This window comes from Onychostruthus taczanowskii, unplaced genomic scaffold (assembly GCF_017590055.1).
Source record: "Onychostruthus taczanowskii isolate IOZ18803 unplaced genomic scaffold, ASM1759005v1 scaffold11, whole genome shotgun sequence".
In the NCBI taxonomy this organism is placed as follows: domain Eukaryota; kingdom Metazoa; phylum Chordata; class Aves; order Passeriformes; family Passeridae; genus Onychostruthus; species Onychostruthus taczanowskii.
Window position 1 is genome coordinate 3855889 of NW_024497629.1, and position 116292 is coordinate 3972180.

Here is a 116292-nt window from a genome sequence, read left to right on the forward strand (position 1 = left end):
GGAGCTAAAACATGCACAGTATGTGTCAGTAGTTCTCTTGAAGAAGGTTGAATCCTTAATTTTATTGAAGGACCTCTGTAGGATACACTGTCATGGAGACTGATAACTCCAGAGCAAAGCAGGGGCATTTTAGAGCTCTGTACTGAGAAATCTTGCTATGCAGTGAGTTGCAAAATATCTTGTTATTCCCTCATTGCCAATATCCAGTTGCCCACCATATTAGTTGAAATATATTTCCTGACTGAAATGTTAGTGCAGAGATCTACTGAAAAAGCAGTGATGGCCTCTGCACTGCTTGTTTGGCTTCCAAAGTGCTCTTGGTGGGATCCTACCCTGTTTGCTCTCACCTTCTGCTGCAGCTCACCACCCTTCAGCTGGGCTGGGGCAGAAGAGATGTATTTATTTCCAGTGGGGGTGCTTTCAGTGATGCTGTGGGTGAGGTGGTTTCAGTCACTGGTGTGCTCCCTCTCCCCTCCTGGGCAGGGCTGTGCCCTCTGCCCCAGGTGACACGGCTGTTCATGAGATAAAGCACACACAGCCTGGTGTGAAATCCTCAGTTTAACCCACAGCAGTGCAGTTATGGTGGACAGGGGTGGTTCAGCCACTGGGAACTGGAAGAGGAGTCAAGCAGCCTCTGTGCCAGTCCCAGCTTTGCTACCCTGTGGGACCAGCGAGACCACAGGAAAAGGTACAGGGCAAAGAGAGTACAAAAGTCATCACCTTCCCAAAGTCCTTCCCTTTACCTTAAATGATTACTTAAATGCAATTGCTAATTTAAACTTGCATCTCAGGATCATCACCAACTTGTGCAGAACAAAATGCCTTCCCTTTCCATCCTGTAAGCAAGAGGCAAAATTACTTTTTAGGAAAGCTGTGTAATTCCTGCCTGAAATTAAAATGCTCATTCTTTTTGGTTCCTCCAAGCTATTTTTCTACAGTTCCTTAAGCCACAGATGAGGAGGAACAAAAGCATAACAAAAATCCAATTAAGGAAAATCTTTGGGAAAGAGAAAGTGCTTGTTGTTTAAATGTGAGTTGTAAAGGTAGCCAGGAAAGGTGGGTTAAATGCAGAGCCTAAATATCCAGCAGCCATAACTGTTATCTGAGCCTCTGCACCATCAGCGATGCAGCAATACTGGTTTGGGTTTTCCCCTCCGCTCTCCAGGTTCACATGTGAGCAGGTCTCCACAAGCTACCCAGTTATTGGTCTGATGAAAAATTGGTTTGAAAAATAAAACCCTGTCAGAAAAAGAAAGTGTATGAACAGGCAAAGTAACAGTCTTGGAGCTCTGGAAAAAAAATCTTGGCTCCAAATTATTCTACATTGGGAAAATTCATCAGGTGCCAAGAGAAAATGAAAAACCCAACAGCCTTGTTTTGATTTCCACCCATTCCAGCTGATCCCTAGTCTCCAGGCTGAGCTTATCTTTTTAAAGACGGCTTCTTATTCAGTGAGCCACAAGCCGTGACTGCAGGGAGAAAGCACAGCCTAGTTTTATGTAGGATGTTTCAGCTGCCAATGAAAAGATCTTCCTTCCCTGAATGCTGCAAAACCTACACCACCAAACTGTGCCATAAGTGATGTGCACTGCAACAGGATTTCCTTGTACTCCACCAAACACAGACAATCTGAGACTCACTTACCCCGTTCACCCATTGAAGAGGAAATGGGATGAAGAATTAGAAGAAGGAACAAGATAATGAATGCAAACACATTTGCCATTCATTCCTCACCTGACTTTTGTACAGGCTCTTTCTCCTCTGTCTTTCTCTCCCTTTGACCTGTATGTCTGAAACCACTCTGGACAGCTTCTGCCTTTTTCAGTTTGCTGGCCTTGGTGGAGGGAAAAATTAAATTTTATTAATTTAATTAATCTGGCAAAAGGCTTATTTTCTCAGATGGCTGCACAGATGCAAAAGGCCACAGACTGAGCAGTGCTAATCCACTAGGTAAAATGAAGACCGAGTTTTATGGGAAAGAAGTAGTTTTATGCAGGTAAATGACTGAATCTGCCACTAAAAAAATCAGAAGAAAATAAATCAGCTCATTCTATGGATTAAATTTGCCTGTGGCACAAAAAGAGAGCACAGCTGTACTAAGGGCAGCAGTGGGCCCTGGATATATAATTGGTTAATTAGATATTTTTCCTCCTTCTAAGCCAGGATAGCTTTGTTTTATGTCTGCACCTCTCTCTGGTCTAGCCAGCCCCAAAATGATGGAAATGCCTGTTCCATGCTGCTAAAAGGCACAGGGATTCCTGTCTTTGGCAGAAAAATCAGGGAAAGCTGATGAGATACATATACATGTGTATACATATATGTGTATGTGTATATATATATATATGTATCACCTCTTCTGGAAGTCACGAGCATTGACAGGTCTTCGTTCAAACTGAAGTAGCTCAGGTATATGCAGGGATCTGTTTGTATATATTATTCAAGTAAGTATGTGTGTAGATATATACAAAAAATGCACATGTGGCTGCATACTCCAAGTGATGCATTTCCATATGAACTCATTCATCTTGAGAGGCAGGCAAGGAGCAGTTTCTGGAGCAGCTTTCTGCTGGAAAGACTGACTAAGAGTGATCTCCCTTTGGTCATTTAATGGGTGGTGGGGTCAGATTAAGATCTCTGAGGCTTTCAACATTTAGCTTTCTTTCTCCAACCTATTTGTCTTTCTTTCTTGTATTATGCAAGAGATGAGATGCTCTGATAAAAACTCTTCTTGTGAGAGAACATGACTCAGTTTTCACAAGTGGATACCCCATGAAACAGCCATCATTCCCTCATAAGTCTTCATATAACCAAAATAATATCAAAAGTGGAGGCAGGAGAGAAGCAGGGTCAGAGGGGTGAAGTGGAGGAGGAAGTCATAAACTTCCTTCTGTATCATTTGCACTGAGATCCTACAGCCTCTGAATCACAGCTATGTGCACAAATAAGTCACAGTCATCTGCAGGGGATCACCACAGTTGTAATCATCACCCTTTTTACTCCAGAATTTTCAAAGTTAAAGTATTAGTGGAATAATGTGTTTGTACACATCCAAGTTATACCTCTGCCATGGAGGGGGTCCCATTCCTCCAATCTCATTCAGCTGCCAAATTATTCCACTAATACTCTGCCATGGAGGGGGTTATACCTCTGCCATGGAGGGGGTCCCATTCCTCCAATCTCATTCAGCTGTCAAACATCTCTTGAATGGGTCTGGGAAGAAAATCTAATGGAATAAGCCCCATCTTTATCCACCAAGGGAGACAAAAACTTGCAAACTCATTGTTTTCTCAGACCCAAGAGTAGATATACCTAATTCAACCACAAATTGTTAGGCTGAGCAGGGTTCATGGTACAGCCAGGAAGACTAATTCCTTCCTGTATAGGAATTACCATGTTAAACTCCATGACCTGGGTTACACAGGAGGTCAGATTAGATTATCACTGTCCAAAATTCTGCTCCCAGAAACCAGTTTCCAGTGCCCATCTGGCTGCAATCCCAGGTAAACACGAAGAAAGAAGAAAAGCAAGCATGTGGTCAGGGTATCTCGTTTCTGTGTGCTGCGGTGGAGGGGCTCTCACTGCTGTCGGTAAGAAGGCAGCAGATATTCCTGAAAACAAGAAAAACTTTAGCAGATGTCCAGGAGGGATTTTTAGGGTCATGAGTACCCAAAATGAAGCCCTCCCAGCATGGCCTTGTGTGCATGCAGGCAGTCCCTACTGCTGACTCAGGGTTCCCAGATGCCCTGAACTTGGTTAAATACAGAGAAACTCCCCCATGGCAAAGTGAGTCCCAGAGGTACAAATCATTGCAAAGGGCAATGCTACCAGTTTGCTCCACCCATTCCAGGACTCTCCTCTGGGCCATTATGTCCCTGCTGGAGAAGGGGATGCCACCTGGCCCTATGCAGCCATTCAATAACCATTTCTGCCTGTACAGTAACATTTCTGCCCCAGTGAGAGACCAAACAAGCTTTGCTGCCTGTCTTCTCTCAGAACAGACCTGGAATGGTGTATTTCCATGCCATGGATACCCACAGTCATGCCAGCCCCATACACCTGAAGACCACAATATAACTGGAGAGGTAGCAGCTCTCTTCAGCCAGCCTAACCAGCAGAAGTTTATTTCTCAAATAGTTGAAGGAACATCTGCTCAGTAGTTGCTCACCTGCCAACAAAGGCAGCAGAGCCTGTTTCTCTGGTTTGTTGGTGCGCACTTCCAGCTCACAGTTATCCCTAAAGCTCCAGGATCCCTTTTTAGCACCTCCTGTGTGAAATGCTTAGGCAGATGGTACCAGCAAGGCTTAAGCTTTCTTTTGAGATGCCGTGAAATCACCTGCCCATCCCTGATTACCAAACACTGGCCTCCATCCGCTTGTCCTGTCCCCACCCCGGCAGGCTGGTGAGCCCAGAGCTGCTCTGTGACTAACGCAGCGTGAGCAAGCCAGGAGGCCATCGGCCACCTAAATCAGCTGAATCAGAGCAGCAGGGGAAAAAAAAAAAAAGAAAAAAAAAAGCTGTGTGAACAAGCACTAATCGCTTACAAGCCGCAGCATGAACATCAGGCACATTAGTGAGTCACGGGTGAAATGTGTGACAATGACTCCGGTGAGGGTGGGAAGGGCTTCGCGCCTGGGCGGGAGCGAGGGTGTGCGGTGGAGGCACAGCCCGGCCAGCCAAGTGTTTCCCACGCACATTCCTGCACCCCATGCACTATGAAATTCGGTCAGAAGATAAGGCATGGAAGCAGAAAGAAATTCCTAGGAGGAAAGCGAAACAGAAATACAAAACAGCATGGTAATTTCTTGCTTGTGAAGAGCGGTATTTCCATGTGCGGGCTTGCTCCACCTGCAATTTTACATGTGTACAGTGATTTCTGATACATGCCTCTGGTAAGAAGCTTGATCTGTCTCAGGAAAATCGCTTTCTTGTTAATTTATTATTTGATATATATGTAAAACAGCATACAATATAGCCTCAATCCACTGAGACTCATGCCTTCAGGGCTGTGGGTAAAGGAAAGAGCACACAAGGGATAAACCAGAGGGAGAACTAAGCTAACAGCTGAGCACCCTGGGTTCAGAGCAGCCCCTGGTGTTCTTTTTGTCAAGATTACCAGCACTGTGCTAGCACCCACAGCGGTGCATGGTGCTGAAGTTACACACAGCAGGTGCCTATCAGTGGGCATCCCTCAGCAGTGCAACCCTGACGCTGGACAAACACAAAAAAACCAACCTAGGGATTTTCGGGGTAATGGGAGACAGACCCTTTGGGTGGTGCTGAACCGGGTAAGTCTTCTCACTGGAAAAGTTCAAGGTCAGACAAGCTGCTGTAGTGGAAGGTGTCCCTGCCCGTGGTAGGGGACCTGGAAATGAATGACCTTTAAGGTCCCTCTCAAACCAATGGTTCTGTGATTCTAAAAGTCCCCCTGTGAGTCCCTGCATCTGAACACTTTGCAGCAGAGGAGCATTTCTGAAGGAGTGCTGCCTGTCTAAGGGCCCACACACTCCAGACCTCGCCTCAGAAGGCATCTGTGCATGATGGGTAAATAGGTGAAAAAACCCTGCTCTGTAATGAGGAGAGCATTGTTCCAAGCAGTGCCCTCACAGCCTGCCATGTGCTCGGCGGGTGTTTCAGTCAGCCGCACTGACATGCGGGTGCCTGCCGGGACAGCCCAGCCCCGGGGCTCCGTGCCCGGTAACAAGGCCGCAGAGCTCCAGGGCGAGCCGAACTGCGATTACAAAAGAGACCTGAGCTGCAAAGGAATCCTGAAATACTACAGCAGCATGGCAAACAGCGGCCCAGAGCTCCCCCAGCCAAACCACTCAGTGGGTGTTGATGCAGTCAAAAAGCATTGGAGGCTGCAGCCTGGAAGAGAGAGACCCCCGGCCCAGCTCCGGCAGGGGAGGCTCAGCCCCCAGCCCATCATTCCAGAGCAGCTCCCTCTGCCAGCACCGGCACATGGGTGAGCTTTCCACGCAGCCAGCTGTGATTGCAACACAATGACTTGCAGTGTATTACAATTAAGCAAGCAGTTAAATAATTTTTCAAATCAGGTCCTAACATGAGACAAGATGCAAAGACAGCTTCACGGAGGAAACGAAGGGGGCGGAGGAGAAAGGGAGGAGCGCTCCAGACATGCTGTAATATAAACCAACAGCGCACCCGCCCTGATGGCTGCCAGTCTGCGTGCTTTTCAGACACACCTGATAATGGGAGGTAAAAGCCAGAAGCCCAGGCAGACCGAGAGCTCACCACAGGGTGACCCATCTCCTGCGTGGCTCACGTAGCTCCGCAGCCTCTGCTCACCCCGGTGCCTCGTGGTGCAGGGCTCCATGGGTTTTGTGTTGGGTGGGCACGACGCGACCTGAAAGCTCAAGTGTGCAGAGCTCTGTTGCTGGCAGACACTGCCAAGGCAAGCCCATGGTGCCTGCAGCTCCCTGCTCCCCTTCTTGCTGCCTGCCTGCAAAATTTTCCAGCAGTTCAGCACATCTTTTGTTGTTTATTCTGCTGACCTTTGTACAAAAAACAGCCTGTCTTTTGCAGTGAAGAGGACACTTGCAAAGAGCTTGCAGTTATCCACTGGAGCAGCTTTGGGTGCTAAGAGGGCTAAAGAGCCTTGAGCCTCCCTCATGCCTGTGAGTGACTGGCTCCAAGGTAATCTTTTTGTGGATGTCTGAGTTTTAGTTCACACCATCTAGTCCAGGTGCCTGGGAAGGGCTGTAGGACATGTGCAACAGCCCTTCATAGACCCTTTTGTTAGATATCAATGGGTTACCATGGCCCTGGCTTCCAGGTCTCCATTCAGTTCACACCAGTTCCTCTCAGGCAGTGTGAGTTGTGCACCTCTACCATTAGTAACACTGGCGCAGCTGGCCACTTCTCTATCACAAATATACACTTGTTTTTATAGCAAAGAGATTGAGCCTACTTCCATCCTAGTATGAAATGAAAAATACCCACTGTTCTCCTTTTTTCAGTCTTGCCTCTGGCCTCTCTACCATCATTATATGTCAATAAAGACCTAGCTTCAGTCCTCTGAAATGTCTTTTGCATCCCAAGAATGTGCTTTTCTAATGATGCCCTTCTCCCTTGTCCCCATGCTTCTTTTTTTTTTAAATTGTGAGTTAGAGTGAGGCCCTGGGACAGACAGGCAGAAACACCCTGGGAAGGCTCAAGGCTCTTCTTTTCCATAATTTCATGGGACTGAGGACATCTACAGTCCTAGCCTGGCCTCAGGCTAGGCGTCAAAAAAAAAAAAGATGGGTGGAGAGCCTGGCTAACACCTGCTGCAACCCTGCCATGTCTGGCAGGTGTTGGAGAGGCTTGGGAGGCCAGACACCCTCTCCATGATGGAATGGAGTTACAAGATCCCATGTCAAATGAAGCTGTGGCTAATGCAAGCTCTGTCTGGGGCTGCTGTGTTGAAGCTGCATTGAGCACTGAGCTCCTGGTGCCACTGAAGCACTCTGCCTTCCCCAAACTTCCTGGGAAGTGTTTTGAACTTTATTTTTAAAAGTGCAATTAATCACAGAGCAGGGCTTGAAATGAGTCCAAGCACAATAAAAGCAGCAGAGCCTGCTCAGCCCAGTGAGCATTGTTCAACACGGCCTGACTTCAGGCATCAGGAAACTTCCAGATGTAACTTTGCCACTCCTGGCTCCTGCAGGAATCTTAAATGCTTCCATCTGTACAGGGGAAAGACTTCGGAAAAGCAGTTCTCCCTCTCCTTTTACTTACATTCTTCCAAGCAGCAAGAGTTATTATCCCACAGCCTCTGCAATTTCTGCTGGCTTCACCCTCATTGATGGAATACTGCACCCTGCCATTCCTTGCTGCTCCCACCCCCTGGCAGGGAGCATCCTGACGGAGCCCCTCCATGGGGTGAGGACAGGCCCCTCCATCTGCTCCTGTTCTGCCTGTGGTTTAAGGAAGGCATTTTCTCACGCTATTAAGTTTTCACTAGATGTGGAGGGGGATCAGGAATGCCTTGGATGGCGTAAAAATTCCCTTCTTGGTTTGGTTATTAGGATCTAGAGGCAGCAGCAGGCAAAATTATAGCCTGCATGAAATCTGAGTCTGCTGCTCTGCTGTGGATGAGGAGTGCACCCCGTCCCCATTCCAGGTACACTCAGAATCTCCTGGGGCAGCCCCAGAGCCTCTTCAGCTCCTCCTCAGGCCTCCAAACACAGGAGTAACTTGTACCTGTGCAAGCTCCCAGTTTATGCCCACAGTCTGAGGGTCAGGCATCTTTCTGGCTAAAAGGCCCAAAATAGCACTTCCAGCTTAGTTGCTGCCCTGGGGAAGTTGTCCTTCACTCACTCAGTCTGCTGTTTTCTTTCCAAGAAGAGGCTGCTCTTTGCTGCATGTTTTTCACCTTTTCCTCTTTCCCAAATACTTCTAAGTAACAACCCCATGCACTAGCTCTGCAGATGCTCCTAATCATCCCAGTTACATTTAGCACTTACAAAGCTCCATGCTTGGTGCTCTGTGAAGCATTAAAAGTATCTCACAAATGTAAATTAATTGATTTTTTTCACTCTCAGAGGATGGAGGCGAGCAGGGGCTACATTCCTTTTGCAGATGAGGAGGCTGACACAGGAGAGGTCCGTGGCTTCGCACAGGGCCACACAAGGGGTGAGTTAGATCAGAAAGCTCTGGCTCAGAAACTGTGCTCAAACCACCAAACATCAGGGCAGAGGAAAATGGGAAGGAGCAGGTCCAAACCAGAAGTGAACAGTGCCCAGGACTATAAATAGTTTCATCTGACACAGCTTTTGTGAAGCTCGTGTAAAATGCAGAAAAGGCTGGTGTTGCCCTGGGGTTTATGGCTGTGTTTGTTTCCAAAACCCCACAGATCGCTCAGCCCCCCAGTACCCAGAGGAGTCCTGGAAATGAAAGCCCAGTGAAGCAGTCTGTGACCACACAGACCTTGTCTGTGGCCAGGGCTTTGGGTGCTATCACAACAAAAGCAGTAACAAAGTACAGCTGCTCTAAAGCAACGAGGCCTTGGAAGAGTGGAGCAGTGAGTGAGAAACAAGGAGGAGCAGGGGAGAGAGGAATGGAGATGCTTGACAAGAGGAGCTCTGGTAATCCAGGATCTCTGGGGAAAGCTAAAATGCAGTACTGTTTACCTGTCTGCAGTATGACTGGATGTGTTTGCACCCAAATACAGAGTGGATGTGTTCTGAGATGTAGCTGCCTGCCCTGTGCTCCTGGCTGGGAATAAATCAAAGCCCTGCTGTTTGGAGAGGGGGGAATGTGACTCAGCATGGAGGAGCTCCACTTATCCTGCCAGCATGCCAGAGCTGCTGTCCTCAGGCTGTACGTGCCCCCAGGCCACATCTTCTGAGAGGAGGGATGTTTTCATAGACACTGTGCCAGAGTAGAGGCAGGATGCAGAGGCACACAAGTTACTCATCCTGGCTTAAACCCCACAGGATGTCTCAAGTGACTGAACCGTAGGCTGAAATAGAGACTTAAACTATCAGTTTGTGGATTTTGGCAATAAGTCATTGTCTGCAGGGAGGGCCAGCATGGGATGACCAAGTAGATAACCCCAAATGACAGCAGAAAAAGCTGCCAGATGGAGTTGTCTGTTCCTTAGGGATTTTGGCATCACTAGTGGTTGTCAATGCCCAGGCCCTATTATGGCAATATCAGAGCAGAGAAACTGTGGTCACAGGAGGAACAATGGTTATTTTTCGCTCATCTGTGCTGGGTGATTTTTGTAGCTGTTTATAAAATTTTGAAATCAAGAAGTTTCTGCCTTCTCCATTTTCCTGCCAGTGCAGCTTCTGTTTCTGAGAACAGTCCCCAGATGGGGAGCAGTGGAAATGAGATGTGAAATGAGAATTCAGATTTCACATTAGAATCAGAAATTAGGAACGACGGTTAGCTCACCTCTCCACTCTCTATGCAGGACAAATTAATTCCCTCAAATTTTCAATGTTTTCAGTATTATTTGCTTAATCTGATGGAACAGATCTTTTATTAGGAAATTAAAATGTTGTAGCATGATTCATCAGGAAGCAGATAAAATATCTTTAAGGAACTATGTTAAATTATGATATGTCTAAACATGTATAATAAAGCAAGGATTTTCATATCCAGTTTATAGAGAAGATTGTAAGAGATTTATTGGACCAGACATTCTAATGCATGTTAATTTTGGGTGTAATAACAGAAATGCAAAGCAAACTGGAAGACAACACCTGTGACAGTTGTGACATAGTGGAAATAATTCAACACCACCCGTTAAAGCTGAACAAAGAGAAAGGAAACTGAGAAGTCAGGAAGATGATACCACAGAAGAAGAGAAAGAGCTGTTGCTCCTCCAGAATCAGACATGGTTTCTGTCTTTGCCATTTCTTAGCTCATTACCCCTAGAACAGGCTCCAGCTGTAGTGCATTGACTTAGCAGAGTCAGCCATCCTATTCCACAGCTACCTTCTCATCAAGTCTTTCACTAGAAACTAAATCAAAACCACTTGTGATAGCTCTGTTAACTGCCAGCAATCCGCTGACTGGGTTTGGAAGCCATCACCCTCACCTTCCAGGTTGTAAGGTTTTCCTCACTTGTTTGCCCTTTTCCTTGGATTCTTGCTCTGTTTTCACCCATATATCCAACAGTATCACAGACAGCAGTATCTCCACAGTTGCACAGACTGCTGTCCCAAGGGGGCTCACTAATATCTGTGTAGAGCAGGCAGGATTATGATGTTTTGAATGCTTTCTAGTGCTGGTTTTATTTACAGTGCTCCTCGTTTCAAGGATTACTTGTGATTTCTTGTGACTGATAGTGTTACAGATGTTGCACTGGAGTTGTGATGGCAGCTGGAGTGCACAATGTGAGAACTGAAATTCTGTTTAAAGCTCCTGCAGAAACCCAGGAAAATAATATTCATTTGCCTCCCATTCCATTCAAATACACATGTGTGGACACTATGGCCAGATGGCAGCCTGTACAACATTTATTTCTGCAGCTCTCTGAGATACTTTAAGGAGATTTTCTTTAGGATTCACATTGAATGGTGTTGCTATACTAAACTTGTTCAGCTGGCCTGATTCACTCTGGTTAGATATAGAAGGGTATGTTTCAAACCTTTTTTCATGGGAAGAAAAAAAGTAAATAAAAAAGAAAAATACATCCTAGCTTATTGCTGCATTCTGCCAAGGTCTATTCTCTTCACCAGGGTTTATTTTGCCAGACCAGAGTGCACAAATCTGCCTGTGGATGTCATTTCCAAGCATGTTTGCTGTTGAAATGATGAACATCTGATCCCTTCCTATACAGAAGTCTGGTTCCCATGATCTTTTCAGAAGTGGGAGAGAAATAAAAATGTGATTCAAACTTCACAGTGCCTTGTATAAAGGTACCCTATGGCCAAGCTTCAGGACATGTCTCTGCCTGCATGGGGTCAAACAAATTGACATGCATAAAAATCTGGACCTCATTCTCTCTAGGTTATAAACCCACAAAATCTGGGTCCAAGCTTAGAAAATCTTTTGTTATCACTGTTCCAGGGGATGGTTCCTGTGGATTAGCGAGCAATTGAGTTGCTCAGGAAGCCTAACAAAGTGCTAGAGCCCCTCGGCCCTGAGGTACCTGTGCAAAGGGTCCTTCACCTGCTCAGCCACTCCCTGCTGTGAGATGACAAGTGCTCTGCTATTGCCTGAGCTCCTTTTCAGTAAAGACTGTCATAGGCATATGTTTGTTTGCCCAAACCAGCAGGGTTCTCAGGCTACACCTAACCCAAGCTGCACCAAGGACTCGTGGCATCCTTCTCCAGTAAATGTGAGGGGATGCCAGTGCAGTAGCAGCTCCTTTTGCTTAGAGACCTTGAAAACCCAAAGGTAATAGAGGGTGATGAGTGCTGGGGACCGAGACAGGAGCTAAAAAGAGAGCTTACATAGAGCTCTATTGTTATAGCAAAAATAAATAAAAACAGCAACCACAATAAAAGCTGTGACTAGGACAAAAGTGTTGATTCATGCCAACATCCTCAGGATACATAAATATATATATACACACACACATAAGCACACTCTTGAGCCTGCAGGTACCAAAGTTGCATAGATAAATATCCAGATAGCTGTCACATGCATTTTATTTCTGTAGTACTTTCAAGGATCTTAGGGACCTTTGTGGACATCCACAAACAGTTGAAGTGAATAAATATTGAACGTGCATCTCCAGTGAGGAAATCCTGACCCTGCTCTGAGCAGGGATGTTGCACCAGATGGTCTCCAGAGATCCCTTCTGTCTCCAATGATTCTGTGAAACAGCCTTAAACAACATGGGTTAGGATCAGATCCTTTGAGTCAGCTCTGAGCACACCATTTGTCAGACCACTTCTTAGGACTTACATGGATGGAAGAAGTAGTTCCCCTCTAAGAGTGCTACCATCAGGAATTTTATGCTGATCCCACCTACTGCCTTCTAAGGAAGTTGGGCTTTGATGATCCTTGAGGGTTCCTTTTCATTCAGGATACTATGGCTAGTAAAACTTCATTTTTTTTCAAAGTCTTAGAAAAATTATACTCAACAAGGCAAAGTTCCTTCTTTGGATGAGTGTTTCCAAAGATCTCAGGCCTTGACTTGTTTCTAGTTGAATCCATGGGAAAAAAATTAACACATTAATTCATTAACACATTAACACTTAGATTAAAAAAAGGACTTCAGTTAGGTTGGTACATGGAAAATTCCACCATGTCGCTTTTAGTGAACAATGACTTTCACGGCTCTTTATGTTCTCCTTTTTGTCTCCTGTGTTGTCCTTTTTCAGGGCTTCTTCACTGCAGCTTCTTTTCCTTTGCACATTGCATACCTTGTTTAGATAAGATATTCAGATTTGGGTATCTTAGTCAGCTTCCATGGTATTTAGCTCCACAAAACCTTCTGGAAAGGCAAACCAAGCTGCTTGCCTTAGTGGTTTAGTTTATCCCTGTCATAAAACTTAAGCCTGGTGTGATGGGGGTGTGTGGGGGGTAATGGGACAAGCCAGTTGGGAAAATGCAGAGGGGGAGAGGTATGTCACTGCTGAGAATATTTCATTCACCATTCATGGGGAAGAAAGGTCACTGAGAGTGAGCCATAAAGTGGATGAATTGCCCAGGCAAGATATACAGACACCAGAGGTCGTACATTAAGTATGACACTTTTTATGAAACTCATTTAAAGGGGGGTTCTGTATATCCTAAATTTTATTTTTCTTCTGACACAGGAAAATTCCCTTAGGCTACCAGCATCAGCTGTTCTCTGTTATGCTGCCATCTGTTATGTAAAATAACTAGAATTCCTTTTTTCCTCCTTCCCCCATGGCTTTCCTGTTTTTCAGCTTTGGTCAGTTTTGTCTTTTTCATTTTCTTTTATGATGCAAAATAGCTTTTTACTTGTTAAATAAATAAAATACTGGCAGAAAGACTTAAATTATTTATCTTTACACATAAAATACATCAATTTGTTTTTACAGTAGTCATTTGAGAAATACCCATTGCTTTGCTTTCTAGTTGCTGACTTAAATCACCATGTGTTCCAAAGTGTATGGGGCATTTATGCTGGGAGTTGAGGCAAGTCCCCTGTGATGGTATGGTGATGCACTTCAGATCCAAATACAGATTCAGACTTCCAAACATTTTTGAAATGGAAATGTTACTGAATTAAGGGTTTGGATTTAGAATTTTCATTCCTTTAAGGTCCAATACTCAAATGAGTGGGTCAGGAACTAAATATATGTAATATTTATACTGCCAGTCCTTAACAGGGTGCTCCATAGATGGTATTGAAGTCTTTGGTGACTTGTTATGTTGATATGGACTGTGGAAATATGTGAAACATGCTGTAAAACAGACTGCACAGTTGTGTTGTGACTTTAACTCTTTTCTTAAAATTATAACTGTTGTTTTATTTTTTCTGGTGAACCTCAGACAATTTTTAGGACAAGAGCTCAGCACATTTTCCTGTGCAGACTATACATTCACTGTTTCTCTAAAACTGAAGAAATAATCACTGTACATGAAGAAAATTCAAATTCTATCTGACCAAAGGGGTTTTACAGAAAAATTACTCTTGTGCAGATTTTCAGATGACTGTAGTAAACCCAGGGTTCAACAGTCTGTACTGCCCTCAGAAGACAGCAGATGCTGTGATGCAATATCTATCCTTCCAGCTCCCTTTCCCCCTGGGGGCCTGGGCAGCTCCCTCTGTTCCCTCAGAGGTGGAAATGATCTTGGAGTCTGCAAACTCTCTGCATCACCAATATCTTTATAGAAGTTTTTACTTTATAAACCTAAGGGACAGTGGAGCTTTCCTGTATGTTAACCTCAATTTTGAGCTAGATTTCCAGGAAGAGGGAAAATGTGATGGCATGGGACCAGCCACAGGAAATTACTGGTCCTCTGCTGTTATAAAAGGGACAAGAAGAGAAAAGGTGTTCACTGCCTGGTGCAAAATAGCTCTTCAGTGAACTTTTGTGGGGGAACTGGGAGGGAAGAGGCTGAGCTTTCTTCCTGGATCTGACCAAGGAGAAGCAGAGAGGAATGACAGGATCTGCTTTCACTGGGGACTGTTGTGTCTGCTGGCCTCCAGCAGATGAGCTGCTGGAAATCACACAGAATTCATAACCTTTACGCATTCCTCAATCACCCAAACTATTTTTTTTAATCTTTCAGAAGAAAAGCCACAAAACTCACACAAAGCCTGTTTCTGTGTGTAGGTGCTAACTTGCCACCTGCTCCACAAACTCATCCTTTCCCTGGATAGCTCCTGCTATTGAAGTGATCAGGTTGTCCTGCCCAGGAGCTGTGACTGTCCTAAGGGCCAGCAGCAATGGGCTTGTGGGCCCCTGCTGTGAGGGAGGACTAAGAGACAGAGATGATGGGTCTCATGCCACTTCAATTCAGATACTTAAATTTTGTCACTTGGGTCTCAGCTCTTCTGAGACTCCATTAAAGTCATTAGCAGCAAAATAGGAAATTGGAGGAAAATTCTTTTCTTATCTAGCTTTGACAGTTGCCTTTGAATGAGAAAAATATCCCCCTCAGCATGGTCCTTTGATGCCACAGAAGGCAGAGGGAAGCTAAAAACAACTTTTACACATTGAAATTCAAGTGAAGCTGATTCCACCTGGAGTCTGTGCCTGATGTGTACCAAGAGGAGCCTGTGGAGACACAGCAAAGCTGAAAGTTGGCAAGCAGTGAGCTGACACTGAGCACAGCAGACTGGGAAGTGTCCATGGAGATGGTGACCAGAGCAGTGGCACCACCACAGACACAACCAAAGCTGCTTAAACTCTCTGTCAGATGCCAGTCAGACAGAACCAAATGCAGATGCACTAAGGTCCCCTGGGGTAAAGAAGCAGTGTATTGTAGAGGCTCCTTTGCTGGAGTATCCAGCATGGAGGTGTGCTCACTGTGGGGGAATTATCCAGATTTCAGTCTTGTAGCACCACACTGGTAGACTGAAGACATTTCCCTCTTTTGTAAGAAATCATGCTTTCTTGGATAGGTTGGGGAAACTGGCAATAAATAATAGCTTTGACCATTATGCCTTTAAGGCTACTAAATATGGGGGAAATTACACATATGCAGTTTTTACTCTGTGCAAGCCCTCTAAGAAGGGGCTGCACATGATATATTTACTGCATTATTTCACAGAAATTCTCTGGTTAGGAAACTGCAGGACAGCTGTAACTAGCAAGTTACCCAAGTCACAGGACAGTGGAGTTTGCTCCATGAAATGTGTCTTCTGGGGGCTTTAAAGGGAGTTTATAGAGATTTGTATATTAGGAAATTTGAGCCAGGACACTGAGATAAACCTTTCTGTTACACGACAGGCACACTGAGCACTGTGGTGAGTTGCTGAAACTCCCCAGTCATGACTGATAGCATGTTCAGTATCACTAACAGAAACAAGGGATTTATCAGTGGGGAAAATCCCAGTAACTCATCTTGTCTGCCACTTCAGAATGATATATACTCAGATTTCTTATTCTTCCACTGACTTGCACCAACCTTCAGGGATGGGACGAGAGCAGCTGTTCAAACACTGTGTAGCAACCCTAAACCATGCCAGGAAGTGGAAAGATTTATCATTACTCTTCATCTCCAAAGAATTCTTGGAAGATGGTGGAAATTGCTTTTCATCCCCAAGTATACCATGTCTCTTCTGACAAAATTATGCCAAGGTATCTTTAGTGTCCCAGCACGACTTCTTTGTTTTGTGCCCACCAAAGGAAGGACCCACCATTGCAAGGCTCAAGGAAGAATAAATATTGAGTTTTCAGCTCAATTTTGATGACTTGAGAAGAAGTGAGTGCTATGACTGAGAAAGCTTCATTAAATAGGAGTACAGAAGTCCACATGCTCTGAATTTTATTTTTCCTAATCTCTCTGAAAATGCAGAGAATGCAAAAGAGTTTATGTAGAAATCTGGGCAGAACTCCTTTTGCTTATGGCCATTTCTGACTCTCCTGTTGACACATCACTTGATGCCCTTCTCTACAACCAATATTTTTGTCTCCCAAAAGGAAGAGCTGTTCCCATGTGATTATTTTCAGGAAAATAGTCCCAACTTGATGATATGGTAGGCATATTTATCTAATAATGTTCTTCTAGCTGTGTTAAGGAATTATCCTGAGAAGTGCCCTGCAAAGAAGATTAACATGATCACACAGGTGGCATCTAGCATTGCACTAGGAAGGACTGCAGTTAATTTAGTTAAAATTCAGACACGGGGCTGGGCTGACAACACTTCTCTGCATTGTTCATGGTGCAGACTGACTCCAGAGCCCTCAAAGCACAAAAAAGAAAAAAAAAAATCAGAAACAAGGTAGCTCTGCTGTATCTTCATGATCCAGACACACTGTGCTAGTGATACCTATCGCCCATGTTACAGAGGTAAAGGGTTTGATCCTTCAGCTGGACTTTGGGTCTCTTACACAGGCTCCCCAACACCAGAGCAGAGCAGCTAAAAGTGAAAACCTATCTGAGGCTTCATGCATCTTTACTTTTGGACAATGAAACCTCCATCTCTGCTTGACAGATCCAACATTGCTCCTGGCATGGATTTAAGCAGCTGTAATGTCGAGGATTTACAAAAATTCAAGCAGCAGAGTATAGCCCAGGGCTTCAGCAAGCACAGTTTAACTGGTGTAATTAGGCATTTATTGAGATGTTTCTTGGTGTAAATTGTATTGCCTGTTCTTCACACTTGCTTACAGCCTTTGTTAGCAGAGACAAATGGTACCATCATAAGTCCTATGGAAACATTCAACATACTTTTAATGCTGGGTCAGTAAATCCATAAAATCTAGCATTTATTAGAAATGCCATTTTCATACCTTTACATGGAAAAGGAGCTGTTTATTATGAACCAGGTCCATTGGACCTCACATGTTTTTCAGGTATGGCCTACAGAAATCCAGCCTGGAAGTGCAGAGAAGCAGGGCTCTCCTGGCAGACTGCACAGTGCTTTGCTGAAGACTTCTTTCCTCCCTCAGCCTTCATCCCTCTTGTCTGTCTGGACTGCAGTCTCTCCCAGGGGGGACTCTCCCTTGCTCATATCAGGTGGTCCCAATGCAGACCAAAGTCTGTGAGCATTTCTCTAACATACACATATAAACATCTTCAGAGGAATAACAGGACATTTGGAAGTGGGAATTGCTTTTCCTTTTTGAGCTCTCTGCAATGGGAGATGCTTACCAATCTACGAGGAGTCAACAGCTCGTGTTGTCCTTTTTTCCCCTCTCACCCCAACCTTGGTACAGCTCTATTATATCAAGATACAATATTCCTACTATTGTTGAACCTCACTTCCTGAGAGACAAAAATCTGGGTTCTCTCCCTCTCAAAGTGTGACTCACAGCAGGAAGACAAACCTTCACAGGAGGTCTACTCTTCCAGAAATACTCTTCTTCTCATTCTTGAGCTCAGGAAATTATATCAGGAAATTATATAATACAAACAAAACATGTTTTAAAGGGGAAAGGGCAAACTTAGATTGAACAAATATCTTTCCTGTTAGGCTGCTCATAATGAAAACTGCAAATGTCTGTCAAGGGCTGCCCTTCTGCTAAGGTTGTGCTTTCTTTCCTGGCCTGAGTACTTTTCTCCTAAAAACCAGCGTACCTGCCTTCTTACAATGGATGCTAAGTATGAAGAAAGAAGCAAATAGCTGCAGTAGAAATACGTCTTTTAAAACTATTGCTGGTAGATATTTGTACAAAGAACTGGAGGTATGTTTTAACTTAATGTAAAGGAAACCACCTGTGGACCAGAAGCATTTAATTTCTGTCAACAGGGTACAAACAGTAAATGGCATTGTCTTCCAGCTACGATGCTTACCAATACCTGAAACTTACATATATAAAAGCAGATGTTTATTCAAGTAAATTGTCTTCATTTTCTTCAAGCAAACCTTTGAGAAGCCCTGTCAGCATCACAAGCCCAAAGGCCGAGCAGCCGTGGCTGGGCACTGCAGGTGGGTGCCCAGGCCCTGCCCCAGCCCTCCCAAGATGCCAACATCACTCAGTTTGGAGTCCAGCCCCTCTGGAACAGCCACAGGCTGTTTATCACTTGTGACTAACCCACCCCAGTCTCCCCCTCTGTACAATGAGTGCTGCTCTCTGTATCTGCAGAGTAAATCAAGAATAACTCAATAGCTTCTTTAGATGCCAGTTATTGTGGCATCTAAAGAAGCTAGAAAGGAAATCAAGTTGTTTCAATCCTTTCTGTGCAATTTGTTCAGCTTTCCCTCCTTCAGAAAGGAGGGAAACATGCAGTGGCAAGTCTGACTGTGAATGTGTTTAGGGAGGGTGAATCTGTGGGCGTGACTATCATCCAGTGCACCCAGGTTCACACAACAGGCCTGTGAGCCTGAGAAAAAAGGGCACAGAAATAGAGAGACAAAGTGGGAATAGAAGACAGAGGGGAGAGAGTGAAGAGGGAGGGAGGGGAGGGAAATGAGGAAAAAAGAAATAAAGAATAGAGGAAGGCAGGGAAATACATCTTGCTTTAAAATTACAACTTTCCTCATAGTCTAATTTTCATTACTGAGTCAATATAAGAAATTTACTATTAAAAAGTACTTAAGGAGAGTAACACAGCAAATACTATAAGGATGGAAATACAGCCACAGCAATAAACTAAAATGGCTCAAGGCATACCAGCTCTGCACACTAGCACCAAACACCTCTCCATCCTCAAATATCAAGAGACAATATCAAGCCAAAGAATATCTCAGAGAAGTTTTTTCTCCCTAACTGTTCAAATCCATATCTGACCTCTGCTGGCCAGGTTTCTCCATGATGCATTTGCAGAACACCACATGTCGGCTTCCCAGGAATGGCTGAGGCTGGCAAGGGATGTTTTGCATATGGCTATTTTGATTCTTCTCTCAGCAGAGTTTTTAGGGAGCTGGGGAATCCGACCTCTGTTTCTAACAGTTTGCAGAGCCCGGGCAGGCAGCAGTGCTTTGGCAGATGGCATTGGGCGGGCTGAGGTGTGCGGCTGCTCTCCCAGCAGGTACCCAGCAGCCTGACCTCGTTTCGCTCGCCTGCCTGGGAACTCCCCGGGTCAGGTTTCCCACGGGCCAGCACACCTTCACTGCCACCCAGCCACTGGGACAGCTACGGCTCTGCTGACACAAGAATCCCACCCCTTGCTCATAGAATGCTTTGTGGTCAGACTGTTATTAACACGGATTTTCATGCTCATGGTCTTGCTGTGTTTCTATAAAACGTAATTGACTTTCCTTGCTCATTTTAAACTTTTAGGAAGTGCAGAGAGAATGTGTCTGCATGGGAACATGCTGGACTGGCCCAAAGCTGGGCGAGTTCTCCTCTCTGACTGCAAACCTGCATCTGAGATGCATGCGATGGGTAGATGATTAGTTTAATACATCACTGAGAGGCATGCACACACAGGGTGTGCTACAAGGACCTGGGGGAGCACAAGCAGACCACAGTGAGATGCATATTGCAGAGGTACAAGTCTCCACAAACATCTCAACCTCATTCTCAGCCCTCAATGAGAGCCATGGCCTCATGGGGAAGCGTCCCCCCTCTCGAGTGCTGCAGGGAGCATCCCAGCTCCTCAGGAATAATAACCATTTAATTTCATGTGACCATCTGACAATGATGGATCCATGAACATTAATCACAGGTAGCCTCTAAAAGTAGCTGCAGACACAAACTGTAGTGTTCCTCAGAATTGCCAACTCCTGTTTTAATAGCAGAGTTTGTGAGCTCTTGAGCTTTAGTATAAAGTGTACCATGCACAGAAACTGGGAGCTTTGTGTGGACTTAAATGTACTTTCTTCTTTTGTGAATTAATATGTTGGTTTCACTCTGTAATCCTCAGTTAGCCACAAAACTCTGTAGCCTTCTTGATGCTTGTCCCCTGTTAATGAGCCCACAAGACTGATTTCTTGGTCTTATGACATCAATGTGACCTCATATTTACATGGAAAAATCAGTGGCTGAAAGTGTTGTCACAAGTCAAATCCTGAAATCCTTTCCCAATCAGAAACCTCATCAAAATCAGTAGGGCCAAAGATGTAAGGACTGCTCATGTAAAAGTTTCAGGTTGCTCTTTCAATCTACAAATCTAAAAAATACCTGCTAAAATGCTTAAAATGCGTTGGATTTGTGTCTTTTCTTGCTAACTTGAAAAATGCCTTGATGATTGCACAATCACAGTCCTTCAAAGAATAGCTCTGATTTGACTCAAAAAAAGCTTCATAATGCTGGCTTTGCCACACAGACTACACTTGCCTTTGGGATGAATGGGGTACGTTCTGCCTATTGAGCCGAAATCCATGGAGCAGTGCGAAGATTTTAATGAACAGAAAATCTTTGCTGGAAAGACAGGTTAGACTTGATTTATTTTTTTTCTTAAGAAGAGAAAATATTGTCAGTAGCAGTGGGAAGGAGTCAATGTGTGTTCACTGGTTACAGCAGTTATAAGATCTTGTATATGAAAAAGTATTAGAACAGCATGGCTTTTACATTTTCTGAGGAAAATTTTATTACAGCATGGCTTTTACATTTTCTGAGGAAAATTTTATTACAGCATGGCTTTTACATTTTCTGAGGAAAATTTTTACATTTTCTGAGGAAAATTTTAAATAAATTGTAATAAAATTGTAATAAAATGCCATGAGCTCTTCCCACTCCTATTGACATTAAGGAGAATTTTATCATTCATTTTCTAAGGAACAACTTTTGGTTATTCTTTTTATTCCATGCACAAGAATGCTAACTGAGCAGCACAGGGATTTAACTTCAGAACATGCTTCTGGGACATTGTAACACAGACAATGCAGAAAACCTGATTTTAAAGATATGTCTTAACACAGACACTGCTCTAGGATCAGGGAATGAGCCTATTGTGTAGACAGCAGGCAGCCATGGAAATCAAGGACCGCAGACTGAATTTAAGTGAGTTCCTACTGCAAAGCAGGAGAGGATAATGTGATTCATGGATGTATGAACAAGGAAGTAGTGAGTAGGAGGGGGGAGCTGATCTTATCTCTCCCCACTGCTCTGGTAAGGCTAATACTGGCAAAGTGCATGAAGTTCTGGTGCCTTGTATTTTAATTGTAAAAGCTGGAGACAGGTCAGAGAGAGGATGAGAGAAAAATGTCTCTCTCTAGTGAAAGCCTGGAAGGAATCTCTCTGCTTACCTTATCAAAAAGATGGAGACATGACTTGATTAAAGCATACAAGTACCACCACAACAAGATAATACCATATGCAAAATATCTTCATCTAGTGGAGAGAGCATAGCAGGAATCAACGGCTGGAAGCTGAAGCCAAACAAATTCATACAAAGAAACCCAGGCATGCATTATTAATAGTAAGAGCAATTAATCCTGGGAACTACTTACCAAAAGTAGGGCTGGATTCTCTGTCTCTTGATGTTTTCAGATCAAGATTGGATGTCTTCCTAGTAGAGATGCCCCAGGCAAACCCTTATGAAAGGGAAGCATGGTGAGACATAATAGTCTGTGATACACCATCAGACCGGTTGAGTAGATGATCCTGTTCTTTCTACCCACTGGCTCTATCTCTGCTAGTAAATTAAAGTGTCAGGACCCAGGCCCAGACTCCTGAACATGATCACCTATGCTATTAAATTGTTAGGACAGTCCTTCACATGTTGTCGACCAGGGTCAACTGGCCCTCTCCCAGACACATTTAGCACAGTTTGGGAACAAGCATAGTTGTTTCCAAGGTTACAGGAAATTTGGACATGGGTACTGTATTTTGGAGAGGAAAGGAATATAGTAGTGGTACATGCTGACCAGACCACCCTTTGGCAAAATTCATTTTCACCTGTATTACTTGCAAAGATTTGATTTGGCTACAGCAGCTCGAGGTTTGACACCAACCAAGAGAAAATGTGAATCAAATATTCCAGAGCCGCCTCCAAGTAGGTGGAATGATGTTGACACACTCACAGCTTTGAAGAGCTCTAAAAGGGAAAAAGGAAGAATGTTTTGACATATTTTAAATATTCAGAAAGGCTAATTGTTTCCTGAAGTAACTGACATTCCATAGGAGTAGTGTATTCCTGCCCATCATGTCCATACTAGATGGAGACATTGCAGCAGTGCTTCCCACACAGCCCTGGCAATTAGGCAACATGGAGCCTGATGACTGGGATCTTTTAAATGTCAACACAGCTTCCTATTCCAGTGCTCACCCGGCCCTCATTAGCAGCACTGAGTTAATGTCTTTGTTGCTGCTGGTGATGATGTGCAGGGACACGAGTGCTACCCCTCGATGTCTGCTGTAATAGGAGAACAAGGAGTGCAAGTTCAGGATTTAGTATCTCATCTCGGGGATCCCACAAGGATGCTCTTCACTGTTTCTGAGCACTAGAAGCATTTCTTGCCTCCTGAATATTAAATAGACACTAACCCTCAGGCTTTTTATAGAAGAAAAAATCCCATATGCTCTGGCTAAAGCTTTAGCAGGCTCTAAACAATTTCTACAGTGAAATTACATCTACAATTAATTTTTTTCCAGTGCTGTTCAACCTGGCAGCACAGTAAATATTGTATGGGTCGTAAAGACAGTTGGGCAGCAGTTGCTGGGCTACCACTGTGCACATCAGAGGCCCCTATGCATTAGTTTGTCTATTGGGAGATGTGGGACAAAGGACTGGAATCATAGCAAGCCCCTATGTAAAAAACTTCCAGATTTCATCCCTGTTTATAAATCAACTAACACAGAACCCCCAAGAGAAAACAAAATAGTACTGCCACTTCTTTCTAGTGTAAGAAATGAAGGCAGAAAGACCAGGTGCTTTAGGTCCATGAGATGCACAAAGAGAACTGGAGGGTAGGTCTCCACTGCAGGCCTTTGTGCAGAGACACCACATGGCTTTTTGGTCCTGGATGCCTTCAAAAAAGGCATGGTCCTGGATGCCTCCAAAAGAGATGTCTTGCTCCATGCTGAATACTGAAGTGCCACATCTAAGTTAACAGGGAGTACCTGAATGAGGGATTTTAGCATTAGTCCCCATATCTCCCCAAATCACCCTTTTACTTGGTGTGTATCAAAAAACTCTTACCCAAGAAAACAGAGCAATTCTGAATCTCTCTGAGACTCTCCAAAAGAGCTCCACAGCTGCAGCAAGGGAATGCAGAAAGAGCCTTTTCAGTTCTCTTCTGCAAGCCTGAAGATCCTATGCTGACAACAAGGTCATCTACCTCAGATCAAGGTTTATTATTTTTGTGAAACTCAGATCACTCAACACCTGGAGGCAATTTCCTAAGCATCTGCACTTTTACAATGTGAAGCCAAGGTGGGATGAAAGGGCAAAACCCAGTTGACTCTCAGAAAATCTGGCACTCCTGGGCTTTGCAAGCTTGCCTTAGCTGAGTAAAGTTGGCATTTGCAGGATATCTGTGAAAAGCTTCTGGATTAAGTGAAACAACGCTGTGGTTGTCGTTTTCACTTCATTATACAGAACACACTTATTTTAGAAAATTTCATTCACATTTCATGCTGGCCTTAAAACATTATGTTGTCATAAAAGTTGGATATAACACTGACAAGCAGAGCTCTGAAAAGATGATACAAATATGTGAGTGAGGTGTAGAGAGGCTCATGGATTGGCCATCACTCATCCCAGGCCAGTTTGTGCTCCTGCCGTGACAGCCCAGGCAGGGTTCAGGAGCTGAACCATTGCCAGCAGGCATTTACAATGGGGCCACTCAGTTTTGGGGAGAAGTTGCTTACCTGTGTGGTCATGAGGAATGTCTCAACTCTAGGCTATGGGGCAGAAAGTGTCCAAAGAACTACTTTATAATTCACAGTGGTGACATCTTTGGATTTATCTTGCCAGGACATGAGAGGAAAGGAGCAAATGGAGCTCTCTGAAGCAATTCAGACATCAGGACTTAGCAGAAAAAAAAAAATTATTAAATTTATTATATAAAGTTTAGGTGTCTACATCTAACTGTCAATACATGGGGAAAAGGAGAAGTTGTTTTTATCACCTGAGATCTTCTTGGTACTTTCCCTGGCTTCTAGACAACAATGCAAACATCTTTGGGATTGTGCTGTGTCAATTCCCACAGCACCACATAAAAGTCTTGTGCATCCCAGGACACGTGTCTGGCCAATGGAGCTGAGCCCACAGCCACTCTTAATACAGAGCTGAAACCCACCCCAAACTTCCTAAGAATTGATTTTTAAATTTGTAATAAATGTCATGAATTAAAAAGACAGACAAATAAAATAATATATTGATCTTTTAATTAAGATAATTACAAAGATTGAAATGCTACTCTTAGTTCCTTTATTCAAAGCATAGAGAGGTATCACAGATATCAAGGGCTACCAGTGTGGATTTCCATACTGTGTATTACTCTTCATTCTGCAATTCTAGGTCTTGGAATTTTGCCTGTGTGAGATGGCATTGTGTTTTCAGAGAAGGTCATGGGTGGATCCTGTCTCTGGATGCAGCACTGGTCTCTGGTGTTTTTAATATTTTTATAGACCACAGAAAGCAAATGTGGGGATAAATTCCTAGGACATATCTATGCTGCTGCTGCCCCCTCTATGACAGTGACAGTGAATTTCTCAGCCTGAGGCTCTGCAGTGTTAGAACTTCCAACAGAACAAACAAAGGGACAATCGTAAGGACAGAGTGGTTTGGCAAATAAATGAGTAAGAGACTTCCTTGGGTACATTCAGATTTGCCAAACTGAACCTGAACACATGACCTAGCATCTGTCAGGTCATGTCCATGTCCATGTCCATGTCCAGTCCCGTGAGGGACATGCCAAGATCTCAGAGATCTCCACTCTGCTGTTGATGGTCTGATGTGTCATAGAATCCCAGAGTATCCCAGGGTGAAAGGGATCCACAGCTGGGTTATAGAATGTCGTGAGGTGATGAGAGATCCTGGGAGCATTCCTCACCTCATCGTTGTCATCCCATTTTTGGGTTTTGTCTTCTACCTTCTGTAACACTTTCAGCATGTGCTGCTAAGCTGCTAAGCTTCATTTTTGAAGCACATGTCCTGAAGCAACCCTGTCTCAACCATACATTCAGAAACTTGGGACACTAAATGCCTCTGTGCACCTTGGATTAGGCAGTATTTCACCAGTAACAGCAGCAAGCTTTAACAAAGTATTTTAAATGAACATAACTTTATTAGAGGGAAGGGAGGGAAGGAAACAGCAGGAAGCAACAGTTGGAGAAATCTGAATTAACAGCCAGCCAGCCCCAGGCTTGCCTCTCAGCTGAGTTATAAAGGAATTAGCCTGGACTCATCTTTCTGCTTGCAGCTGTGACAGCACAAAGGGACTGCACTGCCCTCCTGCCTGGTCCCATTCGCCTTGAAACATGCCTGTGCTCAGGGTATTACAGTGCTGCTCAGGCTATTTCCAGGGCTCTGAGTATCCCATGGACAATGTTCCCAGCCCTGCTGCTGGTGTCCCCATGGAATCATCAGGCCAGGCAGGTGCTTCCAGTTGCCCCAGACTGGTGCCCAGTAGCCTCCAAGTCACAGGTTTTGCCACGGGGTGCTGTGGTTCATGCAGTACCAGCTCTTGCTTACAGCCAGGGACCTGTTCCCCTCTGCAGTCACCACTTGCTTGGGTCACCTCTGGGCCACCCACCTGCAGTTCCCTTGAGAAGCTGGGGGTGCCTTTCCTGCAGGCTCCCCAATGGGGCCGGTGAACTCTACACCTTTTAAGATGCCCAGGATCACGTTTACAAGCCTCCTGGGTGTAGCAGTTGTCTCCTACCATGTGTTTTCACTGTACCAAGGCAAAAAACCATAAAGTTTATAGCTATTACTACTGCAAGTGACAAAGATGGTTTCCATGATATAGTAATACATGGTCTGTAGATTGAAACTCTACCAAATGGCCAGAGGTGATAGGAGTGCAAGAAGGGATGATATCCCTCAGCCCCCTAATACTCAAGAAGAGGCATGTGTGCTCAGGCATAGGAGGAAGAATGGCACAAAAGGTGTGGTAAGGAGGTAAGGAAATAAAACACAGAGAACAGGAAGAGGGAAAAGAAGAGTGGGCAGAGCACATGATATGAAACTGGTCAAAAGAGCAGGATGAGATTGAGAGACAGCCGTTCTGACACATGGTGCAACCATTTCCTACTCCTAATTCATTTTCCCTGAGGACACTCCAGTGCTTCTCCTTCTTCCCCTACAAGTCTTCACTACTGGCACACTCTGACCCTGGGGCTGCAGGCCAGGACACCTCCTGCCTGGACAGCCACAGTGCTAGTGACATCCAAGAGAGCCTGGAAATACTCGCTTCCACCCTCAGCATGTTTAGCACTGATATTAGCCTTGAAGTTTCTTATATCAAGCACGAAATGCATTTGGTTCAGGTTTGCCAAGTGCTATTGCAATCCATACTTGTATTTCTCCAAAACCTTCCTCCCGTGTCCCAGGATGTATTCTCCCTCTTATTACACGGTACAGAAACTCCCTTCATATTGTACACAAGAAACACGGGGTTAACTGAGCCCTTCACAGCACCCAGATTTTTGAAGAACGGCCCATGGGCATTGTTTCTTTCTCCAGTGCGAGAGGCGGAGCCGAAGCGCTCCACGAGTGACACGGGACAAAGCTCAGGATGCTGTGACACCCTGGGAGCTGCAGTGGGGCCGTGGGCAGGGCTGCTGTGCCGTGGGCAGGGCTGCGGGGCCGTGGGCAAGGCTGCTGGGCCATGGGTAGGGTTGCTGGGCTCTGGCAGGGCTGCTGGGCTGTGGGCAGGCAGGGCTGTGGGCAGGCATGGCTGCTGGGCTCTGGCAGGGCTGCTGGGCCGTGGCCAGGGCCGCTGGGCTCTGGCAGGGCTGATGGGCTGTGGGCAGGCAGGGCTGTGGGCAGGCATGGCTGCTGGGCTCTGGCAGGGCTGCTGGGCCGTGGCCAGGGCCGCTGGGCCGGCCCGGGTGCGGAGACACGGCGCACTGGGCTGTGATAAGAGAGATGCTGGCACCGAGCCGGCAGTGAGCAGCCCTCCCTCTCCCAGTGCCCCCGAGCCGGGCTGACTCATGGAGATACTCTAAAAAAGGGAAACGAGAAATATTTGACATTCCTCGCACCCTCTCACAGCAAAAAAATACAGTAATCAAGGGAAATGTGAAATATTTGACATTCCCCGCGCGCTGTCACAGCAAGAAGTGCTCTGGGTTTCGTGCCCTGCGAAACTCGGTCCAAATGTCCGCGTTCCTCGGAGCACGGAGGGAAGGGAGCCCCGGTGTTTCAGGAGCAGGGAAATACCCGGGCCGTGCCAAGGCCGGTGTGCGGTGAGGAGCCCTCAGCTCCCGGGGCCGGGCGAGGCCAGCCTTGCGCCGCCAGCCCCACGGGCATCGGGATGGAGCGGCAGTGCCAGGTTTCTCGCAGCCAACAGTGAAGAGTTGTGAGTTGAAATGGAGACTTTCCCTGTGGAAGGGTCCTGATTCACATTGAGGGGGGAAAAAAAAGAAAATCAGTCTGCTGCCACATGCCTGGCCTGGCCCTGTTACGATTTACGTGCGATTTTTGAATAGCCCTCCCCGTGGCTCGGGCAGGCATCAGCCATTTTGTGCTTAAGTACAAATTAAAGGATGTCTTATCTTTGTTTTCCCATCGACTGTCCTCTCTGTACCTCGTACAGCTGATCTTTATACATTACAGGAAAGGGCACAACACCCAATAATTCACTTGTATTGTATGGAAGAGAATGTCTTAAAAAAACCCAAGCAACAAAACCACAAACCCCTGACCCTGCCTCTGTTCCCCCCTCCCTCCCTCTCTCCCTCAGGTGCAGATTTTGGGACCTTGCAATATCAATCTGGCAGTTTGGGTTCCTGTTTCAATGGAGCATCTTCATGAAATAAATCTTACTGAAATCTGCTTCTCCATCACCAGAATAATCCCCCTGGATAAATCCCACCTCTCTCCCTCCTGTAAATGGCTGTGATGATCTCACTCACCTGTGCTGGATCTGCATGGCTTAAAGTTATTGACAATGTACAGAAATAAAATTAGCTTTTTCACAATTTCTTTCTCAGATTCTCATTTCCTGATTTCTCTTTCTTACCTACATAGGAGGAAGGAAAGTGAAAGCCTTTCTGCTTGTAAGACAATTAATCCCTTTCTTTTAATTCTGAGGGTGTTTTGCCATAAATAATGGTTTAACTTCTACCCAGGTTGTCTTCTGCTTCTCCCACTACTTCTCAAAACCTTTAAAATATATAATGTGTTATTGCTTCATGGGCTCATTGACTCCCACATTGTGCTAGAATATGCTCCCATGGGAATACTTATTAAGTCAAGCTTTTTAAAAATTAAAGGGGCTTTAAGCAATCCTTCTCCCTGCCAGTCCTGATGGCATTGCTGAGGACAGACAGCTGAAGCTGCCCCTCTGCCCCCTTCCCATGGGGTCTAGGTGGTTTGCATCCCTGCCTCCCTCAGCAAGGCTGCTTTTTTGGACCAATTTCTTCATTTATCACCTCTGCAACAGCTGTTTCTATGGTTGAAATTTGGAAGGAAATCACCCCACAAATGCCCCAGCACCTAGACAGGGTTAAACATTTCCTACAGAAACCTTCTCTACCTGAAAATTTTGGTTAGTGTGAACCAAAATGACCTTTTAGACTATGTGTATCTGCTTTGGAGGGGGGGAAAAAGGAAGTGATTTTTTTGCTTAACACAGGAGAAAATTATTGCACAAAGGTAACTAAGAGATCTTTGCCTAGACTTTACTTAGACCAGAATTCTAATGTCCTCTCTACAAATAACTGGACATGAGAATAGGGACTCGACTTTTCCTCTACAATCTATATCTGAGTATGAAAACAACATTTCCTGTTTAGGCAGGGATTGAATAAACAGTTAGAGGAGAAATTTTCCCTTAGTTTGAACCAAGAAACAGAAGTTTAGGGTTTCTGGAGATGAGAAATACTTCTGTTAACATCTAAGATATTTTTTATCTAAACCAACATGTCTCTTAGGGGAGATAGAACTTAAACCTTCAAAGGCTTTTTTGGGTAAATTTAAGATAATTCAAGATGGCTTTCTGCAGGGAAAAGTAAAAGGTTTTGTTTAGCAAAAGCCAAGAAGCGATACCAAAGTAATGTTTCCAAAAAATACGCCTCCATTTTGAGGGTCAATATTTTTGGCCAAACTTAACCCAGATTTATAAGTAGATTTATTCTTTCTAAAGGTATTTTGATTTTGATGGGGTTTTTTGTTTGTTTTGGGTTTTGGTGGGTTTTCTTTTTTTTTCTTTTTCTTTCAGGAAAAAACATACTGTTTGTAAAACTAAATTTAGAAAACTTCCATGTCCTCTCACTACATCTGGAATAAGGATTGTGACCATTTGGTTATGCTGAAGTAGGTGAGAGGCTTCTCCCTCACTCCTATTATTTTTTCATCTCTAAAAATAGTGGTTTTCCCCCATGGTGAGACAAGGAATCAGTTTTCTAGTTCAATTTCTTGCCAGACTGTGACCTGTCTCCCAGCAGGATGAACTCCACTGCAAACCTTCTTTCTCATTTAATGCCTGGCCAAGGCATAGGAGCAGTTTTGAACAGGAAGACTGTCAGCAAACCCCTGTGCACTTTCCAGTCCTCTGGCATCTCACCAGATGAAATAAAGAGGTGGCAGAGGAATTATCTCAGGCAGTGGTGCAGTCTCATGGCAACTAATTCCTGAGGGAAACAAGAAAAAGTTGTCCTCCAGGTTTGAGGCTCTCACTGTCTGAGGAAGAGAACAAAACAGTAATGCCTTACCTTTGGTGAGCTACCTGTAGGTAAAAACACAATTTCTTGAGCTGGATATCAGTTACACTATTGTGAGTAATAACAGCGGGATTACGGAGATTTTGCCACTCCTGCAGAGTCAGAGGACGGCAAACTGAAATCGCTGCCTTGATCTGCTCTGCCTGTTTGCTCTTGTAGAAAGGCTGGGGACTGGTTTTCAAGTGGGACAGGTTTTTGAGGGCTCATTGTCAACAGCTGTAAGTGCTTTCAGCACAGCTCACACCCAAAGGCAGCTCAGCGAGCATTATTTTTTCTTCCCTTGGAAATGTACTGAGCGACGCCAGAGATGCAATTTTATGTAACACAGTGGTGTGCTACAGCATTCTGCAGGCAATTGAGGGGCCTTGTGATCTAGACTAGCATGAAGAGGCAAGGTTGCTTTAATAAATGCTCACTCCTGCCTCTACAGTTTCATCAAAACAAAAAGTTTTACATGACCTCCCCTTCAGGCGTGTTGGTTTTCCATGGCAGTGGTGCACTGATGCACATGGGAGCTCCAGCTTCACAGCCAAAGCACGTGCCACAAATTATTACAGATTAATAAAATAATAAAAAAGTTTCAGCTTCTTGTGTATTTTTAGGACAAGATGCTGCCATGCATTTTATTGTATCCTTAGATTTTACAACATTTCCTTCTGTGGGCAGAAACCTTAAAGCCCCCCAGATTAATATAATTAAACCAAAGTAAATGCCAAGGGAATAAGGGCTGCAATAAAAACTGCCTAAACTTTGACTCTTCAGTGGATACCTTGCTTTTATAACAGCCAGCAAGTATGACCCTGAATACCCAGCCATTGCCTCCAGGCTGTCGTGGGGAAAGCAAAGGCTCATCTTGCCACCTGCTAATTCTCGAAAATACATAGTGAAATACAACATCTGAAAGGGCAGGACTGAGCTTTACGTCACTTTTTAATTCAATGGCTCGTTCATTCAAATGAGATTTCCAAAGACATTATGCAATTTTGCAGCACACAGTCACCAGGGCTGTGTAATGAATATCTAACCCGCAGCCTGGGAGCCTTAACTGGGTGTAGATCATCTCATGACCATGGTCGGGAAGCAAATAGGGGCCATGCATCAGCTGAGCTTGTAAAAATGTGTTGAAGTCTCTGACTCAGTTGTTGTCTTATATAAAAGAGAAATGCTAGAGCATTGTGAAACCTTGGAGTTATGCAAGGAGGGAATTTAATTACTATTATTGAATTTGTACATTTTTTGCACTGCTAGTAGCTTTTAATTACTCATTACAATTTTAAGCACTTGACAATTAGAAATAAGAACTGCAGGCAAATTTGTCCTTGATACTGCTTTTAGGGTAATGGAAAGTTAAATCTATCCATAGAGCTTATTTTACAGAGATATTTTAATTCATACATGGCATAATGAAAAAGAAAAGCTAATAAAAATCTTATTCACTTGTTTCTCCCTCAGAACTTGTCAAAGAGATTAAACGTTTCTCATTAACAGTGTTTTAACTTCTATTAAAAAGGTTTTCCCACCTTGAAAGGCTCCAAAAGCATTTATTTATGTTACCAAAAAACATTTCTGGAAGTTGTAACGTATACACATCTATTTTCCAGGCTCCAGTTTTCTGGGGATATTGACATAGTTTCTTGCAAACAAAAGGTGTAAAAAAGGTAAAAATACAATATTTATTGCTGAATGTATGAAAATGCAATAATAAAAACTTGACAAAATTAATTGGAAGAAAAATATTTATTTATCATTTAAAAATTCAGGAAGAAAAAGCAGAAACTTAAGTATGCCTCATTATCTACCACAGTTTTTGAGTGCTAATGGAATGAAAGACAATGCTTTGAATTTTTTTTTACATGGACATCTGCAATGATTCTTATAGAAAATATCAGGAGAAAACCAAGGAAAAATGCATTTGATAATGATTCATATTTGCACTTGTAAACATGGTGAAAGCACTCGACACAAGGAAATGGATGTCGGTTCTGCGGAGTTACAGGAAGAAACATAATGCACACTAGGCCAGAAATAATATGATTATTTCAAATAATGCTGGATGTGGTCTCCCTTGTCCCTTAACATAGTCCACATGCCCATGGCAGTGACAGACACTGGATTTAACTGAATTCTCAGTTACATTTCTGTTGCCACTGCTGGGTTTAATTTACTTATTTGGTTTACTAGGTAGTTAATGACTTGTGTGAATTCAGGTGTCTGTGATTGTCAATACCAGTATTGCTCAATACTCGGGATTGTCTCCATTGATTCTATTAACCAGCAAGAAGTACAGAGCCTAAATTGTGGTAATGGGGGGGCAGCGGAAAAGTATCACATTGGTGTCCCTGTCTTTTTGTAGTTATCACTTTCCACTTAGTCTATGCTCTGCACATCCTCAGGGTTGCAGCAATTCATTCTGGTGGCTGATCTCAGTTTAGTAATTTAATTTTTTTTCCCTTATGTGGCAGAGTGATGGCACATATAAACAAAGCATGTCAATTTGATTTGAGTATTTTGACTTCTCCTCTGACATCTTTACAGCATAAGCACAACACTAATAAATCTCTGCCACTCTTTATTTTTTGTACCCCAAATCCCTGGCCAAGCTCAGGAGATGAATGTAACTTATTTCTGCACAAAAGTGATGATTAGATTTTTGCCCTAAAGGTTCAAGGTGGCTACAAAAATAACTGAGTCACTACCATGGAGGTATTTAAAAGACATGTAGATGTGGCGCTCAGGGACATGGCTTAGTGAGTGACTTAGCACTGCTGGTTAATGGGTGGACTCTGTGATCTTAGAGGTCTTTTCCACCCTAAAGGTTTCTGTGATTCTGTGAATTAGCATAAATTCAAGGTTTATTCCCACAGCCAGGTTTTCCTGGTAGCCAGAAGGAGATGGCAGGACAGGGAGGGTGTTCTGGGGCTGGATGTGCCCAAGTGCTGCACAGGACAGCTTGGTGACCCAGAACAACATCCCAACAGGTACTGGTGCCTGTGCCTGGACCTGTGCCCTGCAAGCCTGGAGTTTGCTGGTGCCAACACACCCAACAAGGTGGTCAGACTTCCAGCTCCAGCCACCTACCCGGGGTAGTTACAAAACAAGCCCCAAATTACGTGAAGCTCACTCAGCCCACCACTGGATATTTATTTAGCCTGCCACTCTCAGGCAAAGTTTTCAGCCGGGTGGTGAAGAATTTGATGCTAAGCACTGAAGCCAAAAACCCCAAAGGCTATGAAGCAGTGAGAGGCAGTGGCAGAGCCGCGGATCCCGGCAGCCTGCGGTGCCCCTGGCTCAGCCGCCTCTGTTTTGGGTTACACAGTGTGGGTGACTCAGCCAGGGAGAGGGAGCCCCAGGAGGGGGAAATAAATGTGTTTGGAGCAGGAAATTGAAGGAAGGAGAGTATTTTCTGCAGGGGAGTAGAGTGGTATGTAGGACTGCTCGGTGGAAATCCAACATAAACCTTGCACAAGCCTGATCCTCACGACTGTCTTCTCATTCCTTAAGTAACTGAGGCTTCAGGTCAGCAAAGCATTAAAGCTCAGGCTTCATTTTATGCTGTCAGTAAGTGCTTTGCTGAACAGGGGTTTAAAGTATCAATCTCCTTGATGAGATTTATCCCACCTAATTTTAGACATTTGCAGTGCAGATATCTACGCCAGAGCTAGTGACCCCAGGCTCTCCCCACTGTGAATGAGGACAAATAAGCATCTCTGGGGTGCTGTTCATTAGGCCTGCTCTACCCTAGAGCAACAACTAGCACTCACAGAAGTATTTGCAATCAGAGCTCAAAATAGCTAAATCAGATGTAAACATCTACAATCCGTGTACCTACACTCACGCACCTGAACCACAACAGCCTCTGACAACAGATGAGTAGGAAAAAAACATACCAATTGGGAGAAATCAGGAAAATGCAAACTGAATTTTAACAGAGAACGGAAACTGAAAATTATTTTCTCCCTGAGAAAGTTACAGTTGGAATTGTTTTTAAGACAAACAGAGGAAGAACAGAATAGGCCATTGTTATTCCCTTGTTTAAGGCATTATTTCTTTCATACTTGCATTGTTTGAGATTGCTTCCCTGCCTCCATTGGTTACTGGGGATTCCTGCTCACTCGCCTAACTTTTAGAAAGCTGTAGTTAGGTGAAGTTAATCTCCTCTTGTGTCAGACAGATATTTTTGAAGGAGTAATCTCAAATATTTGAGATATTTCTGCAAAGTTATTTGATTTAGAGCTCATGTTTCTCTGAATATTGAAAACCACTGCTTTCCCTGCGTAGGCAACTGCGATGTATACTTCTGGGAATCACTGCAAACATGGGAATGCCTGGAATCCCTCTGGGAAATAACTGCAAAACCTTTAATCCCTGTTATCTCTGAGAGTACATATTTTTGTTTGCTTGATTAGCAGAGGGAGAGGATGAGCGATTGGTGTGTTGGGCAGTAAAGCCTTGTGCTGTTTCTCTGCTGCTGCCTCAGGTTGCCTCAGGGAAGGTGCTGGCTCCTGGGCACACACCCCTGAGTAGAAGAGCCACAGCAGTGCTTGGGGTGAAGTGGTGGGAGGCAGGGAATACAAAACCAGCAGCAACAACTGCAGCTGTTGAAAGTACAACACAGTGACCAGTACTGTTAGACTTAGTTGGTGCTCAATCACAGAATCACAGAATGGCTTGAGTTGGAGTTCCAACCCTCTGGTGTGGTCAGGGCCACCTTCCACTAGAGCAGGTTGTTCAACACCCCATCCAGCCTGGCCTTGAACACTTCCAGGGATGGGGCTTCCACAGCTTCTCTGGGCAGCCTGTTCCACTGTCTCACCACCCCCACAGTAAATAATTTCTCCCTAATATTTAACTAGGAATATTTAATGTGGCCTGACTCCTATAGCAGCAGTTTGGGATGCCCATTTAAGCACCGAGCTGAGGCGGAAAGTTAGCAGTAAAATTGCTCAACATTTCCTTCTGCAAACAGTGGAGACAGGCAGCTCCAGAAAATAATTCATGCTATCCCAAGGAAAAAAATTAAAATTTGTGGATTGAATCTCTCTCTGAACACTACAGTCTCCCATTCTAACTGCAGGAAAGTCATGAGATACCTAACAGTGGTGGATAGTTCACTCCTTAAACATTGCTAATACAAACACTGCTTATACAGAATCTTACCATTGGAAAATTCTTTTTTTTTTCTGCACTTTGACATCTCCTAAAATGAGGACTGTGCTGAGATTGCGCTTCCATTGCTCTCACAGGGCAGCTGATAACAGAGCTCTGGGCTCTCTGAATTTTCCCTCTGCTCCTCCTGCAGAGGGAAAATTCGTATACAGGACTACAAGACATCTTTCTATTCTGACATCTTTCTGACTCTAAGGTGAAAGCTTCTACCACAAGCCTGGGAGCTGTGTGGGGACCAGATCTAGTAAAGGGTGTATTTCACTTGGGGACAGATTCTGTCTGGGTGTTTTGTGGGACCAAAGAAGAGGAAATGATTCACTGACAAAGGGGGGAACAGATGCCTTGACTCACAGTTTCCTGCTATAACCACTAGACAATTCCTCTAGCAATTCCTTAGTGCATCAAATGGATGGATTAGTTTCTTAATTCCTTCAACATCATGAAATGGTTTTCCAGTATTATACATCCAGGCTTATCATATTGCCTTTTGGAGGAAGACCTCTAGGTTTTATTCTGTAAGTTAGTAGAAAAAGTGCCAAGCTAAATGTATTTGCCTGTCCAAAAGCTAATTGCTGATGGAACCAAAGTGCCAGGTCTGCTGCACTGCTTTCCTCACATGTGGAGGGCTGGGGATTATGGGGTTGATGTACCCATATCTCAGTTAGTTCATGAAATTCCAAACGTAACAGAAGATATTTTTTGTGCCTAATTTGGTAAGTTTCTGGATGATGGTTAAGAATCCCAAAAGGATTATGTCCACATAAAAGCAAATTTCAGACATTACTGTTCAATTAAATCATTCTCGGGTTTCACTTTCTTTCCAGTAAATAGAATTTCTTTGTATCCATGACCACTGTAAATGGTTTCTAGATCATACAAGGATGATCAAAAGAGTGATTTATCAGGCATGGATACAAAAAGCTCATACTTACACTTAAGCTGTCAGCTGTACTTGAGGATCTTAAACCAAACTCCACTGCTATCAGATTGTCTCATATATGCAGTTTCTTTATAATTATTTCTCCTAAAGAGAAAACACACTCTTTTCAAAACCAGTATGCTTTAGGCTGACAAATCCACAGGATCCCCTTGAAGGAACGCTCAGAATCACAGCCCAGGCAGCATTTCCCCTTGCAAGCTGATTTTAGTTTTAGGACTGTGCCATCTGCTGTTGGAATTGCAGATTTCCCTGGGTCCACAGAGTCTGCAGTAGTCAGCTCCGACGGCCTGGCCACACACGACTGTGATTAGTGGCAGGTGGGGGACACGTTGTAGAGTGACTGCCATCCCTGTCAGAGGCTTCAACCATCCCAGGATAATTTATTTCACTGCTTTGAAGGACTCTGCTTTGGCACAGACATGTAAGGGCTTCTATTTTTCCCTCCTGCTCAGAAGTATCAAAGGTGGTATGACACACATGGGATGCAGAGTCCTATTCCACAATATTAAATTTTAGCAGGAAATAGAATCTCCTTCTGCTCTTCAGTTCCACGAACAGAGAAGGTGCACAGGCAACTAAGGAATGGGCAATTTCATCTTCTTAATCTTATACTTTAGTTCCCATTGTTTATATGCTTGTGGGATCACAGAGCTATTAAAAACTAGACTGAACAACAGAGATATTATTCTGCTACTGAAACTGGATTGCACTCTTAACCACAAGCATCTCCTATCTGCCAACATGAAAGTGATACCGCTTTGGGAAAACTGAAAATGACTGTGCACTGGGTACTCAGATTCCTCACAGGGGTAACCCACATCCTCTGCAGAAGCATTTCTGAGCTCAAAGATCTACCAGGAAAGACTGGCAGGGAAATATTCCCAAATGTATTTTGGAGCTTAACATTTCAACCCGGGGCATTTTCCTGGCAGTTGCTGCAGAAGAGGCATGCTGTGCTCCATGCCTGTCTATGGCAGCTCAAAAAATGAGGCAGTTGGTATAGGGATAAGCTCTCCAAGGGAACAATATCACATTTTGAGAGACACAACTGACTTGGAACGTCTTAATCCAACTCTGCTTCCTGTTATAACTACATCTGACTGCCTCACATCACCAACATGCCTACCTGCTGACACTATTAGAGAAGGAAATGCCTACATTTTACATGCAGCATTATGTGAGCAGTTAATAGGATTCTGTTACTGAGAGCTATAGGACCTGGCACCTTTGGCACCTGTCTAATGAGGGGCATATGTATGCCTAGGGATCAAACTGAGAATGGCCAGCATACCACACAATAAGCTCCTTAGAAATCCTGAGGCATACACCTTTAAACCCTGTTCTGCTTTAGGATTTAGGCAGTTTTTAAGGCTTGTTTTTCTCTCAGCAGCATGAAGAACTCGCAGATCAACAAGCATCATTAATACTCGCAGCTGGCATGACACCAGTCCTCCTCCAAGTACCTGTCCCCAAGGCTTTAGGTGTCCATCCTACCATCAACAGTTCCTGCACCAAAATGTCACGCCCCGGCCACACCAGCTGACCCTGCTGGCCACACCAGTCCATGGCTCGTGCAGCCTGCCCCAGTGCTACTCACAGGCACAGCACATTCTGAAGTTAGAACTGAGGCTCACAGGGAGAGCAAGGGCTGGTGTTGCTTTGTGCAGACCATAGGCTGGTAGAGTTTGGGGAATGCTGATCTGAGAATACAAGCAGATAAAAGATGTGAAAGCAAAGCCATTAGCTGCTGAGTTGAAATAACTTGGCCAGTGTTACCCAGCAGAGCTGGGAAGTGAACATGGCCCCCAAAGGTCATGTAAACCATGGTTTGTTTTCTAGTTGAGAAATAAAATGGAAAATACCAGGAACACAAGTAGAAAATCCCTTTTTCAGACTGAGAGTGTGGCTTATATTGGTGTTCCTCCTCTGCTTCATTTAATCATCTTATAATTTGTTTATAACAGCAAATGATTCAATTTCAGATAGAAACATGATGAAGTGTCAGCAGAGACCCTTGACATAATGATGGCCAGTATTTCCTTCCAGGATGTGAATTTTTCCCACAGGACATACCATCCACACCAAGCCCTTTTCAAATGGGAGCTGCCTTCTCCCAATACTGCCTGCAGCCTGAGGCTAATTAGAGGAGTGCTGTACAGAGGTCAAGGTGCTGAAGACCTTTCCCAGCTTTCCTGGCTTCAGGAGGTTTCAGAGCGAGCCTTGGGCCAGAAGCAGGACTGCAAATGAAACAGGAGGGGTGAAAGCAGGAGGCAAAAGTAGCTGTGAGTTTTTGACCAAGAGGGCTTGGGTGAGAGCGGGACATGAAGGGAAATGAGCTCCTTCTGGAGGGAGGCCATGGGATCCAGCCATCACTGGTCAGACCCGGCAGATGGAGCTGGGCATGGAGCCACCTGCTCCTGCCTCAGCTGCCCTCTCCTGCCTGTCCCCAGGCCAGCACAGCTCTGCCCAGCAGCAGCACCACTTGGATAAAGAAACTAAGCCTTGGTATGACTGCCTACATTGTCCAGCCTGGATTGCCTCCTGAGACACTTTGCTTCCCACATTCCCGAGGTGGATTTGAAAATAGGACTGCCTCTGATCCATGCCAGGTAAACAGATCTTATTTTCCTGGTTTGCATGTTTGAATAGCATGTGTTGCATGGTGTCTAATGACCACGGTAAGCTGCAGGCAGTACAGTTTTTGGAGGCTGAGAAAAGACGCATCTCATCTCTGGAGATGTCTCATACACATAAGGTCAATATACTAAATTTAGAACAACATTACATGAAAGGAATATGAAGTGTAAGGAACTGCTAAAGGACTTGAAGTTACCTTAAGCACACACTCCTACAAACACTCAGAAAATTGCAAGGTACTCCCTTCTGAAAAACAGCTACCAAATATGCAGCCTTCCCTTCTAAAATGCTGCATTATTTGGGAAGAAATCTGGAAAAACAAGTAACCCTGTGCATGGGAGTCTCCAGTAGCACTGCTGCAACAACATGTTGCTGTTATGGTGTGACTGGCAGGCTGGTGGGATGGCTCTGAGTGCTAAATTATGCCATGTTGTGAGAGATACAGCCCCAGAAATGAAATGTTATCAGAAAAGTTACAATATAGTTGCCATGGCAATTATAAAAAGAGAAACCATTGGTGTCATTTATTTCATTGTCACATGCCTTATGGTGAAATCTTGGCACCCTGGGTTGTGGAAGGAGACGACAAATGTGGAGTTCATCCCAAGTGGCTGAGGGTTTTTTGTGTAGGCTGAGCAGAAGAGCAACAACCCCAACAAATCCTGATTGTCTGGATCCTTGGGGCACAACTCAGGGACACAGTCTTGGGATTCAGACAAAATGGTAGCTTGAAAAACCTTAGGACTTAGTTGCTAATAGAGATTTCTGCTAAAAACCCAGACTGAGAATTTTCTTCGTGATTACTGTAGCCCTGTGGCCTGGCTGCTCACGGGACAGAGCCCTTGTTAGAGCAAACCCATGTGCACTGGAACCAGACGCAGCTGCCAGCCAAGGAGGAGGCTCAGCCTTCCCTGTGACTCCTCCTTTGAAGGAACATTTTATTTAATGGAAATTAGTAAACTGGCTAGGAAGCAGAAAAAGCATGAGGAGTCAGCTCCAGTGGTGCCCCTCATATGTTGATGAGGAAAAGAGCTAAAATGATCCCACACATGTGTCTAGGATCAAGTTAATAGGTTACAAAGGCTGAATGTTACCTCTCCATAAGACAATAAGAAAAAGGACGTTGATGGATGTGCCAAATAAGAGACTCCAAAACCAACATGAGACCTGTTGGAAATGCCTTTTGGTGAGAAATACAGTTTTAGTGTCTTTTATTTATCAGAAGTGAGTCTAAGAGGTAACGTACATGTGACACTGAAGCACTTTCTTAGGAGGAACAAGAGAATGATATCGCTGTCAGAGCAAGTCCCAGAAATCAGTGGTGGGAAACCAGAGCTAGATAACATTAAATTAGCAACAAGATGTAGGTTCTTTTCACATGGAGGATGACTAAACATGAGAAGAAACCATGGAGGATGTGGTGGATGTGGTACATTTTTCAGACCCCTACATCTCCAGATCAAAGTGGAAGATCCTCTTCAGATGAGAAGCTTATCTGAGCACATCTTAGGGACAGCCATGCCTTTGATACCCAGATCTCATGAGAATGTGAAACTGCCTGAACACTGCAGAGTAGCCACACTTTTACCAGTGGATGTGTATTCAGACATTTTTGACACTAAAACCTTCCTGAGGGAAGTGATGCCCTCCCTCCAGTGTGTCAGCTGCATCTCTCAGAATGCTGATTTTGATAGCAATAAACTGTGTGTCATCACTCATTTACTGCATGCTCACTGTGTCGTGTGCCAGTTTGGATTAAAACAAGGAGAGACATCTTAATTTGGAGACTTCTCTGTAGACATCATGTTCCTGTAAAATTGCACATGTGCTGCTGGTTGCTGATGAAGGGACCTAGGAAGTCTTTAAAGCATGAGCTTGAAGTGTTTGTCAAAAGAAACAGCAAATTACCAGCTGGTTTCCCAGACAGCTGGATGTGGGACACAGGCTGAAAAGCACTGAGAATAAATATGCATGGAAATAACATAATAAAGATCTTTTTCTGCTAAACAAATACATTTATTACTTGTATAAAATATTTATAATAGTAGGTTGTAAGTTGCATTCAGTGCTTTTTTTTTTTTTTTTTTTTTTTTTTTTTTTTTTTTTTTTTTTTTTTTGTAGGGGGGAATAAATTTTCCTGCCAGACTCCCAGATCACCACTGGGGAGATGTGCAAAAACCTACCAATCCTGCTGTATATTCATGCAGCTCTGGCTTCCACCCAGGGGAAGAATGGGTGCTAAGGGTGCGAGTGACCTGGGGCACTTAACAGCTTCTTTCTGAATAGTTTGACAGGGATGCAAACCTCTTCACCTCCAGGAAAGCCAGTTATGCATACTTTTATGTCTATTTCTGCTTTGCTCTCAAGGCCTTTGATTTTATCTTTAAACCAGCAGTGTTTACGGTTCTCAAGATGATGTGTTCTGCTAAACAAGTTCCTTTGTCCCACAGTGTGGCTGACAAATCTGCTAGTGAAACAATTTTACTATTCAGCAACTTCAGTTCTGCCTCCAACATTTTCTCTGTCGCCTTTGAACTGCCACTGCTGCATTGATGCCTGCTCTGGCTCTGCCTGCCATGCATGTCATTGCTATAGCCCATTAAAAGCATTGCAGCCGTGCTTACCACTGGCTTCCTCCTTCCTTTGAAGCCGTTTTCTTTGACTGGTCTTAATTAATGCATAAGCTGGGAAAGTGCCTTCTTTCCTCCTTTCAAGATGTTTTTTGTTTCTTTGTTTTAGTTTCATGTCTTTGGCTGAATAGATGTTTCCAGTATGCTCTTTATGAAAATGAAAGGGAAATTGAAGCTTACACAACTTTTTTATTGGTGAAAGAAACCCAGGCCGTGGTCTTTGACTGTGTTACCATTGCGTGCTTTTTTTACTCCATTGCTTCTCTCTATTCAGGAAAGCCAAGTAACATGATTAAAGTCTTCTTCCAACTCAAAGACTTTGACAGCAAACAAAGATGGATCACTTACCAACTGAATGAATCATGTACAGGAAACCAAGGCAAGTGTTAAACATATTTACTAGGGGAATCAGTTAAGAATGGTATGCTGAAGATCTGCAATTAATTAACAGCAGTTCCCTGTACTGAAACAAGAGATTGAAAAGCTATTAGATAATTAGTAAAATTCCATAAAGCTGCATTCCTCAAAGCAGCCACAGATGCCGAAAGGAAATGCCAGACTGCAAGGCCAGATACGAACTTGTCAAGGAATTAATCATCTTATTTAATACCAAATACCTGGCCACGTGGGCAGCTGTGCAAAAGAGCTGAACAGTCTGAGCAGATGGAGCACTCCTCTCTCATTACTGGTCATTGTCACGCTGCTGCCAGGCGTGCAGCTACCACCTTCCTCAGTTTCCTCATCAACAGGCTAGGCAAGCTCAGTGCTTCATCAGCTTTAGCCATGTCCATGGAAAGTCACTGCTGCACCAGGGCTTCACACAGGAGGAAAAATGGGAGAAGTTTGCAAATTACACAAATATGTGATGAATACATGTCCTGCACATGAGCAGATGAACCTCAGGACTTGGTGCAAATGTCCCTTCAAGCCTGTAAACAAGCAGGTTGTGAGACCATCTCAGCCTGAGCACATCTTCATTGCAGCAGAGCAGGAGGGTCCCAGCCCACAGCAGGGCCTGCAGCAGGAGCTTGCTGGGGGACACATCCTCACTCAGGGTCTCATTGCCCACAAATGCCTGAAACAGAGACCTGTGCTTTGATCTCGGCCACGTCCAAACACCCTCCTGCCCACATCTGCCCCGAAACCTCTCCCAGCTGTGGGCTCAGAAACACAGGGACTGCTCCATGGCACTTAAACGGGTGCAAATCCCCAGTTTTCCACCCAGTTACCCCAAATCCCCCAGGCTCAGAGAGGGGAAGGCAAAGCCTTGTGATCCTCCGAGGAGGTCTGTTCTGAACAGCCTGGTCAGCACCAAGGGCTCCTCCAAGGGAAGGCACAGCTCCTGCTCTGACACAGGGATTTCTGAGCAGCTGCTTGGAAACAAAACTCCCTGCCCTCTTCCAGATGCAGCTTGCTGAACTCCTCATTGTTAGGGAGTCTGATTAAAGAGGTCTTCTCACTGCCCCTCAAAAAGTGGTCTTGATGGGACCTCAAAAGATGGTTTTACTGGGGCAGTTTAAAAGCTTCCTCTCTATATCTCTGTCTTGTTTGAAATCACTGATTTTTCTATCATGTTTATCGCTGTTGATTAAACATGAGCAGTGTCAGGGAAGGGCATTTCTCTTGGCTTTTGTGGGAGAATCCTTAAGTCTACTGTTAATACATCAGGTCAGAACCTTATAATTTCAGGGAAATGTTATTAAAAATAATTTAATTCCTTCCTTTTTTAGCAAATTTCATTTTTAATGATTCAATAGAAAATTGAAATAAAAATTTCAGCTAGAAAACTCTGCTTTGCCTTTACCATGAAAACTGCCCAAACCAAGCTTTTTGCCTTTTTTTTTCAGTTGCCATATGATTTTGTCAAATCAAACGGCTTTTATGAAATAATTAAACATTAACAAGACTGGATCTTATATTCTCCAGAAAACTTCCCAAAGCCTACCTTCATAATTTCAGCAGCCTGAATGACAAACTTTGCACAGAAGCAGACAGGTTTGACCAGGGCCCATCAGGCATTAATGTCTGCAGTATTTTGTCAGTGGAAATCCACCACATTGACAGAGAGGTGGTTCCAGCTCCCAATTATTGGACTTTCTGTCCAGGTATGAAGGGAGAGCAATTCCCCATCTGACATTTGCAATTAGCTCATGTCACACATAAATGGACAAGTATCTCCTCATGTTTGCAATAAAATTTCAGTCTTTCCATATAACATGATACGATAATAATTTGTGCTATTTTCATAGAGCAATAATGTAAGAGATATGCTGTCAAATGAGCCTGTAATAATACCAGGGAAAAAAAAAAGGTCTAATATGATGATGTTTATCTTTTTAAATAATGCCGTTAGAGGCCAGCCATAGTAATTGCCTCTATTGAAGAAAAAAAAAAAAGAAATAGAAAGGAATGGTGCAAAGCAGTAATCTCATACTCAATTAAGCAATGCTGACTCCTGAAATGTCTTTCAGCTTATGTTTCCCCAGGAAAAGAAAAACAAACTAATTTAGATGAGCTGAAAGTAGTGAATTTATGTATGAGCTGAGATATAGATTGTTTGCATTTTAACAGCTCAGACCTGAAGAGATGTGCCTTCATTTTACAAACAGAGAAATAAAGAAGGGTAAAAAATAAAAATCAGATAAGAAAAAAATTGCAAGTACCTAAACTAACCACATAACTGTGATTTTTAACTGTGGAGGAAGTCCCCCTCTCTCTGACATTTGCACATGACAACTCAGTTATCAGCTCAGGGCTCCAGATGGGTGCAAGATAGACATATTCTCACAAGACATCAGTATCAGGCCTAGGAATAGAAACACTCACATTCCTGAGGTTTTAAACCACAAGATTATTCAGTGCTGAAATTTAGAAGATAGGCAGTGTGAGATACAGACAAAAAATGGTAACTTGTGTGATCCATGTTTAAGCAGAAGCTTCCTATCCCAACAACAGTATTTGAAGGACCACCATACCCCCACAGCTCCCTGCTCTATATTTAGCATTTCTCTCTCCCTCCCAAAACCTTCTTCTCCCCATAAGGCCATTCAGCATGTAATTTTATTCATAATTAGGAAGGATGGATAATGAGCCTTCCCCATTGCTATATTTTCAGTGGGTTTGAGTTTGAGCTCCAGCACTTGGATCCACACTCAAGAGAGAGCAACCCCTGCTGGGTGTGAAATAAACAATGACAGATAAAAGCCATTCCCTTACCAGCCTTTTCTCTGCACTGGATTTACTACAAACATGACTTTTTATGCTGTTTTAGTTAAATAAGCTTTTTTGTTGTTATTGTTGTTGGTTTTTTGGTAGTTATGGCCCCTGGTAAGTCCCACTGTGTTTGTGCCAGGTGCAAGACACAACCATGCTGAGAGAACAAGGATCTCACTCCTTCCCTTCACTACTATTCAATGTTTATTTATTGCTCAGGGGTTGTCTTTCTAGATTGACCAAGGTAAAACTCAGCTTTCCACTTTAAAAGAAACTCGATGACTTTGAAAAAAGACTTTCTGAGAGCACCATCTGCACTTATTCATCAGGTGGCTGAAGAAATTTTCCATCCAGCACGGCAGAGCTCTGTGGTTCGAGGCGCTCTGCTCCGCGCTCCGCTGGCGGCGGTAAAATGCTGTTTGTCGGCGATCAGCCCGAGATGAGAGCGCATCCCGCGTTACATGGCAGCGCCTGTCATCATCACAGCGATGGTGCTCGATAACGACGTGTTTGTAGCGCTGCCTGACAACAGAAGTACATCCCTAAACACTGCTCCGTCTAGACTGGGGAATTTTGTAGAAAAGCATCACTCGTGAGCATCCCTGCATACCCCAGTCCTCGGCAAAACATCTGCTCTCAAACCAACGCTGCCGCCTCGAATCGCATCGCCTTCACCTTTCATCTCATCCTTCCACAGGGGAGACCCAATCCGTGCGTTAACCCCTTCCTCCCCCCGCACCAGCGATCGGCCGCGCCCGGGGTCCCACTCCCGCCCCCCGCGCGGCGCACCCGCCCTTCGCCACGAGCTCCCGTAAGCACCGACGTGTCCGCGCCCCCCGGGAGGAGGAGGAGGAGGATGGCCCCGCGGGGGCCGGCGGCCGGGCGGCCGGGGCGCTGCCGGCGCGGCATCCGGAGGAACAAAGGCGCACGGCGCAGGTAAGGTTAGTGGGGGTCGCGCCTGGCCCGCTCCACAGGACGGGACTAGCATCCTTCTGTATTTCCTCCCCCGCACCTTTTCAGGGCAGAGAACTGTCCTGCATCCCCTGCGTCCGGCCCCACCGGGCTGCTGCCATCCCATCTCACCCCTTCTCATCCCATCTCACCCTGTCTCATCCCATCTCATCCCGTCCTGTCCCGAACCTCTCGGTGTGATTTAGGGGTAAGGGGCTCAGCATTCCCCGCTGAACGCTGTGGTGGCATCAAGATGACAGTGCAAGGCAGCCCAAACACCTGGCTGGGGCTTGCTGTCACTGGCCTTTCATCCGCCGTTCTGTGACAGCATAACTCCATCTGAGATTGATCCTCTTTGCAGGGCATTATGAAAACTCCAGTTAATGTCCATCATATTGTCCATCATATTAAGAAGGGATATACAAGAATAGTATCCATAGTACAGTGTTAATACAATGTGCTAATTATGTGTATTTACTCCAAATCAAAGCTCTGTTGCTCCTGCGTGAATACCTGGCTGTGAGCTGATGACCATGGCCACCCTGTTGAATATATGCTGTGAGTTAGATTTGATGCAGTGTTGAAGTTTCTGTATGACATTGTCATGACTGTTCCTTTGACACACTGTAAGCTGTCTGTAGCAGAAAATCTCAGTGTAAATTACAGAAAACAATTTCACCAAGCCACTGCAATATGGAAACTAAAGCGCTCAGAATAATTTACCAAACATAAGTACGTACTTAAAATTAGTACATCAAGCTTTTTTTAAACATTTTAGTCTGTTACTGTTGTCTTCTAGGTCTCATTTCTGAGCAAGACAAACAAAATGAATTTGCAGGATTTTTTTAAGTGTGCTATAAAATAAGTGGGTTTGTTCCTCAGGAACAAAAATGTGTCAGGCTTTCCATTGTAACACTCGTTTTTAAGCATTTGTTATTTTGTTGTGGAAGCTTTAGCTTTTAGTTGGATTATAGTTACCTTTTAATAAACTATTCCATTTTAGGGCATTTTTTCTTTCATCAGTCAGAGCAGGATCTTGACCTGGCAGCACAAATACCCCTGAATTAGTAAAGAAGAATTAAATCCAAAAGCAATCTGAAGAGAGCTGCCAGTGTCAAGGGGTGAAGAAGGATTTCAGTAAGAATTTTAGTATACCTTTATAATCATTGATACTAGATAACTTGACTTGCCTGCAGAGTGACTGAAAAATTTCCAGAGCCACCAATACTGGAGGCAGTGTGGGGCAGCAAGGGGAGACACCCACTTTATTGTTTAATCTATTACTATTATCTCCTAGGTCTCATTTTTGAGAAAGACAAAAAAAAATTTTTTTTAAATGAGTTCTATAAAGTAAGTGGTTTTGTTCTTCATGAACAGAAATGTGTCAGAGACAGTCCAGGTGCTGTGATGGTGGCAGGGTTATTAGTTCAAGCTTATGGCATTGATTTGAATAGATATCTTCTAGTCAGAGATGCTGCATCTCACAGGCCTAAGTAACAGAAAGCAAAGAAGAGGAGGGATAAACTGAAGGGATAAATTTGTTTACAGTCATGTGCAGTTTCTGCCATTAATCTTTCCAGTGCTGAGCAATTCCTACTCTCTAGGGACTGGGCTCTAGCAGTTGCATTTACACAGTAGTGTCATCTTGTGTATGAGACCCACTGATTATTGTGCAGAGTACAGAAAACATGGTCCTGAGGAGCTGGAGGATGAGAAGAGGATGATCAAGAAAAATAACTTAAAAGATCCTGAAGATAGATAACCCAGAGAAAATGTCTTGCATGCTGAAATGAAAAACGAAGGCTTGTCCTCCCATGACAGTGCCATGCCCTCTCCTTTCTCTGTTTGTCTCTTTTGTTTTCTTTTCCCCATGTGCCTTCTCCACTGCTCCTTGTCATTTCCCATCAGGTTCTCTTCGTCTTTGGAACATATCCTTGAGGCAAAAAACTGTATCTCCTTACTTAAGTGTAAAATGCTGCCCTGCTTTGGCACTTAGCTGATGGGAGCATGCCAGAAGAGCCAAACACCTTTGATATGCTGAAATTTGCGTATGAAAATCTCCACCAAAGAGCAGCAGAGGTGTCATTAATAACAAAGTCTCCCATTCATACACATGGCCAGTGTGATAAGATGGGGTGTGCAGGTATTACAGGAAGGGACCCCCTCTCTGCTGCCTGTTGAGATATGAAAAAAACAAGACACAAATTGCCTGCAGTGCTTAGGTGTGGTGATAGATCCCAGCCGCCAAACATCTGCATATCCTGGAGTGGTGGGTAAGTCAAGATCTTAATTAAAAGAACCTAGGTGGTTAATTATTTTTTCAGTTTGGGAATGCATGTTTGCCAGTAATTCCCAGTTGCTGCCCCAGGGGTGGGCTGTCAGGTTGCCTTCCCATGAAACCTGCTCTTACTTGGCTGCAGGATGATGTAGGACTGATCTTCTTCCCCTTGTGTGTCCCTACTCCCCATAGCAGTAGGCAGGCAGACACTGTCCAGGAGCCACGGTGCCCAGTTAGACCCAGACTGAGTGGCTTGTGAGATCAGTCTCTTGAACAAACTTTCATAGAATCATGGAATGGTTTGGCATGAAGGGGACCTTGAAGATCATCCGGTTCCAGCTCCCTTGCTGTGGGCAGGAACACCTTTCACTAGATCAGGTTGCTCAGAGCTGCATCCAGTTTGTCCTTGAATACCTCCAGGGATGGAGCACCCACCACTTGCCTGGGCAATCCATTCCAGTGCCTCACCACTCTCATGGTAAAGAACTTCTTCCTGATATCTAATCTAAACCTCCTCTCTTTCAATTTGAACTCATTCCCCCTTGTCCTCTAACTACATGCTCTTATAAATTGTTTTGACCTATCTTCCCTTGAAGTTCCCTTCAGGTAGGGGAAGGCCTCAGTTGGATCACTGTCATGGTTTAGAATGGTAGTCCCCAATTTAGTGTGCCCACCAAGATTCCCCAAAACCTCCTGCTCTGCAGATTTTCCCCTCCCACCTACAGTGGGATGGACTTGAGTCTTGGAGGCACAAAAGGTAAAGATCATAAACTGAGATAACATCAGTTTAATGGAAACAGCAATGAGATAAGAAAACGAACAGGAACAGGAGTAATACTAATGACAGAGGGTACAAGAAAAGGAATGATTTACGCAGAAACCCCTTGACAATAGACAATACCATACTGGCAGGAACCCTTTCTCTCCAAAAGAGAATCCCTTCCCCTGACACTCCTAGTAATGTCTGTAAGGTGGGATAGAATAAGCTCTGGGTCCTGGCTACACCCCTAACAGTTTCTGCAAAAAAAAAAATTTAACCCTGTCCTGTCCAGAACCAGAACAATCACCCTGAAGTCTCTTTTGCACGCTGAACAACCCTAGTTCTCTCAGACTTTCGTCATAGCAGAGGTTCTCTGTCCCTCTGATCAATTTGGTGGCCTCCTCTGAACTCGCTCCAACAGGTCCATGTCCTTCCTGTGCTGGGACCCAGGGCTGGATGCAGCCCTGCAGGTGGGGTCTCACCAGGGCAGAGCAGAGGGGCAGAATCCCCCCTCCCCTGGTGCTTTGGGTGCAGCCCAGGACACATTTGGCTTTCTGGGCTCTGAGAGCACATGGCTGTGTCATGTCCAGCCTCTCACCCACCACTTTGTTCCAATAGATACATGGCCTCCACACAGTCATACAAGCACACTTTGAATGTGATCTCATTATGCATAGAACAAAAAGTTACATTCTGGCTGTTGTCACAAAGCCATACACACAAAAAAAAAAAAAAAAGGTCTAGAAATTATGCTGAGTATGTTTAGTCTTTTTCAGAATTGCCTTTTCCCTAATTTTGTGAAATTGCTAATGAGACTTGCTGGAAGCCAATAGATCTGAGTGGCAGTTGTTGAGTTGGGGGTTTGTGTTTAATCAGAGTTCTTGGGCTGTTCTGCAAATTGGTCAGTTGCAAAGAAGAGCATTTTTTACAAATGCAGTGACATAATCTTCCTTAAGCAGCTTCTAAAAATATGTGCTGACACATTCCAAAATAAAGCTTTCTGCTTTTCTGAAGTGTCTTTGTAAGCTAGAGATAATTTTTGCTTCTTGAAGGATTGCTTAACAGTACCAGAACTACATATCCATCCCTTCAGCTCCAGAGTTTCGCAAATAGATGTTTTCTTTTACCTTTTCAGGTTGCACAGTATTTTTCATGCCAATGCAACACAGTTGCACAAATATTTTTATACTGCTATCTTGGATGAGAATTGATTTTTAAAGTATCCTGGAAGGTGTTGGAGTCTGGTAATTGCCTCCTTAAAATGGAGCCTTTATCCCTTGTTGAGATGGTGCTCTAATTAATCAGAATAGAAGATCCCAGGAAACTGATTTCTTCATCCCTCCTCACAACAGTAGTTTTAATCTACTCATGCTGCAGAAAATCTTTCCCCAGATATGTTTTTTTGCCCTGATGATGAGAGCAGCTGAACTGAGGTAGGTATGTGTCAGGTGTGAATTGTGTTTATGGCTGCTGCGTGGCTTCTCACGTGTCCAGGGAAGGCTGGCCAGCTGGAGGAGGTGTAATGCAGGCAGCACCATCTTAAGGATGTTTCCCTAAATCTTCTTGTGCAGCTGCTTTTGGATAAGAATGGCTACATATGGCAAACCCGTCTCCCACTCCTTGTTATCAACTGTGTTTGTGCCTGAGGGATCCCTATGGACAGCTTCATCCCTGGGAATATGTGCAGACAAACAGGTTTTCTGTGCTGATTGCCCAGATCCTTTTCCACAAGGTTCTTGGAGCATCCATTTGATGGGAGAACTGTCCCTTTCTTTTCTACATTAGGTGCCATAAAGGAAAGGAAACATTTCACATATTTCTAGTGTGTAGTTCTGTATAATTCTGTCTGTTCATTGCATGTGTTTCCCTTGTAATTTTCCTTTCCAACAGACTCTTCTTTCCTACTGGGAACACATTTGTCTGAAGTGATTTTGCCAGGGAAAACTTTGTGTTACCACATACCAATAACAGCTATTAACAATAAGATTATTAGTACTTACAGTATTGATCAAAAACTCTGCTCTCTTTTCCCTCCCCTTTGCAGATATGTCTCTGTACTGTTGTGAGTAGCCATGTCCCAAAGAAGGTCCTTTGCGTCCTTCTGCCATGCATGGAGAGCCACTCAGTTTCCTTTGCTAACAAAAACAACATTTTTTTGGCTTTCCATTTCTACCTGAGCAGAAATTGCCATTGTGTTATCCTTTCTCTAGCTGTTAGAGCTGAATGAGTGATTTTCTTTGAAGCTGGTACTTTCTTGTTTCTCTGATGGCCTCTGCCTCTGCCTAAAGTCCATCCCTTCTCCCCTCACAAATGCAGGCTTGTCTTTTCCCATTCACCTGGTTCTCACTGGTTTAGGGAACAGGTCTCCCAGAGCAAAGTCCATCATCAGGACAAGACCATGTGGCAAAGCCAGACTGGCCAGGATGTCTGCTTCCAGTTATGAACCAGGGTTAATGAAACCCAGCACTGCTTTGTTTCCCAAGCCGTTTGTCTCGCTGTCTGTGGATGGAGGAACACGAGCCCCGTCTGGCTGCAGCAGCAGCAGCAGCCCTTGGGTTTGCTCTCCCTGTGGCCCAGCCCCAGGAGAGAGACAAGAACCCATCTGCAGAGAGCCAGAAGTGAGCTGCAAGTGGTGCTGCAAATAATCTGACTCAGAACATGGAGTGTAGGGAGCAAGGACCGGATCTACCAGAGGATGCTGAGAGGGATGAAGACTTCTGCTCACTTTTCAGCTTGTTTAAGATCTACTGAGAAAGCTGAAAGTGCAGTCATACCTTGTTCAGTTGTAACAGAGCATGTTTGAGGGAGATTATTTCCCTGCTTAGAAAGCACTTTTCTTTTTGTTCTTTTCTCCCACCCCCTCCCTTAATATTTTAATTTAGTGCATATTGGTGTTACTTTTGTCATACCAGTATTGCCTTTTGGCCTACATCCGTGACATTTTTCTGTGTTGTAACATAAAGTGAAAAAAACTCCAGTTTTTTTCAGTGGAATTGAGCACTATGAAACAATTTAATTGAAGTACTTCTTAAATCTGGAAATGGTTTTGTGTTCACAGACCCCCTGCCAGAATGGGGTAGTTTTGCTTCCTTTCATTTCCAGTGTCCAACCCACTTAATTTGAGTTTTCTGAAAGTGGTAGCTGAGAACAATTTTCTGAATCTTTATTCATGTTCTTAAATTAATTTCCTGATTTCCAATGTGTGAAGCATATAATAGCACCCTTTGGGTTTCATAGGCTGAGTTTATTTTGTCCTAGTATCCCTCTACTGGGCAAACCTTTCCATGCCTTCCTCAGGAAGGCAATTTTAAGCACCTTTCCCAAGAGGGACGAAGGGCAGTTAGTGAACCTGAAGCTGATATTCACACAATTTTTAATTACTCCTCTAAGCAGTTGGTGGCACTGAGATGTGAAAGCAGGCAGCCTGATCTGATAGACACAAAGATGTTGGGTTTTATAAAAATTATTAGTCTAACAGAACTATTGAAATGCATAAAGGTAAGTCTCTAGGTGTACAGCTTTATGGCTTTGAATACAAGGTTTATAAACCCAGCATTTTTTGGCACTTGGAGATGTATCACTTTGCCTCCTTTCTTTGTGACTTCATGTAGAACTATATTAACAGCATAAAATAAATTAAACACTAGCTCAAGAGAATCAGAAATTGCTAGTTTCAGAACAATAATCATAAATATAACCTTAAGTTACATAAAAAGAGAAAAAAAGGCAGGGGGTGGGGGGGAAATCCTGTTCCACTGGGTCACGAACCAAATGGCCATGAACTAAAAATAATCTTTCTATTGTTCCACAGAATGTGAGTAGAAATTAATATGCTAAGTCTGATTCCACTAAAAGTCCTGATTCTGTTTCTCTGCATATATTTCATGTATTTGGAATTGCACTTAAGACTTAATATAGTCATTTAATGTGGTGGATTTAGATGTGTTTTCCCTGTACAAAACTACATTTTTCATTAAGAAAAAAATTCCCCTGACAATATTAATTTCTCTTTAATGATTGCATTAGGTTAAATGAAATAAAATAATGAAAATTCCTTTTTTCTTTTCATAGTGGCCAAATGGCACGATAAAGAGGCATGACTAATCCCCTACCCTAAGGGCTTCAAAAGGAAAGAATAGGGTAGGGTGGGGTTCCTCAGCCACACAGCCAGCTTACTGCCTGAAAAAGGGTTGGATGAGAGCAGGATTTAATACAAAAGGTCAGGCTAGCATAATACATTTCCACTGAAAGGAAATAGAACTCGTAAAAATTCTTGGTGATGAAAGAAAGGGAGTTGCTGGTATTACTGAAGGATGGCAGAGAAGCAAGAGATATTTCAGGTTTGAAAAAAGAGCATCACCACAGTGGTGGGACATTTGCTGAGCATCAGTCAGTGGTCAGGTTTGGTATTTTTTTGCACTCAGCTGTTCATTAGGAAGGATGCAACAAGGTTCAGGAGTCCCAGGTGGGCACTTAGGGCTGAATAGCCACTCAGTCATCATGAAGACCCCTGAGACGCAGTAAATGACTGTCAATAGTATATATTTAATCTCCTAGTCAGTGATGGAGAGAGATGGGGATGTTTGTCTAGCAGGTGAAATATCATTTCAGTAGCAAATGTTGTGCTTGTCTGGTAAAAGTACAGAGCAGTCAGGTTGGCGAAGCACTAAAACAAAGTGCTGCAATTTTCCAGCTCCTTGCTTACTGTCATTTATACAGAGAAAAGGTCCAGGAACGTGATCCTGCCCCAGCTGAGACAAGTCTGTCAGAGACAATATCGTTTGCATCTTCCCTGATGCTCCGTTGCACTCAGCGTTTTCCTTCTGGATTCTCCTTGCCTGTGTGAGGGCCCTGTGCAGCCTCGGGCTGTGCTCGCTTACCCAGCCGGGGGGAGGAAGGCACTTTCATGTCCTTAATCCTGACATTTCCTTGGCTCTGCCTGCAGTCCCTCGTGCTTGCAGAAGCATCTTGATATAAAGGGAGCCTAACAGGAGGTGGGATGTGTCCTATCCTCTTATCTGTGTTTCTGGAAGGCTGCAAAAAAGCATCCTCCTCCTTGTCTCCTAAGCTGGTGTTGCTGTTTCTGTGCCCATGGTGGCAGTCTTGCTCAAAGTGCCTTCACTTGGGAGGTCCATTTGCAAATCTTTTAGAAAACAGTGAAGATTTCATTAGGGAAACTGGGAAATCACCAGGGTTTGATGACATCAGGAAGAAATATTCCACTTACATGTTGTTTGGCTTCCCCCAAACATCTCTTCTTGCATTCATCCAATAAAATTCAGTTTTCCTGAAGTTCTCTGCCATGTAATTGAAAGTCATTCCCCCAAGATTCTGTATTGCACAGGAATTGTTGTCCACTGAGACAAGATCTATGTGTATTTTCACACATTTAAATGGACAGAAACATATGCTGAGAAAGAAAGAATAATATAAACTCAAGATTTTCTACATCTATGTAGTTCAAATATTCACCAAAATGCCCAAGTTTTCACCAAGATGCCCAAATTTTCACCAAAATTTTCACCCAAATGTGGGATATAAAATGCAAATGGTTTTGTATTTTATATCCCACATTTTATGTGAGAAGCTGCTTCCCTCCCTGCTGCAGGTAGAGTGGGATTTTTCCCTTGAGCAGAGTAGGAGATGGAAAACTGTTTGCTTTGTGGTGGGATTTATGGAGTGCCTCTAGTAAATGGACCCGAGAGGCTTAGAGGAGAGTGTCCATGGGAAAAAACAAGACAGCCTTGCTAGCTACTAACAAATGTTGCTGGGTTTTAACAGAGAAGTAATCATTTTACTAATGTTCAGAATAACATAATTGTAAACAATTATATTGTTTGCATTTGATAGCTGCAGAGATGGAGGAGATTTTGGCTTAAGCTTATAACGTCAAGCTGGTGGAATTACTGATATAACAGGCAGGGTTTTGCCTCCTGCTACTGTGATGTTTCACTGGAAGACCTCAAATCAGTGTGCAAAGTCCACAGTTTTGGGGCTTCCTCTCCTAATCATTGTGGAAGTTGGGATGAACACCAGCCTGCTGGGTCCGTGTGAACCAGGGGCTTGGAACTGGTCTAGAATTCCAAGCAAACACCTCCAGGGATGAAGCATTTGCCAGCATACAGGTGCCTGTCATGCACTTCAGACCTTTCTGAGACTTGTGAAAAATAGCTCAAAAATCCTCAAAATACCAAAGAGATGACCATTAAGAGTCTGAAGGACTGCAGCCCCCCTGGGTCCGCTGGGGAGAGACGTGGGCAGTCACCCACAGGATTTTATCTGCTGCTAATGAATCATGGCCCCATCTCAGGGACAGAGATGACCCGTGAGAGTGGGGAGAGGGAGGAGGAAGCATCAGCTGCCTTCCCTTCCCCAAGAGGACTGGGCACCTGAACTCGAGAGGATTTTGCTCCAGGCAGGGCTGCCTTCACCTCCCAGGGACCCCCTTGCCCCAGGCAGAGGAGGCAGAGGATGGATCAGGGATTAGGGTGACAGCCTGAGTCAGTCTCCCTTCTGGGAGATGTGAGTTCAGCTGGGCATCCCAGCAGGTCTGATGGGCTGAAGGAAGCCTGGGCAGTGCTGAGCAGCAGCTGCATTGCACAGAGAGAGCAATGCAGAGAAGTCAAGAAGTGCCATACATCCAGCATCGAGCTGCCCTGTGTGTCAGGGGGAAACAGAGGCACCTGTGGAGGGAGCTTCAGCCTTGTCCTGGATGCTGCTGGCTCTGCATAGTGTGCAGTGGCCCTTGCTGGCACAGCCCTTGCTGTCTCAGCTGCAGATTTACACCCTCCTATCCCTGTAGCCGGTGGCTGGCAATTCCCAGGGAATTCTGAGACAGCTGAGATATTAGTCAAACTATAATTTGAAAAGTCCTTAAACATTTATTGTTTGCTTTACTGGATCTAGGTAGGATAAAATCTATTCTTTTGGTTGGTTAGATAGCAAGGGAACATAAGGTCCACCCCAACTGGTAAACAAGAATTAAAAATAAGAATATTAAAATAAGCCCTCTCATGTCTATGCTGTTTCTTTAAGACAGGCTTACCCTATTTGAAAAACAACTTTGATCCTAGACAAATCTTATGATAAACCATAAATATGTCTGCTTTGGAATAAATCTTTGTAGAGTTTCTGGATTTACATTCATGAAGGCTTAGCATACACTAATTAATTTGGAATAAATTACTCCAGTTGGAACAAGGCCACAAATTCTAGCCCAGATTTGTACAGGGGGTTACTTAGCTGTATCTTTCAGACTATTATATGTATGATAGGAAGGTATTGAAATAAATATATTTCTATATATATTTATACATACACACATGTATATGTACTATAATTCATTTTGTTATTGTCCACCTCCTAGGTTCCAGTGAATGGCCATCTTATCACATCAGTCAACATCAGAGAAAAAAAGCTCCTCAAGGTACCAGCAAGAGTTTTAGAGTTTATGTATTATCTTTCAAGAGACAGTTGTTTTTAAAGGATGTTCATTTTTTTAAGGTAGTTTGTTCTTCCTTGGTCTGCTGCACTTAAGAGATGATGCAGGAATATAAGACCATGTAATTTTCTGGCACAACCACACTGTAGTGTTTGTCACTGCCACCTCAAGGGGGATGGTCTCATCATGCAAGCCCAGAAATGGGTGCTGGAATCTCCTGTATTTCCATTCTAGCTGTGACAGGGACATTTCCTTGGGTCTGTTTAAGGGTTTTACCTTGGGCATTGAGCCCTTGTACTGGTGTGGAGTAAGAGGCTAATGCTTTAAAGAGCTTCCAAGGCTTTACAGCAAGTTCCAAGTTGCCCAGAGAAGCTGTTTGCCCTGTCCCTGGAAGTGTTCTAGGCCGGGCTGGATGGGCTCTGAGCAGCCTGGTCCAGTGGAAGGTGGCAGGGGCATCGGAACTGGGTTGTCTTTAAGGTCCCTTCCAAACCATTCTGTGATTTTGTGATTCTAAGTGAGGAGCAGCCCTTGAGCCTGGGCAGGGAGCTATATTTTCTGGGAGGGAGGGGTTTCCCACCTTGGAAAAGTCAAGAGACACTGTTTAAACTAGAACATTCAAAATTTATGGTTTTGGGTTAGCGCTAGTGTTTCATCAAGTTGTATGAAAACAGCTACTTCTATGCCCTTTCAGATTAGTGCAAACTGCATTAAAAATAGGCTGTTCCATGGGGGGAAGGTGGGCTGGGGTTTTTTTTGTTAAGCATTGGCAGGGTCCTAACTCTTGGTTATAGCATTCCTGATTTTAAAGGGGGTAAATACTTTAGATTTTCCTCCTTCAGAGGAAGAACTTTAGAACTTAGGAACAATGAATGCAAATCTTACGATAGAGCGGGTACCTGAATTAAAATGTGAACTTTCTAATGTAGCAGATAAATTAAGATTTGTAGATCCAAAGCAATAGCATTTATTGATTTAGAATTTGCAATAAAATCTGCTCAGGAAGACTTTTGCACACATTTAAAAGACTCCAATAACCCTCTACTCTCCCTGAGTATCATGGGTTATCTCCATTTCACAACTACTGCCCTGACTCTTTCTTTCCTCTGGATGAAACATAACAAATACTGGTTTTATCTTTCTGCTCTATATCTCCTCTATACTGTAGCCTAAGAAGAAGAGGAAAACTCAGTGCTCAGACAAGGAAGTGCCAAAAGATCTGCTTTCTGTGGAAAAAGACAAACTGCAAGAGGAAGAAGGTAACAACGATCTGATTCTTCTGTTATCTGATGCATATTACCAAATAATAACATGGGATGAAATATGTCAAAAGGGAGGCCTTCTCCACTATTCCAGAGGTCTGTGTTAGTGGGGAGAGCTGCCAGTTTGAGAGTTATTTCTATCACCTGCTCCTTCCTCCATGTAACTATGTGGACAGATGCTGTTGTGATATGGTTTAATTACAGAGGAGTAAAGAGAACTAACTCTCTTTGAATAAAATGGATTGAACGCTGAAAGATTTGAATATACCCAAAAAATGTGATTCAAACCAAATGAGCTTAGATGTTGATGTAAAAAATTGATATATTTTATTTAATAGTAAAAGAGGCAAAGAGAAAGAAAGATAAAAGAAAGAAAAAAAATGGAAAAAGAGGTGTGTGGGGGAACAGGAGAGTGACAAAGATTAGGAATGTATCACCCCTCCATGGGGTGGTGAGGGTCCTCTGCCTTAAAGTATAGAATCCCATGGATTAATGTACATTTGGGCAGGTGGGAATGCCCATGTGCCTCCCCTGAGGGGGGCAGGTTTGACACTGTCCCTTCCAGCACTGTGGATCTCCTGCATCACGTGCAGTGCTGTGGTGCAGGGTCAGGAGGGGGCTCCTTTGATGAGCCATGACACCCCCTCTGCTGTCCCTCACATGGATGTCCCTTAGATGTGGCTTTGCTGGGGTGAAGGGGCCCCACAGCTGAGCTGGTCTGCACAGCAGAGGGTGGGCGCTCACTGGCCAGAGGCTGTGCCACACACCCAGAACCTTTCCTCCTCCCCATTTTGGAGCAGGGTCTGTGTGAGCTTGGCACTGATAAACCTGGGGCTGTGGCCTCCACCTTGAGCAGGTGCTGGGCTGGGCTGTGGGTGCTCTTCCAGATGCTTTGAACAAGAGTATCACTCTCCTTATCTCAAGTTGCCTTATGGGTTTAACTCACAGTTTGGGGTTTCAGTCAGGAGGCCCATCAGGGCTTTGGTGGTGCAGCTTCATTATGCACTTTTCCTATAAGGGGCAAAAGTCCTTCCAGAGATGTTTAAGCCATAAACCACAACATTTCAGTCTCTGACATGGGTCATGTGCTTTCCTGCCACACTCCCCAGGTCCTGACTGTGTACAGAGGGAGGACAAATCTGCAGGTGAGGAAGGATCTCTGGGCTCAGAGGCCCAGTGGTCAGCAGGGTCCTTCCCCTAATCCTGTGGCCTCTGCCATGCTGATCCGCAGATGGAGCAGCACTGTTGTGCCCATGACTGAGGCTGGTAAAGGTGCTGGGGCAATTCACAGCCAACTTGTAGCACGCCTGTGAGCAGGGCCAAGACCTTTGTTTCAAGCAGATCTGCAGAGAAATCTGGCAGAAGCCAGCAAAGCTCAGGCAGCTAGAATTTCACTGGAAAATACATTGCATCCCATGAGCCCCTCTCTGCCTCCCCCCACCAAGGGTTGCACTGAAAACAACAAATTCTAAGCTTTTGTGGGCTTAAAAGATTACAATGTGATTAGTGTGGTGCTGAGAGCAGGAGAAGCCCTCGCTGCTGCTGGACCAGAATCCTTCCTGGGGCCTGTGAGACTGCTGGGGGAGAGGGGACACAGCAGAGGCTTTCTGCAAATGGATCTGCAATTTTTTGAATGGATGAGCCAGCTGAACTGTGTCATGTGCTTTTCAGGAATGCTTCTATGTGTTCTTCAGGGATGCTTCAGAGAAAGGAAGTGTCTTGGTCAGCTCCAGGGGCTGTGTTTTTTCCTTCATTAACCATTTTTGCCAGCCCCTCCTCTGACTTCTTGGGTCATGGAGGGCATGGATGGAGACAGGATGTGGCCCCACGGGTGTGAATGAATGTGTGTGTAAACCAGCTGAGTGGGAGAGGGTGTCCACACTGTAGGACAAGTCTTGGGGATAGAGGAACCCAGTAAAACAAAGCCTTATTTAATGGTTAAGATTTACATTAACTTCTCCCCACTGTCAGACATGTAAGGTGGCCGATGCTCTGCTGTGGCATCTCCCCCAAGGGAATGGGTGTCACATCAGGCTGACACACGGGACAGAAGAATATGTGCAGTTACATGAGTCAGGAGAACAGACAGGTCTGTGATAGGGATTTCTTATGTAACACATCTCTGCGGAGGAAGCAAAGGCTGCACACAGGAGACATGCTGCACAAGATCTGATGCCTCTTTTACAGCCAGCATCAGAAACTTTCAGATGGCTATTTACCTTGGTGCTGAGCAGTAAAGGCAATGAAGACAGTTGTTTGATAGCTTAAAAATGAACTTTGCTCTCTGTTGTAGGAGTTTGGCAGACGAAGATCAGCAGCCGTGAAAAGAGACACTTAAGGAAGGAAAGGCTGAAACAAAAAGGTAAATGTACAGGCTCAATTTACACCCCTAATCTGGCTGGGCTTGTTACCCCTCCCCACAGCCCAGCGTCTGTTTGCTCTATACAACATTTGGCAGCAGAATCCATGCACTTTCTGAGGCTATTTACTTAAGAAAAAACAGCTTTGGGAGCTTTTACTTGGGAGCTTGCCTTTTACTTCATGCTCTCATTAAAACACGCAGCAGAGCACACAGCATTACCCACAGGGCTTTGAAAGCAGCTGTCTGGTAGATCATAGATCTGCTAAAGGCTTGGTGTCACGTGGGCTTGTTCCTTTTGTATGGCTTGATAGAAGTTTTCTGATAATGGACATTTAATAACACAAATCATTTTCTCGGTTCCAAACAGGTTCTTTAGTCCAGGATTGCCCAGACTAAAGAACTATAATAGGAATATACTCTTATCGTAATGAGATAAAATGAAATAACACTTTGTGCTCACTCCACACTTTTTCTCTGGGGATTTCAGGGTGTCTGCTGTGCACTCATGCCTATATACATTTCTGCTAATCATGTTATATATAATAACCACTATATGAAAGCAGAAAATGGAATTAAGACATTTGGAAGTATTTTCATTATCTGTGATAAAATGATCAAAATAAACTTTAGGTTTATAATATTAGAGTAATTTAGAAGCTAAGATAGGAGTTTGGATATTGGAGAGATATAGCTGGATTAGGAGATGTAGCTGGATATATGCGTGAGTTAGTGCACTGTCGCAGTAAGGTTCTTAAAGTGCTCTCAGGTGCTCTATTAAAATTGAAGGGTAAGGGAACAGGAAATTTCAATAGAAAAATATACAGACACCTTGGGACTACTTTATCATTTGGATTATATAGAGTTAAATATCAAGAGTTTAGATTTTTAACTCTAGGTCTATCAAGGGTTTTTAAAGGCTGCAGGTGCTGAGGTCTCCGCTTTCTCTCCAGCAAAGTGAATGGGTCCATATGTCTTTCTTCATGTAAGTTGACCTGTTGTCATCAGTGGTGCCAGCTCCACATGCAGAACCCCACAGGGACCAACCCTAAGGTCATGCAGGTGTTAAGGGCTTTGCTGATCCAGGAAAGGGAGCTCAGTTCACCAAGTCTCATTTGAAGCACCAGAAGTCTTTGGTGCAGCCCTGCAGCCTGGGCTGTGCAGAATGCTGAGCCCTGTGATCATGCTGGCATGGGCATTTCCAGAACAGTGAGATCTGATCTAGGAAGAAGCCCTAACCCTACCGAGTGCTGGCTGCTGTTCCCTGGCAGGGGAGAAACAGCAGCATCACCATTAAGGTATGTGAAGGTGGAGTTGGAGTCAGCAGTGGTCTCCTCACCAGAGCTCCAGAAAATGCTTTGCTGTTCTGAAGGCCGGAGTCATGAAACTTGAGGAGTCCTTTGGAACAAAAATGTTGGAGATAACTGTCATTTTTTAAACATTCATTTGCCTGCATTGATTTTTCTAGCAGCCTTGAACGACCAACATCCAAGAGGTTTGCTTTCTTTTTTCTTGGAGGTCCAGCTGTTCTCTTTCTCTCCCTTCACTGCTCTGGGCCCCCAGCAGGACTCTGGAGGCCTTGAGCCCCCTCTCCAGGAGGGATGCCCAAGGCCACTGTGGCACCGTTCTTCTCACATTGGCCTTCCTGTTTTCCACTTCAGTCTCCCATCCCAGGAGCTGTCCTTCACTGCCACCATGTCTGTAAATAATTTCAGTTGGAAATAGTCCAATGGGTTTAGATGAGCCTTTGTTCTGCTTTCTCTCCTGAACAAACTCTTCGTTGTAATTAAAAATAATGATGATCCTGTGGTAATGTTTATTCCCAAGAAGACCCCAGCAGAGCATCTCTGGGTAGCTCAGCGGCTGAGCCAGCCTTTGACTGGGACGAGAAGAGAGCAGTGTGGCCACTCACAGAGGACACTGGTGGTGGTGGAAAAGGTGCTTTCTTTGCCAAGGCAGAGTGTGGGACTGTGCTGAGGGGCTCAGGAGCCCTACGGGAAGAATTGGCACCCTCCAGGTCAGAAGATGATGTTTTCTCCAATGTAGGTGAGTGTTGACATTCCAATATTGCCAAGGGGAAGCTTCACAAATTGCTGTGTCCTCATCAGAATGCAGCCCCACTGACTGTTCATCCTGCACACACAGTGTTGCCCACTCCCCTAGGACCCTGCTAGGTGTCATTTATGTCCCAGCAATGTGAAAAGAGGGGTCCTTATGGCAGGAATTCCTTGTGTTGCAGATTACCTGCTGGGTGCAAGTTGTTTTCTACCCGCAGGTACTATTTGTGTCTTTTACAACCAAAGTCTTGCCTTCTGAGGATGCTCACACATGGTCAGAGTTAGGCTGCAGGGAATATATTTCAAAAAAGGAAAAGGCAGGGTATTCCTAAATCAAAAGCATTTGATTTGACAACATTCTCAGTGATTAACTGAGCATGGTGGCTGAACTGAATGGTATATAAGGCCACATGATGACTCACCTTCAGTGGCAGTAATCCAGTACTCTGATGATTCAGAAAGTGCTCTTAGGTTGCTCTCATGTGAGTTGCCTTCTCTGCTAGAGTCCTTTTCTTGCAAAGTACAGGGTTGATGGGGGAGGACATTAGTACCATTTTTACTCTAATGCTTTCAAAAGGCCAAATTCCAATACATGATGACAACTTTGCCAGCAGTGGATAAAGAGGGGGGGCATCAGTTCAGATGAATGAGGAATTTTAAGTCCAGAGAAGTGCCATGATGGTGTGACATGCATGTTGAAAGTCTGAGGTGTACATGGTGATGGGGCTGGACTCTCTCTGTCCATAAAGGTGATTTCTCCTTGCCTGATGCTTGTCCAGCAACAGCAGTGGATGTAGGCTTGGAATGAAGAGAACATGGAAGGCCTGTAATAAGCTTGGGAGCATGAGGTGGAAACTGTGACCATGACATCAGATTTTGGGTTATTTTTTGTTTGCATTTTAAATTCAGGAACATGGGATATTGCAGATGTAAAATCCTGCCCTGTGACCTTTGGGACATTGTCAGATCTCTCCAGGGATTTAGGTGAGTGGCCTCTCATTGTACTTCTATCTGAATTCTTCTATCACTTTCCTAGCTGCTTGGCTGAAGAGGGCTCTCATTGATCACACATGGGTCTTCTCCCCTGGAGCCACATCTCATTAGTCACTCTGCCTTGCAGAGCTTGCTTGCATCTGCAATCCAGCACACAGTGTTTTAGGGAGCAACATCAGAACCTTTTATTGAGTGCTTTCCAAACTCGCGTACTCATCTTGGAATCAATTAAAAAAAATACTGCCTCCCCTGCAGATTCTTTCTGTTAGGTTGACTCACACAGAAGGTTTCTGTTGTGTTCTGATAACCAACAAATTGAGAGAATTTCAGACCGAGGGAGGGAGTGAATATGTAGCTTGGAAAGGCTGTGTTAGGGGCTGCCTAGCCAGCAGCTTCTCATCCAGCACAGTGAGGGATTTCCTGCCTGAGCCTCTTCCTACGAGGCCTTGAGAAGGATGGAACATCTCCTTATTTTGCTTTAAGTCTCGTTTCTGGCTTTCACTTTGCATTTTTGCAGCTGTCAGTCTTCACTGATTGACTGCACACTCCCCTGGTTCATACATTCCCTGCCCACCAGGAACTCACATTTGACTGAAAGTTTAGCTGGATGATGAATGCAAAGTCTGGTTCTGAATCTATCAGAAATGCTAAAGACAAGCATAGGTACATATAGATATCTGTGCACAAGACAGTGTGTGTGATGCTAGCCAGAATGATGAAATCAGCTTCTAAAGCCAGATAAGGCAATTAATATAACACATGCCATATTTAACCATCTGTTTTCCAATAGTTTGTCAGTGGATTCAAGCAGTTTCTAATGTGTAAGTACTCAACAGGAGAAATATTTTTTAACATCTGCATTTATGCAGCAAAAAACCAAACTGATACACAACTGCATAAACCTCAGAGTTCATTAGGTGAAAGGAAGAAAGGAAAAGTCAGAGATGTGAAAAAACCCTTGATTTATGAACGATATGAAGAATACCCTAATCTGTTATGTACAGGCCTTAGAAAGGGCTGAGGGGAGTCATTCAGGATGGCATGAATCCTACTGGTTGCTTTAGTTACTGAAAGTAATCATCAAAGCAACTTTTTCCTCCAGCAGTTCTCTCACCTGTGCTCTTTCATGGAGCAATTAATCTGGTAATTACAGATTTCTGTTAGCTTGAGCAGAAGAAGCCTCCTCATTGAAGGTGGTGGGAGTTGGAGTTGGATCCTCTGGATGTGGCTTTTGTTCTGCAGGAATTACAGCTCCCTTCTTAGGTCCCCAACAGAGATGTGCCAGAAGTTTACTTTTCTGAATGTTGTTATTGTAGCCACTCCTGAGTGAGTTGTTTTTAATAACTTGTGCACGTAGTGTCCTCATCCAGCCTTTGTTAATAAATCCACAGTGATGAGAAGCACAGATTAATGTGTGGCTTAAATTACATAACATCCAGGCATAGTGACATAGCGAGCAGACAGAGGCATGATTAATTGGTTTTAATAATGTGAATATACCTATGTGATTATCTTTTAGGTTTGGGATTTGGGCTTTTTTTGGTTTAATTTTTTTAAGAATATGCTTTCCTGTGTGCAGATAACGTGAAGAGTAAATCATCTGAGGACAGTCCTTCCAGATGCTGTTGGCATGGCAGCTCGACTTTCCTCCCAGCAGATGATGCGTGGCAGGGGCAGGGTATGTCTCTTTGCCCTTTTTCTGTAGACAGACAAGTGCACCAATGCAGGAACTCTCTTCAGTCCATTCCCTAGGCCACAGACATCAGGGTCCACTTCCCATGTGGGTTATTTGCTCTTTAGGGAGAAATCCCATGTGGGTCTAGTTTTGAGCAGGTGCCCAGAGCTGCTGTGAGCTTGGTCAGGGCAGCAGCAGTTGTCCTCATGGAACCCTTGAGAAGGGCAAGAAAGTGCATTTTATTTATGTTTTCCCTCTGAAGAAAAACAAATAATGCAGTAGGTGCAGTCTGTTTTGGTGCATACATACTGGTGCAAAGTGTGACTAGAGCTCCTGGGCAGCAGCAGCAGCTGCAGGGGCTGTCTGCAGGCTCTCCAGCAGTGCCCCGCTCTCAGCTGCGGGCAGATAAGCTCAGGAACAGGACAAGCGCAGGGTAATCCCTCCCCACACCCTGCAGAGAGCGGGTCAGGGACTTCCTGAGCCAGAGGCAGCGAGATGGGCTCTGTGTTTCAAAAAGCCCCATGTGTTAGCAGTCAACTCGGGTTACTGAATTTGTGAAACGAGTTCAAAGCTGTGTTTGGTTTTCATAACTGAAGCATTGTTTCCCTCCGTCCCTCCCATGGTTGTGTGGGAAGGTGGAGCTGAGTGGCCTTTTCCAGGCAGCTGCAGCCTGGGCTCAGTGGGGTGGCTGGGGGAGAGCCATGGGAGGACAGGGTGCTTTTCAAGCTCCGTGTACCTTTGCCAAAATTTTAAATTTCCTTGGAAATGCCCTGAACCCAGATGCAGAATACAGTTCCAGTGCATTGTGGCAGTCAGGATTTCAGTCTTTTTATGATTGGTAATGAATGTGTTTTTAGTTTTAAAAGAAAGACAAGCATGGGTCCTGAGTGGCTGGAATAATTTGGCATGAACAGTGTGGGTATTAGATGACCTTTTGGCTTGACCTTTTGGTCAGGATCGAGTGAAGTATTTATATATACCCCTGTTGTTGGGAAGCCTTTCCTTGCTCTTGCAGGAATCATGGCTGATGAGCTGAACAAACCTCTTTGTGCTCTAGCTGCTCTGATTGCTTAACTGCAGGAGAACCCAGAGGGGTGGAATGCATTAAGGAGAAAAGATTGTGGTTGTCTTGCTTCTCTGCCCAGCGGTAACTGAAGCTCTGCAGCAGATGCATCATTTTGGCCGTGATTTTATAAATAACACAGTTTTATTTAAAAAGAACAAAAGCAAAACCCCCAGCCCTGAGCCTTCCCTTCTCTTGGTGCTGTGTTTCTTTACCCCTGTGTTGCTGCAAAGGGTGCTTGGCCCTTTACAAGTTTGGAGCCCCATCGCGCCCACGCGGGATGGAGGGAGGCAGCGTGGGCAGCTCTTCAGCAGCGTTCCCTTGCACTACATTTAGCACATGTCAGACTTGGCACACTCTGGGCTTGATCTGCACTTGCAAAGCCAAGCAGAGCTCTGCTTTTGGAGTTCCGTATCTGTCTGAGAGTAGAACGACAGGAGCAAATTCAGGAGCTCGCTTCTGCAAACATCAGAGCAGAAGTGTTTAGAGGATTCAGTCTGTCTTACAGCTTGCTTTTTTGTCCTGGTATTTTTTATCCTTTGAATCATCATCCTTGCTATTGATGCAGGGGAGGGGTGCATTGAGAACATGTATTCCCTGAATTTAGATGAGGTAATGGTTGGCATTAAGGTTGGTGCTGCAAGCAAAATGTGCTCTTAGACAGTTAAACATGGCCTGTTAGCTCTTGCAGGCTTGGAAACTTAAAAAAAAAAAAAGCCATTCATAGCCTAAATATGACCTGGGGTCATTTTATCAAATCCAGAGCAGTACATGTAATGAGTCTCTTTGTTCTGTGCTGGGCTAGTACAGCCGAGGGAGATGGATGCTGGACTCCTGCCTCTGGCCTGGCTGGTGGAGCTGCCTTGGCCTGCTCCCTGCTCCACATCGGGTTATCTCTTTGTGAAGTACCAGAATAATAACACCCTCACTTACAAAAGGCTTGAGATTTAAGTGTTGGCACAACTGAAAGCATATATACACAGAGGGAGAGAGGGAGTTCGTGGTAAAGGGCACTGGACAGTTGCTTTTGGAATATTTCAAAGACTCTCAATCAGGCTGCTTTCCAAACAACACACTCCTGTGTTGACATTCATTAATGATACATGCTTGCTGGTGGTTAATTCTCAATTATTGTTGTATCTGGAGTCCTGTGTCCATTTCTGGGCCCCCCCAGTACAAGACAGTCAGGGATATACTGGAGAAGGTCCAGCCATGCCTGTGTATGAGCACCTGATGGGGTCATGGCCTGGAGAGTGAGGAACAGGCAATTGGGTAAGAAGTGAATTTCCATTTATCTATAAGTAAAAGCTTTTTTTGGGGGGAGAGTGGTCAGGCAGAACAGTTTGCCCAGAGAGGTTGCAGACTTTCCACCTTTCAAAATATTCAAAACTTTGCTGCATTCCTGAGAAACCTGATGTAGCTGAGCCCTCTGAGAGACATGAGGTGGGACTAGAAAATCTCCAGAGGCCACTTCCAACCTCACTGATTCTGAAATTCTCATTCTGTCATCAGTCATTGTCTCTGCATATTCAAACAATTAGTCCTTAGCAATCTAAGCCTTTGTTAGCTGGGGGCATTCAGTGTCTTGGAGTTGAAGCCTGTTTGGCTTCAGCTGAAGCTGAGGGTCAGCACTGATGGCTGCAGTCCAGCAGTCCCAGCAGCAGGCTGAGGTGGCCAGGACTCGGCCATGAGGGAAGAGGGCCCCGAAGTGGGAAGCTTTGCTCATCATCTTTTTTCCTTACTCATCATTAGTGTTTGCATACTTTTAATTCCTGTCACAAAGAATTAGTTTCTTTCAAAGGGGGCTGAACCTCTTCCAGTCCTGACATAAGTCACTTCATTTTTGAGCTTAGAAAGTGCTCTGTTTTCACCAGGTGCCTTTCTTGCTTCTTCTGCAGGGTTGCTCTTGATCCTCTGTTGCGGTGCGTTTTGAGGTGGGGGCACCCCGGGGAGGTCCCCGGAGGGCCCCCTAGGCTGTGTGCTGGCTGGCAGCAGCAGGCAGGCAAGGAGACTCCACATGGCTTCTGAGGGTGCTGAGCAGATGAAGGTTTATTTGGGGTCCCAACCCTGGGTACAGCATGGTTACTGAGGAAAAGGGGAGAAGGGGGGGGGAGGGGGAGCCTAGGGGAGGGAAGGGGCAAGAGGGGGGAAGAGGCTGAGAGAGAGGAAAGGCTAAGAGCCAGACTGATCCCCTAGCACAGCTTAAGAGGGGAATTGAAGTGGGCGCGGAATCAGACTTGGGCCAATGGGATTACAGGTACAGGAGGGTTCAGGGCAGGACCACAGGTTTAGAATGTACCATACATTTCGGAGGGGTGAGACAGAGCATACCATTTAAATAAAATGGAATACAACAATCCTCCTGCCTCTGCCTTGGAAGCTTTACTTGCATGTGCTTCCTAATACTCCCTTTGTGTACCTGTGGCACACATCTGCCACTGCTCCTTTGGTGACACTTATGTACTTCAGCTCTGCTGTCCCACAGAATGCGTCGCAAGCTGTGGCTGGTTTTGCTGTTACAAAACATGTAACCCACACAGTGCGGGCTGGGCTGTTTCAGAGCACTTGTGTCTGGTTCCAAGGCAAGGCAATACTAATTTTATCCCATGCATCTGCTTCCAAGTGCAGCGGACCTGTGCTTTGGCAACAGCGCAGTGCAATCTCAGAAAATCCACATTCTGCTTTGCAAATGTAACAGCTCATGACCATGAGAGTCACTTTTTATCTGTGTCTTGGCATCCTCCCAATTAATCCTTCTTGATTGCCAAAGCAAATTTTCCCCACAACCTTAAGAAAAGTTCCCCGTCTCCTGATTCCCAACCTTCCTTCTGTTCCAATCAATTGTAATTCCTTTGTTTTATGGGAATCAGTAGCTTTTTCTCCACTAAAAGAAGTTTTCAGTCTGGGGTTTATTTGATATTTTGCCTCTCCTGAATTATGCTGAAGGAAGGCACCAAATAAGGGATTCTTCCACCCAGCTATTGACCTGTAACACAGAAATTCAAGCTTTAGACTGGAAATTATCTACCCATTTCAACTGAATGTATTACACTTAATCTACAAGTGATGTCTTGGCAAGAATTTGGGTTAGGACTATGTTCAGGGCAGTAAACTGCACTTTGCAAAGGGATGGGTTTTCTGCAGCAGCCACAGAAAAGCTCAGTGCCATGGACAGACAATATGCAGCCTACAAGGGGTTTGCCCTGCCAGATGAACCTCCCTTACGTTTCTGCTGCCCAAATTTTGTGGCAGCATTCAAGAGGGATGCTGGTAGATTAGAACCCAAATGTACAACTCTGAATTAGAAAATTTTTAATCCCCTTCTTGGTGACACAGACTGTTTTGCTGCATTACTTTCCAGTTTCATTTTCCAGGCCAGATAATTAGGTTCAGCCTGTACAGTACTGTACTCCACCCTATCTATCAGCAGGCACAGAGAAGTTGCTGACTGTCCCTTTTGACCAGATCCTGCTGCTGTGAGGCCTTGTTTGCCTGCTCCCCAACACCCCCCAGGGCACAGCCATCCACCCCCTGTCCATTCCTCCTTACACAGGAGAGAGAGTGGAGACCAAAGGCGTTCAGGTGGTTGGTGCTGGGATGGACTTTCTGCCTGCAGAGGTGCTGGCAGCCTCCCTGATTTCTGAAGACACCTTCAGTGTTGTGCCTTTCAGGATCTAAAAGTGTTTTCATTGCATGGGGTACATAGAAACCACCTTGGCCTTGAAATGCACTCTGCAAATGCTTGCTGCCAACAGAAAAGTACGGCTTTGTCTGGGTGGAGTTTGCTGGAGGACTGTGGTGGGTTGCAAGCAAGAACTTAACTGGAAAATTACATTTAACAGCATTGCTTTTGTAAAAATGACCAGCAGGAATTGCCAAGACATTGGTCTGTGTTGGTGCTGAGAGAGATATCACCTCTGTCAGGGCTCAACCCACACGGGGAGCAGGGGGACATGCTGCTGCTGCACGGCACATTCCTTTTAGTGTTTGTGTTCACAGAAATTACTGATCAGTTTTAGCCTGGGAGATAATTGATGACCCAAGGAGAATCAGATTTAAAAATACTAGAGAGTATTCAAAGTTTGAAGACACTGTGGGAGATGTCACTGAAGAGAAAAATGCTACACAACAGAAGAGATTTTAAGTCAGAACTTTGGGATAAGTACATTTAATCAGAGCTTTGGGATAAGTACATTTAATCCGATTTCCCCATCAAATCCAGCAAATTGTAAAGAATCTTATATTGCCCTTAATTTTAGCCTGAGTTGATTTTAAACACCCCTAGGACACAATACTTTGGGAGGAGTAATTCTGAGATGAAGCAGAGTCACAACTGTCTGGCAAAGTTTCGTGCCCACATGGACAAGGGTGAGGCATTAATGTAAGCCCATTGCAGGCAGTTTGCCATCAAAACTATTTTAATGTATAGAAGTATATATATATAAATGCACTTTTTGAGATATCAGAAGTTAAAAAGGTGAAAACAACAGTTGTGGCTTTCCATGTGTTAAGTTATGGTCTGTTTTGCTTGCACACCCACGAGAACATCCATCCGCAGAGCTGCTGCCTTGCAGCTCAGGAGGCTGAATTCTGTTTTGGAATGGAATTTTATGGGGGAATGCATTCAAAATTAGTTGTTCCTTTCCCTTTTGAAGAAGGAAAGACATTTTGTCTATATAGAGGGCATGGATTTTAAACTGAGAAGCTTGAACAATGTTTATAATCATGTTTATAACATTTGGCAGCAAACTGGTCAGAGCAACTTTTTGGAAACAGTTTTCTTTTATCATTCCCAGCATGCTTTTGGTTTTGGCCCTGCTTCAAGTAGAAGTTTTTCCATCCCACTTGGGATTTATTTTTTTTTTTTTTAAAGAGAAGTAATCAGCTAAGAGTTATTATTATATAATGTTTTCAAACATATATTGTGTTTTTAAAGTCGTTCTTCCTGTTAGGATAAGACTTAAGATTGTTACATTCAAATTGTTAAAATATAATCAAGTAGTCCTTTCAGCATCTTGTGCTGATTTATCTGCTTTTTTGCACCTCATTCAGTTTGGGTGAAGGAATTAAACTGGTCTGTTTTGCCTTCTTGACTGAGGATAGTTTGCCAGTGCTTTGTGGAGAGGCAGCTGAGGGCTTGCAGCCAGATTTTCAAAGGTACCAGATGCTGAAAGATAGAGAAACCTAAAAGATTTTGAAAAGTTTTTTGCCCATTTCCCATGATATTTATCAGAATTGCTGCAGGGTAGGTGTTCTATTTCATGCCTGTTTAGAGTTGTATCTTAAGGAGGTTTGAAATCAGTGCTGGGATGCTGCTTTTCTGGCTTACATTCAAGAAAAGAAAATAGAAAAGGAAGATGAAGTTGAGAACGTACTTGGTTCTATTTTCTGTAAGGAAGAGAACACCAACGAGAGCAATAATGAATGTACAAATCCTTTGTTAATATTATTCTTCCATGTGAATAATTGCCCAGAGGATGGTGTGTTGTAGTGAATGGAAGAGCCTGCTGTGTCTGCCAGTGTTTCGGGATATGTCTCAATCCTTCTTAATAAAATTAAAAGGAAATACTTGACAAGCCACGCTATTAGTTTTGTAAAGCTTGTTTTCTTGAAGTGCAGGCTGGAAGGGCTTTTGGTTTTGTATGTGCTTTTCTGCCCTTCTTTAATTTTTCTCCTGTCCTGAAGAGTGCTGTCACTAATTGTCAATTGGCAGTCAATGTATATGTCTTAATACATTTTTAAAATAAATTTGTAAATGTTTTAACACATTTAAGACATGCATACATGCACATCCAAATATCACATGAGCAAGCAAGAAGACGTCAGGTATTTTTGCAGCATTTGTGCTATTCATGTGAGGCTGGGAAGTAGTATGGATTTGAACATAACTCATTTGTATGCTGATAGGTGACCCTTCAGTGATTGACCTGGACTCTGACTGGAAGGCTCCCACAGAGGAGTGGGGAAACTGGACTGGAGATGAGGAGCAACAGACGAGGGATGAGAAGAAGGTGAGGCAGTGCTGTTGATGGCCAAGGGAGACCTGGTCCACTGGGGTCAGTCTCATCCACACTTGGGTCACCAGTCCAGCCCTGGAGCCAGGCTCCTTCAGTTGTGGGGGTTTTCTCATGCTGGGATGAAGTGCTTGGCATGGTCCCTGCCTCAGCTGTCTGAGATAGCTGGAGCTGGGGAATGCACTTGCAGGAGGCATGAGATGGGCTGGGAGGAGCTGGCTGGTTCTGGGAGTTCATCATCCCCCTGGTATCACTGTCCTAAGCAGCAAACCTTGGGTGTTTGCACCCTACTGCTGCTGACCTTCTCAAATACCCAGACCTTAAAAGAGGTTTGGAGTCCAGAGCTGACACAGCCTTCACAGCATCTCGGGCAGCCAGGACATATTTATGTAAGTCTGCTGATAAGAGGGTTTGGTGACAGTGATACAGTGGTATCTTGGGTGGAGAAGTAGAAGCACAAGTTTTGTTGTTTAAATGCTTTCTAGAAACCCAGGGAAATGTTCCCTTCGGGCAGCAGTGGGAAGAGCAGGCTGAGCTTTTTGCAAAGATATGTGTTAAGCTGAGGTGTGCACCCTATCCAGAGAGACAGCCCCACTTGTACATTGTCAGCACACACTCCTGGAGGTAATCAGTTTTCCTGAAAAAAACAAAACTAGCTGTCCCATGACTCCTTTTACAAAATCTCTGATGCTTTCAGGATTTGCCAAAAGGCAAAGCAGGCATTCGTTTCTGTCTTTCTGGACCTGAAAGCAAAACACGACGGAAGAAGAAGAAAATGGAGGTGAAGGAAGCGAAGGGTGGAGCTGGACTGAGGCATGTGAGTATTTTGTATTCCAAGAGTAGTGTCTGGTTTTCCATTAGCAGAGGGGGACTCTTCTCTGTTAGGATGACCTAAGGAAGACTTTTCTTCCTCTCTGTCTTCTGCCTTTCTCTTCTCTTTTCTCCCTGTCTTCCCATAAAAAGAAGTTATGAGCACAGTGAACAGTGGAGTTTTGCAACATGGTATTCCCTAAGATATTTTCAAAACACTTTGATTTTGCAGTACAGAATGTTGTGCACTAAACTTGGAATGCATCTGCCTAAACATTTTTTCATCCATGATTAAAACCAGATGCACTCCAAATTTAGTGTACAATTGGCCTGTTTCATCTGTAGCTGAAGGTCCACCCAGAGATATCAACAGTAATGAAAAGGTGGTTCCCAAAAGTCAGTGAAGATAAAACAAGGCCACTGTTATACCACTAAAAAGCTTATTGAGAGAAAAATGTCTCAGAGTAGAACAGAGAAAGGCTGTGGAGAATGTCAGTTCATTTGGGATGGGAAGTGCACAGGAACAGTGTTGGCTGGCTTTTGGACCAGTGCTTGCCTGTGACTGGTGCTCAGTGAAATGAGAAATTGTGGGGGGAATGCCTGAGATGTCCAAATTGTATTTCATTCACTTGTCACAGAATGCATTTTTCTGGACATGTACAGCTGTTTTTTTTAAAATCATTTGTCTTTCCCTCATACCCACTGTGGTCTCTCATGATCCTTGAGATGATTTTGTTCCCAGATCTCCTGATGCTCCCATTTTAAGGGAAAGGTTTTAACTGCCTGACTGACCACAGTCCACATAATTATTAGGACATCCTATCAGTTCCCACAGTGCTGACATACTTTTTTATGTCCTTTTTGGACATAAAAAATGAAATTACTTATGAAGCCAGATCCACAAAGCTGCTCATCACACTCCTTGTGCTACCTCCAGTGTTTCTGTGGACTCTAGTCATTTAGCAGTCACTGGGCACATGTTACTCTTCAGTGTCACTACACAATGACAGTACTTTAATCTCAGTATTTCTTGCTGCTCTTCTGTTCACTGGGAGAAGCGGAAAAATAACACTGAAAGACAATTTCAACACTTTAATCCCCTCTAAAACAAATGAATAAGAGGTGGGTAGATAACATGGCAAACTATTCTAATCATATAAAAATTAATTTGTCCTGCAGTTTCTTTAAATGCCCCACAGTAATGACATTTTCTCTCATATTTTGTACTTGCATATGCTTCGTTTAATTCATATGCTTAGTGAAGCATATTGTTTCAATTAAGCCCCAGCAAGGTTTGCAAACAAGAATGGAAGAAGGCCCCAGGGACTTGATATCTACAAAAGACAGCAGTGATTCAGTCAGTGCTTCCTTTGAAAAATCCTTGGACATTGTTAATAATTCACCCAATAATGGTAAGTGATTGTTTTTGCACATCTGATCAATTTTCAGAATAATGCGTAATATAAGAAGTGTTCACAAATGCATTTTTAAGTGAATATGTGAAATGCTTCTCCTTTAGCTGCTTCTTTGAGAGGCTCTGTATTACTCAGAGGCTATTCTGACAAATATCTGTTGCTGTTCCTCTTAGAGTTACTGAGCAAAAAAAAAAGCCACTATTGCATTTAGTGACCGTAATTTATGCACAGCCCTTTTTAACATGAAACAGAAGCAAATATGAGTGAGTCAGAGCCCACTAAAAACATTCATTCCTCCCCATGATTTTGAATTTTCCTTGAAAGTAGGTGGCCCTTGTAAAACACATCTAAGAACCCTTAAATCCTCTTCTTCAGACAAAACACCAACAGTTCTCAGGGATGCAATTGCATTGTCCCTGTTGTTTGTATGGCAGGTGTACCTGGAAAAAAGGAGAGGAGGAAGAGGAAGAAAATGAAGAAAGAGACTTGAGGGAGCTGTGTAGCTGCCAGAGTGCTAACCTGATGGGGCAGACATGCCAATGAGCTGCAAGGATTCTGCTTTCTGCGATGCCGCTGAGCCCCAGGCAAAGAGAGGCTCCGGGAGACCTCCCAGCGAGAGGAAGAGAAGAGGAGCAGTGAGCCAGAGAGCGTGAGTGTGTGAGAGCAGAGAGAGGGAGCAGGCTGTGCACAGGAGGTGATTTTGGAACAGAATGGCTGTTCATTGCAAGATGCTGCCCTTGATCAAAAGCTGTTGAATGGGGTTTGACTGGTTGCATTAAGTCCTTTCAGTTTTTTGCTGTCACGTTGTTTGTCAACTTGTAGTGTTCTATGCCATTGTAGAAATAGTCGGGCTGTACCTGACTGTGATTGTACTTTGGTCCCATGGAGGATCCACCAGCTAGTCTGGTCTCCTCTGGTGTTTTTGCAGAGGTGCTCATCGACAGGCTAGTAATGTACAGAAGGAAGCACTGCTCAGAAACAAAGGGAGAATTACATGGATCATTCTCCAACCTCCTAACTCTTAAATCCTTGGTGGCTGCTATTGTCAGACTTCTGCCTCTTACCTTGCCATATTTATACTTTTTACCCTACATCAGACTAGTTTGCTCCTCAAGGAACGTTCTAAAGGAGGTTTTTAACTTTTTTGGAAAGATGGGCTAAATCCACTTTTCCCCCTGGATTTCGTGGTGGGCTAAAGTTTAAAGTCTGTATGTCCAAAGCATGTTGCATTTGTGCTTACAGTAGACTGAGGTAACTTTTAAAAATCGTTTTTCTTAATCTGATGTTTGGAAGTTTTTTATCATTTTGTCACTTGAATATTCTAATAGAAATTAAATTTGTGAATGAAGTTTTTAAGTCAGTTTAGTATTTATTGAAGGGTGTGTATTTCTCCTTGTCAGAGAGCTCATAGTATGGAGGAGAATGTGTTACAATAGAATACTGTGTTTTATAAACAATGCTGAACTGACACCACTAAAAGCAGGAGCCCTTTATCCCCAGAGGAGATGAAGCTTTGGTGGTAGCTGGGGGGGGTCTTCTGTAGCTGGTAGATGGTCCTGAGACTGTGCCTGACCCATCCCAGAAGTGCTGCCTCGAAGGATGAGATCGTTTTTCTGAAATCTCCATCTGACTCTGTGCCTTTGGAGATGGTGGGGGACGGTTACTAATGCATGTTAAATGTGTGCACGTTCGTAGGCTTTGGGCTGATGCTGTGAAACTCTTCACTAAGACAGTGAATAACCAGGGACGTCCATGGCTTTACACTGCCACAGCTGCATTCCTGTTTGCATCATGGAGCCAGAGGAGAGCTCTGTGCTTCTGCCATTGCATCCCCCATCCCTGATCTCAGCTTGTCTAAGCTTTACTTGCAGCTCAACGCTTTTCCCTGATGGCCTTCATCTGTTGCATAGCTGTCAGATCAGCTGTACCCTTCAGAGAAGCAACTAACTGCAGCAATGTATTTGTGTTTAGAGTTTAGCTACTATATGTTGAAGGGCAGTTCTCTTGTGCTGTGATTTTTGGGGTAGTTAGCTGTACTGTGTGCCCTGAAATTTAGCACAGTAGGGTTGTTTCAGAAGGCAGGGGAGGGGTAATCTTAACTGATGCCACTTAGCAGCCCACTGTCTAGGATCTGCACATCTTGATGTTTGTGTCTCAGTGTAGGCGAAATATTGGCCGTTCATGAATGGACTGAACAAACCAAAGAGCTTTTATCGGGAAAGTAGCTGGTTTGGAATAGATGCATAACAAGAAAATGCGTGGCCTCGCTGGAGGAACAGGTACTGCAAGTTCAAGGATTTAGAAGAGGTGGTAATGAGTATGTGGGTAATGAACAAAGTTCTGCTATCTCTGAAGCCACTGGAAAACATTCATTGACCTCATTGGGGCCAGGATGTTGCCCATGGCCTTTGCTTAGCAGTGAAGATAACCTCTGTCATCCAAAACAGAAAGAAAGAAAAAAAAGAGACAAACTCACAAGATAGGTGGACTACAGATTTCTTCTTTTTTCTCTATATCTGCTTGTAAACGTTTTGATGTCTTTGTAATTATGCTTTATTTCAACAATTTTCAGTATTTCAAATGTCATTGTTTTTATAATAAAAAATTAAAACTTTTGTCCAAAGCCCAACACTCATGAGCTGTTTTATTTCATTTGTATGTGTGTGAGTAAGAGCATGTATTTTTTGCTAGAAACATTCCATTTTCAAGCTTTTTTGAGGTTCTATAAATTTTTTTAAGAGATTCCCTTCATCTGAACTCTTCAATGGTTAGGAAATCCTAGTGACATTCTTTTGTTGTTGGGATGAAAGAACAATCCAGACTTCTAACACTGACAAGCTGACTGAGGTGCTGATGACAAGCAGCAGCAAATTATATTACTGTTTTTCTGTCAAATTCTTTAGTACCCCTCTTCCTGACTTCATTGGTGTCTGAGGCCTGCATTTTCCTTCTGGCTTCACTGTTTCACCTCTGCGAAGTCATCACAGTAATACAGTGATGGGCTCAATACTTTAGAGCAGAACATTATTTAATACCACACTCTTATGTAGGCAAAAAAGAATACAATTCTACAACTAAATATTCCTGATCATTAGGCTTTCCTAAATAATTGAAAAGCACCTTTTGGGGTAAACTAGGTAGTAATGTACAGCATGCTTGTGTGATTAATCTCTTTTGTCAACAGTTAGGAAAGGGAATGTTGGTTGTTGCTTGTTTGATATGGCTGTGGCAGTGCCTGGAGCCTTCCTGTACCATGTCCCCCAGCAGCGCTGCTGCACAGGCTCCCAGGGATGCAGAAGTGTTCTTCAGAGAGAACTGAATTTAGAAAATCCAAATCAGAACACAAAGCTCTAAGCAACTCTGTCAACTTCCAATCTTTCACTTCCCAGTTGTCAGAGGCTGAAAAATCATCCCACAGCTTAATAAATGGTCTCTGCAGATGCTTTGAAAATCAGACAAAGCTTTGAGTTCCTTAAGAAACTCCCCTTCATCAGCCCAAGTTCAGGTTTCTGTGCTTTTAGGACAGAGGCTGTGCAGTTCATCAGCCTGCTCTGCTGCTCCTGGCTTTGGGAGGGTTAAATGGGTGTGCTGGATGTGCGCATTCTCACAGTCTCTGATCTTTACTAGCTGGAGACTATTGAAAATCCTCAGACAGAAGATTCAACATCCCCCCAACATGCTGAAGAATTGCTTGAGCTATAACTGAATGTTATCCCTTAGAAGAGTAAATCGAGAGCAGTTCTCTCTGGTCATTCAATAACCCAGTGTAGTCTAATTGCCAGTTCATGGGCCAGGTCCAGCTGGCACCCCCTGCCTTTTCCCAAAGCAATTTATTAGCTGCTTGAGGGGCACTTGCCTTAGGAACAGCCAAAAGTTCTCCACATGCCTGCAAATGGCCCAGAGGCTGGAAATGAAGCCTCTGGTGCAGCCACAGCGTGGGAGGCGGGATGAAGTGTGGCTGGCGAACATCTATGATCTGGTTAGGGGCAGGCAATTAATTGTTACAGCAGCAGCTGTAAATGATGAAATACAAGGCTTCAAGTTTCCACTTTCTCTTAAACTCAGTCTGCTCTATTTTTCTAATGATGCTCTTTCTTATGGGCAGTGCTTGAAGGTGGAAGATTGGCTATATCCCTAATAAAAGAGCCATATCCATACGTGATGGCACACAGGCATTAAGATGTGGCTGATTATGTAACTGACAAACTCCTGACCTACAAAGTTGTGTTTACTTGCAGGCAGACAGCAGGATGCAGATGTAGAGGCTGAAGCTTCACACTCAAACCATGGTGTAACACTGCCAGGGTAAAAGGCAACCATAGAGAGGAATTTGGCCTGCTGTTCCATAATTATCCATAACTGATCACTGTAATTGTCTATAATTATCAAGATCCCACCCAATGTGGAGATTGGTGGCACAGCAACATGTGCACAAGCTGACTAGCAGGTAGACATGCTAATTGCCTGGCAGGAAGTAATTTCTTTACTATGCTTCCAACATGGGCCTACTCTGTAGTGCTAAGTATCTTCTAAGGGTAACTGGACTTTGTGAGAGAGGTTTTTTAAGTCACGGGCTACAAAAATCAGATATAGGAAACCTTGTCCTTCTTTGATTGTACGGAACGAGATCCAGAGATCTTTTCAAGGTAAAATGAACTTTCCAGCATGTGCCATCCCTGACATTCAGCCCTTCAGGTGCTCCTGTGAAGGAAAGATCCTCCCATACTGACTGAACAGATATTGAAATGCATTGATCTCAGAAACAACTCTGTCTTCTGGGGGAAAGGGCACTGTAAGAGTAATTGACCCCTGCATCATCCCACCAAGAGAGTATCAGAAATTTGGTAAACATTATTTTCTATCAAGCTTTGGTTTCTCTTAGTACACACAGTTTTCCTTTGGTGGTGGTTCTGTGTGGCGCACGTTGCCGGGACTCGCGATAAACGGCTTTATTGAGCTCTTCTGACAGCAAAGTCTCCTGCCACAGCGCTCCTCCTGGAAACCTGCAAACCCAGCCAAGGAGCCAATGTGCAAAGAAATAACAGCCATCAGAAGGTGACTCCCTGCTTCCCTGAGGAGGTAGTGTTCAGGTCCTCAGGCTCTTCCTGCTCACCCTGCCAAGATTCATGGAGGGGCAAGTCCGGACTGAGGGCTGGAAGGGGGAGGCTGCCCATGAGCACAGGAGATTTTCCATTTCCAGTGCTCACTGTTGTTCATGTGAATGCACTGAGATATCTGAAATTGCAAGTACCATTTTAGATCATGTTATTTTTAGACATTTTCATAGCTCCTCAACTGTGTGGAGGCTGCTATAAATGAACCACAGCTTCTTTTAGTTGAGCAGATTTTGATTCTCTAAATGAAAACAAGATTTTTTATTCAGTGTTTGAGATTTAGAAAATCTGAGCATATAGCGAGTAACCCAGAAACAGTCCTGGGTTTGGAGAAACTTTATATCATGTTGTCATATTTTAGCTTATTTTCTAACCCTGACTTTCTGATCCATCTGTTATGAGTTTAAAAGGTTTGGAACTGCGTTAAACTGACTCATACTGGTGAAAGATAATTCATATTGTTAACAGCAACCAACTAGAACAAATAATACAGAAGCTTGGAACATTACATTAGGAATCCCAAAATGAAATTGATTAACTTGGTAAACAAGAGTAAAATTCAATAATCACAAAACTCATTGTGATACATTACTATTACTTTCTAATCCTTTTTACAAGAAACCACTGATCTTCCAAATTAGGTTGTTTTCCTACAAAATTCATCTTGGAGAAAAAGATGGTAAAATTTGCTAATGCTGACTTCAGGATATCTGTGATTTTGCTGTATGAGTCACCAACAGGAAAGCTTTCCCCTGACTAATTTATATGAGGGTTTTTTTCCTCTCATTGATATGTTAATGCATTGCTTTTACTCTAGTACATTCTTATCTTTTTTTAAGGAAGCAAAAAGTCAATCCATACTTTCAGCCTGGGTATTTTTCACACTTTCTGCACCAGTTCTATAGATTTTTCTAAATTTTGCTAAGGGGATACAGTAGTTTAGATAGCAGTTTCTATGTAAAGATATTACTTTCTCTGTGATGTTGAAAAACTTTGGATTTTTTAATCTAAAAATGTTTGTTCAGCATGGAAAATAACCAAATCTGAGGAGCTAACTGTTTCTCTTTTTTTTTTTTTTTTTTTGTTGATGTTTGTTTGGTTTTTTCATTTGTTTTGTTTGTTTTTTAGTTTTAGAATGCAGACTAGCAGGCACATGCATAAAGTTACAGGGAAAAAACCTAAAAATAGCAGTAGCTCAGTAGCTTGTTCCTGCCCTCATACTCAAATACCTTCCATTTGGGATGGAGGAGCTCCAACATGTCCTGCACTGTACCTTTTATTTCCTGGCAAAGAAGCCAATGGACAAGATGTTCCTAGAACTTGGATTGACCTGTAGTAGTGTTGGTCAGATCAGTTCATCTCACTGCACCTTTGTTTCTCAAACCCATCAGAACAATATTCTCACTATAAAGTGACAGGAACTCTTTATCATAGGATATGAGGTTACATATGATTATCAGTTCAGAGTCTGTAGGTTTCCATACACACAACACAGCAAATGCTGAAGCAGAACAGCACCTTATTCTTTACAATATTGCCATCCTGGCAGTAGTTCAGTGTGTGGTTACAGCATTCAACCACCATCTTCTAGCCAAGGATAGGCATAAGAACAGCACAAAAGAGAAAAACTATGGTATTACAAAAATTAGCAGAAAACAGCCTTAGTGCTGCATTGTTTTGACATCTTGCAAGTATAGGACTTTAAATTTTTGAAGAAGTTGAAGCCTGGTCTCTCATTTACCCGATCCTAGTTGTTTTGCTGTCACCTTATTAAAATCTGATTATCCAAAACGAATTTGTGTTTGGTAAAACATTGTCAGGCTCTCTCAAGACAGAAGTGCAAATCTCCTGTCTAGATATGGGTTTTGAAAGCCCGACTAGTTTGGCTAATGAGGAACACCTCGATATCAAACCCTCCCTACCTGCTGAGAGAGAAGGAGTTAAAATGTCATGCTGGTAAAGGAATCCCAATCATTCTTTTGCAGCTGCTTCTGACTTGCAGATCTGTGTACGGCTTCCTGCTCCTACTGCTGTGGATGCTTTGGTCCTGCATGCCGTGGTCTGCTTGTGAGCAAGTTTTATCCCTAGTACTCGCCGACTCTCAGATTTTGCTCAGCCTGTCATGACTGTAAGCTGAGCCCAGAGTTTTTAATATATTTAGCCTCAGAAATCCTCTTTGAACTCGCAAAAAGGAGAGAATTAAGGCTCAGCGAGAAAGAAGTCTCTTGCCTGAGGTCATCTGGGCTGCCTGTGGCATGAAAGAACTGGAATCTTTCAGAGAGGGTAGGACTAAAATCATTAACCTATTACCTCTTCCCTTAAGTACAAGGAACAATGCAATAATTTTCAAAATACTCTTTAAATCTTTATCCTTTTTTTTTTTTTTTGGGGGGGGGGGGAGAAAGTGGAGAGGTTTTTTTATGCAAATTCAATAGTTCCATATCAGCCTATCCTGCTGTGGAAAGCTTCTTTGTGATGTTAAATGAGATTCACATTATTCTTCCCAGTATCTTTGTTGCCGAGTATAACAAGCAGTGTTTGCAGAGTGTAACAAGCAGTGAAGCTCAAGGGAATCGCATCAATTTTTATTCCGAGTCTGGCTGACAAAGATATGAACACTTAATTAAGATTTCTTTCATCTGATGAAAATAGCCCAGACAATCTCAGCCTGACAAGCCTGATCTTCGCGACGGCAGCGTCCAGCTGCAAGCTCTTAGCTGGAGCACTTGCCCTCACAAATCACTTGAACTGGGAGTGGGATCTAAAGGTTTCCAAGTGGATGTCCAGACTTTAAGGGAGGGGCTCCTACTTTAATTTCTGACTCATTCTAATCCTGTGAACTCCTGCTTCACACAGGTACAGACCAACAGGAAGGAGAATCTCTCAGCTCCAAAGAACAATCTAATCAATTCAGGCATGCATGCAGCAGGAGTAGCTGGCTTAGGTTCCCAAAGTGCCATCTGTAAGAAAATCTATTTTTTAAATGACTGGTTACAAGAAAATGCACATTCTTTTTTTTTTCATGTGTATATTGATTAAAATTAGTCCCTTCTTGCTACATTAAATCGGAGTGTTGATAATTAGGCATCTGTGCACCGGGCTGAAAACACCAGCAGCACTAAAGAAACAAACAATAGTTTGTAAGAGGATCATCACAGCCATCTTAGCAGCACTTACAACATGTTTATTCAAAAATGAAATATGCCCTAAGGAAAAAAAACCACCAACTATGGAACTCTGGGGATTTACAATAAAAAGGTCACTTTTAAAGCCCTTAAGTAAATAATTTCAAACAACTCAGCAACAGCTCACATTAAAAACAGACTAAACAGCTAAAGCAATAAAATGTGTTAATTGTACAATCTGGAATGTATCAAAAGGACAACCACTGTCACCCCCATTACCTTCTCACTGTTCAAAGTGAAAAAACTCAATACTGACGTACATCTTGGTGTATATAGGCACAGCAAATATTTATGGTTCTGTGTCTCAGGCTGTGCACTGCCAAGAAGGAAATATTTGCAGCTGCAAGTAGAAGGTTAAAATAAACTGTGTGCATTTCTGCATCAACAGTTCAGGACTCCAGAAATCACTGGGTCAGGGGAAGTTTACAGGTCCTGCCCCATGTGGGAACAGGAGACAGTGTGTCTAAGTGGTGGTGAAACTTAAAACATACACAAAAGAAGATAGGATTTATATACGTTATTTCTAATTAACGTTTAAAAAAGTGCAGCACACACAGGTTTCAGTGAAACTAACGAAGCATTTCTATTACCCACTCACCAACAGGGGCTTGAGTAGGGCTCGGCGCCACCAACAAAGTAAAGCACTTCTGTGGACTAAATTTCACCTCTTCTGTTTTCTCTCTGATGGCATATCCTCTTAGCGTATTAGTCTTAATATTATTCTTTAATCTAAGGAATTAACTCAAAAGAACAGCAAAACAGCTCATGTGAATTAAACTTTCTGCAGCGAAATTCAGTGAAAACGGGGATGTTGGCAGTACCACAAAGCAGACCTCATCAGGCTCTGCCCAGGTGTCATGGCTTGGGAATGGTACTTCCCAGTTCAGGACCCCCACTGAGACTTTCCTAAACCACACACTGCTCTCTCTCACTCCCCCTTCCCCCTCATCCTTCCTGATGTGTCAGGATGAGGCTGAGAATTGAAGGCACAATATACTGGAAAAACAGACGAGATAAGAAACCTGCCCCCGCTCCCAATACACACTATCAGTCGGCTCCCTCCTCCCCGTTTTCTCCAGAGGAAGAAACCCCTTTTTCTCCTGCTCCTGGCAATGACAATGAGGCGAGGTGGGACAGAATAACCTGCACATCCGAGCCATGCTCCCTCCTGGCACCTGCAAAAATTAACACTGCCCCAGCTGGAATCAGGGCATCAGGAGACATTACTTACTCATTACTATATTAGAATGAAGGGCTGTCCATAATCACAAAATCAATTAGGTTGGAAAAGACCTGTGAGATCATCGAATCCAAACCATGACCTAACACCGTGTCAACTAGACCACAGCACTAAGTGCCATGTCCAGTCTTCAAACACCTTCAGGAATAGTGACTTCTGCTCCAACGTCTAATCATCCCTCCAATGAAGAAATTCCTCCTGATGTCCAGACTAAACCTCCCTGCTGCAGCCTGAGGCCATGTGCTCTAAAGCTGTTACCAGCTGCCTGGGAGAAGGGGCCGACTCCCACCTGGCTACTCCTTTCAGGGAGTTGTAGAGAGCGGTAATACTCTCTCTGAGCTTCCTTTTCTCCAGGCAAAACACCCTCAGCCGTTCCTCATCAGACTTCTGCTCCAGCCGCTTCACCAGCTCTGTTACCATTCTCTAGAACTTCCATGTCCCTCCTGAACTCAGGGGCTCAGAACTCGCCCCAGAAATCGAGCCGCTCCTCACCCGCGCTAAGTACACGGGAACGTCTCTATACACCGCAGCTTTCCCCATAAGTTTTTCACTGCCCCTCCAGCTGCCAAGTTCCGACTCAAACGCCCGGCGAGCTGCTCCACTGCACCAGGCAAGTAGGGCAGGACCTTTCTCCCCCAGACCCGCCTGAGGGCCGGCTGCAGAGGCGGGCAAAGCCCAACATGGCGGAAAAGGCACCGCCCCACCTCAGGTGCGGCCCCCGCCGCCGCAGGTGAATGCGGGGCGTCAGAAACAGAGCAGTTGTGATTGGTCAGCGAAGCTGTCAATCATCCGTCACCGCGGCAACACAGGCCCGCCCCGCGACACTCTCTCGGCGGTTGATTGGTCAGTGCGGCGGTGACGCGCGCGCCGGGGGTTCTACGGCCCTCGGTGTCGGGAACTGCTTGGAGAGGGCGGGCGGTGGGTCCGGCGGTTGGAGCTGCGCGCCGCCGCCATGACGTTCAAGCGGAGTCGTGACCGCATCTACAGCGCCCGGTGCTGCGGCTGCTGCCATGTGCGCACCGGCACCATCATCCTGGGCACCTGGTACATGGTGAGAGGCGGGGGCGGCCAGCGGCTGCAGGGGCGGTGGTGGGGGCCGTGCTCAGCGCGCGTGCGCGGGTGTTCGGTGGGGCGGGGGAGCAGCGGCCGCTGTGAGGGAGCGCGCGCGTCCCGCTGCCCTGCCCGGGCGGCCGGGGAAGCTGCACCGGGGGATTGCCTGGGGTCACCCCGGGGCTCGGGCCCCTCTTCTTTCCCGGGCTCTCCTTCGGGCTAAGGAAGTATTCCTGTCCCTCGGCAGCCCCCCTTGTGTTTGGAAAAAGAAAATGAAGAGAAAGTTCAGAGCGTTTTAATCTGCGTCTCAGGGATTGTGTTGCTCTCCTCTTTCTTGGTTTGGAGGGATTGAGACTTTAATACAGTACTGAACTTGTAAGGGAGGAGATTGGGGGAGAGTGGAATTCGGGGTGTACAGTAGAGGAATAAGATGAGGTACCCGTGAATGGTGTGTAACCTCTGAGAGGAAGATGAGTGTCTTAGAATGAGCAAGAGCTTTGTGGCAAGAGAAGTTCCTGGTTATTCCATACTCTGTTCCTGAAACGGTGATTGAAAAGCAGTGGAAACAAATTTGGCTCCCAAAATACTGCCTTTCTTCCGACTTATGAGTACTTTCTCTCCGAGGAAGAGCTGTGGTAGTGTGGATGAAATATTAGAAATAAAGTTCTGAACTAGGGCGAAGTGGAAATGTGAAAACAGTACCAGCAAGTTAAAGGCCTGGAGTGGAGTCCGAACTTCGTTGGTTCCCTTAAAAGAGGGCCTGAGCTGCCCTTTACTGAAGTAATTTCCTCATCTTTCCTTCCCCTTAATCCTCGTGGGCAGTAAAAATGAGAGGATAGTTTACAAAAGTTGCATCATACCTTTTCTGTTCTCCTGAAGCTGTAATCAAAACCTGTGTTCTCCTTTGCCCTTCTCCAGAGTGTGAGAAACAAAGAATGCTGAATTTTTGTGTTGATATGAAACAGCCATGCACAGAAACTGCCTTTAGAGGCATGGGGGGGTTGATTTTGGGGAGTTATTGTTTATTTTCAACAAGTATGGGAAGATTGTTTATTTTTGTGCCTCTTGGTCCCTCAGTTGGCAAAAAAATGTACAGGCAAACAAAGTTGCTGGAGAGATAGGACTTGAGGAAAAGGCAGGGTAGGGGGTTGGAAATGTAACAAAACTTTAGGGAGGCATCTCTTTCAAAACGAAGTAGGACAAAAGTCTTGGTGCTGATTAAGTTCTATTGCTAGTTCATTTCAAAGGAAAAGGTCCATTGCGGTATTGCGAATCAAACTTTTAGAAACCTGCGAACCAGCCTGTGCCGATGGATGCAGTTCGAGAATATGCTTCTGGTCCCTCAAGTAAAAGCAGGAATCGTGAGCAGCAAGGGGGACAGTAATCCTCGTTCCAGAACAAAAGCACCTCGCTGCCTTCCGCTGCGATTCCTGTTCGCGGGAGTGTCTGCAAAGCCAGGAACTTGCTGGGGGCGGGGGACAGGGAGATATTTCCGTGGCCACAGACCTGGTAGCACTTCCAGTTTCTACCTCTCCTGCTGTGCTTAAGTTTCCTCTTGTTGCCGGGATGCGGCACCTCTTTCTCCTCTCCGGATGGGTGCAGGGGTCGGTGGCAGCCGTGGGGCTGCGGCTGCAGGGCGGAGTGCGGCTTTGATCCCGCGTAACCGCAGCCACTCGCTCTGTAAAGAGGGAAAAGTAGGGCTCAGTTCAAGGTAGCGGGGGGCATGCAAAGTGCTTCAGAGGTGCGAGTTTTTACATAAAAAAACACAAACCTGTATCAAACACTTTTTTAAGCCGTGTTATAAAAATATAAAATATTTATATCCAGTTCTCAGCTGTCACCTGGGTAAGGGTGATAACTTTAAAATCTGGCAACAGCTGTGTGTTTGAGCTGAAAAAGGTTATAACATGAAGCTTTAGGTGGTCTTCCCTAATGCTTTAAACTCAGAATTCAACTATAAATTATACTTCTTTTGAAGGGAAAATATGGTTTTGACAGTGAAAGTTAAATTTAATTGCCTTCTGCCAAGCTTTGAAAAATTGACCAGAACATGCCAGGTTTTTTAGACATGTTAATTAATGCACCATTTAAGTATATCCCTAACTTAGTGTTTCAGTTCTTACGAGAAGTATTTCTAAATCAATTAACTAATCTCTGCTTTTAAGTTACAGTGGGACAAATAGTAGTAACTTTATGTGTAGGGTAGTGGTTTTTGGTTTGTGGGTTTGGTGGGGCTTTTTGTTTGTATTTTGTATGTTTTGGTTTTGCTGGGGTTTTTTGAAGGATGTAGCTTTTTGGAGGGAGAGAATGTTTAGTTCAAGAATAGTTTTATGTTACTGAAAATCTTGCTATTTACTATATAAAGTGTGTTCTCGTGCAGTGCAGTCCTGAAGGAATTTGCTATCAAACTTAAAATGGAGTCTCACAGCAATCTACTCCAGATGTTTTAGTAAGATAAGACTTCTGTCTACTTAATACATGTGTTATTCTTACATAACCATTTCTTTAGGCATTTTCCTATTCCTTGCTTATTTGTGTACTTTTAAATAATGCATGCAATTAACTTTGCTCCTCACTGGAACGGGTTTGTCACTGTCCTTGCTGTGTGCTTCTGCAAGTCCAGAGAGAACCAGGTCTACCTTCTAAAATGTCTGCTGCTGATGCTGTGTGAACAGAGTGTGTCTCAAGCACAGTTTTGTCTGTGTGCTGCTGCTGTTTGTGATCAGTAAATAAAAGCGTATTTACCAAAAGACAACTTAAGAACATTTCTGGCAGAATTGTACTTGAGTTCCAGGTCTGATAAAGCTTGGTTAGCTCTGCAACACCCACTGCTGTTCTGTCTTGGAAGGAAAAAGAAACCTCCTGTTCCTCCCTCCATAATTGCAGTCGTGTTGCTTTGAAGTTTGTTTCTTCCTGTAAACTTTCATATTGGGCACTGCACTTTCCAGAAACCGGAAGCTCGGGCGCTGCACTGGCAAGAATGGGATCAGAGTTCAGTAAACAGCATAAAAGCCAATAGCAGTGTTTTGGAGGGAGGGGCTGCTGCGTTCTGGCAGCAAACTTCAGGGCTGCAGTCAGTGATGCAAATGCTGCTGGTTAGCAGGAGCATGAGGGGGATCTCTGGAATTGTGTGTTCACTGAACCAGATTGAGACTAGTTACGTTGGCTCATGTCTGTCACTCTGATACTGGTAGGGCTAGAGGCTCTGAAGTACCCTATTTAAAATTAGTCTTCTTCAGTTTTTACTGTTTCAATATATTAATAAACCAAACCAAATCAGAATCTCCTTCTTTCCCCCCCCCCCCCCACTTTGGAAACATGTCTAGGGAAAAAAATACTGGAAAAGTGGAAGGAAAATGAGTGTAGTAGTGCAAGGCAATTTCCCTCTTTCCCCTCATAAAAGGATATAAGCAAATTATAAGTAGGAATTCTTGGTTTTGCCCAAGTCACTCTGAGTGCTTGGGAAAAACTGGACTTCATGTTTGGGCCTCCAGAGAGTTGAAGCGCTTACATGATGAGGAATAAAGTGTACACTGTGGAGATAAAACTCACTTATTAAAAAGCTAATGCTTCTTAAGAGTTCCACAGTCTTTTGAGTTTTAGTCATATGGGGAGCTACTATTTCTCTTACCAGGGTGTAACAAATTACAACTTTCTACCTGAGAATTTGAAATATCAGCTCTTTGAATTTTGATACTAGCTACACCAAATTATTAAACTTAGCTATCCCAGATACGAAAATGTAAAATACACTCCTTAAACTATTACAAAACTAAATTAAGGTTATTCTCATCTTAATGGGATTATTTTTTTAATAAGAACTTGAACGTGCATTTTGCAAATGTTTTTATTACTATTTTTTATTTCCTATCAAAAAAGACCAGAATGAGGCTGCTGAGATTTCTGAGGTGTTACTTTAGGGTGCTGCAGTATCCACTGAGTGCTGTCTTGTCAGGTTTGGGGTTTTTTTTGAATTTGTTTTGGTTTGTTTTGGGTTTTTTTGAGAAGAAGATGGTGGTGGGTTTAATCCTCATATTACACTGAAGCATACATGAGTTATGTTTTTTCTGACCTCTCTATGTAGACATTTGTGAACATACATTTGATTAGCAGTGAGTATATACTTAAAAGCTCTAACAATGTTTTGTGGCCCAAACCATATTCTTGCTGCCTGTTACACTGATTATTTTGAAACTAGCCTTGTGGTCTTGCTGTTATCAAGCTTCTGGGAAAGAATGAAAGTAGTTAAAACAGAGGCTCTGGCCCTGTAGGTCTTAATCACGTTTAACATATGAATTTCAGTTAATTGCTCAGTGTTGTGATGGATTTGTAAACAGTAGTAATGGAGTGCTGGAAACCCCGAGGTGTGAATTGGCTAAGGTGTTGGGTTATTGTTGGTTTTTTAGATTTGTTTTGGTTTTTTACTATTTTTATTTGGTCTCATTGATTCTAATAGATTGGATTTTGAATGACTCTTATTTTCTGTTTTACTTGCATACCATTTCAGGTTGAGAAAATAAACCTTTAATACTTGGAACTACACTCAGTAACTAGTGAAATTACTAAAGACTTGGGTACACTGAATTAGGATCACAGATAAGATGAAAATAAAAAAGAAAGTGACAGATGGAGAATTACAGTCTCAAAATTCTAGTTCTTCAATACTTCTATAGCAATTCAGGTGCTGCTTACTCATTATCCTGAAGCAGATAGCCTATCATGGCAGTCAAACTCATGACTATGTATAAACAATAAATGATTTAGTTGTACTTGAACATGTACTTTTGTGCTTTATAAAGTAGAGATCGGTGTTTCAGCTGCCAGAGACCTGAACCTTGACCTAGGCTTTTTGAAACGGGTACAGTGCCAAAAGGTATTTTCCAATATAGAGAGGAGGAAATAGAAGGGTTGAAAATGCAGAGAGCATTGAGAGCAGAAGGCCGGAGTACAGAAGGATGAAGCAGGTGGGAGATGAAAGTGTTCCATATTTTTGATGAATGGTGAAGCAAAATAAGATTTGAAAATGAGACAGGTGAGCAACTTGACAGTTTGCCCTTTAAGAAGTATCCTGTGAGTGAAAATAAGTGCATTTTGAGGCTAAAAATATTGATGGTTAAACAGAATTCTTCCCTGCTAGCTGTTTTGGCTACTATGTTTCATATAAAATGCTTGGTAGAAATACAAGGGGCTCAAAATAGCTGGAAATTCTAGTAAGTTTGTGTAATACATATGAGATGATTGCATTTCTACAAATTGAAATGCTCTACCAACTTTAATTCCACAAAAGGGTTCTTTTAGCACAAAGTGCTTGCAAGCTTATCACCATTTATCTGTAAACCCTGGGGGAACAAGAAGAAAAAATGAATAAAAACAGTGAGGGGAAAAAAGTTATAGGAACTGTGAGTCCCAACATTTTTAAAAGATTCAGAGTTTTTTTTTCCTTCCTGAAATCTTCAGTAATGGTACATAGACTTGTCACCATCATTGACTTCTGGAACCATGCCCATAGAAGAAGAAATACCTGGCAAATATTCAAATATTCTTAAGTTGTGAGAAACTGCAAACCAGTTTTGTTTTTTTTTTTTTTCTTTTGAGACTAATTGGAAGGGATCGTGCTGCTGGTGTGACAGTACTGAATACTGATTGGAAAATGTCTGCAGCTCTAAGAGACCATCATGAGGTTTTTTTGTGTTATGCAACCTTTGGCATGTGTCTCCAGATACTAGTAACAGAAACTATGTCCCTGTAAACCTTGAATACGTTATAAATGCTGTCAAGGCAATTTTACAGAGGCTTAAGCTACTTCTGATTCTTTGAGCTCTTACTGAGGACATTTTCTGATGTGTACCAAAATGGGGCAACAGAAGGAGTCTTAAGTAGCAGCATGAGGGAGGAGAGAGACTGGTGAGCACAGGGCCACATTGTGGGGGCTCATCTTCCTGTGAAACTTTTTAACTTCCCCTGTGGTTGTGTAGACCTTTCTGATAAGTACTGGTGACGTTTTAATAAGTGATCTGGGAAGCAGAGGAAGATTTTCACTCTAGCTTATTAAAGCTGATATGTGGCAGAAACCCAGTAATTTATTTGTATGTTAAATTAATTCAATTTGTTGTAGAAAGCAGAAATTCTTTGAAAATATTCCTTATTCTGTACCTTTATCTGCCTGACCTTTTTTAATGGTTTCCAGTTTCAGTTCACAAATCTGTACATTCATCAAGCCAGCATCAGCTTATTTGTGTTATTTGAATCCCTAGCAATCTTTCCATCACCTCAATTTGCAAAGTTATTCATTGGTGATTCAGTGAACCTAGCAAGTGCTCCACACTCTTTGGGTTGTTTTAATAGTCGTTTAACTAAATCAGCTTGAAATTTAACTGTAAATTGACCTTTTTTTTTCCCTTCCACATACAGGCAGAAGGAAGAGTTTATTTTTAACTGAAATAAAGGATTATTAGTGTTCATTAAAATCATCGTAGCTGTTGCAAAGTAATTAACCTTGAGGTAACTGTGATCTCTCTCAGGTGGTGAACTTGCTGATGGGCATCTTGTTGACAGTAGAAGTGACTCATCCAAATATGGTGCCAACTGTTGATATCCAGTATGAAGTCATTGGAAATTACTATGCTTCCGATAGAATGGCTGGTAGGTCTAGAACTCTGCTGGCTGATGGGATTATAAAGAATGCAATACCATGGATTTGTCTTACATTAGGTTGTAATATATGCATACCACTTTTAATAAATATGGTTATCTTGTTTTCTGAATTTCACTTCAGTTATTCTGGGATTGAATTATTCTACAAGAATAAAAAGAAAGCTTTATGGACTATTATTTTAACTTCATTTTATACCCAAGCATCTTAAGTGATGAGATTTCTTGGCCTTCTGATGCTTTGAGTGTTGAAGTATGCGTGGGACATCTCTGATTCACTTTCTCCATAAACATTAATTAACTTTGCTGTCTCGGTAAAACAAGCAGCAGAAAACAAGTTTAAAGACTTTTCTTCAGAATTTTTGGTCATCTTCATAGATCAGGAAATAACGTTAGAGCTCCTGCATATGAATTTATTAAGAAGAAAACCATGATATCTTTTGAAGATGAGAGCAACATTTGGAATGCCAAGTACTTGAGTGAAACCAAAATGTTTCTCCAAGTTTCACCTGCAGAATAAATGAAAGAGAAAGCACCATGAGCAGAATTATGCCTGTTTTTCACTCTGTTACCGAGTGTATGATGTATACAGCTGTAACTGGTGTCAAGCTTTTAACTATTCTGTCTGTAAACTTGTGCATATGCTTTGCTTCTCTTGGTTTTAAATGTGCAGAAATGTGTAGTGTGGCACTTCTAATCTACCTCAGTGTGTTGTATTGCATAAAAATTCAGGGAGGGTTAGATTCAGCAAAGTTAAATAGTGCAGCACAAAACTGGGTTTTGAGCATTTTGGATTAATTGTCCATGACCTGTATCTCTCAGTTCTGACATGTGACTGTAACTCACATTTACTACTAATGAAATAAGAGTGGGAGCAAGGACCAAATTCTTCATGAGGCTAAGATACTAGGTAAAATCACAGCAGATGTCTGTAGAATGTCATATGATCTGTAAAGGCTGTTGGTGTACTTGGTAGCCTTAAGCTTATATGAGTGAAAGATGCTTCTGAAGCTGAAGGTGCTTTCTTCACTCTTTAGTATAAAATCTATCACATGCTTTTAACTTAAAAATTTTTATTCCTTATATTGGCATCTGGGCTAGAGGGTTTTGTGTGTGTGAAAAAAACATTACAGGTATTATTGTACTACTGTATATTGTGAGTAATAACTCCTCAGAAGACAGCCACACTTGCTGGTGATTGCTGAGACATGTCTGATCAACACAGTGCATTTCAGATATGTGGGGGCTCTTCCTTGATGCCATCTGTGTATGTAGATATTAATTGCAGAATAGAAAGGGTTCTCAGATAATCTTTTTCAAGCAGGAGAACCACAAAATGTTGGCTTCAGTATTGCTAAAACACATTTATTTACCGTGTCTATAGATTCTCAAGCTGCTTTCTTTGTGTTCAAAAAAGAACAAGTATAATCTAACTTGTGGAAAGCAGCTGTGCTTCTGTAATCAGTAACTGTGATGCACAGGGAGAATCTTATCCCGCAGCTTCCATGAGTGTCCTGGATTTTGCTACAAATTGGTTTCTGTTCAACTGTCTTTTGTTGTAAATAGTGGGATACCGTCCACACAGTGATTTCCTGTTTTCCTTAGTGTTACTGAAGGAGCAGTGCAGCTCCCACTGCCAGTGACCAAATTACATAACCAAACCATTTTCAAGTGTAAAGGTTGATAGTGTGTTAGCTTCACTTACATTGTGTCCAGTTGTAAAGTTAATCACTCACATACTTTCAGCACTGACACATACTGCAAATCAGCGTCATTATGGTGCATTACTGTCAAACTGTGTCAAGCTTCTAATTGGTGTTCCTGGGCTTTAGTCAGGCTTTTGATTAAGGCAGAGGGATTTTTCCAAGTAGTTGTAGGTTTTCTTGAACCAGATCTTTTTTTGTTAGGAAGGATCTGAATTGCTCTATTCTGCTGCTGGTAGTTGGCACGGATGAGTCAATTGAGAATAGATCATAGTAATGGACAAAGCTCTGGGAAATGACTGATTCTTACTGTGTTTTTTTGGTTTTGTTTTTTTTTTTTTGTTTTTAATGCAGAAAATGCCTGTGTTCTGTTTGCTATCTCCCTTCTCATGTTCACAATCAGTGCAATGATGGTGTATGGTGCCATTGCTGTAAGTATATTTATAATTCATGGTTTGAGAGTTGCTGCTTGATTTTTTTTAAAAACAAAATAATTTACAGGCTGCTCCTTTTTTTTTTTTTTCTATTTCTTAGCATCGTGTAGGCTGGCTGATCCCATTTTTCTGTTACCAACTCTTTGACTTTGTGCTCAGTTGTCTGGTTGCCATCAGCTCTCTAACCTACTTGCCCAGAATCAAGGATTACCTGGATCAGTTGGTAAGTATTCAGCTCAAGTTGATAGTTTACATTTGAAATTAAAGTTTGTTTTAATTGGATGGGTGAGTGAGTGAGCTACACTTCCCTTTGCATAAGAAATTCAGCCTGCAGCAGCCATAGGTGGTTATTATGGGTATGGTAGCTTGTCAGAGGTGGAAGAGTTAAAGTTGTCATGGCTCCCTAAAAGGAAAGCCAGGGAGAGTAAGGAAAGAATTGTGATGGGAACTACTGGTTTAAACTGTGTTGGCTACATTTGGACTTGGAAGTGTGTTCTTTAACACACTTAGCTGTGCCTTTTAAACAGTGGGGCTTAGTGGCAAATTTGCTGCTGCAGATTAAAAATGTGTTGATCCTTAATTGGTAGAGAACAGGAAGAGAAGTATAGGTAAGGACTGTAGAAGTGTAGGTAAGGATTCCCACAGCATTACACATGGAATCTGAGCTTTCCTTTTTACATTCTATGTGTGTCTCTTCTCAAGATGCAACAACACTTTCTAAGGAAACTGCAGTGGAGTTCTCACTAACACTGCTTGTGTTTTAACTGCAAGAAGAGTCAATGCATAGCATGTACTGTCTGCAGGGACCATGAGCTCTGGCTGGCTGATACTGTGATTTGTTCAGGTAGATGTTTAAAAGCAAGTTCTCTTTAAAACAGATAAAATTTTAGATTGGTGTTTGAGAGAGGCTTTGTTGCTGTGGTCAGGGAAAGAAAAGAGACAGGTTTACATAATTTCTGTTTCGGCTCCCCCAAGTCTGAGGGTGACATCTTACACTGCACACCAGTGTGTTCAAGTTGGACTGACAGGATGTAATTAACATAAGTCATTAAAGAGCTGTAGAGGACCATGAGTACAAACACTGTCCTACAGCTGTGAAGAAGAATCTGTGTTGGCATGAGACCGGTGAAGTGACTAGGGACACAGACTGTACTGTAGTGATCTGTTCTTGTGGTACAGAGAGAGGATAAATACTGTGCTTTGTGGGAGGATAAAGAAGAAACTTGTTAGAAATGGAACTTTTTGTTTCAGGGGAGAAGTTTACACAAGGGTTTGTTTCATTTGGTGGGAAGTTTGGGTGTTTTTCTATCATATTTGATTGTGCAGTGTTCATCTTATCTCTTCCCTTTCTCTCCTTCCCCCCCCCCTTTTTTTTTTTTCACTAGCCGGATTTTCCTTACAAAGAGGATCTCCTTTCTTTGGACTCCAGCTGTCTCTTGTTTATTGTTCTGGTGTTCTTTGTATTATTTATCATTTTAAAGGTAAGTTAAAACTTAATCATGTGTCTGTTGCAAGAGTTAATAAATATTGAGACGGTGTCAATCTGAGTTAATTCTCAATGCTGAATTCAGAACCCAGCTGCCTTCTTAATGCTGAGGTGAGAACTTCTTTGAGAACAATTGTTGGGATGTTCAGTTCCAGTATGACTTAAGTCTAATATGTTGTATACTGGTGTCTTCAGCTAACTTTGTGTGGGTGGGGTGTGCTTATGCAGCTCTGCTCTTCCTGAGTAGGAAGGAGGAATGCAAAAAGACTTTTTGTCTACCTGGAGATAATTTTAATAGTTGTAATTAAGCTTGTAGTGAAATAGTATTGAGTTAATGCTTACAAGTTTTTAAACAAAATGTTTAAAATCTCTCACTGTGCCTAACAAACCAGAATGCAAGTTTTGGAAGCGAGATGATGGAATGAGGAAATGTATAAATTAATTCTAGACCTGGATCTTCTTCCCTTCTGAAGGGTGATAGTACCAGTTTCTTTCTGAAGATCTAAATTATGAGGCATTCATTTGGATTATAAAAACTTTTGTGTAGACAAAGCATATTAGAGAAATTAATTTACAATATACATTGGCCATGATACTGTTCCTTTATTGCGTTCAGGTTGCATTTAAGAAAAAATGAAATAATAATAATTTTACTGATTTTCTATACTTTTTCCAAGATGTATGTGTAACTGGGGGGAGTGAAAGCCTAATACAATAGATAGCACTTGTGTATTGGTTGGGAAATTTGGTACCTTTTGTACAACAGTGCTAACTTGTCAGTGGGAGATTTGGAGAGGTTAATGTTACACAAATTAGTAATAAAAAACCTTAATCCTCATCATATCATGCTAATGTTTCTTTCTGCAGCAGTCAGTATTGACTCGAAGGTCAGGGTTCACTGCTCGACCCTCTCCCTGCTGCCTCAGTTGTGTGTGTGAGCTCTCTCCTTAACACTGGCAGTTAGCTGGAGAAATACTGCTAACAGGGAGATGAGTGGGATTGTACTGTTGGCCTCTCCTCCTCCTCCTGGCAGGTTTGGACTGGGATCCACACAAGCATAAGCTAGTTGGTGATTAATTTGATTAGCTCTGTGAGGCAGACAGAGATTAGTTGAATGGATCTGTGAATTCTTTTGCTAAAACCTGTGTGGTGCATCCTCTGTGAGTCACTGTGACAGCAAAGCTAAATGGAGAGCAACACAGGTATGTGGCCAGGTCTGTGAAATAGCAACCATTCCTCAGATATGTGTTGTCTAAGTTGATTTATGCTCCTTTTTATTATAGGAATGTCATCCGACATCTAATTTCTGAATCAGCCAATGCTTATGAGATGTTTAAAAGAAAAATCTCTCTTCTTTCAGGCATATCTAATTAACTGTGTATGGAACTGCTATAAATACATCATCAGCAGAAATGTGCCAGAGATTGCTGTGTACCCTGCTTTTGAAGCTCCTCCACAGGTAAAATCTTGTTTTGAGATAAAAGGAAGCAGTGTCATTAATTTTGAAGTAGAAAATCACTACATCCATGTATGTTTCCAAGCCTTGTCCAGCTTTCTAAAGAAAGACTGGAAAGATAAAACATTTTAAAGCAGCTAATTTTGTGGTAGGTTATTTCTTAGCTAAATTCTGAGTGTCTAAAAGGAGGGTCTTTAGAGAGAAGTCTTTGAATGTTTTTCTTGTGGTAGAGGGAAGCTTTGATTGCACCAGTCCAAACCTTCCTTGCTGCTTTACAAAGTCAAGATGCAGTGGGGTGTGGATGAAGGATTGAGGGTTAGACTCAGCAGAGCAGCAAACTGCTCCTGCAACTTCTTTCACTTCTTTATTTGCTTACTAGGAACAGCAGTAAATTCTTAAAATAACTTTGCCTGCAACAGAGAATTAAGTTGCTGATGGGCCATGTATGCTTTTGTTCTCTTTTTTTATTTTGTTTTCCCATTTGAAATCTCTTGCATTAATCACTTCAAAATGTCTTCTCCTTAGTATGTTCTGCCAACCTATGAAATGGCAGTGAAGATGCCTGAGAAGGAACCTCCACCTCCCTACATACCTGCCTGAAGTAATTTTTATGTTCATTAACATCTGTACCAGCTTCCTGGGGGTTTTGTCTTTTAATCTTGCAAAACTGCTTAAGTAATAGAAATATTCAGGGCTTTAGGAGCAAACTGTTCTGTTTAAAATACGTTTGATATAAACTTACTAAGCAACACACATCTGAGAGTGATTTCATTTGCTTTAATTTTTGTTCTCCCTAATGCTCTTAAACATTTTATTGCCTTAGGGCCTTACACCTGCAAGAACTTATGCATGTGACTAACTTGTGGCTTTTAATAATACCAATTGAGCCACTCTGATTGAAGTTAGCTGTGATTATAAGTGTCTGCAGGATTATGCCCTTAATTTATATTATTTTTTTGTAAAGTAGTTCATAAAGACAATCTGATCGTGCAGCAAAATGACAGTTTGCCTTTATCCATTTTTTTGGAAGGGGAAGGGTTTGAATGTGGTATATATGTGACTTTTTTACTTTGCACTTTTCTCATATGTTATCTTACCTTTTATTGTGGTTTTTTTTTTGGTTATCCTATGTCTTGAAACAGTATTTTTGAGGAACCAAGTGAGGGTGGCACAGGAGTTCTATTACAGCGAGCTGGGAATGCAAGAAAAATAAATAGCAATGTGGAAGATGGTTGCATGCTTCTAATCTTCTATGTATTTTCCTCTTTGTGATAAATGATACTTAAATAAATCTTTTACAAAATGTTTACCAGTAGTGTTGGTTGATCTTTTTGGTGGCTTTTTTGTTTTAAGTGCTTCAGTGTGCTGCAGACAGTCCAGCATACATAGTTGCAGGTTTAGTGGTTGATCTGTGCTTCAGCAGAAATCCTCATGTGGCTGGAGAGCATGGATTCTCTCTAACACACAGGCCTGTGTTAAAGCCTTTGCAGTTCAAGTACTTGGGTGACTTCCACTTGTCTGATTGGTACCTACCCATGATCTGGGAAAAGGGAATTGTACTGGAGGCTTTGAGCCCTTGGGGAAATCTGATGTCTGGTCAGCTCAGGCATTAAAGGAGGACAGACACCCAGCAGGACTGCAACATTTACATTGGAAAATATCCAGAGTTGTTGGAGATATGCCTTCACTTAGTGATGTTCTTCTACAATCAACAAAAAATCTCAAACAAAAAAAACCCACGCTACAAAAAACTTTCCACTCTTCCTCTTTTGTAGCAAGAGCTGTAAAGAGGTAAAAGATTATTTAATGATTTAGTATGGCTGAAGAAATAAAACACTACTGCTTTGGAAGAGAAGAGGTACCTGGTGTTAAATTCTGAGGAAAGGGATTCAGATTGTTGCAGCATATAATTTCTGGGGTTATTCCTGTATTTTCAATATGTATCTCTGTACACATTTAAAAATGCTCTGTTACAGCTGTGCTACCAGCAGTAGTTCCCTTTTTAATTAACTCAGGTGCCACCTGTGAGAGCACTTTGAAGTGCAGTGGTCTCTCTCTGCCCCTGTTCTGACAGTGCTGTCCTGGGGTTACCCCGAGGGGGTACCCAGGGGGTGACCAGTGCTGCTGGAAGCTGCACTCTTACTTCCAGATTCTGAGGAGCTGCACTGGATCTGAACTCCCACAGAGACTCCAAACCCAGGGCGTCTTTAGATACTGCCACAGACTGCTTCAGTGTGACTCTGGAGGGGTGGGGGTGTGTAAAAGACCACTGTGGTTTCGTGTGGTTTGAGAAACAGCTGAAACTGGGTGCTGCGGAAACATTCCAGCACACGCTCTGCTCTGGCTCCCTCTGCAGTGAGGGAGCGTGTGTGTGTCTGACCATGAGGGGGCAAAGAGCTCCTGCCAAGGGCTGTTCCTTGAGACTGTCCAAGTGGGTGGCTGACCATGTGTGTGAGCAGTATTTGACAGCAGCAGGCACTGCCTGAAATTTGTCTGGGGTGTGTGTGCACGTGCTCTTGCTCAAAAAAGCTGTAGTGTTCTGAGAGAGAAAAGCCATTCTACTGCCCTGGAGCTCTGCCCTGTGGCTTTCTCCTGCTGGAAGGGTGGTGGTCCCTCTTCCCTGCTACTGTTTGCAGCCTTTGGGAATGTGATGGTGTCCTCTTCCGTGCTCTCGTGGTAGAACTTGCCGAAGTGAGCCACTGCCTGCCTGATCCTGTACAGCTGGGGGCTTGGTGGTTCCTCTTCTAAATCAAACCTTCATGTTCCCCTGATGGAGGTGGTGGGAGAGAAGATGATCCTGCAGTAAAACAGGATGCAGATTTGGCAAAGGCATCTTCGAAAGCCCTGTGCTGGAGATCAGGGTGCCTTTGTGCCTTTGAGCTTTCCCAAAAGCTCACTGCAGCTTCCGGCAGGAACTGGCCAAAATGTCCTTGGCCAAATTTGGCAACAGAGCGGGCAGTTCTTGTGCCTCGGTGATCATACTAGGAGCTTTTCTCCCATTCTTCGCAACTGCTGCCCCGGAGACTGAGATGCACAATTAATTAGCCTGGAAGGAAGAACGGTGTCTCAGCTCTCCCTGCGCCCAGGATCGAGCCCTAGCCCGGCCCAGCCGCACATTCCCAACGAGGAGCTCTGATCCTCGCCCCCCTCCCTCTCCCCAGGGCTGAGCGCCCGTCGGGGCGGGGGAGCGAGGGCCACCGGCCCGCCCTGGGGAGGAGGCGGCGGGGGCGGCCGATGCCCCCTCGGTGTCCCGTCCCCCTTGCCGGTCCCGGCAGCTTTAAAGGCGGCGCGGAGGGCGCGGGGCCGACGGCAGCACCATGGGGCGGGTTGGCGTGCTGGGCTGCTGCCTGGCGCTGGCGCTGCTGCCGCTGCCCGCGGCCCCGCGGGGCCCCGCGCTCCGCCCGCGCCGGCAGCCGCGCCCCGGCGGCCGCTCCGCAGGTACCGCTCCGCGCCCCTCGCTGCTGCCCCGCTGCCGCTCCGCTAAACCGCGTGGCTCTTCCCTGCCTCTGCCCATTGCTCGAAACATCTTCATTTCACACTCGCGGAAGGACAGTCTAAAAAAGGGAAGTTTTCTACCTACAAACACTGCACTGGATCTTTTTTCTTTCTTTTCTTTCTTTCTTTGCATGCACTAACATTTCTTCATGTTTTTTCAGCTTCCCAAAGGCGAAACTGAATTACAGGATGAATATAGAATTATATAGAACATACCTGGGTGGGATCCTAGATTCATCTTGTCTATTACTCCATCCAAAGGCAAAATCAACTATGCTGCTGTGCTTCCTGAGGGAATTTGTGCACTTTCATTTTTTTCCTCTGTTTTCACTTGAATCAGAGAAAAAAGGTTTCTAATGCCTTGGGGGGGAAAAAAAGTGCTGTTTTCACCTCTACTTTTAAGATACTTGTGAAGATTTTTTAAATTTAAACTGGAATGGAGTAATAAAAGTCAACTTGATAGTAGCCAGGAGAGATGTGTCAAGTTCCCAAAACAGCCCTCAAGTTGTGAATTCAAACTCAGATTTTGAACACCTCAGATTTTGCTATTTAATTCACTGGTGAGCCAGGATGTCTCTTTTATAGAAATACTCTTGTTTTGGGTTGTCCATTTTTCAGCTGCAAATGCAACCTTGATGGTATAAATTAAGTACATGGTACCGTCTGTCAGGACAGGGAGGGGGCATTTCAGTTGCCTGCTGTCACTGTCTTGATTGATTTTTGTCTTCCTAGAAGTGATGCTTGTCTCTGATCTAAGCTACGGCTTTTCTGCTTCCGTCTAGATTTACATGGCAGTGAGGAATTTTGGAAATGTGTGTGCAAATGTTTATTTTTACATATAAAATTACTTCATGAGTAATTCATGAAGTAATTTTATATGTAAAAATATAAATTTCACTTTTTTCACTATATATATTTCACTTTTCTCTCTGCTCTACAAGCCATAAAAAACAACAATTTCCAAAGAAGCCTTTCTACAACATCATTTGTGTCTTTTTCCTTGTTGGCCTTTATTTGTTCTTGTTGTGTATTTTGGATTGTGATTTACAAACAAGAAATAATTCCTAATTAGCACTTTATGTTGTTACTATCAAAAAAACTGATCCATTCCCTATATGATCTAGTCAGATGTTTTGCCATTTTATTTCTTTATCTTATAAAAACTGGAATTCAAGCTTTATGTAAATAAACAGTAAATACATTTATATATAATTGTTTCATCTCTTTGTTGGCTGTTACATGAAAACCACCACCCTCTGTTTCAAGGATAGTTAGACAATTTTGAGGGCTCAAATGTGCACCTATCTATTAATGCTTAAAAAAACCCAGTTATTTATAACTTGTCAAAATTAATATTTACGATTCTCTAATATGTTATTCACTATAACTTGAAGCCTCTTCATAACGAATCAACCAGCATTATCTGGCAGGAGTAGTTTGCCATGACAGCACTCGCTGCCCTTGGGTGAGAGCTCCTGTCCCATGTAGGAGATGACTGAAGCATTTTCCTTCCATCTTGGCAGACACTGCCTGTAAGAACCGGCCTCTAGACCTCGTCTTCATCGTAGACAGCTCCCGCAGCGTCCGGCCTGAAGAGTTTGAGAAGGTGAAAATCTTCCTGTCAGAAATGATCGATACCCTGGATGTCGGTGAAAGAACGACGCGTGTGGCGGTCATGAACTACGCCAGCACTGTCAAGGTGGAGTTTCCCCTCCGGACCTACTTTGACAAAGCCTCTCTGAAGGAGGCTGTGTCTCGCATCGAGCCCTTGTCTGCTGGCACGATGACCGGCCTTGCCATCCAAACTGCCATGGAAGAAGTCTTCACCGAGGAAATGGGCACCCGGCCAGCAACCTTCAACATCCCCAAGGTGGTCATTGTTGTGACGGATGGACGGCCACAAGACCAGGTTCAAGACGTGGCGGCAAGCGCGCGGACAGCCGGCATCGAGATCTACGCGGTCGGGGTGGACCGGGCAGACATGCAGTCCCTGAGGACGATGGCCAGCGAGCCTCTGGATGAACACGTCTTCTATGTGGAGACCTATGGTGTGATCGAAAAGCTGACATCCAGATTCAGGGAGACTTTCTGTGGTAAGGGGAGCAGTCCAAGAGAGTGGTGTAACTTGGCTCCTTTTGACTGCTGCTGCGGTTCCACTCCTTAAGAAAGAAGTTTTTCAGAAGTGTTGTGTATCACATCTAAATATTTCCTTTACCACCCACTGGGCAAACAAGCCAACCCTCTGTTTCAGTGGAGGCCAAGTAACAGCCTTTCGTTTTGAATAGTGACCTCAGTGTAGGTGACAGACCTGCCTCGAGTGGACCTCCTTGTGCAGTTGGTCAGAATTAGAGAGAAAGAGAAATCACAGCAATCTGGACAAGGTTTGACTGCATATATTTAGTGAATTACTGAAGGTACACACCAGAGCTGTGCAGGCTGTTAATTTCTTTTCCCATCTCACTGGGAAGCAAGGAGGATGGGCATGTGGAGCTGAAGGGATTCCCTATAGGTTCAGAGTAGGATAATCAGTGTGGCAGGTAAACCACTGTACTGGCTTGAGCAATCTGGTACAGGATAAAATGCCCAAATGCAGCAGCAGGTCATCTCAGGACAGGCTTTCACTCCTTAGGCACTGCTGGGCTTTTCCAATGTGCCAGGCTCACATCTCCCTCTGTTTCTCTGCAACTTGATTTGGACAAGGAGCTGTGGGATGAGATTAATTAGCTTTGGTTTTTCCGGGCTGATCTTATAAAAATGCAGTATGTATTGGGTTTAGGCTAGAACTCCACAAACAATGCTAGGCCAGAGTGGGCTGTTACTGTCATTTACAAGGAAAAAAGGTCCTATCTATAGGCTCTATTTAGAACTGCCTATAGATAGCTGTGACATAGCCCTTCTCACAAAAATCAAATGACAACTTTCTGACAATTAAAAAACTTGTGCAAAGTAGATTTTTCTAGTGAATTTCTAAGAACTTTACTTTAAAATAAATCTCCAGCAAATAATAGGTAAAATAGGTATAAATTACATTGTAAAAGAATTAAAATAACATCCACTTCCTTGGGAACTTGGTTGGCAGTGTGTTACTTTTGTTATTTCAGAGCCTTACTAAAAATTACCACCACACTTTTTGAGTGTGTTTAAAGTGAAAAAACCTCTTTCTCTAGGTATGAAATAAATGTGTAAGACCATCTGCAGGCAGGACACATTGCCAATAATTGGCATAGGAAATGCCTTGAGGTTTGGCTTGACACCACGTTGTGCTGCTGGTGTGACCAGATCCTCACCAGTGCCCACCTGGCTGGACAGGTACGTGCGCTGTGAACACAGCACTCATGTCCACCTCAGTAAACCAAGTCCTTTCTTAGCAGCAAAGGAAAATCTCTTGTTCTTACAAATAAACTGTTTATTGTGCTGATGCATAGAAATTACGCCCCTGCAAGGCTGGAGGGTAAATCAGAGAGCTCACACATGTACACCTCCAGTGGAACTCTGAGTTGCCTGCATGCAATTTGCCAGAATCTGGGATTCATGAAAAAACAGGGTAAAGGAAACAGTCTTTAAAAAGACTCCTATGAATCTAAGAGGGTCTTTTAAGACAGTGTGGTAAACTGGGTCTCTTTACAGCTCCAGAGTGCTTTTTGGTCAGAAATCTGGACTCACCAGTGACAATTAGGATTTTCTTTCGCTTTGACCAAGGCAATTAATTTATTTGCAGGGTGAACTGAAAACAGGGAAATTAATGTTCAGGGGAAAAATAGTTGGCTAAGATCAAGTTCTTGATGCACTGAGAGCATTATTCAGCATGAAGCCATCCCAGAGATGGAAAAGTCTTAGCCTTGAATAGCTGTCCAAGTCAGTGGACGTTTGACTTTCCTACCACAAAAATCCGACCATTTGAGTCTGAGCTTCTCACTTATGTTTGAAAAGATCACCCAGAGATTTTGTTAATGTAAAATGTAAAGACAAGACAACTCTGTCAGCCTTTCTAGCAGAATTCTAAATCTTCCTTGTTTTAGAAAATGGGAATGTTGCCATTTTGTTGCCACAAAATTGCCTTGTTTTCAGAAACACATGAGAAGGTTTAAGCACTCTTGCTTCTGATTTTTTTATCTCACCAGTAGTGCTTTGGAGATTGATTTTACCAGTAGTCCATACCCACAGTAATACTAATTAGTAACTACAAATCTAAGTAAAAATCTCAGGTAAAACCCCTTCCCTTCCCTTCCCTTCCCTTCCCTTCCCTTCCCTTCCCAATACAAAGGAACTGCATACAAAGAGCCAGAAGAGCTTTTCATGGCCGAGTTCTCCTTTCCTGTGTAATGTTACTGAATGCTCAATATCCCTCCTTGTTGAACGATCTCATTTTCAATTCATCTTTTCTGCTGCCACCTCAGGTGATGGGTTATTTCTGTGCCATTTATGGCCTCTCTCTCCTGGCTATGGAGTGCTGCAAAGGAGTGCTGTAACTTGTTGTGACAGCAACACAGCACTGACATGTACTACCACTAATCCAGCAAACAGTGCAAGATGTGCTTCTGTGAGCATGAATGAGTAATGGCTGTTCCTTTCCTCTGGGATGACTGAAGTAGCTCTCTGTCCGTGTCCTTTGCAGCTGGGAATGCGTGTGCCCTGGGGACCCACGGCTGCCAGCAGGTCTGTGTGAGTAACGGGGCATCCCACCTCTGTGACTGCTATGAAGGATACATCCTGAATCCAGACAAGAGAACCTGCTCAGGTATTATTCCTTTGGATAATGAGTTCGACTAGAAAAAAAAAATTAACACTATTCTTGGATTTGAGATGCTATGTGTGTGCTTCTGTTGAAGCAACAAACATCTGTATCTTTTTCAATAAGAATTCTAGAAATAAATAATAAATAAAACTCAGCTGCAAGTAATGGTGAGATGTAGCTTGATTCTATCACTGTCTTTTTTATTGTGCCTACAGATCCATTCATTAGGGCCAGATGCTAAAACAAAATATCTATAGTGTCTACATTTCTTCAAATATATATTTGACACTATATATTTTCTCCTACCACTTGTTCTAATTCCTTCAATTATTATTGACATTTCTGAGCTGATCCAAATCAATATATATTTAAAAATAGGTTTGTGCACTCCATCCCAACCTGTTTGTTATTAATAATGAGTTGTTTCTCTAACATGCCTAACAAGCTGTGGACGTGTGTGCATCTGGGAGGCACGAGTGTGACCAGATCTGTGTGAGTAACAATGGATCCTATGTCTGTGACTGCTATGAAGGCTACACCTTGAATCCAGACAAGAAGACTTGCTCAGGTAAGAATTAAAGGCTGCTTGAATATATGAAACTCATGGAGATATGGACATGTTTTCTGTGAGTTACTCTAAAATGAGAACTCAGCTGTAGTCTTTTCCTTGTTTCAATAACAGTAACAGTGCATTTTTCTTCAAATCTGATGATTAGAAAATGCAGTTTGGCATTTATCTACCATTTTATGGTCTTCACAGAATTCCATAAACATTGTTTAGCTGCTTAGTCTGACACAGGGCAGGTTATTGCTCATCTCATGTGGGTTTTTAGCTTCATCCTTACTGGGGATGTATGGGACTGTTGGAATTGCTGATGAAAGACAGAACTGCATGAGATGTGGTGTAGTCATGTCTTGCAGTATCTGCCTCCTCCATTAAATAATTAATAACTGAATTCACTTGTCTGCAGCATAATACAATAACGTAGTAGGACACTGGTTAAATCATAAGGAAATTCTAATAAAAAATGTTGAGCATTTCAAACAGTATCTGGGAGGGATTAACAGGTTTCTTTCCTAAACCATGGCTCCCCACAGCCATGGACATGTGTGCTCCTGGGAGGCATGACTGTGCCCAAGTCTGTCTGAGTAATGATGGATCCTACAGCTGTGGCTGCTATGAAGGATACACTCTGAATCCAGACAAGAAGACTTGCTCAGGTAAGATCTGATCAAAGAAAAATTGTGTTCCACTAAAAGCAAGCAGCTTTTAAAAATCTGACAAATTGATGTTATTTTTCTGACAAAATTATCCCAGAGTTTCTGTACAACTCCTGAAAACTCAGGGCAACTTTGTTTTTCCATAGGTAGAGTAGTAATTTGAGATCCTTGGCCCTTCTGCAGTAGTGTGCAGCTTGTATCTGGTTAAAATTAAAATGCCATTTGGCATTTCTTTGAGGACTTCACAGTATTTTCACACCCAGGGAGCATGAATTGCCATATCCAGTATGTGATGTGGACCACTTCTGTCAGAAAATCTTCAGTAAAGCAGCACAAGGGAATGAGAAGAGGGAGAGCATGGGCTGTGCTGGAAGAATGATTGCAGTCTCTATCATGAGTGTGATTGCTCATTCTGGTGGATGTTTTTGGGCCTTACAAAGTATTCCAGCCTTAAAGCTCTAGAAGATGGAGGGAAATGTTCCTTCTCAGTGCTGGTCTCTTGTGGAGAACAAGAGCATAGATGTAGCTGATACTCAGGGTATACATTATCTACAAATTGTTATCTATTCTATATTATCTTCACTTGATTAGGGCTTGATCTTCACTCTGAATTTCTCTGGACATCTCATGATTTATTTAGGCAAAATCCTTTTTTCCCCCACTTCCACTATAATCCCTTTCCTTACTATATTTTGTGTGACAAACTGTTGAACTTAGGCTTCCAGTTCCAGGAAGTTCCTGGGCAAATCTCTCAAGGTAAGTCACAGGTCTCACATCTCAAAGAGGTGAAGCCAGAGGGTCTCAGTATTTCTTCCTGCCTAGGTTAGGAGCTGATTTTGTAAATATGGTGCTTAGGATTAGCTCTTAGCTGGCATTACAGAGAGGCAATAAACATGTGATGGAATGTAAATTTAGTCAGGCCTTCCTTTTGGGAGTCTAATCCCAAACTTTATTTCATAGCACTGATTCTTCTTCTGCTTACTCAAACTTTAAAGTATTTTCTTCACATGCTTGGTTTTTTTTCCCTTTTGAATCTCATTTTGCAGTATCCTGCTAATGATTTCCCAACCATCCAGGTCTTTGTCGCAATTATTTCACAAAGATGTGCAAAAAATGATGCAAAAATAATCTAGGTCTGGGAGACGGTCTTTCTCCCCTTTTCTTTTACCTTTTCATTTTTTCTTCTTTTCCTTTGCTTCCTTTCCCTTCTCCTTTCTTTCTGTCTTTCTTGCTCTCTTTTCTCTCTCTCTTCCTCTCTTCCTTTCTTTCTCCACCCTTTATTTTTTCTTGTGTCTTACTGGGCCTTCTTACTGCAAAGATATCCAAATATAGGAACTCCTTCTCAGCTTGCCCTTTCAGAATTGACGTGTTTAATTTGGCAGAAAACAGCAGCCTCACACATGAAGTGCCCACTTTGTAACTGGCAGTGGGTGTCACATCTTTTTCAGCAGCCACATATACTTTTCTGTTCATGGTCTTTTCACTCCATAAAACAGTGTCTTCTCCAACTCAATTAGAGCTGAATTAATGCCAAATAGTCTCTTAAAATCAAGATATTTGTTCTCTGAAATTTTGTTGGATAATTGTTTTGTAACTTCATTTGCCGTTCCATTCCTTTTGCCATCTGTTACAGCTGCAAAAAAGCATTGCCAGTATTCCAAAATTTCACACTAATTTTGTGACGTTGATAGCCAGATAAAAACACACTCTGTGCACCCTGCTCTGGTTAACAGCACACTGACATGCAGTAAAAACATCCTGGTTTGAATGCAAATTAAGATACATTTACGAATGGGAACATGGGAATCACTGTGACCAGCTCTAAAGTTTGGATATGGATTGATATTCTCTCTGGAATGCCTCCCTCAGCTGTGTGTGCCTGGCAGGTCTGCAGCAGGGCTCACCAGCTCTGCTCCTGTGATGCCACCAGGGCTACTCCCCCAACCCAGACAGGAGGACGTGCTCAAGTAAGAGCAGATTGCAGATCCCTTTCCAGCCATGCCCTCCCCAGCTAAGTGCATGTATTGCAGTGGCTCTTGTTAGCATGTGAATATATTTGTATCTGCCTGAGGAGCTTTCACCTGCACTCGGGGGTAAAGAGAAGTTCTATGTCACTCTGCCTTGCCCACTTGAGTAAATGTCAGAGATACAAAGAACTTTATATGTAACAATGTTAGTAAATACTCACCATGCAGTCTTTGTCAACTTATAAATAAGGCCTTCCCTGATTTATGTAATATTCAGCAAACCCAGAACTGACAAATTGTTGAGAAGAGCTGGAGTTAGTCACACACTTTGCAGCACTGTGGAATGTGTCTACCACCATGCAAGACAGTTTTGAGGTGATGTCCTCCCCTCCAGGCTGAATTTCATCTTGCCGTTCCTTTCTTTAGCTTCTCAGTGACTTTATGTTGCAGTAAAAATATAAAAATTTCAGAAGTGTTTATTTCCTTCCCAGTCTCCTTACTGTAAAGTTATTGTGTACTGGAAACCTTTCCTAGTGTGCCTTTGGAGCTGATGTGGCATCTCACATCTGGTGGGGTTACACAGCTGGGTCAGAGGGAGCAAGGTCTGAGGTATCTCTTGCATTAATTAATGTATTAATCCCCAGTAATACAATTGCTGCTCCAAGATGAGATCAGTTCCACATCTCAGCAGTTCCTGATAAGATTCATAGAGGATAGGCTCCCAGCATGGAAAAGCATTGCCATTGGGAAGCATTAAGAAATGTTGTCTTGGTTTTGGGTAACTGCTTCTCCAAAGCACATGTTGTGTGAACTGGTGTGTGTGCACCAGGAACCTATGACTGCCAGCAGCTCTGTGTGAGTGGATCACAGACTTGTGACTGCTATGAAGGCTTTATCTTCAATTCAGATGACAAAACATGCTCAAGTAATAACTTAATGTTCGGGGATTTTTCTGAATATGTTTATTTATTGAAGCACCTCTTTTTAATGTGTTAAACATTTTTAATCTGTTTGAGAAATGGTCTTTCAACTCACAAGCTCTCAGGAAGTATAATTGCTTTTCATTCTTTTATGCCTCTTCTTTATATCTCTTCCTTCTTCTTTAGTTATAGCAGTTACTGTATTTAAAACTAGTTTAATGTTGTCTCTTATCTGTCATCATACCTTGAAGGACTCACTGTATTTAAAAATATAATCTGCATTCCTGAAATGGGAATAATTAGGGGTGTTGGCAGGGCAGGGTTCTGGGGCACTTGCCTCTCCATTGCCTACCTTCATTTGGAGAATGGCTGGGGGGTCCCCAGGGGAACAATACCCAGGTTTGAACTGCTGCAATGCTAAACCATGTATTCTTGGTGTCTCCTCTAAGCTGAGTGAGGCAAGAATGAACTCACCAACTGTTTTGAGATGGGCAATACTGGGATCCAATGTTGGCAGAACCTCTCCACAGTTTGATGTAGAATCCAAAGTTAAGTTGGGTAGGAAGGGACCTCAAGAGCTGCCTAGCTGTACCCCTATTCAGAGTGGCAGTAACCTGCCATCACATCAAGTGGCTGAAGGTGCTGTGTAAGAGCACAGTTATAAAATAGGTGGATATAGACACACACCATCTGCAAAAATAGTTTCTTGTTGATCTGGAGTTTACCACAAAGGCAGTGTAAAAACACAGCTTTAACATGTTTTGTGTGACTTGTTGGGCATCCCAGTGGCAACAGGAATACCCCAAATTTTGAATATCAAATACTGGAAGACTCTTAATTTCACAGAATGACTGTAGAAGAATTCAGAACACCCTTGGACAATTGCCAGAGAGATGGTTGGGAAAATAAGTTTGTTAAAACAGACAAAATCCAAGGAAGATCTGTATTTGTCATTGGAGAATTTAAATGCAGACATAAAATTTAACTGGCAGTTGGTTGGAAACCAACCATGTTGGTGTGATGTTCTGAACTGGCCTTCCTCCAGTTGACTCTTGAACAGCTCTTCTTTGTACATTGACCATAAAGCCAGTGGAATGTTCCAAAGAGGGGAGCTGAACAAATACAGCCTCAGTGGAATCAAGGAGACACAAATTTCAACCTTGGCTTTAAGACAAATGAGCTTCTGCACTGCCAAATCTGCAACCTCATAGATTTTGCAGTTTTGTTGCACAATGGGAGTAATAATGGCATGACTGCTAAAAGAAAAAAACCAAAACAAAACAAAAAGCTAAAACAGTTCAGGAAAAAAGGGAAATGTACTTAGGTATAATATTTCTATTTTCTTACTGTTCCAATGCTCACACACCTTGTTTGACATTGATCAGCTATGCATTTATATATCTAGAGAAAACAAAATTTATGAATAGGCTATTGTTACCCTTGCAAGTAATGTAAAAAGCCCATTTATTAAGAGATGGGTATTATACACAGGTAGTACATCTTGATAACTTATTGCAAATGTATTTGTAAGCTCTCTTTTAAGAAGGCTTTGCTTTTGGAAGCTTATTATTCCAGTCTCAGATGTGGATGGTGAACTCACTCACTACAGTACCTGTGCTGCTGTAGCTGTTGATACATTTGTTCTCAGCCTTCAGTGAAGTGGTGCAGCCTTGACTTATTTACTTTATGGGGTAGGTGAGGTTAAATTGCCTCTCATGCAGCTAAGAACTCACAGCCATCTATTGATGCTTGACATTATTATACTGCAGTGAAATTGTCATCATTGCTGTTTTTTCCTGTGAATTATGGAGAAAAAGGAATTGTTAAGGACAGCTGAGGCTGATCCCCTGTAAGTTTGGAAGACTGAGGTCAAGACTTAGGAACAGATTCAATGGAAGCACTGTGGAGTATAGCAATGATTCCTCCCTTTCTGAAGAGACTGGTAACTCCTCTGTGATACTAACTGGCTCCTCCGGTTAGATTGCTGTGATCTTCTGCTAGATTATAAATTCACTTGGGCCTATTTGAATGGCATCATTAGCTCCATCTATATTCATGTGACATTTGAATGGATTTGTGTCCATCCTCTTGAATCAAGAAAGATATTCCCTATGCATGCAAGTCTCAAATGTTAGAAACCAAGAGTACTTGTGGGGCGACACAATTAAAGTTGATGGGGAGGCTGGGTGGTCTCTGCTGCCAGGCCCTTTTTTATTTTTATTTTTTCTCAGTAATGGTCTAATTTAAAGAATGTAGAGGTTCCAGGTGTGCAGGTGAGGAACATCCTGCTCTGCTTCCTTCTTGGTTCAAGTTGAGTTCTCTTTTGCCTGTCCTGGACTATGACACTCAGGTCTCTGGCTACACACCAGCCCCTGTTCACTGCTGCTCCTCCTTCCCACCTGGCTTGCAGTGTTTGCTGTAGTCTCACATCGTGGGTTTGACTCCTTCCAGAGGATCAAGCATTTTCTTGGGATTTAAATGTTCAATAATTGTAGTAAATATAGTAAATGCTGTTTTCTCTCTTAGGAGCCATAACGAGCAGTCTTGTAACTGATGAAGAGTCCTGTAAGTGTGAAGCCATAGCTGCCCTCCAGGACTCAGTGACCTCATACCTTGAAGCTCTATCCACAAAATATATCCTTTTTCTTACATGATCACCTGCATTCAGCACTTTCCCGGTATTTTGGAGATAGCTGTTTTGTTACAAACCAGGGAGGAAATATCCAGGGAAGAAAGTATTGTCAGGGTGATTTCAGAAATATTATGGAAAAAAAAGATCAGGTGTTGCAAACACCACTATGTGTTCACATTTCATTGAAGAGCAACGCCATACAGATAAAATAAATGCATATGCCCGCACCCCCTAAATTGTATCTGCCATGTTGAACATCAAGCACTGTTCATCGAGCTCATAATTCTTCTAGCTGGCTTTTACATTTATATCAAACATTCAGTTTTGAGTCCTATTGTGTCCCAAAACTTTAGGGACAACTTCACGGGCAGTGCGACAACAGTCCCATGAGCTGTGGTATTCCTCTGCATCCCACCTCCACAGCCAGGCACTGTCCCAAATGATTTACAAGCACCTTCTTTTCTCTGAAAATGTGTGAGCCTATCCAGGCATGCAGGAGCACGAGAGGGCTGCAGAGCAGGGTGCTGAGGCTGGAGGCTCTGGGCAAGCCTTGTGCCCACGGGAGCCCCGAGGTGAGGCTGGGGTTGGAATTTGCCGGCTGCGTTTGTGCAGTGCCGCGTCTGCAGCCGGGAAGGGAAACGCGGTCAGCCCCCGGACCAGACATTCCACAAACATGTGGGAGAGGAAAAAAACCCCAGCCAATAAACAAAGAGAAAGTGGTGGTCTCTGTTGTACCACAGCAAGCCTGGATGCTGAATAAATGCCCTCAGATGACATGGCAGGAACTAATAACTGGAAGTTGAAGTTGGACAAGCTGTGGTACATCATAAGGCATAATTTTTAGAAGTGAGAGTGGTTGATCTGCTACAATTTACCAAGGAAGGTCACAGATTTTCTTTGCTGAGCATTTTTGAGACTGAATGCTTTTTTTCTGTCAAAGGTGCTCTTATTCAAATAGGAATTGATTTAAAGGAGCATTATGTCTGTGGTTATCATCCCAATCTCTGAGGCTTCAAAATCAAGGAAGAGTGGACTATTGAAGATTAAAAAAAGGGAGAGAAAAGTAGTGCCTCTTATACAACATTTAGATAGATACAAGAATTTTTCAGTTTGCCAAAGTTTCTGAAAGTCAAATAAACACTTCTGCCAAGGACACAAAACTTTCCCAGTTTTTGAATAAATTCAAAGTTATTTTTATGAGATCTAATTGCACATCCCTCTTCATGCAGTGTGCTTGGAGTTCAGTTTATCTGCCTGGGAAAAGCAAAGGGAAGAACTCTGGTTTTCCTGGATTATAACATATAATTCTAGGGAATCTAATTAGTTAAATCTGAACACCAAGATATTTAAACCTGTAATGTCATCTCAGTAGTAGAACATCCTTCAGAGATCAATCTTTCTGCCCCAAGAGCTCAGGTTAAGTAAGAAAATGTGTGGGTTTAAGTTAGGAATAGACTTTATACAAAGAACTGAGGCTTTCTTTCAAAGTTATTCTTTGATGGGCCATTTCTATCCCCAGCATCCTTTCAAGACAATCTGCAAAACATGGGAGAGACCATCACCTTCTGCTCCTCATCCCTGGGTATCACCTGATCCAACTTTTTCTAAGAAATTAGGGTTGTTGAGATTATTTGGGAAGATGCCAGATCTTGGCAGAAGTCTAATATGTTTAGGAATCTCTGTTTCAAGCATGTGTTGACTTCATCTAGAAAGCAGATTGTTTTTTGAAAATGCAGCAATGAGAAAGACTGTAAATAAAACAAACCTTATAGCCATCTATTTTATTGCCCTTAACAACTGAGCACTAGAGGAAGTGTCTGAGAAGCTGCAGGCATATCAAGACAGACAGCAGATTGTCTGAGCTATAATTTTTGTTGATTTTAAAATAATTTTTCAGAATCAAGCCTTTTTATTGTTTTCAGGAAGCTTTACTTCATTGCACAGCTTACAAAACAGCAGTGGTTTATTATTACTGACAAATGTCAAGAAGACTTCAGGAAGACAAGAGTCTTGAAAATATAGTGACACTGAGGATCTTCATGTTCAGTCACTTTACAGCCATGAAGCTACTCATACTTGCTGTGCTTCGTTTTCTACTGCAGATACTGCTTTTCTGTAGTAACTGCATTTTTTATTCTCTTACTTCAAAGAAAAAAAAAAAGAAAAAAAAAGAATGGATACAGTACATCACATTATATAAAGCTTTGAAATGGAAAGGCAGAATGCAAAAATGTGCCTATGTCTTCTTTCAATTAAATGGGAAAGTAGGTTTGGTTCTTGTAACTTATTTTAATAAATGACAATATGATATGCATATTAGTGTTGGAAATTATTTTGTATTCAACCTAAAGGACATGTGTTATGAAATAAAGGGTTTAGAAAACCCAAGGAAACAAAACTTCAAGGATAAAGGAGGCATCTGTGGAAGAAATAAACTGAATACTATCCCAAGTCACATGTTTTGAAAAAGAAATATTTGATTTTAAAACCTAGATGTTACTGTAAATATAGATGAAAGATTGCACAGTAATTTCAAGTATTAATAATGTTTAAAATGTAGAAGAATGAAAGACATCCTCCAATTTAATATTTTTATCCTGCAAGATTTACTTATGTTCTTAGTTAATTGTTCCTGTTGTCATTACAGACTTTACTGAACTTCACTTGTGTCAATCAGGCTTTTAGGATAAAACACACATGCTAACAATTAAAAAAAAAATAGTTGTTAAAGGAATGCAATTTTATATACTTGGCATTTATAATCATTCAAATACTTAAAAAATGATATTTACATGAGGAGTCAAAACAATGGGGTTTTTTTTTTTTTAAATGTCATACATATTTTGTAGACCCTTGCAATATAATTACACAAAATATTATATCTGGTAACTGGCTTGCCAAGGACATATTAAACAACATCTGTACTTGTTTCACACCCTGCACATGCCACATTCAAGCACGTTCAGTTATGTTCACTGCACATGGGAGTGTGACTTCAGGTGTGCCCACACAGTGATGTTAAGCTGGAATATAACATAAAACAGCACAAGTGAACATGGGACACAGCTTCAGCTGTGCAAGGGCAAAAAAATGAGACTACAAACCCTCCAAGAATGCTGGATTTGGCTGTGCTTGGTATTTTGTGGTGTGTCCGTGTACTGACATTAATTTGCTTTAGTACAATTAAAGTTAGCATGGGACGTCCTGGCTATACTACACTTGCTTCCTCAAAGTGCTGTGCATGCATATTTTTTTTATTTCTCCAAGTCATGGAGTTTTATATCCAGCACTTTACTTTGCTTACTTTCATGTCCTCTGCTTAGGCATGAGTATTATACAGGCATTTATAGGGCCAGAATATGCCTTGGCCTCTGTAATTGGTAAGAATAAACAAATTGTAAATCTAATGCAAGACTTTACAAGTTCTTGGCAATTGGGTGGGGATGACATCAGTCCTATTTACACTAAAGCCAGTTGTCAGATGAGATGTAAAATTTTATAGGATAGTGGAATATTGTCCTGGAGGCCAGATGTATCTTGCAAGCTGTCAGCTAGGCAGGCTTTGATTCATGCACCAGTATTCATAACTTCATTTTGTATCACAAATGATAATATTTATATTCAATTCCTCTGAGCAATTACCTGCCTCACTTTGTGAGTAGCACATAAAATTCCAAGATGATATAAACTATTTGTTTAAAATAGGACATATTGTTGTTCAGAAAAAATGGATTTATTATCCAGTGTGCTAAAGACAATAATTACACTCAAAAGAGACTTGATTGTTTATTTCAGAGTTGTGCACCCAGGCCTGGGTGCTCAGTGATGTTCCAAAAATCCAGCACATTGCCTATAAAAACTTTTTTAACTTAGTAAAACACAAAAATATAGTAAAATTTCTCCCTGAATACAGTAAAATTGCAGTACAGATTCTTTTTGTCCATGTGCAGTTCATGAGTCCCGAGTCAGTTTCAGCTTTGGGGGTCTTTCTGTTAAGACCACCACAAAGTTGGAGGAATACCTTTGGTCTGTGTAATGAATTCATGAGTCCAGTCATTTCAATTCCATGGCTCTGTGTATGGTTAGCAGTACCTGATAAGGTCCTTTCCACTTCTCAGCTAGTGGAGTGTCTTTCCAGGTTTTCAGGTAGACTTGATCTCCACGCCTGAAAGAATATATTGGTGACTTGACTGGGACTGCTGTTCTAAAGAGCAGTACCTGTGTAATAATCTCAGGGTTTTCTTTAAAGATGAGAGATAATCTGTTAAAACTTTTTCTCTTACCACATCATCTGGGCAGTTTTTCCTGTTAGATTCACATTATGTGATGTACCATACAGAATTTCAAATTTTTCTGGATTTCTCAGTACAACCTGGCAGACTCCTTCCGATGTATCAAATCAGTGGTTGAAAAGGGAACTTTAACATATACAGAGTTTTGGTGTGCCCAGTTATACCTGCAATTGGACTAAATGCATCCCTTCATCCAGTCTTACCGTCAGTACTTTCCTGGCCCCAATTATCACTATCCTGATTATTTCTCAGAGAAACCAACAATTGTACACCTTCCTCCTCACTATCCACTTTCAGACACCTGTTCCCTATACTACAAGTGGAACAGCAACAAGATAATTTCCTTTTCTCATCCATCATCATTAACACATTTGAATCAGACACCAATAACCTGCATTTCTTTCTTGTTTTACGACCATTTCTCAATGAGAAAAATAAATCCACACACAGGATTTCATTCCACTTATCCAATCTTCTGCAAAACAACAGTTGTAGCATGTTATTATAATGTAATGTTCCCATTTCTGTCCACTTTTCATCATGATCCAATTTATATTTTGACTACCATTGAGTACAGTATTCCTTTAACTTCCACTTTGTAAGAAGTTCTCCACCAAACTTGTCCCAATGATTCCAAATATATCCTAATGGAGAACAAGGAGAAGGTTTAACTGATTGCCCTTCATTCCAAAGGGCATATTACTATTTACATAGTAATTAATGTATTCCACATTACTACCCAAAAGAAAATGTTTTTTTTACTATGACTTCATACACT

At 43.1% G+C, this 116292-nt stretch overlaps 3 protein-coding genes across 3 annotated transcripts; all 3 read left to right on the forward strand.

Moving 5' to 3' along the window:
- The first annotated feature begins 45319 nt into the window (after positions 1-45319).
- On the forward strand, positions 45320-76556 carry LOC121344249 (protein LYRIC-like). The gene is made up of 12 exons (XM_041420037.1): positions 45320-45392; positions 45601-45794; positions 56214-56273; positions 57454-57544; positions 59841-59909; positions 61734-61952; positions 62873-62947; positions 64536-64634; positions 71602-71705; positions 72406-72525; positions 73801-73930; positions 74368-76556. The coding sequence occupies exons 1-12, from the start codon at positions 45320-45322 to the stop codon at positions 74421-74423; spliced, it is 1290 nt and encodes a 429-aa protein (XP_041275971.1). The 3' UTR covers positions 74424-76556.
- Positions 76557-84329: 7773 nt separating this feature from the next.
- On the forward strand, positions 84330-97559 carry LAPTM4A (lysosomal protein transmembrane 4 alpha). The gene is made up of 7 exons (XM_041419943.1): positions 84330-84523; positions 91044-91164; positions 93231-93307; positions 93411-93533; positions 94696-94791; positions 96157-96255; positions 96778-97559. Exons 1-7 carry the CDS (start codon positions 84425-84427, stop codon positions 96850-96852), a joined length of 690 nt encoding a protein of 229 aa, XP_041275877.1. The 5' UTR covers positions 84330-84424; the 3' UTR covers positions 96853-97559.
- Positions 97560-99217: 1658 nt separating this feature from the next.
- On the forward strand, positions 99218-113541 carry MATN3 (matrilin 3). Its single transcript, XM_041420920.1, has 7 exons — positions 99218-99690; positions 101271-101840; positions 104363-104485; positions 104928-105050; positions 105581-105703; positions 111117-111224; positions 113028-113541. Exons 1-7 carry the CDS (start codon positions 99570-99572, stop codon positions 113081-113083), a joined length of 1224 nt encoding a protein of 407 aa, XP_041276854.1. The 5' UTR covers positions 99218-99569; the 3' UTR covers positions 113084-113541.
- The last annotated feature ends 2751 nt before the right edge of the window (positions 113542-116292 follow it).

Bases quoted from the DNA above. Each gene is read 5' to 3' on its own strand.
- LOC121344249 (XM_041420037.1), top strand. From the start codon at position 45,320: ATGGCAGCGCCTGTCATCATCACAGCGATGGTGCTCGATAACGACGTG. The intron at 45,795-56,213 runs GTAAGGTTAGTG...TCCACCTCCTAG, and splicing joins AACAAAGGCGCACGGCGCAG to GTTCCAGTGAATGGCCATCT. The intron at 61,953-62,872 runs GTGAGTGTTGAC...TTTTAAATTCAG, and splicing joins TGATGTTTTCTCCAATGTAG to GAACATGGGATATTGCAGAT.
- LAPTM4A (XM_041419943.1), top strand. From the start codon at position 84,425: ATGACGTTCAAGCGGAGTCGTGACCGCATCTACAGCGCCCGGTGCTGC. The intron at 84,524-91,043 runs GTGAGAGGCGGG...GATCTCTCTCAG, and splicing joins TCCTGGGCACCTGGTACATG to GTGGTGAACTTGCTGATGGG. The intron at 94,792-96,156 runs GTAAGTTAAAAC...CTCTTCTTTCAG, and splicing joins TATTATTTATCATTTTAAAG to GCATATCTAATTAACTGTGT.
- MATN3 (XM_041420920.1), top strand. From the start codon at position 99,570: ATGGGGCGGGTTGGCGTGCTGGGCTGCTGCCTGGCGCTGGCGCTGCTG. The intron at 99,691-101,270 runs GTACCGCTCCGC...CCATCTTGGCAG, and splicing joins CCCCGGCGGCCGCTCCGCAG to ACACTGCCTGTAAGAACCGG. The intron at 104,486-104,927 runs GTATTATTCCTT...ATGCCTAACAAG, and splicing joins AGACAAGAGAACCTGCTCAG to CTGTGGACGTGTGTGCATCT.